Source organism: Brienomyrus brachyistius, chromosome 8, assembly GCF_023856365.1.
Source record: "Brienomyrus brachyistius isolate T26 chromosome 8, BBRACH_0.4, whole genome shotgun sequence".
Lineage (NCBI taxonomy): Eukaryota > Metazoa > Chordata > Actinopteri > Osteoglossiformes > Mormyridae > Brienomyrus > Brienomyrus brachyistius.
In genome coordinates this window covers 25890846-26009340 of record NC_064540.1, presented here as the reverse complement: position 1 = coordinate 26009340, position 118495 = coordinate 25890846, and the positions used below count along the sequence as shown (strand labels likewise).

The 118495-nt window shown below is 42.4% G+C and overlaps 1 protein-coding gene and 1 long non-coding RNA gene across 2 annotated transcripts; one reads left to right on the top strand and one right to left on the bottom strand.

Moving 5' to 3' along the window:
• Positions 1 to 23143: 23143 nt before the first annotated feature.
• LOC125746967 (chemokine-like protein TAFA-2) lies at positions 23144 to 101905 on the top strand. Its single transcript, XM_049021567.1, has 5 exons — positions 23144 to 23855; positions 64080 to 64192; positions 94072 to 94221; positions 96538 to 96662; positions 101161 to 101905. Exons 2-5 carry the CDS (start codon positions 64081 to 64083, stop codon positions 101170 to 101172), a joined length of 399 nt encoding a protein of 132 aa, XP_048877524.1. The 5' UTR covers positions 23144 to 23855; position 64080; the 3' UTR covers positions 101173 to 101905.
• On the bottom strand, positions 66723 to 74423 carry LOC125746970 (uncharacterized). The gene is made up of 3 exons (XR_007399115.1): positions 74360 to 74423; positions 73245 to 73326; positions 66723 to 67015 (listed from the first exon to the last, which is right to left on the bottom strand). It is a non-coding gene; the product is annotated as an uncharacterized LOC125746970 (long non-coding RNA).
• Positions 101906 to 118495: the final 16590 nt, after the last annotated feature.

The window sequence follows — 118495 nt, the reverse complement described above, 5'->3', positions numbered from 1 at the left end:
AAATAAGTAAAGAATTATAAAGATATGCTAACAAATGGTGTGATGTACATACAGCGACCATATCTGTTTAACATTCCGTGCTGCTATGTGGTCTGGCTGGGCAGTATGTGGCTGGGGCTGAGGGGGGGCAAGTCGGCACGTGATGCACTGCCCAGTAGCAGTGGGCAGAAAAGATGCCCAGTATCGCTTCTTAGCCGCCGTGGCTAATGGTGCCCCGAGAGAGCTCCCTGTGGAGGAGGGGGGAATGGAATTATTCATGATATTCTCCAAGTTTGCCACCACCCTCTTCTCTGCAGCCCCCCAGAGTGATGAACCATCACTCCGTGTGAGTAAAGTGATGAAGCTGACCGTCCTGATGAGTTTGTTCATATGATTGATATCATCTGCACATATCTTGCTTTTCCAGGAGACCACAGCATACAGTAGTACCCTATGCGCTAACAAATGGTAATACCCAGATACCCAGCAGCTTGTTGCATATACAAAAAGGCCAAAAATCTCATCTCCTCAGAAATGAGAGTCTCCTCCAGCCTTTCTTGTACAGCGCCACTGTATTCTCCACCCAGTCCATTCGGATGAACTGCCAGGTAGTTGTATTACTGCAGCACTTCCCCGTCATCCCTGTGCACGGTCACTCATCTCAGGGACTCTTTGGCAAGCTGGAAATCCACCACAAACTACTTTGTCTTACTGATGTTGAGCTGCAGGTGGTTTTCCCTGCACCACAAGACAAAATGCTCCACTAGCCTCCTATAATCGGACTCATTTCAAATGTTTATACACCATACAAATTAAGGCTGCACGGTGTATCATTTCAGCACATCACCATGCAGGGCGTACAATGTCAAGTCAGGCAAGTTAAATCAAACAGGTCATGCTACAACTTTCCTTCTACTTTAAACAAAAGGAAAGCTCGCACAGTTCTCATTTTCCATGACTAATATACAGTACAAGAGATGTCTATCTGATAGAATATAATTTACTCAGATTTAAAGGTTTTTAAATACACAGAGTTTATTGCTAGTGAGTGACATGCAGGCTCCGCTCGCAGACAGAACCACCAATCACAATTAGTACTGGGCGACATGCAGTATAAATATTGACACTGCATGTTATGTACATATACCTTTCACATCACAAAGGCCACGACAGTCAGCTGGGCTGAGATCAGGCTTTTTCATACCATCATACTGTCCAGACATTATATGACAGTATACGGTATTTTCAAAAGCGTTATTTTGCAATACAGTTCTGGTATTTTGAAGCCTTGGTAATAAGATTTGCTGAGCGCGGGGATTTAAGTTTCACTAAAACATTTTTTTATTATTGGGGGAAAGCTTAGCAAGCTTTGCAATTTTAATGGCTGTTCTTTTTCAAGATTATGGTTAAAAATCAGTTTAGGGTTCAGGGTTTGGGATATTTATTTTGACCTCATTTTCTGCTTTAGAAATATCAATATTTATCACAAAAATAATAACATTGTGATAACCAATATTTTCCAATATCATGCCCCCCTACTACAAATGGAGGAATTGTCAGTAAAGTACTGTAGGTGGAATGAACTGCTGTTGTTGTTTGTTGTTTGTCAAAAAAAAAAAATGTGTGCATGGTGTCATGACCCGGCTCGTCGGCTCCTCGTGTGTGCCACGCCCCCTGATTACCCGCGTGTGCGTCCCTGATTGTCTCCAGCCTTGTCTGATTACTTTGCTTAGTCTTGTCCTGTTTTAAGTCCTGGTCTTGCCTGTTACCCTTGTCCGTCATTGTGGATGTTTGTTAGTCCCTGTCCGATGTTCCCTAGTCCCCGTTACTCCAATAAAACCCCGTTATTCCCCGTACCTGGTTTCCCTTGCCTGTTTCCCGCACGATCGCCGTCTCCAGTATTTCCGGATCGTGACAGAATGACGGACCCAAAGAAGAAGCGGAGAGGGAGGAAGAGGCTCCCTCAAGAGCCGATCTCTCTCGGCGCCTGCTCGCTCTCCAGGCTTTGGCTTCCGGCGGAGGACGAGAGGGAGGTACCTGCCCTACCTCCAGCCCGGGGGCCGACCACACGCGTCCCCGATCCTGCGTGGAAGTACTGGCTCTCAAGTGAGGACGAGGACGAGGAGCCCTTCCACTACCCGGAGCCAGAAGCCTTTCTTCCACCGTCCGTTTTCACGGACATCGCGCCGCCTCCCGCAACCGCCAGGCGCCAGCGAGGGAGACGGAGGAGAACGGCGATCGCCAGTACGGAGGACCTCCCTCCGTCATTGCCGGCGGACCCCGCTCCCGTGCGGCCGCCATTGCCGGCGGACACCGCTCCCGTGCGGCCGCCATTGCCGGCGGACCCCGTTCCCGTGCGGCCGCCGCCGCCTGCGCAGCCGTCTTCGCTGCCGCCGCCACCCATGATCCTCGCTGACAGGTACTTCACCCTCCAGGGACTGTATTGGAGGGTGATGGGAGAACCGGCCCCACAGGGCCCTCCGGAGGGGGAAAAGCTCGCAGTGCAACTGGGGCAGGATTTCGCCTCTTTCACTCCAGAATCCCCGTATTCAGATCTGGAGAGGATGGCTGAAGACCTCCGGAGGCTGATCAAGCTCCGGAGAGCTCCGGAAGCGCCCCCTCCGCCTGCAGCTCCAGGGCAGGCGCCCCCACTGCAGCAGCCTGCAGCTCCAGGGCAGGCGCCCCCACTGCCTCCAGTTCCTGACCGTGCTCCAGTTCCTGCAGAGGCACCCCCTCTGCAGCCGCCTGCTGCAGCTCCCGGGCAGGCGCCCCCTCTGCAGCCACCTGCTGCAGCTCCAGGGCAGGCGCCCCCACTGCAGCCACCTGCAGCTCCAGGGCAGGCGCCCCCTCTGCAGCCGCCTGCTGCAGCTCCCGGGCCGGCGCCCCCACTGCAGCCACCTCCAGTTCCTGACCGCGCTCCAGTTCCTGACAGTGCTCCAGTTCCTGCAGAGGCACCCCCTCTGCAGCCGCCTGCTGCAGCTCCCGGGCAGGCGCCCCCTCTGCAGCCGCCTGCTGCAGCTCCCGGGCAGGCGCCCCCTCTGCAGCCACCTGCTGCAGCTCCAGGGCAGGCGCCCCCACTGCAGCCACCTGCAGCTCCAGGGCAGGCGCCCCCTCTGCAGCCGCCTGCTGCAGCTCCCGGGCTGGCGCCCCCACTGCAGCCACCTCCAGTTCCTGACCGCGCTCCAGTTCCTGACCGCGCTCCAGTTCCTGACCGCGCTCCAGTTCCTGACCGCGCTCCAGTTCCTGACCGCGCTCCAGTTCCCGGGCAGGCGCCCCCCCCGCGGCCTGACCGTGTTCCTGTCCCGGCGCCCCGGCGACCTGACCGTGTTCCTGTCCCGGCGTCCCGGCGGCATGCAGCAGCTCCAGAGGCGCCCCCTCCGCCTGCAGCAGCTCCAGAGGCGCCCCCTCCGCCTGCAGCAGCTCCAGAGGCGCCCCCTCCGCCTGCAGCAGCTCCAGAGGCGCCCCCTCCGCCTGCAGCAGCTCCAGAGGCGCCCCCTCCGCCTGCAGCAGCTCCAGAGGCGCCCCCTCCGCCTGCAGCAGCTCCAGTCCCTGTCCTAGTCCCCGAGGTGGTCCTGGACAACTCCATCTTGGCTCCTCCCTCTTCGGAGGTGGAGGAGCTGGAATGGGACCCCTCGGGGACAGAACTCGTAACCCCTTGTCCCTCGCCCCGGCGAGATCGACCCCGAACTAGGGTCGGCTTGTCTGTGTCCCGCAGGGGAAGGGGACACAGACGCAGGGCTGGGGTCCCGCCCGCCCTGCCCCCTGGCTCGCCCTCCCTCGCCTGCGCTGGGGCTCGGTTGGCGCCTGCGGGTCCTGGCCCTCCGGGTCGGTTGTCGCCTGCAGGTCCCTCTCCGGTGCCTCGTCGCCCTGCCTCGCTCCCCTCTCTGGGTCCTGGTCGGTCGCCTGGGGGTTCCCCGACGGCGGCTCCTCGGTCGCCTGCGGGGCCCTTACCTCCGGCCCTTTCCCGGACGTCGCCGCCTGCTGCGGCTCCCCCCTCCTCCGGGCCTTCGCCCTGGCCCCTTCCTACTCCCTCGTCCCCTTCCCCGGTGCTCCCTCCTGCTCCCTCCCTGGCCCCTCCGCGGGTCCCTCGCCCTGTCTCCTCGGCCCCTCCGGGGTCCCCTCCGGCTCCGGCCTCCCGGCCGCCTGCGGCCCCTCCGGCTGCCTCCCGTCGCCCGCTGGGGCTCCCTCGGGCTCCCCTTGGTACCCCCTCCTTCTCGCCCTATGCCTCTGCCTTCGTACCTCATGTCTTTGCCCCGTCTGCTTTTGTTACTCGCCCGTCTGTTCCGCCCTTTCCTGCTCCTCGTTTCCCGATGTTCCCTCCTTGCACTCCCGCTCCTAGTGTCCCGCCTGTCCCTCCTGTCTCTCCCTTCCTGGTCTGTCTCTCCGCTTTCCCGGTCCTGTCTCAAGTCGTGTCTTACGTTCTGTCTCTCGCTATGTTTTGTGCCTCTGTCCTGTTTCCGGTCTCTCGTTAGTTTTGTTCTTTTCTCGGTCCCGGTTCCTGTGTCCCGTTCGTCGCCTCCTCCCTGGCGCGCCCGGTGAAGCGCGCCTTTGGGGGGGGGTTCTGTCATGACCCGGCTCGTCGGCTCCTCGTGTGTGCCACGCCCCCTGATTACCCGCGTGTGCGTCCCTGATTGTCTCCAGCCTTGTCTGATTACTTTGCTTAGTCTTGTCCTGTTTTAAGTCCTGGTCTTGCCTGTTACCCTTGTCCGTCATTGTGGATGTTTGTTAGTCCCTGTCCGATGTTCCCTAGTCCCCGTTACTCCAATAAAACCCCGTTATTCCCCGTACCTGGTTTCCCTTGCCTGTTTCCCGCACGATCGCCGTCTCCAGTATTTCCGGATCGTGACACATGGTCTTCACAAGTTCAGAAGCAACATTCTATTGACAAATAAGTCAGTAATAGAATTTAGTGGCAAAGAATGACTTTTTAACGTCTCAGTCAAATAGAATCACCTTTTCAGAGTATGCATCTAATGGTTGATGATGGTGTCACTGCTTGGAAATGGATCTGCATGACTTGCATTTCTTTGAAAAGACCATGAAATTTGCTCTGCATCAGAGAATATATCTGTGAGATGATATTATAGTTGGGTCATGTATTGCCTTAAAGAAAAAGTGTCCCAAAAATACATGGGATTAGTAGGGTCTGTCACTCTGAATTGGCACATTTGTACCTTAAAATTGCTAGGACTAGTCACTGTCAAAATAAATTCTAGGAACAACAGAACAGGCTGATGACTAGAAGCATTGCTATTTTATGTTTCAAGGAACAAAAATCAGGAATTTCACACACATTGAAAAGCAACAACCATGCAACAGACTATGAGTCCGCAGTACACCTCTCCTTGATGTGCTTTCACGAGACAGTGAGTTATAAAGTAGGTCTGAAAGCTAATTTACTTTCCTGACATTGGGTTATTTTCTGGCTTTTCTGCAATACATGGTTATTTTTTGTTCGATTTGTACTGGGACAACTCTCTCCCATGAACATGCACTTGAATACCACACAAACAAAACGGCAAATGTGACTAAGGATAATTGAAGTACATGTCCCACACACCGGCTACAGCATGTCCCTGCAGTCAGATGTCCAGGATGTTATCAGCAAGATGGAAATGTAGCTAAAAGGGGGTGAGCTGGCAGACAAGCGGCCAAGTGAAACCAAAAGTGAGGTGCAATAGGGGTGCAATTGAAGGTGACTCCAGATAAAGGCAAACAGTGTAGTTGTTACTACTACTTCTAATCCTTTCTTTCCTACTCTATCCAATCCTCTTTCTCTCACACTGTCACTGTAGACATGTGCCTTAGACCTATCCCAGTCCACTTATCTTTTAGATCTAGAAGATCTCACCCAACATCCAGGTGCCGCACACCCAGTAATCTTGTCTACCCTCCCATAACACCCCAGTCCCAGCGAAGCGTGTTGGGTGGTCTCTGGAATTGCCAGTCTGCTGTAAAGAAGGCTGATTTCATTTCCGCCCTTGCTTCACACCACTCTCTTGACTTTCTGGCTCTGACTGAGACCTGGATATCCCCTGACAACTTGGCTACCCCGGCAGCTCTCTCCTCTGCTTATGCTTTCTCTCACTCTCCTCGCCAGACTGGTAGGGGTGGTGGCACAGGTCTGTTGCTATCTCGGAACTGGTGCTACACACCCCTCTCTCTGCCCCATCTCAACATTTCATCCTTTGAAATCCATGGAGTTGCTGTTTCCTCTCCATTCAGTATTCTGATCATTGTTGTCTACCGCCCTCCTGGCCCACTAGGCTGCTTTCTAGAGGAACTCGATACTCTCCTCAGTCTCTTCCCCACTGACGACACCTCTCTCATTCTCCTTGGTGACTTCAACCTCCCCCATGACAAGCTCCTTTCTTCTGGTCTTCTCCCTTTTCTCGACTCCTTCTCTCTAACATCCAACAACTGCTCTCCCACACACAAAGGAGGTAACGTCCTCGACCTGGTTTTCAGCCATCCCTCTCCAGCTACTGACATCACTTCTACTCCTCTACATATTTCTGATCACCACTTTGTATCCTTTACCATTGCCCTACCCATCTTGCCCAATCCCGGTTTTCAACATTTTTTGCCCACTCGACCAAACCTCCACTCTGTCTCCCCTTCTTCTGTTGCTTCCTGCACCCTGTCTTACCTTCCTGACCTTGACTCCTTTTCCTCCCTGGCACTGGAGTCTGCAACTGATACTCTCATCTCCACACTTTCCACATCCTTGGACAAACTCTGCCTGCTGTCTTCCAAACCCAGGAAAACTTGCCCTGCTCCTTGGCTTTCAGCTGCATTACGCACCAACCGAAGAGAATTGCGGGTAGCAGAGAGGATGTGGAAGAAATCTAAGCTTGATGCAGATCTGTCTTCCTACCGTACTCTGCTATCCAAATTTTCTTCAGACGTGACTGCAGCTAAAACTACCTTTTACAAAGAAAAACTAGAATTATCCTCACGAGATCCTCGCAAACTCCATAACATCTTTTCATCACTACTCAACCCTCCACCACCTTCTGTTCCGTCCTCCCTGACTGCTGAAGATTTTGCCAATTTCTTTGCTGAGAAGATTGACAGAATCTGCCAGACATTCTCTCCCTCCTCATCCATTACACTACACACTAAGGATTTCCCTCCCCCCTCACTGGTCCAGTTTCCCAGTCTTACGGCAGATGAGATCATGAAAGTCATCTCATCTTCCAATCCTACCACCTGCCCACTTGATCCAATCCCTTCCGCATTGCTTCAGACAATCTCTCTAGACCTTCTCTCCTTCATCGCCACTATTATTAATGGCTCCATAACTTCCGGTCATGTACCAACAGCATTCAAAATAGCCAGGGTCATTCCCATCTTAAAAAAACCCACTCTAAATCCCTCGGACACTTGCAACTACCGACCAGTATCGCTTATTTCCTTCCTTTCAAAAATCCTCGAACGTACAGTCTACAACCAGCTTTCTCTCTATCTCTCTCAGAGCAACCTCCAGGATCCTAATCAGTCTGGCTTCAAAGCAGCTCACTCTACAGGGACTGAGCAGTCACTGAGAAGCTACATGCTGCCATATCAGCCAAACTGTCATCTGTCCTCATCCTTCTTGACCTATCAGCAGCATTTGACACAGTCAACCACAAGACTCTTCTGTCCATCCTTAGGAGTCTTGGCATTGGTGGCTTGGCATGGCGCTGGCTTGCTTCCTACCTAGAAGGCCGAACATACCAAGTGATATGGAATGGATCCACATCTACCCCACGTTGTCTTTTCACCGGTGTCCCTCAGGGCTCGGTTCTTGGCCCTCTCTTATTCTCCCTCTACACTAAATCTCTTGGAGTGGTTATATCCTCACATGGCTTCTCCTACCACTGCTATGCCGATGACATTCAACTCATCCTCTCCTTCCCTCCCTCAGACACTCATGTCTCCACTAAGATCTCTGCATGCTTGGCAGACATCTCATCTTGGATGACCGCTCACCAGCTGAAACTCAACACTAGTAAAACAGAACTGCTTTACATCCCGGCTGAATCATCCCCCCTCCAGGACCTTGCGATCTCCATTGACAACTCCCTGATCCGTCCTTCCGGTTCTGCTCGCAACCTTGGAGTTACCATGGATGATCGGTTGTCCTTTTCCTCACATATCGCCAGTCTTTCTCACTCTTGTCGGTTTATCCTCTTTAACATCAGGAGGATACGTCCATTTCTTTCCACTCAGGCTACCCAGATACTCGTCCAGTCCCTCGTCATCTCACGCCTGGACTACTGCAACTCACTTCTAGCGGGTTTACCACTGCGTGCCATCTGTCCCCTCCAACTGATTCAGAATGCAGCTGCTTGACTGGTTTTCAACCTTCCCAAGTTCTCCCACACCACTCCTTTGCTACGCTCTCTCCACTGGCTTCCTGTAGCCGCCCGCATCAAATTCAAAACACTGATGCTCGCATACAAAGCCAAAAATGGTCTGGCACCATCCTATCTAAAAGACCTCATCACACCCCGTACTGCACCCCGATCTCTCCGATCCTCCAGCACTGCTAGACTGGTCCCACCACCCCTCAAGGCACAAAGACGACACACATCTCGGCTCTTCTCTGTCCTGGCACCTAGTTGGTGGAATGAACTCCCCCTAGATGTCCGAACAGCGGAAACCTTGGCTGTCTTCAAGCGACAACTCAAAACTTTCCTTTTTCAGAAATACCTGAAGTAGTACTCTGTATTCTTACTCAGCTCTTCTCCGTATGTGTGTGTGTATGTGTGCAAAAAAAAAAAAAAAAATTTTTTGCACTCTCAACAGAGTGTTCAGATAGATGGTATTCATAGCTTGGGTCCTTATTGAGCTAGTATCGGAAAAATTCATCGCAGCGTCTTAAAGCACTTATGTAAGTCGCTCTGGCTAAGGGCATCTGCCAAATAATGTAAATGTAAAATGTAAATGTACAAGAAGATTTGCTGGCATGTCTCTGAAATGAAAAAATCTCTCAGTCTCTTTCCTTGCTGAGATCTCAGATTAAGTTGGGGCCATAAATGAACAGAAGGGCTATCTTGGAAAAACAGGTGCAGTGGGAAACAGAGTTTTCGGTACTAGGTTCTTTCAGTTACCTCATCATCATCATGTGTCCTGTTGGAAGTTGGTAGTCTTTAGCCTATGCTCAGCTGTCTCTCCAAGATGAGGTGAATTTGGTCATGCATCACATAAAGAGTCTGCCATACCTGATCTAAGTGAGGGTCTTGCACTAGTTTTAGGCCACTGGATATATTTTAATAATACCTATCAGAGTTCAATAATACAACCAATAACAGTTAAGCTCTCTAAAACACACCAACTCAGTTCATACCCTTTAAGCTCCGCCTTCAATAGAGTAGTCTCTCCCTGGGGCTTAATACAGGGTAGTAATACGTACCAACAGTTTAATAAACATAATGACCGTATGTTTATACTTACCTTTATTTAATATTTGCCGTCAATGTTATTCTTACCCATAAGGAAAGATCTTCACATGTACTACTGTATACAATATTATAGCCTACATTTACAGGTATCTGTTGGCCTGCGTTCGCATTTGAGATCAGGACCACCAGATGCAAGTCAATTTAGATAGTCATAGAGGAGAGGCAAGACACAGTACTCTACAGCATTACAGACACAGTACTCTACAGCAAATAATAAGGTAAATCCCAGCAATTTATAATAAAAAGAGATTGCCCTTAAGATGAAGCTACATTGAAATATTTTATTGTACAGCACAATTTGTCCTGGGTATGACGTGTACTTGTCCTGGGTATGACATCAAACTGCATCCTGTCCTCAAGCAGTCCTCCAACTTGCAGGGATAAATTTTGGGTGTTCTTTTGGGGATTGGCACTCGAGCCACCGTAAAACAACTCAACAGCTTGGTCAAAACAGGCAGGATACCTTTCTGCTCTCCGCAAGAGTAGTTCTGGTGCAGCCACTAGCAGGAAGGCTGCATGAATCCATCCATCCATTTTCCAAACCGCTTATCCTACTGGGTCGTGGGGGGTCTGGAGCCTATCCTGGAAGCAATGAGCATAAGGCAGGGAACAACCCAGGATGAGGGGCCAGCCCATCGCAGGACACACTCACACAGCATGCACTCACATATGCACTCCTTCGGGCAATTTTGCAAGTCCAATTAACCACAGCATGTCTTTGGACTGTGGGGGGAAACCGGAGTACCCGGAGGAAACCCCACGACGACATGGGGAGAACATGCAAACTCCGCACACATGTAACCCAGGCGGAGACTCGAACCCGGGTCCCAGAGGTGTGAGGCAACAGTGCTAACCACTGCACCACCATGCTGCCCCTGAATCATGAAGGGGATATGGGAAAGCCTTCGGGAGCCTCATCCCCGGAAGAGTTGAAACCGTTGGAGAGCCAATAGGGTCAGGTGTGTTGGGAATCAGGGTTGGTGTGGTGCTGAGGCTTCGCCTGCTGCATCGTGGCCCAACCAGGTAGGTACATAGAACATCTTGCCTCTCTGACAAAATGACCATCTTCCTCTGCTGTCAGGGGAGCTTCGTAAACTCTATATTTCGATGGCAGCACTCCCTGAGGTATGCAGACCAGGGAATGGCCAGATCTCTGTAGGTGGGTATACCTACTTTTGGTCTGGTCACTCTGATGGCTGCCATACTCAGGGAGTAGCTGTTGCTGTAGCGGATTAGCTCCTCCTCATGGTGTCTGATGTCACTCTTTTCAACAGGCGTATTATGAGACTCAGGCTAAGGCACTCCTTGGGTGTCTTGTCTGTTGTCTCAGTGTATGCTCCAACCTCGGTCAGCGATGTCTTGTTGAGGGAAACATTTTACTCCCATGAGATGACACTTCTCTTGTCATAGGTGACTTCAAGGCGACCACTGGCACTGACAGGACTGGTTATGAGGATTGTGTCAGTCCCCATGGGTCTGGAGACCAGGGGGAGAGTGGCTCTATGTTCCTTAACTTTGCAAAAGGTCAGGGGATGCGGGTCTCTGGATCTTGGTTACAATGCCCTGAGCTGCATCGTTGGACTTGATACTCCAATACTGGTGGTACAGCGAAGGACATCAAACACATCCTCGTGGGCAGACGCTGGAGGCTCTTGCAGAACTGCAGGGTCTACAGAAGTGCCCAGTTTGTTAATTCTGTGAGGGCTCTGAGGCAGATAAGGAGCCGTTTGTTATACGAATCTGTGAACAGGTGACACTCCATCTGTGGTCTAGTGACCAACATCCTGCTTATGGAAGAATCAAAGCATTATACACATTTGAATCTGTTCCTCCAAGACTTGCAGTAGGGGCAGGTAATGGAACAGTTCTTACGGATGTTACTGCAGTTGTGACCAGTTAGGACATTGGAATTCTTTGTGTCCGCAGTTCTTGAGGCTGATCCTCGAATCAGCTGTGAACCACCCAATTTCACTGAGATTGCACAGGTGGTGAATCAGCTGGGGGTAGGGATGGCCGTAGGGATCTGTGGTATCTGGGGTGACCCTCTCCAGGCTGGTGGTAAAGCTGTACTCCTGGCATTGCAGGTAAACTTTGCTTTGTTGGTCAGACATCATTCCAACTGACTGGAAAATGGGACTTGTAGTCCCTATCTGGAAAAGGAGGGATGATCGCCTGTATTGCAGCAACTGCAGGGGGATAACCCTGCTTTCAGTGCTGGGTAAGGTCCTTGCTAGGGTCATCCTTAACAGGGTCCGTGATCACTTGCTCACCTGTCAGCGACCAAAACAGTCTGGTTTTATACCTAAGTTTACCATTGACCACATCCTGGCACTGATGGTTCTCATTGAGCATAAGCACAGATATCAGCAGAGGTTCTTTGTAGCCTTTTTTGATTTTCATAAAGCGTTTGACAAAGTTGATCGAGTTGCCTTGTAGGACATCCTGAGACTTCATGGGATACCCCCGAGGTTGCTGGACATCATAGCCGGCCTGTACACTAGTACTGTGGGTGCTGTATAGGGTAGAGGGAGAACCTCTGTGTTCTTCCCAGTTGATTCTGGGGTTTTCCAAGGGTGTGTCCTTGCTCCTACTCTGTTCAATGCTTGTATGGACTGGGTGTTGGGCATCTGTTAGTGAAGAAAGATTTACTGATCTTGACTTTGCCAACAACGCTGTGATCTTTGCTGAGTCAATGGAGGCTCTGATTGGGGCTCTTGAGAGATTGGGTGAGCAGACTGAGTGTCTGGGCTTGCGAGTGCACTGGATAATGCCTTTAATGACTTTTTAGGCACAACCATAAGTATTGTCTGTCTGCGGGGAGAATGCCGACCTTGTCGAGAGATTCACTTACTTCAACAGTGGCAGTCTGGTGACTCTTCCTATGAAGTCAGCAGATGGATTGGGAGAGCATGGAGGTTCATGCTGGAAAGGGATGTGTGGTGCTCCTGATATCTTTGCAAGAGGACAAAGGTCCAAGTCTTTGGAGTCCTGGTGCTCCCTCTCTTGCTCTAAGGCTGTGAGGCATGGACGCTATCCAGTGACCTGATACGAAGACTGGACTTCTTCAGTAGAGTGTCTCTTTGGAGAATCCCGGGTATGGATGTTTTGAATTTGTGTCCAATGAGTGGTTGCCAGAGGAGTCCCAAATAAGCCGCATTACCTGCATTGTGAGGAAGTGTCAGTTACAGCACACTGGCCATGTAGCACATTTCCCTGCAGGTGATACGACCTCCAGAATCCTCATTGCTGAGGACCCAAGCAACTGGAACTGGCTGAAGGGATGCCCACATAACACCTGGCTGCGGCAGATGGATGGCCATTTCCGGAGGGTGGGGCTGGACCGTGTGTTTGCCTGGGGGGTCGCCAGCCAGGTTCCCAAGGAGTTTTGCCATGTGGTGGGTGTGGCAACACACTGCATCAGCGTATGAACCCCAACCTGACCTGACAGTACAGTAAGTTTATTTTTATGCACCAACATAGCACAATACAGATACAGTATCTGTATCATATCTGCTTATTGAAGCTTTCAGTCACATATACATTTCTGTATGCATACTATATTACAAGTCATAGGTGACTTCAATGGACAGTGAATGGGTCATTACACGGCTGGCAGAGCTGCTGATTCTCCTGCACCCGTTACACTGAATGATACACCCATTTTGAGGCGTTGTGTATTATTTAATATGGACCTCAGACGTTACTCAATTCAACATAAGTCGACTGGTAGCTTTTTCACCGCACCAGGTACCGTACTTTCCGTACTTCCATAAAGTGTCAAAAGTATGGTACTTCTTTTGTGTTGGTTTTCCACTGGCGTAAAAACTGGTACCGGCGCCAAATGACGTCATCAGTGACTGCCCCTGACTGACATCATCACAAAGCGCGGCGCGGTATTTCTTTCGCTGAATTTAAACATGTTATTGTGATCCTTCACTTTCCTGTAGTCCTACTTAAGTTTTTTTTATTTTCAAGCGGCATTGTTCGGTGTTTCGCGTGTGCCCCATTTCTTCCAAGTGGCTTGCTATTACGGCAAATATTTTTTTATTTCGAGTCCTGCCATATAAATCCTGCTGGATCTGTTCATCTGACCATATGTCGATTAAAACCTGTGTTTGTCTATCCTTCCATTTTACTTTTTTTTATATTTTTGTTTCTAATGCTTTTTATTTTGTTTCTCGCTGTTCGCTGTGTGTTCCAAAAGATGCCGGTTGTATTTTGTGTTTCAGCGGCAAACTATTTGCATAACCAGTCAACAGCAAATACGTTTGCCAGTTCCACCCCAAAGAACCGAAGTACTAAAGGAGTACCCCAGCTGGTTTGGCACTTTCGGTACTGGAACTTTCGGTAGTGGTACTCGACCGGAAGTCAATGGAAAAGTGAATGTACCGAAAGTACCGTACTTTGTGCGGTGGGAAAGCGCCCTTTATGGCTGCTATAGAATGATGTGTATAGCTAATAATCAGCAGAATTTAAACGCTCCGTTCGTATCAATGAAGCGCAGGCAAAAAGCAGGGTTGCCAATTCTCATGCATCTCACGTGACACTCATGCATTAGACTCTTAAGCTCACACAAGAGATGTTACGGGAAATCTATATTATTACATTATAAACCTAAAATTAGCTACACCAAATGATTTGGGCAGTGTACAAACCCTTCTGCCTATTTATAAGGTAATAAAACTGTTACCCTGTCAGCACAGATTGTAGGCAATAAGTCACATAAACGATGGGTGGTTGCAGTCTGATCGTGTTCCATTACGAAACATATCGTTTCATTTGCGGAAAGGTTGGACCGTCTCGGTGTTAAAAAGCGTCGTTCGTCAAAATGTCGGATCATTGCAGTCAAAGGTCACTTGTTGGCAGGGAAAACTACGCATCACATCGGATCTTGTTTAAAAAAGGGTTTGCCTCTGGAAGTAGTAATATTACTATAATAATATTTAATATAGTAATACTATTTGTAATATTAGTGGGTATGGTATGATTTACATAGCTATTTTATATAGTGGACATTGTTAAATGTTTCTTGTTATCATCGATAATGTTTATTTGAGATCCTGTTTATATGAGAGTATTTTAAATATGAGTGCACCTGTGTGGGGATCTATGGAGAGATGTCCCACTGTGGGTGAAGACTTGGCAATGTCAGATGGCTATACATGCAACTGTTCTTAAATGTGTGTTGTTAGGGATTCAGTTGTCTGCTTCTGCTGTTGTAGTTCATCATGTTTTTGCTGAAAGTACTCCAATGTTTTCCAATCAGTTTTGGGTGTTTAGTTTCGATATGCCGCTGGAGTTTTGATGGTTTTAGAGCCTCGTTTGAAAGTGTTAATCCACCCTCCACACACTGTGCCTTGGGCTCCGTGTCATCACCTCCGCTAGCAAATCCATATTTCATGTATTCTGGGTTGTTTTTGCAGAAAAAAATGGGCTTTTTGTTTACCACAGCATTAGCTTTTTCTTTGCGCATCAGAAACTTCTCCATCAAAACAATGGGTACGTCCGACTTCATGCAGCTGCTTACAGCGCTGGCTTAAAGCAATGCATTCTGGTCCTGACGCAATACATCATGGTTAAATTCAAACGTGGTCCTAGCGGACCTATACGCACGTGGCCAGTGTCGATTTTAAATTCGCGGCCCAATCTGAGAAATGTGGTTTTAAAAGATATTTTGTTCTCTATTAAACCATCTTTAAAAGACAAGAAAAAAAGAAAAGTTACATACCCTTGGTTGGAAGCCTAGGTTGAAAATAATTTCTTTCTTAAATAGTTTCAGAATAATCTATATGATTTTCTTTTTGTTTTTGGTTATACAAATTAATATGTTAAAAATCGTGTTTTGATTACTTATTTATTGTTGCAAACTTTTTATCCCATTTTCACATCTATGGTTATATGCTAACGTTACCATGCTCGACCTTTTGTTTGATGTGTTTGTATGTTACTATTACTTTGAGTTGTATTAATATGCCGTAAGATCACTCTCAAAATACATGTGCATACTGAAACTTATCACAGTTGTGCTTTTCAATTTAGCAGTGTCTTTAAATCTTTTTCTTTTATTAAAATCTTTCTCTCATTCATTCGAGTTGGCTATCTGCTTATGCTAACGCGAAAGCGCTTCTGGGTTTGTGAGGTATTCATAGTTGCTGTTGTGAGCTGCGGTGCGGCAGAAAAAAAGAAGAGGCAGTCAACGCAAGCAGAGCACCACAAAAAAAAAAGTATTTATTTCAGAGTGTCTAAACACCAGAAAAACCCGCGTCCTCACTTGGGCATGCGTGCTCACCCCACCCCGCACGCATGAGCGTAGGTAAGGGGGAATGAATTCTGCCTAAAAGGTATGAGCTTCTACACTGTCGTAGTCATTATGCGAGTTTACTGAGAGTTTATATTTGATAAATGGGTGGGTGTTAGGTTAAAAAGGGTGTTTAAAATATCAGAATCAAACAAAGTTTTTTGGAATTGTTAAGCGCTGGAGTGGCTAGATCATTAAAAAAAAATGTGTGTGTGTTCTGATACATTAAATGCCTTCTAATTCAAAAGTAATAACTGTGGTACCTGTTCTTATGAGAATCAGAGTCTATTTGAGTGGTTTTGGGTACAAAAAAGGCGTTTAAAGTATTTCGTATGCATAGTTATTTCCGGTTGAGATTCTGAGAGTTTACATATAATGCAATATGTGTTTTAAGGTGAATAGAGTAATTGAAATTGCAAAAGTAACTCAAATATTTAATAGTATTTAAGAAAGAAAAGCCATAGCTCATATTTCTGATTCAAACAATCCGGTAATTGTCATTTTCGTGTCAACAGGTTTCTTGCTTCTATAATTCTTTGTCATATCATCATCCATCCATCCATTTTCCAAACCGCTTATCCTACTGGATAACGGGGGGTCCAGAGCCTTTCCCAGAAGCAATGGGCACAAGGCAGGGAACAACCCAGGATGGGGGGCCAGCGATGACATGGGGAGAACATGCAAACTTCACACACATGTAACCCAGATGGAGACTCGAACCCGGGTCCCAGAGGTGTGAGGCAACAGTGCTAACCACTGCACCACTATGCCAACGCCAAATTAAGCCATCCATCCATCCATTTTCCAAACCGCTTATCCTACAGGGTTGCGGGGGGTCCGGAGCCTATCCTGGAAGCAATGGGCACGAGGCAGGGAACAACCCAGGATGGGGGGCCAGTGATGACATGGGGAGAACATGCAAACTTCACACACATGTAACCCAGATGGAGACTCAAACCCGGGTCCCAGAGGTGTGAGGCAACAGTGGTAACCACTGCACCACCATGCCACCCCCCAAATTAAGCCATTAATATATAATTCATATTCCTATATCAAAAGATTTTTGGTTGACTTTATAATTAATGCAAATATAATTTTCCATTTAATACACTACGGTAACACTGAGCTTTTGTGTTGTTTACTGCTTGTTCTCTGACAGTAGTATGGCTTTCACTTCACCCTCTTACTGGACATTGAAAAGAAAGGCTAAAGGTTTGGTTGATAAGTTACAATCAGCACATTTACAAGGATTGCACTTTTGGGACTGTCAAACAGAGACACCAACTGAGGAGTTCGAGGACTGTCAGTCTCCAGATGATTAATTTTTTTGATGCACTTGAATTTGCCGAGACTGACTCCGGGTCGAACTCAGACAGAGATTTTCTAGAGTCTCTGGAAAGGCGTCATGGGCTGTACAGCATAACATCACACATTCTGCATTAAATAGGCTTCTCAGGATCCTATCAGACCACCATCCAAATCTCCCTCTAGATGATCGCTCTTTATGGGAGAGAAGTGATGCTTGGTCAATACAGTATGGTTAAAGTTGCTCTTAATAAAATTTAGAAGCAAATTTGTTCGGGCCAGCAAAAATGAGTTCTTTTCATTAAGAAAAATTAGATACTATAGTTGTTACTAGTATGGGAGGAGTTTGGCGAGACCATGGAGAACGACTTCCAGACGGCTTTGCGGATATTCTGGTCCACCATCCGGCGTCTCAGGGCGGGAAAGTGGTGCAGCATCAACACTGTTTATGGTGGGGATGGGGTGCTGCTGACCTCAACTCGGGACGTCTTGGGTCGGTGGAAGGAGGACTTCGAAGACCTCCTCAATCCCACCAACACGCCTTCCAGTGAGGAAGCAGAGTCTGAGGACTTGGGGGCGGACTCACCTATCTCTGGGGCAGAGGTCACTGAGGTAGTTAAAAAGCTCCTCGGTGGCCGGGCCCCGGGGGTGGATGAGATCCACCCGGAGTTCCTCAAGGCTCTGAATGCTGCGGGGCTGTCTTGGTTGACACGCATCTGCAGCATCGCATGGACATCGGGGGCAGTGCCTCTGGACTTGCAGACCGGGGTGGTGGTCCCCCTCTTCAAGAAAAGGGACCGGAGGGTGTGTTCCAACTATAGGGGGATCACACTCCTCAGCCTCCCTGGTAAGGTCTATTCCGGGGTGCTGGAGAGGAGGGTCCGTCAAATACTTGAAGCTCGGATTCAGGAGGAGCAGTGTGGTTTTCACCCTGGCCGTGGAACAGTGGACCAGCTCTGTACTCAGCAGGGTCCTGGAGGGTTCATGGGAGTTTGCCCAACCAATCTACATGTGCTTTGTGATCTTGGAGAAGGCATTCGACCACGTCCCTCGGGGATTCTTGTGGGGAGTGCTCTGGGAGTATGGGGTGCCGGGCTGCCTTATAAGGTGCTGTTCGGTCCCTGTACAACCGGTGTCAGAGCTTGGTCCGCATTGTCGGCAGTCGGACTCGTTTCCGGTGAGGGTTGGACTCCGCCAGGGCTGTCCTTTGTCACTGATTCTGTTCATAACTTTTATGGACAGAATTTCTAGGTACAGCCGGGGCGTTGAGAGTGTCTGGTTTGGTGACCTCAGGATTAGGTCTCTGGTTTTTGCAGATGATGTGGTTCTGTTGGCCTCATCAGACCGTGACCTTCGGCTCTCACTGGAGCAGTTTGCAGCCAAGTATGAAGCAGCTGGAATGAGAATCAGCACCTCCAAATCCGAGACCATGGTCCTTAGCTGGAAAAGGGTGGAGTGCTCTTTCTGGGTCAGGAAGCAGGTCCTTCCCCAAGTGGAGGAGTTTAAGTATCTCGGGGTCTTGTTCATGAGTGAGGCAAGGATGGAGCGGGAGATCGACAGGCAGATCGGTAAGGCATCAGCAGTGATGCGGACGCTGCATCTGTCTATCATGGTGAAGAAAGAGCTGAGCTAAAAGGCAAAGCTCTCGATTTACCAGTCAATCTACGTTCCTACCCTCACTTATGGTCATGAGCTATGGGTAGTGACCCAAAGAACGAGATCGTGAGTGCAAGCAGCCGAAATTAATTTTCTCCGCAGGGTGGCTGGGCTCTCCCTTAGAGATAGGGTGTGGAGCTCAGTCATTTGGGAGGGACTCAGAGTAGAGCCGCTGGTCCTCCGCATTGAGAGGAGCCAAATGAGGTGGGTTGGGCATCTGATTAGGATGCCTCCTGGACGCCTCCCTGGTGAGGTGTTCCGGGCATGTCCCACTGGGAGAAGGCCCCGGGGAAGACCCAGGACACGCTGGAGGGACTATGTCTCTCGGCTGGCCTGGGAACGCCTCGGAAATCCCCCGGAGGAGCTAGATGAAGTGGCCGGGGAGAGGGAAGTCTGGGTTTCCCTGCTGAGACTGCTGCCCCCGCGACCCGACCTTGGATAAGAGGAAGACAATGGATGGATGGATGGATGGAAGGATGGATGGATGGAAAAAGAACATCCTCTCTGACTGTCCCACAACACCCTCTGCACATGTCAGGAGAACAAAGTAAGATTCCAAAACAATCATGTTTTTTTTTCTTTTTTTATGGAATTGCTATTCATGAAATGAGAGGTAACTTAGAGTGGAATATTGCACTCAATCACTAAGCCGTACAGATCACTTCCATCATTGTGTTAAAATGTATGTTTTTGAACAGGATAAATTTAATTCCCGTTTACTGTCTGCAAGTTTAGGAATAGTTGGCACATAAGTACTATCTTGCATTGTACTCTTGTGATCACTTGGGGTTTTAGAGTAATTTTTTACTGTCTTATTCTTACAGATGTTCCTTCAAGAACTCGGTTACCCACAGGGCAACTTATACCAAGTCAATGCACACGTAAGTTGAAAACACATCTACATCTGTCTCAATGTATGTTTAAATATTTAATGCTGTATTCTCCATTGTTGACCTTACAGCAACAGAGAGGATCCTTTTGCAAATATTGGGGGAGTTGCAGGGCCAGGTCCAACACCTGACAGATTGTTACCCAAAGACCTCCTTTTTGGGTAACAGTCCTGCAGAGGCACTATTAACAACGGAAAGTGCACTGTACAAAATTGCTTTATTATCTATTTTAATTAAATTGATTGATAGATTGATTTTGGAAATGTTTATTTTTTTTACTAGTCTAAATAAAGTTTCAAGGTGTATTTAAGTTTATATTTTATACCAATTATATTTCTAAGTGAACTCAATTACAGAGATTTTTTAAATACTTTGAACTTTAAATTATTTAATCTTTTGTTTTAGATGCAGCTTAGTAGATTTACTGATCTTTGTGCACCCTGTTACCGAGGTCTTTCTATAAGAACATATTATTCTTTCAGTGTGCAGAGGATGGTGGACTTCCACTACAAGACATCAAGGAGCTGAAAAACATTGAAATGCAGTTGGGAAATATTGACTTTAAGAACAAACTGGTATGATTGTGGTTTTAGAAAACTACCTTATACATAGATAATACATGGATACTAAGAAATATAATATATACTTGTATCATATTATATATGCATACACATACTATCCAAAAATATGTAATAAATTTTGTATGACCAAACATCTGTCACCTCCTGGTTTCCAAACTGTCACTGGCTGGGGGGCAAACACTAAAGAAGACAGTCTGGAGGATCTGTAGAAAGGTGTTTGCCCCCCAATTGGCAGTTCATTTAAACTGGTGTGGCAGAGGGGACAGAACACAGAGGAGGCATACAAACATCATAGATGTGACTATTCGTAAGTAAAACCAATGTTTAAACAAAATTAAAATTTGACCTTTCAGGATATAGTTTTTATCCTAAAGGTTTAAACACAATATGGATTTAACCTCCCCATGTATGTTACATAATTCTTTCCCATAGTTTTCATTGGTTTTAATGGCCAACGTTGCTTTTTTTCATACTGCAGACAAAGACGTAAATGAATAACAAACTCACCTGTTTATGATTGACATTTGCCATTTAATAAGGTCTAATGTAAGTGAATTGTGTCTGTTCTGTTATTTAGAGTCTGCATTACGAAACCCACTGGTGTCTAGTGCAAATGAGCCCGTTTTCTTAAATAAAATACCTGTTCCGTGAAGAGACATGTAGCACTTTTACATAGGTGTAAAATGTCATACGAAAACAAATGATAAAAATATGCCTTGAACAAAAGCATCAGAGAGACAAGTGTAAACGCTATGCATTGTGCCTGTATTATTCTTTGTTTATGAGAAATCAACCAGTTAGACTGCCGCGTTACGTATATACTCTATATTTCTTTTATAAGCAATGTAACACGTGCACACGCCATTGTTCAGCTGCCCACCAATAGGAAAATATGAAAAGCTTCGTGCACCTGTAAGGGCGACTGTTCATTATAACGCATGCAAATATTACAGTGGCGGTTGGTGTGATGGAGCCAGACTGGGCCCGAGTGTCTGGGGCAGCGTGGATTAAGTGATATCCGAGGGATATGGTGTGTCAGAATATAAGCCCAGGCCAGTCTCAAAATAACAGCCCTGTGTGACTCAGTGCTTATCTGGGGGTGATGGAAAGAATGTAGCAGCTTCTTTTATTATTTACCCACCTTGCGCAGTATGTGCACACTAAGGAATTACACAACCAGCTTTTGAGAACAGCGGAAATAGTAATGAATGCTTCTCTTTTGCTATGCTGAAATGTCTGGCGTTTTTTTTTTCTGTGAAAATGTGTCTGAACAGCCACTCCCCCCTTGCTTTGATTATGGAGCTACATGGACACATCCTGTTCCTCAGGGAGGTTCTCTTAACAGTAGGTTTATAGTCAGGTAGGATGTCTTATTCAACTCCATTGTTACATCTCAACAAAACTAATTGTTTTGTTGCTTCCAAATGGTTGTTTTACGCAACGTGTATGCTTGTAGTCTAGAGAACCCTTAGTTATTGAACTTTGATTTAAACAATGTCTCTTGCAGATAATTTCTTTTCATGCTTTTGTATAGAGATCTCCAGGTAAGGTGCCTCTTATTTGGGTTTTATACAAACCACTTGTCTAAGTTTTGTCCGTTGAGGTTTGTGAGGAAGTCATTTCTGTCTGCTTTTGGTAGGAAAAAATACCTGGATAATGCCTGCTTTCAGAAATAGTTCTAAAGGATTGGTCAGCAAGAAACAAACCTACTAGGAGTTGCCCACCCCCCCACACTCACACACACACACTCACTCTCTCACACCTTGCCTGAATTGTATGGAATGAAGGGTTTCTTGGTGGAGTTATCCATATTCCTGTCACCACACATCCCCCTGTGTCTCACTTCAGTTTTCCAATGAAGAGGACACCTGTGGTTCGGGACTGTAGTCATTTACAAAAAAATAAAATAAAAGCTACATGTAAACAGAAAAAAAATTGCGTCGACTGCTGTGTGCGACGCAAAGGAGTGGGGGGGGAACACGGCATCCTTTCTTCTGTAAGCCAAGGACTTATTTTCTCTTCAGTTAAGAAGTAGACCACAGAGATTAAAAGCATTTGCGAAAAGAGAACTTCTAAGTACTTCGGACAGTTGGAGAGTTTTTCCTTCCCAAGGAACGCGTGGCACATCATGGCCAATGGGGGTGCTGCACGCAGTGGGCCTATTTATCTGCTGATATCAAATGTTCCACACAAATGCATTCACACTGGCAAATCCGTCCATGCAGTGAGCTACTGGCAGTGCGTGCCAAATTGACTTTACAAGCTTTATATGTCTTTCAAACATCTGCTCCCTCCTGTCTGCCCCCCTCCAACTGACATCCCCCCACCTTCCCCTTTTGCTGAACATATAAAATTAATTATCTCTCTGAAAGTGGCTTTGAAACATGCCCAAACATGCCCAACTTATTAAATTTATCAGTTTTTTTCCCAGAAAAGAAAAGTATAGCTTTCAAAAGCAGTCATGGTGAGTTTGCCAGAGGCCTCTTGTCATGGTGTGTGGACTGTCTTAAAATGCCTTTATTTAATTAGCAATAAAAACATTGGCTACTGGAAGAAGCACTTATGACCTGCAGATTGGTTGGCTGGCATACTGAGGCTTGTAATTTAATTTTTCTCACTGTACTCTGTCTGACACCCTGCCCTGTGCCAGTCTCAAAATGAAATAACTCCGCAGATACATTACAAATAAATGTCTGCATTATAAACAGCATGAAGTGAATAAATGTCACTGGCACTGAACAATTAAACTTGTATCTTAGACCTTTTATGCAAGTCAGTGGAGGCATGAACTGGAATTTGTTTCTCTTGTTATTCATGAATGAGTTCATTCCGGTGGCGGAGAGATAATAGTCAAGTTCCCAAATACAAATTAGTAAACTGGACCATTTAAATGGTGGATAGAACCCTTTATCAGAACATATAGGTTTAATTACGTGTTCTTATCTGTAACATTAAAAAATGCGATTTAATGAACTTGGGGTTTAAAGGAGACGGCAAATAGAAACAACTCGTGGTATATTTTAACAAAATAACACATAAACCTGTTGTAAGTCTCCTTTTTGTTATTAGTATACAGTACTTTGCATAATGACATGCAGCCTCCGCTGCATTGTACGCCTTAAATCTGTCCAGCGCTAGGTGGCGATAAGCCACCGCGGAGTCGCACGTTTCCCGCACCGCAGAAGCCAGCAGACCCTCGTACCGGGCGCGTTACCGCCACTTGGTTTGGACCAAGCACGTCTAACCGAACATCTCTGCACCGGCCTCCTCGCGGCAGATGTTGAAGCGTCACAAAGCAGAATGAAGAATAAAGTGGATGGAAAGGATGTAGTTTTAATCACCAACTTAAACGTTGTCTGACATATAATATGGCAACGGCTGGTTGAATTTGAGTTTGATTTTTAATTTATTTTTTACATATACGAAATACTAGCGGGTATCCGCAGAATAAGGGAACTTTCAACTGTCACCTGTACGCGCGGAGTTTCTCTGAGCTGAAATAAAACGTAATAAGACGTTTCATGGTCGCAAAATTGAAACTAAAGCGAAAAATCTTTGAGCAATGTGTGCATAGTGGGAGACTTTTTTTGTTCAAAGGAAATATTTCAGAAACAGTCATTTTGCTTTTTCTTTGATTATGGAGAACAAATGAAACGGATATTTCCATTGGATTAAACCGCTGAAAGCACATCTTCAGGTACGGTTTACCAGATATCTTGCAATTTGACATTATGACAAAAGTACTGTTTTTGCTGTCATTAACGTGAATTCCGATTCATGTGCAGGTGCATACACAAGTTATATGTATAGAGCAAGTTTGGTTAATTGTTTGTAATTGTGGACTGGATTGACATTAATTGTCAAGTAATTCAACGGAAAAGTACAGTAGCTTTTAAAATCTGTTGCGCTGTGCATTCCAGAAAGATTTTGCAAATTAACCTCAGGTCATAAACACATCAACATTAATCTATGAGTTACAGTTACACTAATCCCGTTAAGGTCTTGTAAGCTTTGTGTGCCAGCGTTTCGTGTACATTTTAAGTAATTATAATATGATCAGTGCTGTAGTTCCCTCTGAGCGAAATGTACAGTACATTATGGATAAATTTAGGATGATCGGTATCTCCTTTTTACCCACCTGAACAAAATAAATTAAGACACGAACGCAAAATAACAGCACAAGTCGCAGATGAAAATACTTGCAAGGGTATTTAATAGCGGAAAACGACAAAAGACTGAAATTGATATTTAGCATTTCCATAATACTTTTCGAGCCGAGCTAGTCTTTTCTAATGCGTTTTTGTAACTGGTGCGGGTACGGCTTTTGTGGTAGATCTCCTAATTTCTAAACTGTACGAGTAAGAGCGGCATACTTCACCAAATTTTCCATGTTTACACCTTTTTCTCGATATGTTAATGCCCAGTCTTCCCAGCTCACTGGTCTTTCTGCTTGTTATTGTTGTAACTCTAACAGATCCACCTGCCTTAGTTTAACGTTGTTTTAGCATTTTTCCGGGGATCCGAAAAATGAGTAACTGTTCTCAACTCATTCGGTAAGTGATAGGACTCCTGTCTTCCAATACAATCAAGGAAATTTAACAAAAAATAAAATAAAATTATATAATAACCTAAATATATCAATACACAACGGAGTATTTAACGCTGATATAAACATTAAATTTCCAAAAATGTGTGTGTATGTATATATGATTTATTTATTTTTTTTTGCATGTCCGTACAATCAGTATTGCGACCACGGACAGCGCCCCCCGCCCCCTTCGCAACAAAGTGCTTGTTTGTCTGATGCAGCGCGACCCCTACCGCGTGACTGTCTAAAATATGTTGGAAAACAGTTCGAGCAGCAACCGAAATGACCGCCCAGTTCAAACGGTGAGGAGGTGTGTACCAGCGCAGTCCACCCATTGACAGTAACGCCCCTGCTAATCACTTCGTCCTACACGGGCTTTGCACGCACAATTCTCTAAAACATGAGACGTCTTTAGTGTCATACTATTTTGTTCTGTCCTCTTACACTACTGAATAAATCATATCGACAGAGAGGTACCATGTGTCAGTGTGCTGTTATTCTGTGCTGGCTAATAACTATTGATTGAAGACGTTTCCAACACCTGCCACTGCATGGCTTAATTATCTCACGGATTTCTTCTACTATTGAAGTGTGGTTTCCTGAAAACGAGTGAAGATGAAATATGTTTTTTTTGGGGGGGAGGAGTTTTAGCTTGTGGTAGGTAATAAGCTGGTTTGTGTTGGTGGTAAGCTTGACTACACTGATGTGCATAATTTCTCCTCCTCAAAGATTGTAATTTAATTTCTCCATGGCAAATTACTTCAAGCACTCTGACAGAGTCAGTCCCCTGTGTAATGAGCAGCTTGGAAGAACCACAGGTCTGTGAGCAGTAATTTTGTTTGGGAGCAGGAATAATAGGCTCAGTTTTGAAAGAACCCCTGCTGGCTTATCTTGACAGCTGGATTCTCTGGATGATTTTCCCCTCCTCGCCCCTACACCCCCCAAGATTTCTGTTCCTGGGTCCCCCTACTGCGAGATGCATGGTTCCCGAATTTGGGCCTGTGGTGGCTCCTGTGGCCCAAATCACGCTGCGAAATGGTTCCACTCTGATTAATCAGAATCCCCAGTGACTAGGCTGTGGGCAGTAGATTTCCCCTCTCGCAACCCGGACAAGAGACCTATTGTGTTATTATATGGATGGTGACCATTGCCCTTAATGTCTTCTGTCTTTTGGTCTCTGGCAGGTTTTCTCAGCCCTGTCATTTGTGAGACTCTCTTGTAACGCTCTACAAAGGCCGTTGGGGAGGTTATTTCCGGCTGGTATATTCCCTCCCTTGGCACACATGCTGGCCAATGTTTGGAACAGCATGGGGGGAGATTGGGTTTTTTCTATGGAAAATCACAATGAAGTGTAAAGTCCCCAGCCAGCTGAGAGTGTGTGCTATCAGCTCGTGTTAGCAGCTTGGTAATCCTGCCGCAACTTTGGAAACAGTTCAGGTACCTCTGAACATTTACAGTCGCAGACAGTGCTGCTGCGTAGCCTTGTGGTGCACCGTTAATCCTACCTCCAAACTGCAAAGCACTGCAAGTTCTGCGGAACCAAATATTCATGCTATCAGATGGTCGTAGCGCAGAGTTAATCCTGCAACAGGCAGCGCAGCGTTGCAAGGTCAACCTGGGAACTGCAATTCATGGCAGTCTTGCTGATGAACTGTCCTTTTAAACAATTGTGTTCCCAGAGTCCACACACATAATTTTATAATGTCTAATATGTTTCCTTTTTTAAGCAAACTGGCAAAAAGTTATTTACACGCTGAGAGCCAACATGATGGATGGTAAACATCCATTGTTCCATATGTACTGATAAATAAAAGAAATCCATTGTCTCATCTCTTGTTGTTTTATTGTTCAGTCTTCTGGCTGGATCCAAATTTAATAGATTGTCATTTATTTATTTTTCACTTTTTCTTGATAACAAAGATAATGAAATATCTCGGTTCTCAATCAGTATGTCATGCAGGGTAGGTAAAAGACAAATGAGTTTGTTTATTTTATTTACAGCTTATTCACCTGGGGTGAATTTTTGATTGAGCAGGGAATTGATTTACATATCAGTTTTTATTTATTCTTTATTACCTCAGGTAGGTGGTGTGATCAGCGTGGGGGAAGTGAGAGGTTTATTGGAGGTGCTAGATCAGTCAGAGCATAGAGCTTTTGTGGAGCAAACATGCCTTTTCACAATTGCTCTCAGAATGCAAAATGCAGCGTGTAAACAATGCAACGACAAGGGGTGTTTTGCTAGTGAAATGAGTCATTTGACCATGCTGTTGATGGGGGGGGGGGTCAAGCTGCCAAGGAGGTCTTTGCAGTTCATACTAAAATAAGGTCCTACAAGGAGAAATGCCCAAGGTGGTGTAGAGCTTTAGAAAATGGCTTTAATGATTCAGACCCTGTAAATAAAACTGCTGTGAGTCTTGATAAATCCAATCTAATATGGATATAATTGCATGGATGTTAAGGGCTGATATGATTAAGCTTTAAAAAAAAGATGATCATCATTATTTCCCTGTCTGAACTCCTTTGGATCTATTAGCTCTGTATCAATGTCCAGGATGTGCTGTAATTACATTTGTTTGTTTCTTAAATCAAGATTTAATACTACACCGTCCCTATTCTCCTGTAGCAGCTGGCTTTGCACTGGGATATTTAGGATGTTTGTGGAGATATCATAAATTAGAGTTACTTGACAGTCCAGAATTAATGTTTGGCACGTTTTATAAAAACTTGTTTTTGGCCATGTCTAGTTTCATTGCTGAAAACTTGGAAACCCGAAATTCAAAAGTGAACATTATCCATTAAATTTTTTCTTGAAAAATTTCCTTTTTACAGAATTAGCTGGTATCAATAATATAAATATTAGGTGAACATCTGGTATATGCAGCATGTAATTACCGTAAATCAAGAAGTGTAATTGCTATCTTGTAAAATTATATATAATATTCTTTACAAAATGCATTTTTCCCCCCTGTGAATTATGTTACAAGTAGAACAACCTTGACATTAGGAACTTTGGCAGTTTTGTGACAAGTTTTCAGAAGTTGATTGTAAAAACATATTTATGCATGTACTAAATGTTCACTGGTTGGAAATTCAATAATTCAATAATGCGATAATTCGATAATCATCATACTGTAAAGCCTGTTATACTCCTTATCCCTGTCTCTGTCTCTCTCTGTCACACACACACACACACACACACACCCGCTGTGTGTGCGCATAAAGCAATACAAATGCTAACAGCATTTAGCTACAGTGATATTTGGTAAATGTTAGCAAGTTCTGTTCCCTGTAGCTGACATCTGCAAACAGACCCTGCTGCTGATGAGAGACGGGACTGACATCTAACTCAACAGTTTGGATAGACTAGAGCTGCTGCCATGGTGATTACATGCTTTGAAGCCAAAATAAATGAAAATTCAATCATAATTGCTCCGCAGTCAGGCTCTCATACACTCGGTACGGTACAATGTTCAGTGCAGTTAATCTTGAATCATACATTTCAATGACTAATGACCTGAAGTCCCACCATCAGCAATGAAGGGTCCCTCGTACAGGATTTTGTGGTCTGATATGCACCAGTAAATAGGTAGAAATCTGGGAAATGATGAAGTAATAAAGCAGCAAATATCTTGCCTAAATGAGGGTAACACAATTTAAACGGTTCCTCCAGACTCAGTTAAAAGACTTCCACTCTCTTATCTCGGCATCCCTATCTGGATAATAATAATAATAATAATAATAATAATAATAATAATAAATAATTAATGGATCATTATTACCAATAACCTGCTTTACTTGTGGCAGCAAGTAATTCTAAATGCCTAAAAATAATTTCATCTGACTGGCAGCGAGTATTACACTAGATGCCTACAATAAATAAAAATTTCTGCCCTCTGGTGGTTGCGGAGATGCATTGAGGAGACAATGTAAGGTCATTAACGCATAGGGCTTTGTGACATTACAGTAAATGTTGGCCTATCCATTAAATTTCCTATAACAAATTGAAATTTTATGGTGCAATCCTGTTTCTCTGAGCTTGAGCGGTCAACAAAACTAAGACGATAAATGTATTTCAGACTAACGAAAACCAGCTGCAGGATAGTTTGGTTTCGGTCAGAATTGTACAGCAGTGTAACTTTAATTAAAATTCTTACATTTCAGTCCTTATTGCCTATAAAAAGGCTTGCTTCTAATGCCCAAATAAATTTGACAGGAAACTGCGGAGAGAGACTAAACCACTAAAATATCACTACAGAGCCAGCGACTGTCACCACTGTAGTTTCATGGAAGAAAAAGATAAATGTTCACACTTTTAACAAGGCCGTTCCATTCACAGAGAAGACGCATCTGCAAAAGGGAATGGTGTTAAAAGTGGCAGATGAGGTGCGTATCCGCGGCGTGCGTGCTGAGGGGAGGCTTGTTGTGTATGCATGCGTTCGCTGGCACTTGAGTGTGTGCTTGAGGGAGGAACTTCAATTTCTGACTAGAGAAGGTGAGCTGCGTGAGTGCATTTCCACACGCGTGAGACGAGAAGCCGTCAGGCCGGCAGAGATAAACAGGGGGTGCCGGCGTGAGAGCGCATCCGCGTGCGTTTGTGTGTATTTAAAAGAGAGGAAGACTGTCATCACTGCCCACAGAAAGTGCTTTGAAGTCTGACAGCTACTGGTATGTGAAGGCACTTGTGAGGGGGAGGATTGGGTTGTGGAAGTGGGGGGGGGGGGTCTTCTCAAGTGCACCCGTGCTGTGTGTAAAAACTCCTGACAGAGAAATGACCAGCTGAACTCTGGTGTTTGCTGGCAAGCCTGGCTTACAGGTCCCAGGCACATAGGGGTAGGAATGGGGGGAGAGGTGTTCATCTGGAAGGCGAAGCGGAGCAATGTAGAGACTGGAGGCGTGGGCGGGAGGGGTGGATGGGATTGCGTGAAGGGCTGGGGACCTTTAAATACTCTTCTTCGTGTTGCTGAGGTTCTCATCCTCGGTGAGCTGCTGATCTACGGTGTCGGGAGTCGGTACTGCTATCGCCACGACGATATTCACACCAAGATGGAACGCATGTTGGGGCACAAATCTGATCATGTACGTGTGCCACTGTAACTGATGATGAAATGATTGTGAAATAGGAGAAACTCATTATAAAAAAAATCATCATGAATCAGTAAAGAAAAGTTTCCAGAAGAACTTTGGGCAACCCCTGACAGATCATAAAACACATTATACAATGCAATACAACAGTAAAAATTCATCATTATATATTATTAAAATATGATGGATAATATATCATTAATATGTAGAGTCTACTAATGCCAGATTCCATGCTGTTTCATACATATTTAAATGTTGAATTTTCTCTAATTTAATTTGATTGGACAGTTCTGTATCTCTCTTTCTCTTGGACAAGACTGACACACCTTCCTGTTGTACTCCAGAAATCTTTAACAAATGAGTTCCTCTGTGCCTAATTATGAAGCCCCAGTCAGCCACTGGCTTCTCACCAATGAGCAGATTTGGCTCTTTTTAACTGGCAGCTGGCTCTGCCCAATTGTTCAGACCCTTGAAGCTGTTTTTCAGTAGCAATGCCTTCAATTATATATATAACAAAAAGGTGGAGACAAAAACACGATCAACTAGAACGCTGCCATGAAGAAAATGTGTATGGGAACGAAGTATGAAGAAAGAACAAAAGAATAATTAGCATAACTTGATAATGTTTGCGTGTTAGACTGGCCTAAAAAAGGGCAGAAAAATCTGCAGCTCCCCTCACCACATTTGTTACAAATGAAATGCATTCATTTTCATTTAATTACATCGGTTTAATGTATTACCCTAAATTGTGGGTATCAGTAAAACACAAGGAATGTGACAAAGATGAAAAAGGTGCCTAACTCTATGTGACATATACCAACTGCTAATTAAGATTGTTACTGCGTTTTACTGACTTAAACCTTGAATTTTCTTTAGTGTAATATGGTAGCTCAGTACAATTATGCAATTATGTCTGTGACACTCTAATGAAAACCTGCAGTTACGTAAGCCATTAATTATAGATGGCTGGGTTCAGCGGTGCCGTAAGGTTATAAATTCAGGTGTATGAAATGGCTAAAAATGAAAGGCTAAACATTCGCTAACCAGTAGGATTTGAAAATATATTCAACAGAAACTGTAGTTCTGCTATTCACCATGTTTGCTGCATTGTAAGCTATTAAATAGGGCCCTGAATTCCCTTAAGTTTAGGAAGCATAACATACTGCAGATTAATAAGTGTCATTTGAGGGTGTGCTCTCATGTTTGGCGGGGCTTGTAGCATTGAACTGTAATTGTGATGAAATACCATGAGGATAAGCAGAATTGTTGCACTGTACCTGGTAGAGTCGAATTCCTCATATCATCTGACATCCCAGTGCAGAATATTAATGTCTAGCATTGGTGAGGCAGTGAAATTGAACTCAGCTTTCATTGATTGCATTTCGGAAGACAGGCGGATGAAAAGTGTTGTGCCACTTGCATCATGGCGGGGTGTAAAACTTAACGGACCCTGTTCCCAGAATGCACCTATGTGGCACAGACTTCATAGCTCTGGGGGCTCCTTAGTGTACCGTGTCAAGTTTTACGTGTCACAGCCGCGATGTTCTGTGAAAACATCTTTGCACCTCTCTGTTGCTTACAGAAAAGTGTGGGTGTTGGTATATTTTAATGTGTGAGTTGTGGAAAAGCTCAAATTGCTCACAACCACATATGTATATCCCATATCTGGTGTTCCACCAGTGTTCATGTTACGGTGGTTGTGTCTTCTCTAAAGCCTGGAACACACCGACACGACTAGAGGTGACGGTTGATGTACAACCCAATCACAGACCTTTTGTCAACTAGCTCCAACGCTGATTCAACATGCTAAATCGGCCACCGGTGACCAACCCTATCCACCTGAGCCGTACACGCAAGGCAACGGGCAGTCACTGATGTCCAAAACAGCCAAAAATTGGCTTGGTATGTTCCAGGATTAAAACATACAAAGGGCTAAAACAAAATGATGCTGCTCATTAATTTTACCACTTATCCGATCCTGGGTTGTAGTGAAGCCTGGAGCTCGTTTGAGGATGCAGGCAGGTGACATGTGGATGAGATGCTAATCCTTCAAGGGCATGCGCTCACTCCCACAGTCTGTAGGGGCACTATTCACCTAATGGCGTACTATTGGACAGCAGGAGTAAACTAGAGAACATGGAGGGAACTTCATCAAACATATGAAGAACATGCAGCTTCCAAACAAACACCTTCGGCTCTGTAGGCGTGAAGTGATGGTGCCTGCTGACTGAGAGATTACGCTGTCCCTCATTGACTTCAGCGCTCATAAAATCTTTGGTAAGATTCTTAAAATATTGCAGCGGCATAGAAGGTGATACATGCAACCGTATGAAAGGCACGTTGAACTGTTTAATGTGGCAGGTGCTTTTGACAGCAATGATGCAGAATTTCATGCTACATACTGCGGAACCAGAAGAACGCCCGCCACCCAGCCGCTAAAGGCCATCCATAGCATCAGGTTAGCGAGAAGCTAATGAGTGCGTGAATGCGGCGTGGAACTCTGTACAGAAGAGACAGTGGTGTAATTCAAAGTCATCTTCCCATCCTGTCTGCATGTGTGTGAAACATGAGCTAAAATGGATTGCGGTTGATTTTAAAAGGCAGACGTTGTCTAAGCTGCTTTGCTGTGAATTAACCTTGAGCTATCTGTGATCTGGACCTTAGCTGCCACAAAGGCATCTACTAAGAATGACGATCAGGGCTAGCATTTACATTATTAGGTAGTACGGAATACGTTGTGCCAGTTATTTAAAAGGATATTAGCTCAAAACGTCAGGTGCATTTACTAAAATACTTAATAAAATTTAATTGCAGGCGATTCGGTTTACACTGAGATATTTTCTTGCATTATACACAGGGCAATATCTGGAAGCAACCAATCATACTGATTTTATTTGGGTATTGACTGAGTGCTATTGCAGCATGGAAAAACACACCTGTTTGAAGACAAGTCTGAAAGGGACCACTAAGTCCTAAAATCATCCACTGATCCTCTGTTTGAAACTGTTTTCCTGAACCTTTTTGGTGCTTCCAACCTGAGCAGCATTAGCATTACATTCACAAAGAAAAATGGATTCCTGCATTTTTTCATTATTATTGTTATTATTATTATTATTATTATTATTATTATTATTATTATCCATCCATTTTCCAACCCACTTATCCTTCTGGGTTGTGGGGGGTCCAGAGCCTTATTATTTATTTATTTATAATTTTCAGCAGGGTTATCCTGATGCTGTTTTGAATGTTTTTTTTATGCTAAATGTACGTTAAATGTACTTGGACAAGCCTATATTCTGTCAGTCCATGGGGAGAATTCTCTGGGCAATTAGGAAAATGGACATTTGTCACGAAAATGTTTCAGCATTAGTCCATATGTTTGGTTTTGAAGAGGATGGACGCATGCAGTATTGATTGTACCCCTTCTCCCATCATGCCATTCCTCTGCAAACTATCACCTTACACACTTTTTAGACAATTCATTTGTGGACCGGTGATGTGAGCATGTGTTTGGCTCCGCTTCTACAGGAATGTATCGGCGCTAAAATAACTGTTTGCTCTAGATATTGCGAGTGACGCAGCTTTGCAGTCCTTATTGATTTCACGCTTGCTGCTGTACAAGCTCTCAGGAGCTCGCTACAAGGTGCTGTCGCGCATGAGTGCGTGTGACCGGAGACACAGCATTCCACTGCGGTGGTGGTGGAGGTTCGGGGGAGGCGCTGAGCTCTCTGTAGCGTGATGAGCACTGTGGCACATGGGGAAAGCAGATGTGCAGCAAGCACACTGGAAAATAATGGACAGCAAGAAATGTATTTCATATATATCTATATCTATATATATACATCCTGCCTCGTGCCCATTACTTCCGGGATAGGCTCCGGACCCCCCACGACCCAGTAGGATAAGCGGTTTGGAAGATGGAAGAGCTTCTGTATATTTAACATGCCAGAAACCTTATGGACCAGGCCTGGACATTAGCTACTAGAGTAACAGAAAGCAGCAAGACTCCATCCATTCATCCATCCATCCATCCATCCATCTTCGGTAACCATGTATCCTATTCAGGGTCACGGGTGGTCGAGAGTCTATCCCAGAGACTATGGACACAAGGTAGGGAACAACCCAGGATGGAGCGCCAACCCATCACAGGAGCAAGAAGACTCTGGGTTTTTGAATTCACAGCACTGAGCAGTCGTCCTACAGTCCCCCCCCCCTCCCCACATACCCCAGCACCTCTCCGCTCTCTTCTGTCTCTCCAGCCCTCCACCTTCAGCCTTCCAAGCATCCTGCTGCCCATTCTCCCAAGGCTCCCTGATGCTCCTGAATTTTTCACTGCCTTGACATGCCTGACTTTTCCCTGCAGTAAAGAGTGCTACAGGGAGAGTCAGCTGGATAGCTCTTTCACCTGCATTATTGCTGTCTGTTGGGAGGGTACAGTTTTTACATTTATCTATAGCAAATTACATCTTTCGTTTGCAAAACATAAATTGCTTCTATTGTTTCTCTATGAAACAGTGGTTTACTGAACAAAGTATGACTGTCTTTCTTAAATAAAAAGAGTCTGTCATTACTGCTGCAACCTACTTATAAAGTTATAAAGATTTACTTAAAAATAAATCAAAATAAATATTCTCTCAAGTAAATAAGAATAAAATAAATATCCATTAGGTTGCACATTTAGAAAATTAGCTGTACCTGACCTGTATTGTATTCACATTAGCAGCTTTAAGCTTCATATTAGAACTGCAGCACAAATACTGCCTCATAAAATACAAATGATACTAAAATAAATATCCATTATGGTGCTGCATTTAAGAAATACTGCATCCAGCTTCACATCAGGTCGTACATGGGTAGTGGTGCTGCTTCATCCGCCCCTTTCCGAATGTTGCTTGAAGGAACCACACATACACACAAAGGTTCAGTATTGGCTGCATTCTTTCGGTACACATGCATACCGTACGGAAACACCTGTACCAGAAATTTTTGGTACAAATACGTATACTATTACATTCCTAATCGTTTGTACCTGGGATAGGTGGGCACCCCATCCTGGGTTATTCCCTGCCTTGCGTCTATAGTTTCTGGGCTCCAGACCCCCATGACCCTAAATTGTAAAGTGGTACAGAAAATGATGGATGGATGAATGGACATAATTTGTATAGTTTTACTACTCTTATTCATATAACTGAAGTCAATGATAGAACTTTAAACCTGCCTCCTACTGGTTATGTCAGGTTCCACTGAATTGTACTGTGTTACTTCCACTGTGTTGTACCTCTTTTTCTCCCCCTGAAATACTTGCCCTCTACTCTGGAAGCGCCAGCATGATGGTTCTCTATTTTGACGTTTTTGTTAAGCTCCACTTCCTCCATGTAGTCATTAGATGGTGATTTAGCTTGAAAATTGCAATTACAGTCTCTAATATTAGCCTGAGTAATTTTAGGAACTTCTCTTTTCTGAGTCTGTACATAAAAGGGATGAAATAGCAACCTTTGTGAAAACTCAAATTAAAGACGTAACTCAGGGAAATTGCTTCAAAACGATCTTGCTTTGATTTACACGAGATTGAAGTGTGGGTCAGAGCCTCACTGTTGTATGACAGGTTGTCTTATGTTATTTTTAGAGGAGGAGTCATGTAGATCGGACATTGAATTGAGATGCATTCTAAGGCTCCACCCAAGAGATCCATCCAAGGCTGTTTCTGTATCAGCCAGGCTACCTTTATGGCTCCTTCCGACCAGCACCGCACGAAGAATAAGTCTGCCATGTTATTGAAAGGGGAACATGTGACATCACACATGTTTAAAGGTCAAGCACTATGTTATAGTCACCAATAAAAGTAAAGGAAAATGTGCGATAATATGGTGGACCAGATAATCCATATCAGGGAGAACATGTTAAGCTAGGACAGGATTTGTAAACTACTCTTTCAATTAAAAGGACCTGGATTTCATTTAAGCACTGAGTTCTTGCTGTGTGCTGATTGGTCAGTCTCCTGTAATCATGCAGGTGTCACTAATGTTAATGTGAAACAGCTGGATGATTCACACAAGGAAACTAACCCGAACATGGATTATCTGGTCACCACTATGCAGTAAGTAAGTGTAGTCCTAGACAGACTTAGCAGGTGTCTGTGGGGGGGGGGGCTGACCCCTTAATTACCCACATTAGGTGGGTTCACCCTGTAAAAAAAAGGCAAATGGAGGTGATGCATGTTAATTTATATGGGAATTGGAGTGTGTTTTAAACTAGTGGGAACTGCATATCTTCCAGTATGGTTGAAGTCTGATCAGCGCAATGAAGGTAGTATATACAAGGCAGTGTGTGTGTGTGTGTGTGTTTGTGTATGTATGTATATAATCCTGTCACTTAAATAAAAATATGTTCCTTAAATGTCTGACATTCAAAGTATCAAGGCCAGAGACTTCTGGCCTGAAAGATATAAATATAAAGATTTAAATATTCTGCATTTCACGCACTTTCATTCCTGAAGTCTGGTTATTAAATGATGCTTTGGGTTAATGCCTCACAGCACCTGCTGTCTTCATTTTTTCCTTCCCTACAAAAGTAAACTAAGCATTGCTTGTTAAGGGAAAACCTCCAGATATGAATGTGATGCTTGTCGGACCACCACACCTCTGAAGTGTATATAGGGAGGAGATAATTTTCTGTTTCTTTCTGTACCTCCCTTCCTTCAGCAACTATTTCACACAGTTCAGTGCTGGCATGGTCCCTCAGTGGGTAGCCAGTCATACTTCTATGACTGTGTTTTTGATTCCAGCCCAGTACGTAGACATGTGCTTGGGTGAATCCCTAAATTGCCCTGTGTGCAAGCGTGTGTCCCATGATGATCTGACATCCAGTTCAGGGTGTATTCTGCTCTGTGCCTTTGTTTCCTGGGATAGGCTCCACGCTTGCTGCAATCCAGCACTGGAAAGGTGGTTGTGGATTAACTCTGACTGCAAACAAAATTAAAAAGTAAAGGAAGCATTTGGGTTTTTATTGACGATTATTGCTTTTTATTCCATCAAGAATAGTAAAGAGGAGCTTATTAAACCAAGTGATAGTATCCGATTGGCACATGGCTAATGAGCAATTATTCATTTGTGTTTAATCCAGCTGGCATAATTTCAGACACATGATAAGTAACTGCAGGGGAAAACTCTAATCCTCAAATGTGGCGCAGGTCTTATCTCGTACACTTGCTTTTGCTCTCTGCACACTTTATGATCTCGTGCAATCATGCAGAGGTCAAACCCTTTCCCTCCCTATGCAGGACACCATACTTTGATTACTGAGGCTAATTGAACTCGGTGCTACTTCATAAGTGCTGGATAGACTTCATACAGCTCGGAAGCTGAACCCAGTGGATAATTTGTCATTCCTGTCCCTGTTTTCTCTATGGATCTATTTAGTTGTATAATGCAAGGCTTCTTAAGGGGAGATGAACACATTTTTTATGGTTCTACAGTCTGCCGGCGTAGCAGGTCACTGTTTACTGAGCCTGGGAAGCTAATGACCCATGATGCCAGCTGTTGTAAGCAGGTCTTGGCCTGATATCAACGGTTCAGGTCCATAAATCAATATGATGTGTCCGTGGTTAAAAATTTATTACTGTAAGATCCACCCAGAGAATAACTTGGAACTACTCCTTTGTGATTGGCTGACCCAGATGTCACCTGTAAATGTTTTGGTTGAGGACCATTGATTCAGGCTGCTGCTGTGGTACTGAGTAGACAGAGGACAGATCTACTCCTGATCAATACATTACAAGATGTTAAGATGTTACACTATGTAGGATAAGTAAGTGTAAATTTACACAAACACAAAATTACACTGGCTGACAGAATCCAGCCTTTCAAAAAAAAAAAACTAAGGTATAATTCTCTTGTTGTTTGTTTATCTTTAATTCTGGAACGGATCCGATTGAAGTCATTAACGGATTTGACTTGAACACCAATTTTGGGTCAAGCCATAGGTAAATTTGGAAAAATTACAAAGCCTGCAATTAATTTTCAGTCAGCCAGCAAAAATTTTTATATCATACTTCAGTGTTTTGAGGCAAAGCTTTTGACCAAAAGAGACTGAGCTGAATTATTACCGTAGTGATGATTAGTACCAATGTACTCCTTGTATTTTCTCGTATTTTCTTGGACGCCCCTGCTGTTCCTGATTTGCTTATCCATTATCAATGTGCCAGGTGAGCTCACCAAGATCACGTGGTCCAGCTGTTAACATGGCACACTGAGTTGGATTGTCACAGAAACGAAAAATCCTTAACTGTCTTGCTCAGTTCAGGAAAAAAAAAACGACACATAAATAAGAAAGCTTTACCAGGAGACTAAAAACAGGTTGGGTTTTACAGCCTGACAACTGCATACGCTAATGGACTAATGTTAGCATGGAGAGGAAATCAGTAAATAGTCGGTTCAGCCTTGCATCTGAAAGGATCTTTCCCAGCTCCTTCAGTAAGTGCTTTTTAACAAGCCACCCGCATTACAGGTTTAATGACTTCGCACCGCCTCTGCAGACAAAGTGTTGAGGACGGCGAACTACAGAAACTCTTAAACCCCTATCAAAAGTGAAATAAGGGATTACTCAGGCTGAGAGAATGGCAGATGGAGGCAACAGGCAGAGTGACTCCTTTAGCTATGAAACAAACTTCATTTAACGAACCAGTGATACCACAGGCCTTGCCAAATGTCATTGGCAGCTACAGTATGTAAAGCATGACCAAGTGTTGCAAAGCCAATATGCATCTTTGTTGCTTGCCTTACTTGCAATTCCTTTCTCTTCTAATAAGCTCGACGTCAAACAAATACCCTTAGTCCACTACATGTAAAAATAAACAATGAAAATAATGTTTTCATTACAATGGGTCAGTCTAAATTAAGAGCAATGTTAAGGACATGTACTTCCTCTCTGTCTCTCTCTAACAAGGTTACTACAATTAGTTCAAACACAATTAAAAGACATCATTCACAGCATGACCTTTTGGTCATTATTTTAACTACTATTTGTTATTTACATAAATTAGAATGGCAAATAATTGCTCAGCCATTAGCAGAATGCTTAAACACATCATTTGCATATTATAGTTTGTCTGAAAGTTGCAAACAATCTACGGTGTCTGTATCACAGCTTAAAGGCCGCTTTCGCAAGGGCCATGAGGAGTCTAAGAGGACATTATACTGTGCATCGTGTGTCGAGGAAGGTCTCCCTTCACACAGGCTGCAAGGGTGCAGTGCTGCTTTAATCGTCACATCATTCGATAGACGGTGTGTCAGGAAAACTCCTTTGCTCACTAGATGTTATGTAGTGATAATGCGTTATGCTCATGATCATTGATGGCGCAGTAATTGCTTGTTACACATTTGGTACTTGATAGAAGTTCTAAAGAATTCCTTTGTTAGGGCAGAAATAAATGTACTTTTCCCTCACAGCTTTTCCCATGCTGGGCTGTGCAGAGACTTTTTGAGGGACAGATGTTCAAAGATAATAAAGGGGCACGTTAAAGCTTACGCACAAGTTCACATGAAATATTCCCGGCAAAATGGGCAGGTGCTTTGGAATTCCGAGACCCCCCGCGCACCCCGCTTGTGCTTGTACAATGCAGAAGTCACGTTGCAGAGGGCAGACCGGGCTTGATCCATGGTCAGGGCATTTTGTATGACGCAGACGTTTTTCTGCAGATTTTCTGATTCTTCAGTGTCAATGGCAGTAAGGTAGGTTGCTGTATTGGGCTGTGCATGAACTCTATCCGAGACAGTCTGGAGTTGGTATAGATTGATTGTCTCTCCTGTGCAAACTGACGAAATAAATGATAGTGGAGCCTAGTGGGAAAAATAAATAAACAGAAAAGCAGGACTATGGATTCTGCAGATATATTGTACTTTTTCCTTGATAATTAATGCAGCATGTATTCAGAAAGTCAGCCTTTCCTCAGTGGCTCCTAGCTTCTTCCTGATTTGTTTTGAAGGAGTTGCCATTACCCTTTGTAGGCCAGCTGTCGTGGACAGTTGTACGTAAGTGATTTTGATTGTGCTTGACGTGCTTTTGATTTTGTGTTCCTTAAGAATATACCCTCTCCCCTCCACACCTACCCAGGATGCCCAGCTTTGGCACAAGAGAAATAATGTTCTTAGATGGGCCTTGAATGAAGTGGCAATTTAGTGGGTGGGCCCTCTGAAATGTGTGCAAGGCACCCAGACTTCTGTTGTTTTAGCCTTGAGAGAGTGTAATCTGTGCAGTGAATGAATAGACCCACGTTGTCCAGGCACAAGTATTTTTTTCCTAAGCATTTGGAAGTTGATTTGACGATTGAAGGTTACCTCAGCAACACATTATTTTCCTGTCTTCCAATACACCACGTCACCAACCAAAGCTACAACATATAGTTCTAACTCCTTACATCTAATTACATCTAATTTGGTATCACACTGCTGAAATAATCAAGCACTGCATCGCAATTAGAATTTAAAGTGCTTCTCTTTCATTAAGCACAATTAGCAACGCTCATCTAGAAGTTCTGCAAAAAGGAAGCTTTAAATAAATGCAAAAAATTTCACTCATTGCCATTGACATGGTTGCCATGGCCGACTGTAACTAAGGAACTTTGATACACTTGATACATGAGTGCATAGTTACGCACTATGTGACTGATTATTCTTGGGTAGTTGGCTTTGAAGGTGGACACACCCGTCTTAGCGATGTCTGCTGTACAGCATTTTCTCTCATTCTCCCCGAGCTATTCGCTGTGGACATCTAATGCAGGAATTGACCAAATGAAATAACTGAGGTGAGAATCACATACCTGTACAGCACAGTTCGGATGCTGTGTTTAGGTGTGGTTACTGTAGAAAATACAAAAATAAGTGCATGTGAAATTAAAGAGAGGGAAGAAAGGACACAAGGATTCTGCTACCTTCTTACTCTCTCGAGATGGAGCTGCCCCCACACACAGAGACTCACGGCCATATGTGACGTTACGGTAATCTGGTGCAGTATTTATGGGTCCAGTGTGAAACCACAATTTAGTCTTTGGCTGCAAAGTGCACGGAGATGAATATAAAGGGCGTCACTACCCACAGTCATAGACATAGCGTTCATATCTAAGATGCGGTGCTTTTGCTTTAATCAGGCGTGCGGCTGAGGCGGTTAGAGTGGAGGTGGTGGGGGTTCCTGTCAGGCCATTGTGGTCTTTGGGTTAATAGGGCTGTGGGAGTAACTGAGGCATATGAGCCAGAACTCAGAACTCACAGATCCATCACCCCTCTGTAGGGAGGTGGGGCTGTGTGTGGTCTTCCTGGCAATGCCAAAGATGCAGAAAGGATGCCAAGGCCTCTTACAGGTGGGGGTGGTATGGGGCTCCGGATTCAGTGCTTTCAGAGAGCTGGCGATGTCACACTGCTGCTCCCTTATGGAGGCCTTATTACGTGACAGAGGGCAACTCGCAACACAGGGCAACCCATACCCAAGTATTAAAATGTTACTCTCTATTGCTACTATACTCTATACTGTTATTATTTACTGTTACTCTATACTGTTAGCATATTGGGGCATCTTGTGAAGCACAGTGCAGTGGCATAAATTGCACAGATAACCTCAAAATATAGGCAATGACATTAAAGACCAAGAGGCAAAGGACCTGCTAAAGATGAAAAATTAGTAAATTAAAAAGCTTGTGTATAAAAGCACACAGAGAACAGCTGTGTTGCAGGTGCGCATTCAAATAAACAACCAACCAGGGGTGTAACAGCAGAAAAGGCATGAAGAGGAGTATTATAGTAAATATTTGCTGTGGATGATGCACAGTGGGTTGTGTACAAGATAGCTAGTAATACGGTGATTAGGGAACAGTTTTTGGGGGAAAAATCTCAGCCATTCAAACTAAAGCACTGAATTACCTCTGTGTTGTTTGGGTGAAAGTTTTTATGATAAGAGGGGCTTTGCTGTTTTGTTAGGTAATAAAATCAGCTTTCAAGTTAATGTATCAGGGGCAACCACTGTGAAAAAAAAACACTTCAGATTTAAAATAGTAGGTGCCCTGGAAAAGGTTTTTAAGGGCTTCTTGTTTGATGTTTAAGAAAAGTGCATCATTACCAAACTAGTAAACTTTAATTATATTGTGACTGATTTCTTAATGATTGTGTTTTGTCTTTTTGGTGATGTTCTGTGCCCTGGTGTCAGAATGCGCTGTAAGGGGAAGACAAACACTAGCAAAGCACAATTACACAGTAAACACGACCTAGAAAATAATGCCTAGTAAGCACCGATTGAGCTGATGTGCTCTTTCCTCCCTCCCAGGAATATATTCCTGAAGGTGCACTAAAATCTTCCTCATTTTCTTTTTAAAACATATTTGAAAGTCTCCCGAAAACCAATTTCTGGTGTTCGCTCCCGGGGTTTTTTGCCAGTAATGCAAAATGCCACATTCCAGTACCAGAATTAGCCTCACGCCTTTTCCCCACTTACAAGCGAAGTGTGTTGTCAGGCTGAGACAATGGCAAAGGCACGTTCTGAGTCTTGCCGGATACTTTGTCTGTCAGGGACTCAGAGGCTTTTTACACACACATCTGCAACCTTAATGGAAACTTGCTGATGTCATTTCTCATGTAATTAGGCCTTATTCAATATTTATGATGTTTATTATACACTAACAGCTTTCAGATTTCAGCAGTAAAACTCTGACTGTCTAATATTAGCTGCGGCACTCTCATTAGTAAATTGTTGGGGGGGAGGGGTGTGGGTGGGTGAGATGTTTAAGTTTTCAAACACGGCCTGCGAGAGAATCAGCAGGAAAGCGGGATAATTGCCTCCCCCTCTGCCATCTCGGTGACACGCGTGTCGCGTCTTTGCCTCGTTCAGTGAAGGGGGCTGCGTGAAATAGCGTGACGTGCTACAGACGGCATCCAAATGAAAATTCACTTTATGTCTCCACCCCCCTAGATCTGTTGTCTGGCCCCTTCAGTCCAGGTCATATATTCTGCACTAACCCCGCCCGTCCCCCCCACCACCACCACCTGAACCCTCTTCCAGAGTCTCAGCCAGAGTGACTGACCCCAGCTTCTATAAACAGAGACAACCTCAGCTGCAGCAGCAGAGGAAGCAGGTCAGAATAATCATTAAGGAAAGGATTACTGATGCGGAGACGTGCCTTTCCTGGGCATCGCAGACATGCAGCCATGGCTTCTTTTCTCAAAGCAGATACTGGCCACTTTCTAAATACAAACAGGGCAATTGGAAAGCTAAAGGTATTTCTGGTATCACAGAACGTGGGTTTGTTTCAAAGTCGAATTTCATAATGGAGCTTTAACAATATCATTCAATTCTGCTGCGCCTACACTATTCCCCTTTACTGTTTAAAACATTTAAGTTGAAAGCAGTATGCGCTCGTGAAAAATTCAGATGTAGACGGTAATTTAACAAACCCTGTCAAAAGAATAGCAGCAAATATCTCCATGGAGGAACCATGTAAATTCACATGACCAGCATAACATCCTGTATCAGTCACACAGTCAATGCCAAAGAATGCTTCACATCTGACTTTGAAATTAGCTCCTAATTTGGGCCTTTCCCATATAATCTAGCTGCAGCAGAAATTATGCCCTTTCTGTTAAATATTAATGATCTACCTTAAGCAACTCTATTCTTCCATTTTACCTCTGTAATTGGGCTTCCTAACAATGCAAAATTAACAGTATTAACTACTAAGCATAACCGCTAATGAATGGTAAATGCTGGTGTTTTTAAACACGACATTATCCCAACTTAAATGACTTTAAACCTAACATTGCCGTTCTTGGTACAATCTATTAGTACTCCGCTCATAGGTATATTTTATGACATGAACACAGCAGGAAGTTCACACCTCCATAAACATTTCAAGCCTACTAGGTCTATATGACATACTGCAGCAGATTTAGACCAAAGTAGCAATGAGTAATTAGCTGGACTGTACCCCAAAGAAACCGTAATTCATTAATGGTGCAATATTAAAAATATCCAAAGATCTCCCATATTGCTTATCCAATACAGCATCACAAGAATGCAGGACCCAGCCCTATGATAACCCAAAGCCCTACCTAGACCTAATCATAACCATAAGTAACCCAAACCCCTACCCAGCCCTATGATAACCCAAAGCCCTACCTAGACCTAATCATAACCATAAGTAACTCAAACCCCTACCCAGCCCTATGATAACCCAAAGCCCTACCTAGACCTAATCATAACCATAAGTAACCCAAACCCCTACCCAGCCCTATGATAACCCAAAGCCCTACCTACACCTAATCATAACCATAAGTAACCCAAACCCCTACCCAGCCCTATGATAACCCAAAGCCCTACCTAGACCTAATCATAACCATAAGTAACCCAAACCCCTACCCAGCCCTATGATAACCCAAAGCCCTACCTAGACCTAATCATAACCATAAGTAACCCAAACCCCTACCCAGCCCTATGATAACCCAAAGCTCTACCTAGACCTAATCATAACCATAAGTAACCCAAACCCTTACCCAGCCCTATGATAACCCAAAGCCCTACCTAGTCCTAATCATGACCATAAGTAACCCAAACCTCTACCCAGCCCTATGGTAACCCAAAGCCCTACCTAGTCCTAATCATAACCATAAGTAACCCAAACCCCTACCCAGCCCTATGATAACCCAAAGCCCTACCTAGTCCTAATCATGACCATAAGTAACCCAAAACCTTACCCAAACCTATAATAACCCAAACCCCTACCTAGTTCTAATCATAACCATAAGTAACGCAAACCCCTACCCAGCCCTATGATAACCCTTAAGCCCTACCTAGTCCTAATCATGACCATAAGTAACCCAATCCCCTACCCAGCCCTATGATAACCCAAAGCCCTGCCTAGTCCTAATCATAACCATAAGTAACCCAAACCCCTACCCAGACCTATGATAACCCAAAGCCCTACCTAGTCCTAATCATAATCATAAGTAACCCAAACCCCTACCCAGACCTACTGTGTGATAACCCAAAGCCCTACCTACACCTAATCATAACCATAAGTAACCCAAACCCCTACCCAGCCCTATGATAACCCAAAGCCCTACCTAGACCTAATCATAACCATAAGTAACCCAAACCCCTACCCAGCCCTATGGTAACCCAAAGCCCTACCTAGACCTAATCATAACCATAAGTAACCCAAACCCCTACCCAGCCCTATGATAACCCAAAGCCCTACCTAGTCCTAATCATAACCATAAGTAACCCAAACCCCTACCCAGCCCTATGATAACCCAAAGCCCTACCTAGACCTAATCATAACCATAAGTAACCCAAACCCCTACCCAGCCCTATGATAACCCAAAGCCCTACCTAGTCCTAATCATAACCATAAGTAACCCAAAGCCCTACCCAGCCCTATGATAACCCAAAGCCCTACCTACACCTAATCATAACCATAAGTAACCCAAACCCCTACCCAGCCCTATGATAACCCAAAGCCCTACCTAGACCTAATCATAACCATAAGTAACCCAAACCCCTACCCAGCCCTATGATAACCCAAAGCTCTACCTAGACCTAATCATAACCATAAGTAACCCAAACCCTTACCCAGCCCTATGATAACCCAAAGCCCTACCTAGTCCTAATCATGACCATAAGTAACCCAAACCTCTACCCAGCCCTATGGTAACCCAAAGCCCTACCTAGTCCTAATCATAACCATAAGTAACCCAAACCCCTACCCAGCCCTATGATAACCCAAAGCCCTACCTAGTCCTAATCATGACCATAAGTAACCCAAAACCTTACCCAAACCTATAATAACCCAAACCCCTACCTAGTTCTAATCATAACCATAAGTAACCCAAACCCCTACCCAGCCCTATGATAACCCAAAGCCCTACCTAGACCTAATCATAACCATAAGTAACCCAAACCCCTACCCAGCCCTATGATAACCCAAAGCCCTACCTAGTCCTAATCATAATCATAAGTATCCCAAACCCCTACCCAGACCTACTGTGTGATAACCCAAAGCCCTACCTAGTCCTAATCATAACCATAAGTAACCCAAACCTCTATCCAGACCTATGATAACCAAAAGCCCTACCTAGTCCTAACCATAACCATAAGTAACCCAAACCTCTACCCAGACCTATGATAACCCAAAGCCCTACCTAGTCCTAATCATAACCATAAGTAACCCAAACCCCTACCCAGCCCTATGATAACCCAAAGCCCTACCTAGTCCTAACCATAACCATAAGTAACCCAAACCTCTATCCAGACCTATGATAACCCAAAGCCCTACCTAGTCCTAACCATAACCATAAGTAACCCAAACCTCTATCCAGACCTATGATAACCCAAAGCCCTACCTAGTCCTAACCATAACCATAAGTAACCCAAACCCCTACCCAGCCCTATGATAACCCAAAGCCCTACCTAGTCCTAATCATGACCATAAGTAACCCAAAACCTTACCCAAACCTATAATAACCCAAACCCCTACCTAGTTCTAATCATAACCATAAGTAACGCAAACCCCTACCCAGCCCTATGATAACCCTTAAGCCCTACCTAGTCCTAATCATGACCATAAGTAACCCAATCCCCTACCCAGCCCTATGATAACCCAAAGCCCTGCCTAGTCCTAATCATAACCATAAGTAACCCAAACCCCTACCCAGACCTATGATAACCCAAAGCCCTACCTAGTCCTAATCATAATCATAAGTAACCCAAACCCCTACCCAGACCTACTGTGTGATAACCCAAAGCCCTACCTACACCTAATCATAACCATAAGTAACCCAAACCCCTACCCAGCCCTATGATAACCCAAAGCCCTACCTAGACCTAATCATAACCATAAGTAACCCAAACCCCTACCCAGCCCTATGGTAACCCAAAGCCCTACCTAGACCTAATCATAACCATAAGTAACCCAAACCCCTACCCAGCCCTATGATAACCCAAAGCCCTACCTAGTCCTAATCATAACCATAAGTAACCCAAACCCCTACCCAGCCCTATGATAACCCAAAGCCCTACCTAGACCTAATCATAACCATAAGTAACCCAAACCCCTACCCAGCCCTATGATAACCCAAAGCCCTACCTAGTCCTAATCATAACCATAAGTAACCCAAAGCCCTACCCAGCCCTATGATAACCCAAAGCCCTACCTACACCTAATCATAACCATAAGTAACCCAAACCCCTACCCAGCCCTATGATAACCCAAAGCCCTACCTAGACCTAATCATAACCATAAGTAACCCAAACCCCTACCCAGCCCTATGATAACCCAAAGCTCTACCTAGACCTAATCATAACCATAAGTAACCCAAACCCTTACCCAGCCCTATGATAACCCAAAGCCCTACCTAGTCCTAATCATGACCATAAGTAACCCAATCCCCTACCCAGCCCTATGATAACCCAAAGCCCTGCCTAGTCCTAATCATAACCATAAGTAACCCAAACCCCTACCCAGACCTATGATAACCCAAAGCCCTACCTAGTCCTAATCATAATCATAAGTATCCCAAACCCCTACCCAGACCTACTGTGTGATAACCCAAAGCCCTACCTAGTCCTAATCATAACCATAAGTAACCCAAACCTCTATCCAGACCTATGATAACTTAAAGCCCTACCTAGTCCTAACCATAACCATAAGTAACCCAAACCTCTACCCAGACCTATGATAACCCAAAGCCCTACCTAGTCCTAATCATAACCATAAGTAACCCAAACCCCTACCCAGCCCTATGATAACCCAAAGCCCTACCTAGTCCTAACCATAACCATAAGTAACCCAAACCTCTATCCAGACCTATGATAACCCAAAGCCCTACCTAGTCCTAACCATAACCATAAGTAACCCAAACCTCTATCCAGACCTATGATAACCCAAAGCCCTACCTAGTCCTAACCATAACCATAAGTAACCCAAACCTCTATCCAGACCTATGATAACCCAAAGCCCTACCTAGTCCTAACCATAACCATAAGTAACCCAAACCTCTACCCAGACCTATGATAACCTAAAGCCCTACCTAGTCCTAATCATATATTTTCCCCAGCTAATACAGATCGTGGCACTTTTACAAGAAACCATTTTGTCAGTTATTGCCAGGAATCCTTGAGCGTTCTGTAGGCAATGAATAGGCTTCAGGTAATTACACAGACAGCATAAATCTTAGGCAACCAGGGCGGTGTGTGGGAACAATGACTGAAGAACAATGAGAAGGAGAGGTTTTTTTTCTATGCAAGGGGACAGATGTGGTACTGACTTGGTGGGTGGGGGGGCACAGCTTGGTGGTAGCCATGTGTGCCGCACGTGCTAGTTCATTAGTCCCACACTGGGAGGCTTTGCACTTCCAAATGACACCTGTGTGTCACCTCACTCTCCTCTCTGTATGTGGCTGCATGGAGGTTATTGTCCCTGTGACCTTCACCGATTGCCTCCCGTGCAGCACAAGCATGGGGGCCTGCTCCAAGGAAGTGTATCCGGAGCCCACTTTGGCTTCTGGGAATGTGAACGTGAACGATATATGCAGAAGGAAAACGGCTCATAAAAGATGCATCATGATGAGATTATTCTTCAGTTGCTCATTAAAAATAAAATTCCAGCACAATAATCTCACCTCCCAATAAGGATGGATAGATAGATAGATAGATAGATAGATAGATAGATAGATAGATAGATAGATAGATAATATTAAGAGATATTGAGAATTAAGTAAAATAATTAAGTAAAAAATTTGCTTGTAAACAGGAAACAACTTAGGTGGACATAAAAGTGATATATACAATATATAAAAACTAATTTGAATTACAGATTAACTATGTATATTCTTTCAGCTACGGTCTAACAAACAACACGAAGTTCAAACAAAGCCTCTGCATAAAACAAGGGTTTATCACTAAATGTAGGTTTAAAAACAAGCTACATGCCATGTGGAGTACCTCAGAAGGACATTTCACAGAGTGGGAGCTTGTGCGAACATGACTTTCTGACCGTTACAAGTTTTTATGTTAACATGTTTAATAAACAACATTCACATTTTAAAATAACAATAACGTTAAAATGTTTTTAGTCTGCCGGAACTACCTGTGCGGTTATACGAAAACAGTCAACTCCCATGTGACGTCTCTGGACCAATAAGAAAATGGTATTTACCAAAGTCATTGTATAATACTGTATAAAGGAGCCAGTGATGGAATGGTACAGTTCCTTTTGTTGGTGGGGGTCCTCAGCTGACTAACAAATGACCTCCATATGGGATCTGCATGGGCTGGACTTTCCTGGATTAACAGGGGCTCATCCTCCTTTGAAGTGTTTAGGCAGGTCTGGCCCTAGAACAGCTTCCATAGTCACTAAAACTGAAGAAAAGAGATTTTCAAACAAGCTGTTTTCCATTTAGCTGCTCGAGCCAAAGTTGTGTTTTCAAAGTTACTCAAGTCAGTCCCCAGTCATAATCCTGTTCTGCTTTTCTGCCTGAATATCACTTGTCCGTTGGAAAGATCCTTGCCACACCATTGTTCATTTTCAATTTTATACTCCAGCAAATCTTTTATTCAGCTTTTGGAAGTTTCCCTTTGCCACTGACAGCAGGCTTAAGGCAGGGGGTCTTATATATTCATAAGCCACCCATGCATTGAAAACATTGCCCTAAATCGCTATGCCGTTAGCCCTTGCAGCATTAGCATTGAGTAAATGTCGAAGATTATATTATATTAAAAGAATGAATTGGCAAAACCCACTTGAGCAGAGGCAGATTTCTTTTTTCAGGATAAAACACTCTCAAATCAGAGGCTGGATAAGCAGGACAGCAAATCTTAGTCAAAACAAGCAAGCGTGACATGCAGATGGAAATGAATATGTCACACAGAATACATAAATTTGTGCATTTTTATAATGAAAGAAGGAAACAGAGGACTGGAATTTTTGTGCATGACCTTATTTAATGTTCATTTGCATACTTTTCTATGTATATATGCGTTACATTTCCTACTTTCACTGTTAAAATGAGGAGGTATAACGCAATGGGCTGTAGAGGTCAGATATGCTATTTCCCTTGTGCCCACACTTACCTATCAATTCCATTACGGAACAGTAAAGACAAACAAGTTGCATTTCTCCTGGCAAGATGCCAAGTGAAATTGATAAGAAAGCAAGTGGAGCGTTGTAATTGGAGGAGCTAAGCCTATTTTGAGGTCGGCCATATCATGTCAGACAAGATGTCAGTGTAGCTTTTGACTACACCAGATGTATGATTTTGGTGGGAACAGTGTTTTGGGACAGATACGCAAAAACAGAACTAAATTTGCATGGGAAACGGAATTAAAATTGCACGGAATAGACAGATCAATAAAATCATGATGACTATATTAAGATAAAAATAATTGCAACGTTGACGTTCACAAACAGGAAAGGCAGAAATGTTATCCTGACAGATCCAATTTCTCTGTATTCTTCCCTAATCTAAAACATTCAATTCAGTGGGTTCAACAGTACAATAAATGATGCTCTTCATATCAATGCAAAGTACTGCTAATTAAACTAAAGCCTTTCCCACACTTTTCCCATGTTGTTTTTAGTAGTTTAGATGCATATTGCATATGCCACCCATTATCAGCCAAAAAAAACAGGTTTGTGTTCACAAAAAATACAGGAGAAATGGCAGCAGCCTCATTATTGTGATCCTTTGTTCCCATACACGCATTCAGTATTTATCCTGACCTTTTGTTCTTCAATCTTTCAGTGGAATCTGCTTCCTGAATAAATAATCTAAAGTGGTTGTAACCTTTCTCCCTAAAGCCGACGTGAGGCCTCCAGACCAAGTCCCATGGCTGTCTGTGATCCCGCCACTCTGAGAGACTTCATTTGCCAGAGTTCGGGGTGTGATTCATTGACCCTAATGAGAAAATTGGGTCTCTTGGACAGGCGATTAATGCACTTGGGGTCATCACTCTCCTATGCGGGTTCCTCTCAGAATTCACTTTGGGAGCACAGACCGTCCACCCACTGGTCATTTAAATTTGTGCAACTGAGATAAAATCTGGTGAAGCTGAGCTACAATGTGCCACTGCTGCGTACAAGGCACCAAGGTCCACTTCAGGTCGACCATCAGCAACCATATTGGCGTAGACGGCGACCATAAAGCTTTAATGACCAGTCAATGACGAAGCGTGGCCTTACAGTAAATGAGGTGTGGAATGAATGCTGATGTAATAGTTCCCGTGAAATCTCAGTGATTTGAAAGGGGAATTGCGCTCTCTTTAACCTTGAGCAGGCGTATGCACCCACATGGGAGAAAGGCGCCAGAACATGCCGGTTTATTACAGATTAGCCCAAGGATCAAGATGGTTCCTCGGAGAATAACACGTGAAAGACTTGCTGATGAAAGGCGAGCTGTCCCTTGGAGAATCTCATGTGGAGTTCAGTGCCCCCCACGTGGAATTTTTCTGACCACTAGGGGGACACGCAAAAGCAACAGCCCCTTATAAACAAAATCTGAGACGACATGGCAGTGCTCCATGGAATTGGTCTGTCTGCCTCTAAACGAATCATTCCCTGAGTAATCACAGAATATGAGCTTAACATTTTGAACCATAAATAACGTTCATGCTTAATTAGCGGCATTGATCATCACTGAGACATCCCATCATCTGGGTGACACATTTCTCCATTAAAAAACTCCAGGATCCGATCACATAAATTAACACCAGCAAAAAAAAAAATAATAAATAACTTAAAATCCTCAGCGATGCACAAATGTGAGAACCATGTGTTTTTTTTTTTTTTTGCTGGACTGAAGATCCTCAACATAAACAGGGTTAAACTAAATAGTATCCATAATGTTTGTTGTCGGTCCTGCATCATTACTTATTGGCAGATATTTTCACTCAGTTGGCTCCAGCTCAATCTCTAAATTAAGACCTTGTGTGTGAAAGACTCTATGAGGCCAAAAAATAATCCAGCCCCTTGCTGTACCACCTTCCAGAAGGGTCCAGTCCAGGAAGATCTGTAATCCGTACAACTTCTCATTTCTCAGAGTTTGAAAAATTAATTTTCATTTTTCTATTGATGGTGCAAAGTTCTATATATTAACCAGCTAGCTGTAGAAATCTTAACAATACCTTAAGCACAAGAATAATAATAGAGGCTTTGCAACTGAAATGAATGTGGACATGCTGTATGTATTAGTATGTATTAAGCATAACCTCCTATCCAGCACAAAATCAGGATATATAGGAAAAGGTAACTATAAGGCCTGTCATTTTTAGCTTATTATGAACAAAGTCATATCATAATGTGGACTTCTCCACAATTAATGTTAGCTGAGATAACAGTTTATTTGAGTGGTAATGTCTATGAGCCTTTTGAAGGAGATGCAGCTATTGGCTCAGTGTTTTTGTAAAAACAACTAAAAACAAAGACTTTATAATATAATTTGATTTCTGTATGTTTTGCAAGTCGGGAGGCACGGTGGTGCAGTGGTTAGCACTGTCGCCTCACACCTCTGGGACTCTGTTTGACTTTCCGGCAGGGTTCCCTGTGTGTGGAGTTTGCATATTTACCCCATGTTGTTGTGGGGTTGTCTCCAGTTATTCCAGTAACCACCAACAGTCCAAAAACAAAAACACGCTGAGGTCCATTGGAGTTACCAAGTTGTGTGTAGGTATGCATGTGTGAATGAATGGGGTGTGAGTGTGCCCTGTGATGGGTGACCACCATACTGGATTGTTTTCTCCCTTGTACCTGTAGCCTCTGGGATAACCCCCCCCCCCCACTACCACTAAAAGTCGGTTTTTAAACCTACATTTAGTGATATTTTTTTATTAAAAAATCATTTTTATAATTATTCATTTTGTGATAATTACACGATTAATGCTCAGCAAAAATCTACTGAGGACTGTGATTTGAAAGTTGATGGCCAGATAGTGTATGAACAGCATGACTAGTTGCTCCACACTGACACGAGCCATATTTTTGTACATTTTTTGGAAAGGTGAATGAATGATTGAATGAATGAATAAATAAATGAAAACTGATGAATTTCCTCAGTTTTAGTGTCTATTATTTTAATTTAATTCTTCATCCACGTGAATTTATGTGAACCGTACTGTACTGCAAAATGGGGACACCGATAGGTTACAAAGAGCATCCCTGCAGCCCATACATCACATGTAGCCTAATGCTGACTTTCAGTTCATTCCTGAAGTGCGCTTGGCATATGGCCATGCTTCACAGAGCACATTTAATTGTAAGAAAGGGAGCGGATCCCCTGTTAATTAAGTGAAATTGCATTGGTTGTACAGAAGTTGAGGGTCAATGGACAACATCATTATTTCAAACAAGTTTTCAAACATGGAGAGGACTATAGATTGCATTCTCTGCCCCAATTGCTTTGGTATGGAGCTTAGTAGGGACAACCATAATAGCATTTTCATTAATATTAGCTTGCCCACTAAGTCACGGGTTTTATGGGATTAATATTACACTGCAAACCTAGTTATTTATTCCGCTGTCTTTGTATAGCTTGTCATATGTGGCAATTGCATTCATATGCATATTTGTATTTGTTTATAATTATGTGAATTAATTATGAGATGACAACAGAATTTTTTCAGAAGTGGCACAGATATTTGCATTTGTGTAATAATGTACCATCGATCATTGATCAAAATTGTTTTCTGTGATGCTGAGAAATTTATACTTATACTCAGACTGCTTTTGGGAAAGTTTGGTATTTGGTTAAAGCTGTCCAAGTAACTAATACCTATGCTACATGTAATACCTGTAATACCTATGCTACATGTTCTGAGAATTCTGGATGTTGCAAAGGGGCTCCAAAAGAATGCGTGAAAATCCTAGATTGGAATCCTACGCATGTTGGCAGTTCTGACTTTGATGGATTAAGATTAGGAAGACAGTTCATTCTTGCAAGGAGGAATAAAGAATCACATTCGTTTCATTTATTGACTGCTGCATCAGGCGGTGGATCCGTGAATTCTGTCTGCCAGAAGCCAATGATACACATCATGGATTATATTGTGCAGCTAACACTTAATTCGGCAATGTAATTAAAGACTGGGTGTGGGATTCATTCCTGTTTATCTGGGGAGGGGAACCCAGAAAATCTAAGTGTAGAGGATTGCTGCAACTTAATACGCACAAAAGAAGCTTGCAGGATGTCATACGCCTCCACTAGCATTTTGAAAACTGAGTGTTTACATTATGACATTGAGCAGTAACTGATAACTATTCAGAAATTGATTCAATGCCTCTGAAGGAGGCACCAACTTATATTGACAATTAAGTCACGTGAATGCACCTTTACACTAAGGATAGAACTTTCCTCTTCTACCTATACAAGGTAACTAGCCCATGGCAGGGACATGATCATGGAATGACAAAGGTGTAGCAACAAATACTGAGGGAGAAAGAGGCCTTGGAGACCTTCTGGTGTACCCTCCATATTCATAAAAAGTATTTACCACCAAATATGAGAATGTTTACAGAGGTCAAGCACAATTTTTAAAGCCTCGCATATAGAAAATCATACTGTACATTACTGGTGGTTTTCTTTGTGTTATTTACTGTACTGCATCTGCTTTTAAACTGGCTCAAATATGAAGAGGGTGAATGTATTTAAAGCCACATGCAGACAGAATGGGGATGTTACTTACAGTACACAAATAATCTCTCACCACATGAAATATGCAGTTTTTCTCAATTAGGAAGGAGCAATTACAATGATCTTATTTTTTATTTTAAAAAATCCAGAATAACCTCACACTCATCTCCACAGGATTGCAGTTCACCTGCAACTTTTTATATCTAAAAATATGCTACTTTAATGTAAAAAAATAGATGGGTAGCCTAATGAAATACTATGCTATAAATTGGTGTGTAATTCTCATAGGAAAATATGAAGCTTTTGACAGAAATCACTGTCTTACCACACTCTCGGGCACTGATGGAATTCCAAATTGTCGTTGCTCTGCAATGTCTTATGCAAAAAAATAAAAGAACAGTCTTTTTTTATTCATATCCGTTTGCTGTACAGTATGAAGGTTAAATCACAGGTGTTAATTCTGTATGCTTAAGAGGGAAAGGCTGGGTGAAGCAGATAAATATTAAGTATCTATAAACTACCCTCTCCAGTTTGAAGATGTCAGGGCCCTGTTTGCTTTCTTCACAGGAAGAACCTTCGATTACGTTCAAATGGATCCGAGGCACACGAGTTAGCAGCTTCAACCACAGCTACGTCTAGAGCACCAGCACAAAACAGATTCAATCTAAACAGCGCTTATCAACCTTGATTTTCAAGTGTCCGATAAATATTATTTAAACATCATTCCAAACACCAAGGACTATATCTTTCTGGTTAGAGCTTAACAAGCCACTTTTCTTCTTCCCTCTTTTCCTGCAGCAGCTCCTGAAGCTGTGGCTGCCTGGCTGACTGACCTCATTAGTGTTTACATTCATACAAGGGCTAGATTCCATTAAGTGACTAGGGATACTTCAATGGTTCTTTCGCTTTCATTTATGCTATAAATAGGTTAGCAAATTGAAAAGGAAATCTAGATGATATTATGTTCGTACACACGTACACATGCAGTACGCCAGCATTCAGCATTTATGTGACTTGCAAAAAAAATAAGAAAAAAGATGAAGAGAAGGAATAGCCAGGAATGGAAGCCCTGAAGGGCCTGACCCTGGAAGGGAATTTCGAAGGCCTGTCAGAATATAAGATGGGCTCCAGGCTGGAAGGATAGATCTCCCTGGCTGCTCCGTCTTTGCCCCCATTCCCAGGCACATCATCTAAACAGATCCAATACAATGTAGTGTTTTGCACCAGCGTGGTATTGCATGGTGTTTTGCATGTTCCTGGCAGAACCTACTCTCCCTCAGTGTGTGGTTAAGACAGGTATATGGTCAGGCCCAAGGTTGAATCATTTGCACGTGGTATATGGTGGAGAAATTTTGCATACTGTATTAAATGCAGAAAAGAAGAGGCTTCTGCCTGCAATCTAACAGATACGGTGAAACAATGCTGGCCAGGCGGTCAGGGTCGGTAGTTATAGTAAAGGAGAAATTGGCAATCAACTATTGTTGGACTGAACGTAGCTCTGAACCTGATTTAAATACCCAATTACTGCCCACTGGCTTTTGTGAAGGCAAATGGCGTAACTAATGATTTCAGCTTCTCACCGAAGTACTGTCTCCCTGGAATGACGGAAAAAACCTAGAGGCTTTGCTTTCTGAAGAACCATGCAAAGTTTATTTTGATGAAGTCAGACCTTGTCGATTGTATTTCATAGGTGTCTCTTGTCATTAATGCATCGATGTTCATTAGCAGGCCAATGACCTTGGAAATAATGAACTTTGACTGTCATTGAAGTAATCAGTGCAAACGTATGATCTAGAAGCCCTATGGGGGCATCTTAAAGGTACGGTGGCAGCATTCCCAGACAGTTACTGTGATGTTTCTGCTTACTTTTTTAAACGTTACTTCACAGATGAGCCACTTGTTACAGTATCTGATATCCCCCCGGCACCAAATACTCCTGTCATGTGATTGCACTTTTGTTCCCAGCTCAAAATTGCATTTGTCAATAATTCATGGCAGCGCGCAGAACTCCCCACTCAACACAGCTTGGGAAATGGATGGCGTACCCTACTAGCCCCCCCCTGTGAATAATTCAATTTGTAGGAGCAGCATTCTGTTCAGCAGCGTCGTTTGACTTTAAAAGGGGATGGCCATTGTGCACAGGATGTTGAAAATGCATTAGCTTCCAGATCCTTGGCAATCCTGTACTCTCATACGCACTTGCTAAGGAAGGACCTTAATTGAGTCGAAAATGCTTCAGTGGGTCATTTTGATTATTTGACAAGCCTTTAAGATACTTTTCACCCATATGCACTCACTTAACAGATGACTTACCACCATGTACTTAACCCTGAAAATCATTTCTCTTTCGCTACTGTGTAAAATTATTTGAGCGCAAGTGGTTGATAATATCAAAATGATTTCATTGGCTGCTAGAGTGTGATGCCAACTGAGCAATGAGGGAATCTAGAAATACTTGCAAATGGACAGAGATTGTGACTAAAATCCCCCCCCCCCCCCCATGAGACTGCTGAGCTGTCTTGTGTAAAATTTAATTTGGAAACACTATGAAAAGGAAGAACAACTTTGCCAATTGCTGTGGTAGATGCTGGATCTGATGAGTAGCAGAAGGTGGAACTGATAGCCAAAGAAGCCCAGCAACGTAATGGAAATGCCAAAAAGTGTTGGTTAATTGTGAATAATAGACGCAAGCATCGGAAAATTTGGCAGCCATTTCCTGCTGTCAAAATAAGACATTCTTAATATGTTTTTTTACCCAATTTTCTCCCAGGTAACAATCTTATTACATATTGCTTATTCAGAAATAGTTTTGTCTGCAATAACTCCTGCCAGGAAGCAAACGGCACTGTTGATGGTTCCTGTTCACTCCCCTGTCACCACACCCTTCAAACAGAGGTGGTGTTTTCTTCCCTGCTTCTGGGGAACAAGACAGATATTAATCCACTGATAAGAACCTCCCAATCACAACAGAGACACACTTGGATTTGAACCATGATCCATGCAGCAGAGTTAAGCCTAAGCTATGCTGAGCCACTTAAGATGCCCAGATATGTATCGTATTCTTGATAATTACTTGAGTACAGATACTTTTTCAGTACGATCAAGTGCTTGATTACTCAGGAGGGCTGCTGCAAATTATGACACTTGTTTGTGATCGATGCTGCTTCAAAGCATTGCATCACTAGATGTAATGTCAACCATGAAAATTAAGATAACATATTTCATAAAAGGTCTTAGCTTATATCTGATTAAGGCATTAAGTTCACAGAAGATCCGCAGAGTGAATATTTAACTTGATCTCTGTTCCCATTTCCTTTCTCATTTGATGCGCATAATCCATCCACCAAGGCTTCTGAAAACACCTGTGCTTAAGAAATAGCTATTAAATACTTTCCTCCGTGCTACAGTTGATGAATATTTGACTTGGAAAGGGACCAGAGAGAAACACGCTGAAGAAAAATAACTCTAATGTTTTTATAACCCTCTGTAAATGTCACTCTGAAAAGATTCACTTTTTATACAGTTTGTTTAATCACATTTTTTTGACAAAAACGCTTTTAGTCTAATTGTTTTGTGTTCAGTCAATTGTACCAAAAGTCACCAAATTTAAAAATATTTAGCATGAACAAGCATGTGCACACATGCGCACACAAACACGCCCATACACACACATAGTGAAGCTCACTGACATTACCCTCTATAATTTGCAAATGAAAATAGCGTTACATTTATCTAAGGTGAGATGAGCAAGTCAATAAAAATGTTTGCTTTATATACATTGGGAGCAGAGGTAGTTGGTGGTGGTTTGAACATGACTGTGGAGGACAGCAGAAAGCCCCAGTGGATTACTGTCCACCACAGCCGAAACCTTTTGACAGGGTAGCTTTGAGACACCTGCTGCCTGAAGGTGAGGAAGATGTCACACTCTAAGGAAACCCGAGGAGGACTTTTGTTTCACAGAGAGGCAGGGATCTCTGCAAGGAGCTACAAAACAGTTGGAAGTCCTCAAATGCCCTCTGCAGTCAGGCCAAGGAGGATAACCAAGTCCTAGGAGAAGCATGACATGAGTTTTAGTGGAACAAACGCCAAATGCCACACTTAGTATGCATGAATAGTGCCTTCCCTTTAGAGCCCTCCATTTGCTGCTTTTTGCATGCATTTATGATTGTTGCTTAGAGGAAAAGATGAAAAATACCAAACCACAGCATTGTACTTCATGCCCCTGTAAGGTAAAGATCAGTTTAATGACAGAAAATCATCCCTAATCCTCTGAGGTCTGCAGTCACGAAGTGTGACACATGGCATGTACCCCAGGAAAAGAGACTGGTACTGTTTCTTACAGCGACCACTTTCCCCAGCAGATCTCTAATCCAGGCTCCTGCATCTAGGCCAGGTGAACCTTCTGCTCCTTGCTCTTTGAATAAGAATCATCAGTCTGGTTGCAACAGCACACACTATAATATGAAGCCACTTCCATAGGTCATGGTTCTAACAATTTACCAATTTAGTTTTTTTTTACACTGAAGTGCAGTGTGTGTTTATTAATGGTTTTCCAAAGACTGGGACCAGGAACCATTTGGTCAGAAGTCCAATCCTTCTGTCCATTATGTCCGATAGAGAAGTAGTTCCAGAGTGTCTGAAGATGTTAAATCATAAAACGTATTCTGTCCTTATTCCTATACTCTTAATTTCCTTTAGAAAAACTTTAACCTTTAATCAGTATTTTTTTAGCCATGTCTGCATTACATTTCTCTATTTGTAATGTGTAGTTTCCCGGCACAGACAATCCCCAGGTTACGAAAGAGATATGTTCCATAACCATATCTTTAAGTTGAATTTGTAGATAAATCAGGAAAATAATACTACAGAATATAATTATAATAATTATACATAATAAAAGTAACTACATATGATGCTGTACTGTACCTCGGAAGCTGCACAATGTTTTCATGAGTATCACAAGGTAGTGCGTGCATTTGTTATCACAAACCATTCTATTTGACTTGAATTTTTTATATAATAGGCTTTGTCATGAAGCTTAAATTTCAGTTCATCACGCAGTGTTTGATAGAATGCAATTAACATTGCTGAATCAAATTCTGATCACTATGTCATGAGCAACAGATGTAAACCTCATTTAGAAAGTTGCCACCCAGCTGTGGAAACTAATGATAATCAATTTTGTATAGCACTCGGTAAACAAACATAATGGGACCGCATGCATCTAGACTAAGGGCAGACAACCCTGATCCTAGAGTGCCGACATCCAGCAGGTTTTCCATCCTACCTGGTCTCTGATAAACCACACCTGATGTCAGGTGAATAGTAATTAATCAGGTAGGATAGAGAACCTGCTGGATATAAGCACTCCAGGATCAGGGTTGTCTGCCCCTGCTGTGGACGGTGCTGCTGTAGTGAGACCCATATTGATGGACCAATCTTGGCAATGAAGTGTTGGAACTGTGCATAAACCTGTGGCAGGTCTACCACCAAGAGATACACTCACTCATGCTAAAATGGCCATGACACTCCATGTTGACTTCCTGGGCCAGCAGTGGTTGGAAATTTGCAGAAAACAGTCAATTACAACCTTGGAGTCCAAAATGTAGCATGCTTTAGTTAATCGATTGACAGATTCAGAAGTGCTGCGGTCTACCTCCGATTTAATAAGGTACAGGCACTTGAAGTTTGCTTGTATAATGATATACAAATAATCACTGTGTGTGGGGCAGATACATCCGAAATGCTTCAGCTAATCAGTTACTGTACTAAAGAAAGAGTGTAGCATCTAGCACAAAAAACATTTTATCCTGGAAGAAGCTTGAGGAAGAAGTTTTTAATCCTTGAACTATATGTCTTTCAAACACCTTTGGGCCAGTAAGTAAAATTTTCACTGCACTCAGAGCTCTGGATTTCAAAACTAGGTTTGAATCCCAAGCATCGGCAGAGGGGTTGCCATCCCTTCGTATGTCGGTTCTTTCAGCAGCATTAAAGCCCAGCCTGCATGCCACTGAAAGGCCATGGGTTTGTTCCTACATGTTAGGTTTGGGCAGACTGTGTCCTTCTGTGTGAGATTCCTGGACAGCTTAAACCCCCTACTGCCATCAGCAGCAAAAGTCATAAAACTCAGAACCTCCTCAATCATCTTAAACTGCAAAATATTACTACTGCAAAAAAAGTTTTCAAAATGGTGGGTGGCTTCAGCATATGTTAATCTTTTGATTTGTGGGACACATCAGAAAAATAGCTATCACAGAGCCCCAGGGGGCTGTATCATGAAGCAATATTTCTTGCTTAGCTGGATAACGTGTCAGATACCTCACTTTGAATGGACTTTATCTTGGTTCACTTACATTTAGCCCAAACTACTGTACCTTAAATCCTACAAGTTAGCTAACTGGCAAATCTTACTTAGCAATACAGGCCTTGAATGTCACACTCCAGTCACAGTCCAGTCAGTTCCCACTCTGCATCACCTAAATACTAGGCACCACTGCAGATAATCAGCCTGGTCAATTGAGCCAGATTAAAACTATCCTTGTGAAGTACTGAGTGTTCCATCACACTGAGTGGCTGTTGCATGACTTGCTTTCACTGTATGACTCCTGCTTGGTTTCTTTGTTTTCTTCCTCTGTGACTTGAGCTTAGTTGTTTGATTTTGTATGTCTGTGTTTAGACCCTGGATATGGATCACGGTTTGGCTATGTGTGCCTTCATTTGCTGTCGTATAATTTTTGGCCCCTTTCTTGTTTACGGACCACGATTCTGGTAATAAACTTGCTTCACCTGTGCTTGGATACTTTCCCTATCTAGTCATTATACCAGAATGTAACCAGTATTATGTTTTTTTGATGAATTATAGAGTTGGACAATGCTAATGTTATAAAGCAAGAGTTTTTTTTCCAATATACCAAAAGCTTACTACCTGATATTAATAAGATGTCTGTCATGATGCAATGAAGTAGCTCTTATTGCCAAAGGCAGGAAAACACATAAATCATTCCTGTCCATAATCACCTCTTTCCTATGACTTTCTCCATCATGCTGCTAACCTCAAAAATAACCCATGAAGGCCAGATGTGCTCCACTCGCCTCTGCATCAACCCCTGTTCTGGATCTAGAACATTCCAGTTACCGTAGCTGCTAGCAGAAAAGTCTCACAAATAGAACTGAAATATATTTGTCTCAGGCATCCCACCATCTGCAAAGATGGATTCCAAAGGGACTAATTAGCGGAGTGAGGAAGGCTGGAAAGCGCATCTCAAACCGTTTCTCTCCCCCATCAAATTAGCTAGACTGTGGCCCTCGTTGCTGACTCACTTAAATCGGGTTATGCTTTATTGTCGTTTGCCACAATCCCATTTTCTCTCTTGTTGTTGTTGTATTTATTAAAGTATAATGATGAAAATGTGTTTTCATTTTATTCATCTATTTATCCCTGCATTTTCAAAAGAACTGTAGTCGCCTCCTATGTGACACAATCTAAAATAAACAAGTAAATAAATGCACAAAACACCTGTTACATTGCCAGCCACTTAATAATGTTTAGAAACGAATAAACAGTGAATCTTAAAAGCCTTTGGCTCCGATCGATTAGACATAATGAAGTGTACTCATTCCTCAACAAGGTGAGTGAATATCAATGTTCTTGGGAGTCAAACGCAAGGACATTTCAGTCGTGGCTTGACCATGAAGCTTTCCTTCAGGCTAATTGCTTGATAGTCTTAGAAAAGTAAGTTGAGCGATCGGCAATTCTTATTGATAGCAGGGGCCCTAATCAATGCAAAGAGTTCTTAGTAGTTGTGTTTGGGGTTGTGGATAGGTGCAGATAGGTTGTAAGATGTCGATTTGCAAGAAATAACACATGGAACAGACTGCAGGAGAAGCCATTATTGTGTATTAATGATATTCATACTGCATCAGAAGTGATTTCGCAATGTTTTAAATAGAGGGAGGATGCACAGATGAAGTGCAGATTGCTGTGGGCCATGGCAAGTCACGAACACGGCAAGTTGTTTAAAGCCGGCTGCTTTGCATGAGGGAAGGAAGAAAGACAAGGCTAAACTCTTCCTCTTGTTTTGCCCTCAAACCTCAAAGTGTTTACCTGCCCCATAGCGTGCCTCAATTGCTACCGACGTTCAGGCTGCGAGCTGCTTTGACTCTTACAACCTGGGCCCTCGAGTCACAAACCTTCAGCACCTACCTGCGCCGCCTTGACACGGCCTTGCTGACTCCTCCCTTCCTCCTTGACTCTGTGTTTTCTGAACAGATGCTATTCAGAACCGTCCTTCCCTTTGGGTCAGAGTCGAGACCCGCCGTCACAATTGTTATTCTGTAGAAAATAAAGATTGCATGCTCCTGTCTAGCTACAATTCTGAGAAAATCTTGAGATACGACATATTGTAAAGCATGGCTGAATGGCTGTGAATGCTTTCTGTACTTTCGGTAATCGTTACTGCTATGTTTCTTTTAAGAAATGTTCTTGGGAAAATGCAGGTGTTTCATTAGATTTTATGAGTAATCGATGCCTATAGAGATCAATGAAAGTATTCTGGAAAGATAACTGAGTTGTACTAATATTTGTATATATGTAAGTACACAATAACAAAATGCTAAATTTAAAACCAGTCTTTCATTACCTATCAATGCCTGGAAACAATGACAGTTTTGATGGATTTTTTTACTGAACTGCTGAGCTGCTGTTTCTGTTCAGTCCAGTTAAAATTACACAGTCTTACACAGGACTGAAGCCTGTAATTCATCTTGCTGTTCATGGAAATGGAAATTTATGCTGATATTTTTTTCTTCCACCTCCAGAATTCAAGTTTCTTTCTTTACTGTCTCTCAAAAAAGAAAGAAAAACACTGATCATGTTGCTATCAAACCTTCTCATCATAGATCCTTTGTTTCCTAAGTGCAACAAAATCTCCATTTGCTATGCGTTGTTTGGTCCTGGACCACAGCAGAGTACCAGGCCAACGCAGCTACTTCATACTCATTACCTTTCTATTGAACAGCTAGCAGTGACACTTCGAGGGAGTAAGGTTGTGTTATGTAATTAGACCACATGGCAACAGAAGGCTGATTTTCTTTATAAAATTAAATCTTTTAGTGCCTTTACCTTCTTAGCATTCAACATTAGGTGCCTGAAATCTGGACTTTCTTTATGACCTCATGCTTGTGGTTTAGGCCTCATGGTTGTGGTTTAGGCCTCATGGTTGTGGTTTAGGCCCACATAATATGAATCAGTAACAGATCAATTAAAGTTAAATCAAGTAAACTGGCATTCTGGTCCATTTTTGCATTGCTATAAAGCATTCTACAGCTGCACAATACCAGGAAAATTGGACCCCTGGTACAAGGCCAATGAAATAAAGTAACACAAGAAAAATATCATTCACCTTTAGCTCTTTATATGCCGTATATTGAGCGAAGACTGGCCTCTCACTCTGCGTAACGGAGAGTAAGTCAGGAAGGCATCTCCGGCATCCTGTTGAGCATTTATTCCCACTTTGTTATGCTCTGTTACATACAACCTTCTCCTCACCATCTCACTCCTTAGTGGCATCAGAGATTGACTGACTCATTTGCCTTGCAGAATGCGGGAGGGAGACCTACGGAGCTGGTATAAGTGGCTGCTGCTGCTGACCCTCTGCATGGTTTCTCTATGGGGACGCATGACAATGGCATCGTCGTACCGGAGCCACATGGGTACGTCATGTGATTTTACTGCCAGATCTAACTTCAGTACCTCTAATTCTCATTTGTATTCTACTGCCAAACATTGCTGAAGTTGCTGAAATGTCAGCCGACGGTGCATTGATGAGTTTGCGTGCTGTGCATAACTGCAGTCTTTGCTCAGTTTTGTCATTAACTCCTTTGTTGAAGTGATTGCTTAGATTAAATAGTAAAATGTAATATAAGAATATTCTCTACTTGCCCTTGAGGGTAGGAATTGTTGGTCTCTGGTCTAATATATGTACAGTATCAGTTGAAAGTTTGGACATACCTATCCATTGAAAGGTTTATTTGTACTATTCTCTACATTTTTGAATAATAATAAAGACATCAACACTATAACATAATATAAAAAAGTATTTAATAAAAAAAATAATTTGTTGGGGGGGCAGCTCTGTAGGTTGATATTCAGAAGGTTGCTGGTTCAAATCCCGTGGTCGGCAGAGTGATGTCACCATTGGGCCCTTGAACACGACCCTTCACCCCAATTTCTCCAGGGACTGGCTGACCCTAGTTTCTGTTCTGTGCCAGTTACATGAGGTGGCCTCCTGGGATGCTTTTCCAGCCGTATGAAGGAGGTCATACAAATTTGCTAAGTACTCATTGGCTGCTTTTCCTTCAATCTCCAGTCAGACTTCTCCCAAACCATCTCTCCTGGGTGGACATGTGATGTAACAGCATTGCTGTCTTTTGTAGGGGACTTGGCACGTCCAAAATTTTGACTCATTCTATAAGTATGCCTATGGAATGTTTATAATCTGTCTATGTATTCTGAAATTTTCCTCACTATAGAAATGATTAAACGAAAAGCTGGTATGGACCTTATGTGCAGGAATAGGGAGTAAACCCATCAGTTGCTATTTCAGTTGCCATGCTCCCCTTGTGCGACTCAGAAAAAGTGGCCTGAGGGAAATACTACAGCCTTCATAGAGACTTTAAGTAATGGGCAAGTTCACAGATCCCAAGGCTATGAAGGCAGATTCTGGTGATGACAGATTGAGATAATGAGTGTCATTCTACAGGCAGAGAGTAGATGGGCGGTAAAAAGAATAGAAGGATGGAATGAAAAAGAGGGATGCCTTTGCGTTGACTGAAAAGCAGATTGAAATGCAGAATGAAGTCTATAAACAGGGAAACAGACACTCAAGAAGGTTAAGAGAATGTCAGAGTTTATGAATGCAGCTCAGGAGGAATATAAAGGTCTACAGAGGGAGTGTGGACAAATTATTTACTTTTTTGGGTGGGGGCAGAGGGTGGGAAACCCCTTTTCCCCAATCGCTGTGTAATCTTGATCAAGCGTGATAAATTATCCAAGATTGTATACACTGCTTCCCGATGGGTACCATACTCTACTCTTCCATTCACATGTAGTCTGTGACCAAAAACTAGCGGCAGTCCCGTCCTGCCTGACTGAATGTTTATTGTCTGAAATTGAGGTCCTTTTGTCTTCATGCAGCTGTATCAGCAAACATTGTTCCACATGGAGCTGGTATTGGCCTGTTGAGTTTCCTAGTTGCCCTTATGGCCACTTCTTGGGCCGGGTAATCAGTGATGTAATCACATACCAGCTCTCCAGCATCGACTGACTAAGAGGGCAAGGGTTAGGCCAATCAACAAACCTTTTTACCCCAGGTTTATAGAGGTTGGGACCTCGCAGAAACAAATCGACCTTTAACCACAAGCAGAATCCTAATCATGCTGCAGCAAGGCATTTTACAGCAAACAAGTGCAGGATGGGTGTAAAGGAGAGGCTCAAACCATTTCAGTGCTACATCAAAGCCTTTTTCTGGAAGGTTTTTTCAGTTGTAATACTGTAAACCCCATTAGCCTAATGACCTCATCCTAAACCCAGGAGGTCATTCTTGTTCTGAGCATTTATGTCCAACAGCTACTAATTCTGAACGCCTCAATCATGTGTACACCTCCGATTGTAAGTCTCTCATTACATCTGGATAAAGTTTGCTGGTCCCTGACATCTCTAAGTATCATGTTGCATTGCCTTCTGACTTTCATTACCTACGCCTGGTTGAACATTCACTTCTTGAACATTCTCATGTCATCCTAGTAGCTGTCACTTGAAATCGAGGCTTAACCAACGGAGACAGGCAACCACTATTGGTAGAAAACCAGACACACAGCAAAGTCTACAATGTCACTCAAATTATTGTCACACTGGGTCGGATCAGTATTCCTTGCGAAACAAACCTTAAGCCTGTCTCCTACACCTAAATCAAATTGCTTGTTTTCCTGTGAACTGTTAAGAAAAAAAATGCCTGCAAAATGATACTAATTAGGATGATGTTACAAAGATGTTATGACAGCAGTTGAGACCAGGATCCTATATGAAGGATTTCGATGACTTGTGTATCCTGTTTCTGTTCTGGCCTGGGACTACTGTCATATTGGTTCCTGTGATTGCTGGCCCAGAGTAACATTTCAGTGATTGCATTGTGATCTCAGGAACATTTCAATTGGGAACGATTTCATTGTGAACTAAGGAGCATTTAAAGGTCTTCTCAAAACATATTTCTTTTTAAAGACATATTTAGTTCATTCTTAAAAATAATAATATTTACCACCCTTAAATCTTAAAATATACCACCGGCAAATCTGTGGGTAGCACAACTCTAGGGCTGACAGTTTGAATCTCATTGTCACTCTGTGTGCCTGGAGTTTGAATGTTTAGCCTTTGCTGTACAGGATTCGTCATGCAGTCCAAAGACGTGCAGTTAGGTGAACTGGTGTCTGCTTATATGCATTTTGCTGTCTGGGATGAGCTCCTGGTCTCCTGTAACACTGAAGTGGAAGAGAAATCGGAAGATAGATGTAAATACTCTTGATGGTACAGCTTTTATTTTAAAAAGTAGTGCCAGTCGAATTAGCAAATCTTACGTACGACAGGCAGCAAAACAGAAGAGAGTGCTAAGAGGGAGTGGACTACAAGCCTTAATCATATTGTAGAACTTCCATCCATCCATCCATTTTCCAAACCGCTTATCTTACTGGGTCGCGGGGGGTCAAGAGCCTATCCCGGAAGCAATGGGCACGAGGCAGGGAACCACCTATGGATGGGGGGCCAGTCCATCGCAGGGCACACTCACACACCATTCACACACACATGCACTCCTATGGGCAATATAGCAATTCCAATTAGCCTCAGCATGTTTTTGGACTGTGGGGAGGAAACTTAAGTACCCGGAGGAAACCTCACGACGACATGGGGAGAACATGCACACTCCACACACATGTAACCCAGGCGGAGACTTGAACCCGGGTCCCAGAGGTGTGAGGCAACAGTGCTAACCACTGCACCACCATGCCGCCCCCTACCTAATGATATTTTACTAGTGGATATTGGAATGCATCTACTATACGTAGGTGATAATGGGTCTTTCAGAAAACAAAACATTAATTTCAGTAGAAGTTTTGATGGGAATGCTGCTGCCTTTTACAATTTTATGAAAATATGATTGAGTGACAGAGCAGACAGATGGCAAACGTAAGGACAAAGAAAGACAAAGTCAAAACAGCAATTGTCCAAAACAAACTGGGACAGTAAGCATATCAGTGTCATCCCACATTGCATCATCTGAAGACGTAAAGCTTCATTATGCCCGTACATTAATTAAGCCCGGAAACCCCTTTCGACATGATGCACAGCTCAGTTTGATGTGTTACATTGTTCCCTGCCAGGTTAGCAGATGACAGGTGTGGGTGTGGTGAATGCAGACCCTGAGCTCAGTTTTCAGGTCACTTTATGACCTTCTGCATCTCAAACGTTCTGTGCTAAACAAACTGAAAAACCCTGAACCGACATTGAATGAGACGTACTGTATGTCGGCGCAGCCTATGGTGCAGGTTTGGCATTTGTGTGTGTCGTGATGGTGAGTGAGGCCATAAGAGTGATCTTGCATCATACTCCACTGCCGAAGAGCAAATACGTTTAAATAGCTGGCGTTTCAAATCATTATGGTTTCAGATCATCCTCCCACTTTGAGGATGATGTTACAAAAAGAGAGTGGATTATACGATTTGCTGTGATGCCAACATCAGTATCTGTTCATCTGTGGGTTAAAACTGCAAGTCTGAACCTTCCCCTGAATTTTTTTGAATCCGCTCCGTTGCGGTCAGCAAAAGCCATGAAATGAATTTCTGATGACGGGTCTGTTTATGGATCACATTTACAATCTCACTGACCTCACTTATTGACCATAATTTACCAGGAATTAAAAGATGAGTGTAATTTGACTTTCCTCTGTAATGTTCTCTTTAAATGGATTGCAGGCAGGTTGAGAACAGCCGACTAAGGGACAACAATGCCAATTATAGTAAAAATTCAGGTTAAACACAATGGTTTGTAATAGCGAACGCACGCACTACATTGTAACACTTGAAAGCATCGTGCGGCTTCAGCGGTTCGGCGGCTCGAAGTACAATACAGTACCGAATGTAGTGCCTTTTATTATTACTGTATAATAATCATTATAATTATTATGGAGTACTGTATTATTAATTTTCCGAGTAACCTACAAATTAAACTTAAAAGCAGATTTAGTGAACAGACCTTGTCTGTAAGATGGAGACTGCCAGTACTCTGGTCCTGCTCTATGCTTGTTGCAGCGTGCAATTGTGAAGTAACTCGGAAAGCGATCGCATCACGGGGTCCTCAGCGTGCCTTTGATCTGCTGAAAGTGGGCAGTAAGTGTCGGCACTACGCTGCCAGCCATGCACATCGGAGTGGGCCATAGAGTGAAGCAGCCTCATGGCGCAAACCTCTCTATGCCAATCAAGATCTTTACATCCTCCTTACTTGATTCACTTGGCACGTGGTGCTATGATGATGCAGTAAATATACACTGGTGTCCAAAAGAGGACTTTAAAAACTGTATTTTTCTCTTCTTATTACTGAGGGATGAATAGAATGGACTTATGTCAGAGCTGGTCTTTTAATAATTCATTTAATCTGCTTTATTCTCTTATTTGTAGAATATATCTGGTTCACACGCAAGTAAAACACAATAGTTTTTCTTCCAAGATAATATGGGACCAATTTACTTCTGCTGTGGTGCAGTGAGCTGTATTTGTGCACTCGCATCGATCCTAAAATCGTACCCGGAATTAAGTCAGTTTCTCCACATAAGACTGGCTTGGCAAGTTTTTTTTAATTTGGCCCATTACTCAGATTCAGCCTTTAATTCAAAGGAGAGCTGGGACAGATGCTAGCTAACCTAGCATGGAATGAAAGACCATCTATCAATAGCTGCCAGTACTGATGCATCTACCATCACATGTCACGCTGTGTGTGGGGGCGGTAGATTGGTTTAAGAATATTTTATTGTTCTGGAGCCATCCAGAAATGCTGTTTTCATTTCTTAGTCAATCTGCCTTTCCAGCCCACACGCATGTGTGCTGAGACTTAATTATGGTCCTCATTAAAGGCAAATGAAGGTGGATAATCATTGAATTGAGAACAGCGATCGGAGAACAGGGCGGTATTTGTCTGCCGCGGTGACAGCAACCTGTTTCTGAACACTGCATCAAGCCAACAGCTGCATGCGTTCTTTTATTTATTTATTTATTTATTTATTTATTTCCAAGCCACCCCAGCCCTGATTAATGTGCTGTGCAGGTGTTTCATAGATTCAGTGTCTGTCCTTGAGTTTCGATTGTTTATGCAGGTGGCCTTTGCAGTGGTTCAAACGATGATAAGTACATTGCAAGTGTGGACAAGGTACTCCTCACTTTTGCAGCTCTCAGTAATTAATCTTCTACACCCGTGATGGTCACGGCAGTGAGGGAAAATAAGCGAACAATATGCAGCCTTGGCAAAATTCATTCGCTCTCAGTATTAATCTTCTCATTTCACAGTTAACATGTCATTGATCTCACAGACCTCTATGCTCCTCTTTTTCTGAGATTGACTTAAATAATTTATCACCAAGTTGAGACTTTTCCAGCATATGTTATGGCTCGACAGGATTTATCAGATTATCTGACACCGAAAGGACTATGAAGCTGTATGGTGTGACCTTGAGACCACTGGTGAATACCACATTAACTCCTCACACTTGTACTTCATGCTAAGCGAGAATATGGCCCAAACCAAATACACCATTACAATCGATTTTGTTCTTAGAATTTTGTGATGTCAGTTGTAACAAGCAAACAATGCATTTTCCTTTGTAGCAAAATGAAGACGTAAGCCGAATAAATGAATAAATAGACTACAGACTTCCAATTAAACCTTTTGGATACCGTAAGGAAGGGAGAATGTTGAACTCACATTGAATGTAATGATGAATTTTTACCCTTTATGAGTAAAGACTGCTTACAGTTATTTTGGCACAGGTTTGATGAAAATGTGGTATTATCAAATTGTGGAAATGGAAATGTTTGCTGGGGCAGGTTTATTGGGGAAAGAATTTTATGGGGAAGAAATACATGAGGAAGTTTATGCACATCTTGAATTCTGGGGAATGCATTTCCAATTTTAAACTTTGTTGGCCGGCTGTTACACCCTCGATGAAGTTGCATACAGTATGTCCTTGCTGTGAATTGGAAGAAGCTAACTGCAGATTCTCTTGTTAGTTCCACGCTCTCTTTAGACCTGGCAGTGAGCTTTGCTCAGGTGGACAGTCCTGTTTTCATCTCTTTGAGTGTTTGCCTTCTTAGTTAACTGACATTTCGTCTTTGCTCTCATGGTTGTAGGCTGCTTTTGTGGTCTTGATTAGCTGGATTTATGCATCTGATGGCCAAAGTTTTGCTTTTGGTTTATGTTGGTTATTTTGTCTGTGTATTTCCATCCCATTTCCTGGTTCCTGTTCCTCATATCTCCTACCCTCTTGAGACTCAGGGAAAATATGACGCCATTTGACGTCGTCTTGAAACCCTTACTGTTCTCCTTAAGGAACAATGGGACTTAACAGAATGTCTTGCATAGTACAAGAGATACGAGAAAAAACGCAATGTCCTCTACAGAGGACAAAAATGAATTGTTGGGTCCCAGAAGGCTATGCTCCACCGTTGAATGGCTCTGTACACCTTGTCCTGGTACTACTCCACGTCAGCAGCTTTGGTGTCCCACTAATTACCCGTTTCCTGTGGTCTTCTGTCCATGGTCTCAGGGACAAGTGGAAAGTCAGAATTGCAGTGTCCTACCTAGGATTCTGTTTGTTTTGGAAGTCAATAAAATGTATTTTTACTGAGTGTATCAAGTCCAGTATTGTAACACATGCATGTGGGAGAATGGTTTTAAACTTCAAAGCATGGATGGATTATTTAATATCTGGATACTGTGGAAAAATACTATATTAACTACATATTGGTTACCTATTGGAGTATAATATCAGAAATTATAGTCTAGCGTAGACAGAGAAGGTTAGCAGCCTCTTCTAGGAATTTCCCCGCATCTAAATATCTCCAAGAGGAATTGTTTGGGAAAAAAAACCTGCCTTGTCCCATTAATTTGGATCCCTGCATGGCTCACCCATCTCCACAGAGACTCAGGAGACTAATTAGAATTAAATGTAAAGCCATTATTTTGGGCTGGAATCTGAGAGACCTCCAGCTATTCAACAATTCAAAGAAAATTTGGGTTTTGGTTAAAATCAGGCAGGCTTCGTTATGTTTCGCCGTGATGAGTACAATTAGTGGGGAATGTAATTAGCAGGAGAGGGGGCTGGTCATTAACCTGGTATTTTTTTTAGCAAGGCCTCACCTCGTTAATGACAAGGGCGTTAAAGGGCGTTAATTCCTGATTCGGTACTGTTGAAAACAAACTATATTTAGGCGTGAAAAGGAAAAATCATTTTTAATTACTTGCTAAGATGATTCGTAACATCAGAATTTCCAGACTTCATTATGTTCTCAGATTTTTTGACCTGTATTGTGTACATCATTTAAATCTTGTTCTGTTTTTAATTTGTTGTTCCAGCTACCTGCTCAAGGACTACGGGTGGAAAAAAGTAATCTTGCGTAACCCTGGTACAATGCATCTTTCCGTGTTATACAGCATTCATGTTTTGTTGTGCACTGTCCTTGTTTAAATAAAAAAAAAAACATATTCAGACAATCATCAGACCATTTTGTCTCAAGAATTCCGCTTTAAAGTTATGACGTAAACAACGAAAAGGACATGAAAATTAGGCCTGTCATCAGCTTTGTTAATCGAAGAATAGTTCATTAAAAAGGCGCTCTCTGCTAGCTACACACTCGCATTTTCTTTGCTTAAGGCCATTTATTTAAGGCAGCCTTTATCACTAGAATCTATATACTGCAGTTCTTGGCAGAGGTCTTTATAAACTGAATAAAAACTATTTTCCTTTTTGGTGTTGATAAAACAGTGCTTTAGATTATTACCTGCCTGTTCTCCTGTGTCCCCCCACAGTCCAAAAAATGCTGAGGCTAATTGGAGTTGCTAAATTGCCCGTAGGTGTGCATGTGTGAGTGAATGGTGTGTGAGTGTGCCCTGCGATGGGCTGGCCCCCCATCCTGGGTTGTTTCCTGCCTCGTGCCCATAGCTTCCGGGATAGGCTCCGCACCCCCCGCGACCCGGAAGGATAAGCGGTTTGGAAAATGGATGGATTTATCAGTAAAGTTTGCATAGAGAAATGGGGCAATCATTGGCGATATACTGCTCTCCATGTCTGCTGTATATGCAGGGCAATTGCCTTCCAAGATATTTTTCAGTACCAAAGTAATTTGCCTTGACACAAACTTATTGTAATTGATTCTTTTGCAGTTGTACATATTTACCAAACCATGTAATGAAATTAAAAGAGCATTTCATTACAATAGAACAATAGAATACAATATACAATAGAACACAAAGGAATGTATATAAGTGCATGTGTGTTCCTTTCTAATCAAATGCCTTTTGAAAAATTGTCACATATCCCCTTCCTACACATAACTGGCTTTCATTGCATAGAATATTTTAAAGGGTCTTTTGGGTGGATAGACGGAACTATTGGAGGAAGCCTAGGAGGAATGGCTTGAGGTTTGTCTCGTCCTATAATGAGCTTACTTGGCATAAGTACAGTAGGCTTTCTTCATGTTTGGTCTTGTTTGGTTTTCAGTTTGAGAGTCCTCTGTTCCACAGCCTGCCGCTTTAAAAGACCAAAATATACTGAAGGTGAACAAAACTAAAGGGAGCACCTAACAAAATGCGGTAATGCTTTATGTTAACTGCACCTTCATAATGCCTTTATATTGCATTCATAAAACGTTCAATACACCTTCATAATGTATTCATTAAGTATTCATAAAACATTCATAAACATCATGTATGTATACCTAAACAACCTAACATCCCTTAACAGCTGTAATATACATATTGATGACCTAAGGATTAGGGCAACTATCTGCTTTTAGAACGGCTTCAGTCCTCTTTGGAATGCAGTCACTGAAGTATTTAATGGAATATTGGATAATCTTCAAGAAAAAAAGGCCTCCAATTGTTTGAAGGATGGCAGCGATGACATGATCTACTTTACAGCTTGCTCTCTAGAACTTGTCATACATGTTCAATTATTTTTATATCTAATGATTGGGGGGAGGGGGAGCTTGGAAGGCAATTGAATTCTTCCTTGTGTTCATAAAAACACTTGAATTTGTTTATCGGGTTTACTGGTGGTATCATCACCTTGGAATATGGGAACATCATGAGGAAACAGCATTCATACCACAGGGTTTAGCTGATTCTGTAAAATAGCCCAAAATATTCCTTGACCATTATACAGAGCAACTGAAGACTCCCACTAAATGACTGGCCATGTCATTTTGGATCTGCCTTAATGTTTAACAGTTTGCAATAGACATTGCAAGTAGAAAGCATCTTCTGGATTTAAACCGATCCAAAGATAAACCGATCCAGGTTAATCACATTGTATTGCTTTCCTACATTGTTCAGATTTCTAGGTTTCTTATTCCTTGTAACTTTTTTAAGCTTACATCATACAGTTTTTTGAGACTAGGATACAGCAGTGCTGATTCAGTTCTGTGGTAGTTAGGGTTAAGGGCCTTACTCAAGGGTCCGACAACGATATGACAATTCTGCCAGCCAAGGGATTTAAACTCATGACCTTCTGGAGATAATCACATGTCCCTAACCCACTGAGGTACACCACACCCCACAAATACCTCGTTAAGTGTCCATCTGAGCTCTTCAGATTGTCACCATTGTTACTCATGGAAGATGTTTGGCATATGCTGTTATGCTTTAAATGATTTTGCATTTTTTGTGACTGAGTTGGAGCTCTGGCTACCTTTTGTTGCTTTGACAGCTCCTGTATCAAACTGCTGAAGTATTTGTAGCTGATACATGGTAGAAGTTGGAAATGTTGCTGCTTTGTCAGTCCCTCTGTGTACATAACACAAGTATTCCTAACTGGCTATCCAGCGTGTCAGTCCAGCTATAACATTGATCTTTATTTATTATTTTAATTCATTATAAAATTATGGTTTAAAGCTTTAATGTTTTTGTCATCAACAATATTATAGTCAGGATATAATTTATCTATCTACTTATGTTGAGAGTATCTTATTTGTGTACAGTATTTTAAGACACCAATTATCAGTTCATCTTTTTATCCACTTTCATTCTCCTTTGTTCCGGACTAATAAGAATCCATGATTCAAAGTAATTTCACACATTTTTTACTCCACCTCATTGTAATATTAATGTCATGCGTTTTAATTTCTGGGCGGAATGAGATATCTAAAAACCACCCATGAACGTATTTCAGCAGGGAGCTTTCAAAGGACTAAAATGCTTTCTCTGAAATGTGCGAGGGGCATTATAATGCGGCTATAATTGTTGCTGAATTAACCTTCTGAATTATAAGTGAAAGACATTAATAAATGTCTCCTGCAGGTCCACAGTAAGATTCAGTTAAGTGATATAAATCTTATCAGTCATTTATGAACCGTTATCATTTTCTGGTTGACAAGTCTGAATGATGTTCCTCAAATAATGTGGGATTTATAGATAGCTTAGATACCTTGCAGGGGGGTGGGTGGGGGGGACTGGCTTTTTTTTTTTACAAGAGGCAGTCTCTGTCTTGCATAATGTGATTCTTCTGTTCATTTTTTTTCTGTCCAGTTGTAACCCATCAATCAGGAATGAGGACAAGTGGCAGCCTTACTGTCTTCCAAAAATGCAAGCTTCAATGAACCCCTGATTCAATTTTGTTCTACAGAAAGTGACTTTATTACCTGACACTGTATAACTAGGCCATTTAAACCACTAGATTGTGGTATTTCTTGCAATAACTTGATAAGTAGCCAGACATGTTTCTCTGCAAGAATCACAAGAAGAAAATCCATCCATCCATCCATCCATCCATCCATCCATCCACACACACATACATACATACATCTGCTGTAACTACTTGTCCTATTCAGGGTCACGTGGGGTCCGGAGCCTATCCCGGAGGTTATTGGTGCAAGGCCATGAGCAGAAGATCTGAACTGAAAGCAGAGTTTTAATTTATTTACATATACATTAGCATATTTAGCAGACACTTTTGTCCAAAGTGATGAGCTGTGAGGTAGACAGCACATTGAAAATGTACAAATGCACATGCTGTCAAGGAGTCAGGTGGCATAAGTGCAGCTAGGCTGAGCTTCCAGTGAATGCTCAGGTACGAGTGTAAGCAGCGTTGGAGCAGGAGCCACACGCACACACACACACACGCACACACACACACACACACACACACGCACACACACACACACACACACACACTGTGGACTGTCAATTCATTTCTGTGGGAAAAACCCTAATCTTAACAATGTCAATCTTAACCCTTATCCAGCTCTAACCACAACCAAACAAAATACTTTTGACAATTTAGTTTTTTGAATGCAGTTACCGATTTCGATAAAAAACGGTCTCCAAAAACATCAAAATTACAGGTTTTTTTTCACATTGTGGGTACATTTGGTCCCCATAATAATAATGATTTTCTACAAACAAGACATGGGATATACTGAATATTACGTGAACAGCTGGTATTCATAGGCAACAAGTCTGATGCATGACAAATGGGCAAGCGGTAACATCTAAGTGACAAATCGTCATGGCCAGATGACTGCATTGGAGCTTCGCTGAAACCGCAGGGCTTGTGGGGTGCTGCCACTCAGTGCTGGTGAGTACCTGTCAACAGGGGTCAGAAGAGGGGAAAACCATGAATTGGCCACTTTGATGTGTGGGGGCGACGGAGGCTGTACTCTGCTCTAAAATGACAGGAGAGCTACTATAGCACAACTGATGCAAAACTTTAATTCTGGGCTGAAATGGCTGCATCATGCACACCTGCAGCATATGGGGCTGCACAGCTGCAGGGCAGTCACAGTGCCCATGCATACCCCTCCCCAAATGGCTGATGCACCTGCAATGGGCATGTAGAGATCAGGACCAGTGGAAGAAAATCTGGTTTCCTTTCACATCATGTAGATGGGCAGGTGCATGTGCTCCATTTCCTTGGGGAACAGGTGGCTCCAGGATGCACTGGAGGAAGAAGACAAGCCAGTGGAGAGAGTGTGATGCTGGGCAGTGTTCTGTTGGGAACTCCTGAGTCTGGCCATTCACGCGGTACTTATCATGACATTGTTGCAGACCATATACACCCATTTATGGCAACTATAGTCACCTGTCAATGTGGTAATGTGTTTGAACTGTTCAGGAATGGTTTGCAGGACATGACAAAGAGTTCAGCGTTATCCTACTCACCAGACTCTCCAGATCTGAGTCCCAGCGAACATCTCGCAGTTGCGCTGGGACAGAGAGTCTAATCCACAGGGACTCCATCATGTATCTTTGGGGAATTAAAGGATCGCTGCTGATATCTTCGTGCCAAATACAAAGATACCTTCAGAGGTCTTGTTGAACCCTTGTCCGAAAGGGTCACAGCTGTTTTGGTGGCACGTGGAGGACCAACAGAATATTGGGCAGACGGTCATGGTGGTTTTGGCTCTTTGGGGGTTGGGTGTATGTGTGGGTTATGCATATGTTATAATGTGGGGACCTGCTATTTTGACAATGTGGGGACCACCTTTTAAGTTTCTTAGTGTCTCTTTGGAATTTACACATTGTCGCTCCATTGATGTGGTTTTCCTTAGGATGTGTTGGTTGTCTCTAAATTGCCCATAGTGTGTGAGAGTGTATATCCTGCAATGGACTGGCATCCAACCCATGGTATCCCCTGCCCCATGCCCTTTGTTGTCTGAAATCCTCACTGAAACCATTCTGAACAGGGGGTGATGAACGATGGACGGATGGATGGATGGACAGGCGGACATGTATGTTTGCTTGCAACTGAGCTTATGAAGGAACCTGATATATTGTTTCTTACTAGAACCTGGCTTGGTTTTGATGAGTGCCCTTCTTTAGGTTAGTCTTCTGTACTCAGTCACTCCTTTGATCAAAATCCTCATCCTGCAGATGAGGGTAGTGTTTCTCTAATGTACTATTCTGGTCTCTGTTCAAATTGGAAAACTAAACACGGGTTTCACTCTTTTGAAGTGCTTGTCTTCAATGTCCTGGCCCCTGGTAATAATACATTTTCTTTTAGCTCTCAATCCATTTTGCTTATTCCTCATAACATTCTTATATGTCCATCCACTAGTTAAAAATGACAGATTTCTGTCACAAATATGGTTTGTTTCACCACCAATATGATTAAAATTACAAGAGATTTAAACGTTCATATGGAAAAGACAAGGAATAATATTACAGTAGCTAATGTTTTGTAAATGTTCTTAGGGCTGTTACCGTCGTTCAAAATGTAGCAGGTCCTACTCATCATTGCAATCACAGTCTGAATTGTATATTAATTTATATAGTCAATGTGTAAATTGTTTCTAGCCTTACTTGTTCTTAGAGACTGCCTCCTCATTATATTGGATTATATTGGAAAAAAACACTGTTGGCCCAACCATGCCTCAGCTGCTATCACCGTGGTTGCAGATGTGTTTCCTTGAATAATGTCTCAACCAACCCACTGACTAAATCTGAGCGGCTAAGTGATATGTTTTCTGCCACTTTAAGTTGTACAATGAATGCTTTGGAATAAAAGAAAACTGTTTCTCTTGAAAAATTTCAAGAGATTTAAACGTTCATATGGAAAAGACAAGGAATAATATTACAGTAGCTAATGTTTTGTAAATGTTCTTAGGGCTGTTACCGTCGTTCAAAATGTAGCAGGTCCTACTCATCATTGCAATCACAGTCTGAATTGTATATTAATTTATATAGTCAATGTGTAAATTGTTTCTAGCCTTACTTGTTCTTAGAGACTGCCTCCTCATTATATTGGATTATATTGGAAAAAAACACTGTTGGCCCAACCATGCCTCAGCTGCTATCACCGTGGTTGCAGATGTGTTTCCTTGAATAATGTCTCAACCAACCCACTGACTAAATCTGAGCGGCTAAGTGATATGTTTTCTGCCACTTTAAGTTGTACAATGAATGCTTTGGAATAAAAGAAAACTGTCAAACATAAAATGTCTGCCTCCTGGCATAATGACCACACAAGAATTAGAAGAATTAAGTGGGCTTCTGGGAGATACAGAATGTGAATTATTCCAATTATAAGGGCAACCCTTGATTTCTATTTTAAAAAGTTACTGAATTAGCTGAGAATCTAACAGCAAAGAAGCAGAAAAGCTTGTGAAATACTCCTTGTTACTTATTATCTGCCTGAAATGTGCATCGCTTTTTCACATGCTCCCAAATAAATGCAAATGTAAATATATGATTCTATACATGTGCATGTTCTTCCCCTGTTGCACAAGCTCTCTCTGGATATTCAGGTTTCTTTCCTCAGGGCTCAAACAGTCAGGCAAATTGGCATCTCTAAAATAGCCGTGATGTGCATGCATACGCGTGTGTATGCGTGTGCGTGTGCGTGTATGCATACATGTGTGCGTGTGTGTGCCGCCATGTACTGGCATCCTGTCCTGGATTTAATCCTGTCTTGGCCCTTTGCTGCCTGGGATATTCTCCAAGCCCCCTGTGTCCCACCCTCTTCTGTAAGATGAAGATTTTAATGTAATGAAGCAACTTCTGCCTGTAATTTGAAAGGTTATTTTTATTATTTATAAATAATATAAATATACAATAATCTTCTGAATGCGTTACTTGATCTTTTAAGATAGATATAACAAGACTGTATTAAAGATACCCAATATGGATTTGAATGATATATCTTATAAGCCTGTCTTAAGTCCTTCACTTTTTCTAAACCTTTGGTTATATGTAATGTCCTGTGGCCCCATGTCTACTGACAATCCAGTAAAGTTGATCCCATGTTTCAGTCTGGGTTCACACATCATAAAATCCCTTGACAATATACTGACTGAGTTCTTTCTTTTGAGAGTCCTAATGACTGCTTTTGGACTGAGGGGTTACTTCTGACACCACGGATCACCATATTCCCTCAGACAGGCTGAAACAGAGTGTTGGTCGCAGTTGGCAGACATTGTCTTGGTTTCGGCTGATCTGTTACAGAATGAAAAGTTTATTTGTATTTTCAGTACATTGTTGAAATTCTGAACTCAGTTGCACCCACTTCTATTTCCTCTATGTATTCTGGCCAATGGGGATAAAACTTGCAAGGAAAGTGTTGATTATACAATAGCGCCTGACCTCTTGCATCTGTCAAATCAAATGCAATATGTCAGCTCTTTCAGCTTAAGACCAATGTGAAGTACATTAAGGATGAGTAATGCAGGACAGAAATCATGAGTGTAGCTTTTAAGTGACTAAGCACCACATGCATTTAAATTTTAAGATGAACGTGGCTGGTTTCTGGGTCAACACGGATATCTCAGTAAATAATCTTAGTGGTACAGTTGACTCAACAGTTGGCATTTAATTTAGAAATATATTTTAAGTGACTCTCATTTAAATCAAAATACTGTCCAGGAGTGATGCTGCTCTGTGCATTTTTTAAACTGAAACTAAACGTCTGTAGCCATGTTTTATTTTTTGCAAAAATGATTCTTGTGTCTTGCGCTGGTGCTTTGGCCAGGAGATCTTGCTGAACCAGCAATGTGTGAGTATTAGTGCTGTATTTGCCCCCTATACTGGCTACCAGAAAAATTTAGATTAGAATAATAAAATAGCACTCTCACCTATGGACATCCCCCAGTAAATCTTGGAGACTCCTTGAGTACTGCTTGAGTCAGGGGATGAAATTCCCAGTATTGACTTCTTTGGGAAATGTTACCATAAATCACTCTTCGTGATAAAATCGCTAGTAAAAATGTGGTCTTTAATAAGGTCTGATTGATTTATTGATTGATTTGGAGTGAATGAGAACAAGACCCTCCCCGCGACCCAGCAGGATAAGCAGTTTGGAAAATGGATGGATGGATGGAGAACAAGACCCTAATCATCACAAACAGTCATGCTAAGGTGACACTTTATGGGTTTAAAAATGGCCCAGCTCAATAAGAATGTATTTTATTAGGATTGAGTCGTAGACTGTGGGCTACATATTAGCTGGCAAAGCACAAAGTAGACAACTATGACAAATGTGCATTAGCTTAGGAAAAGAACATCGCAGTCCTTGTAAGTCCAGGAGAGCCCTCAAAAAGTCCCCTCAAGCCAATAAGTGTTATCTTTGATGGCTGAATCCACAAGCATTTGTATTTTGCTAAAAACATATACGTGTATATACGGGGTGTGGCCAATTTAATGCTATGGAGTATCTGTGACATTTCACCACATCTAAAGTGGCTGTGCATCAGCTGTGGTTTTCTGGAACTGCAATTTCTATCGCTGACCCTTTTACCGCTATTGTCATTAAAACCAAATAGGCTGTGTGATGTAGCAGGCCCACATATGCAACCATCATAAGCCTTTTTTTGTTGTTGTTGCTAGGTCGAGTCTTTCTTGAATCTATATAAACACATTCTGTGTAAGCAAGGCTGTGTGGGGAGGGGGGTGACACCGCTTAGATAGAGATGACAGCTGTGTGACAGAAGACCGGCAGAAGACAGGAGAGCAGGAGAGTGAACGCCGCCTTCTGTGAGAGCAGCTCCTCTCTGAGAGCCTTTGTCTGCCTTGTCATCTCGCCACGGCTGAGCCGCGGAACCGGGACTATCACAGGCTCCGTTTGAGAGCCTGACAGCCCGAAAGGGGGCTGTTTAAATGGAGACCCTGTTCACGTGTAAAATACCTCAACGCCGGCAAGCGGAGCAACAGGCGCAGCAGCGGATGGTTGCGACAGGCGTGGTGGTTCTGTCCATCACCCCTGCGTGTTGGGTGTAGCTTTGAAGCGAAAGCCCTGAATGTCCTTCAATGCGAGGCGAGTCCAAGCTTCTACTCCTCCCTCCTGTCCCCATGGAAAATGGCTGGGAATAATTCCCCTCCCACTACAGAAGTTTTCCCAAATTCAGCAGATGCTCCTATCTAAAAGGGATCCACAACTGAGAAAGCCTGGTTAGAAATTGATGGTCCAAAGGCCTTCGCTCAAGGGCCCACTGATGAAATGGCAGATTGTGGGATTTGAACCAGCAACCTCCCTGTCACAGACACAGCATCCTAACCCACACTGAGCCATACGCTCAGGATCCCCCTTCTAGATCCAGGACTAGTGCCTGGGACATACGATATATGCCTGGCTTGGGACTGAGACCTGTTAGCGTAGGCTGGTACTGTTGATGTTGCACCATCACACCCTAGGAAAAAGCCCCTTGAATACCTTCCTCGACCTGTCTGGCAGGTGCCTAATAATGTTCCCTTATTCCCATCCGTGAAGAATGCGAGTGCAATGGGTGGTGACAGAGGTGCATTTCTGTGTGAAGGGCCGTTAGTTCACTGGGCGCATCAGCTCCTCTGGGGGAGGGGGGGGGGTCGAGTAATTGAACGGTCAGCGGAGGTCTGCTGCATAGGGGGCAGGGAGATCTATGGCTCTGACAAGGACTTCATGCGCTATGCAGCCCCGTTCTTTCACAGTTGCTGTCAGGCTTGGCCATCTGTCTCTCTCACCCAAGCAGAGCCACAGAAGCGTGAACTTGGGGACAGTTCAAGTGGAGGCAGAAGAACCAGACCAAGACTTTCTACGCTCTGTCTTCCGTATGGTTGTTGTCAGGCCTTCATTAACTCAGTTTTACTGACCCAAATATATAGTAAAGTATGCCCACTGTGTTATTCAACCACTATCTGTCCGTTCCCGCTGCGTCACAAACGAAGACCCCTTGAAACCGAAGATGAAAAACTTGAGTGACTTTTTATATGACAACACAGGTACTTTGAAAAAGCCACAATAAGCTTTTTATCAATCCAGGATGTATCTTTGGGAACGGGACTGAAAAAAATACCCTACAGGATAACACATCCTCATAAAGAGGTCTTAATCATCAGGTCTGTTTAAATTCATTGGCGGAACCATTTGAGAAATGAGTGTAGTCATCTCTCTCTTCCTCCAGAGTTTACAGCAGTTTTTCTGAGATAATAACAAGGGAGATTAGTGAGCCAGAAGAAGTGTTTGTTCTCTTTATCATCAGGATACTTGAACGCCGAACATGTGACACAGATTGAGCTATTGCAAGATGGCATTCTGCTAAGGAACGGGGGGTTTTTTATTTGTCCTGGAAGCCTTCAGACTTTCACCTTGTGGAAAGACTATGCCGGTTCTACACCGTGCTTATTTCAGGGGTGTGCTCGTAAATTGAATCTTAATCACAGGTTTGTGGGAGTGCGTCTCAGGAAACACAAGTCTGCTTTGCTGCATAATGTGCCCTGAGTAGGTCTGGGTTTTTTTTATGTAGCCTATCTGGTGCTGATTTTATGTATACAGATTTTATAGCAGATATCTGCTGTGTACAGCAGATAGTATTCAAAGCTGCATAGCTGCTTATTCTAGCCGAGTGGCAGATTGGCTGCCCCCCTTCATTGAATTCAGCGAAAAATCAGCAAAAGCTGCATGATTGAGTAGAAATAAAAAGCTTAATAAGTGCACTCTGTCCAGGGCTTTTCTTACTTTTTACCTACAGAGAATATCCACCATGAGTATGATCAGGTCACTAGCATAGAAACCAAAGCACTGAACTGCCAATACGCTACAATTACACTACAGTTTTAAGTGTTAATAGTGTTTTTTCCTCATTGTTTCTTTCTTTTCAGTTTTTCGTATTGTACTTTATATACAGCTTTGTGAGCCGCATTTTCTGAGTGTTTATTCATAAATGTTTCTATTTGCTGGTTTTTTTCCTCCTGCCATTCCAATCCGTACCTTTCACGGTGTCTTCGGTGGTGACCTCAGCCTGGCTCTGAGGCTCTTTTCAGATTGATGTTCTCCTTCCCTGTGGCCTGGCTCCACTTAGCTGTCCATCCATGTAGGGGGAGATGAGTGTCATGCATCTTTCTGTTGAAAAATCTTTTAGAAAACATGGTAGAGCAGAGCGTGGCACTCGGCCGCCTCGACACTGCAAATCCTACGGTATGTAACGTTTCTTCCCATTCTGCTGTCATGCGGGAGGGGTGGACAGTCAAGAGATTCACATGTCGGATTTCAGGATCACTGATACAGTACGTGTATGTTTGCTGCGACTGAGACAAATTGCTTTGCCTACCTTTCTTATATTTTTTTCAAGGCGCCATAGATGCTTTATTTTTTTGTCCTTTTGCTGTTTTTCTTCCTATTCTCATCCTCTTTTTGTTTTGTCTTATCTTGTTAGATTATCATTATTAGCTCATTGCCCTGAGATGGGACGCTGCCCCCAAATGGAAAGGAATCTCACCAGAGGGAAAGGCGGGAATTAGGGTGAGAGAGACAGCGAGATACTGATTGAACAAAGAATTTCAGGTCGTACTTGTGTGCAGTAATTATGGGTAACGTGACATCACACCCAAACGAGATGGATGCAGTCTGTGCTTAGATGAGAAGCCAAATGGACTCTCAGGAGTGCAGATTCATGTGCTTCAAAGACTCATGGCTGCATGGAGACGTGTTGGACACTGGAGGTCTTCCAACCCAAGTTCACTAACAGGAGTAAAACAAAAATGATTTTTTTATTAACTCTGAGTGGTATAATCCTGAGCATGTGACCATGAAAGAGTAAATCTGCTGCCTGGACGTTGACCTGCTGGCTGTGAAGCTGACGCCACGCTGCCCGCAGCACAAGTTGTTGTTCACGTTGGATTGTTGGTTGATGTGGACGCTACATAAGAGGTCATGGACTCGCATGTTTCTTGTCTTCAAACGCAACAGCCAAGGGCATTTGTATCAATCTCAGGTTACTTTAATCACGCTGATCGATATGCTGAGCGACTTATCACAGTTTGGCCCTGGTGAAGCTAGGAATTCAGTGAGATTAGATGACTTAAACCTATGTTTTAACGCAGGGGTGTGTCTAGGGTGCACGAGGGTCAGGGGCTTAGCCCACATGATGTCTACACGCCCACCCCCATTCTTTGTTCTATCTTAGCAGCCTCTTTCCTTTGCGACTTCACTGAGAAGCAAAAGGCAGTCATGTGGTTCCTAAAAATTCAACATTAGTACAAGAATTCATCTGCAAAACCTACAAAGACAACCATCATCACACAGCATTGACAATGACAATGGCTCCACTCATTACACTGGCCTTCTTGATTTATTTCAAGCACAAGTTTTATCAAAGACAATATATTCAAGTCAGCCTGTTCAAACTCCTCTGATTAAACATGCTTAAAATGTTCTCCCTGTAGCATACTACTAACCATTTCCTGCTGAACTGCACACTCAGCTGCTGCTCCAGATACAAATGGTCATGGTTGTCAAAAGTACGTGCTAGTAATACTAACTGGTTTCACCGTTCAAAAGTTCCAGGGCTACAGATAAAATATCTGGGGCTTCAGCCCAATAACCTGGTCATAGGCACGCCCCCGCTTACTCACAGTCACACCTGTCTTAGTCAAGATTCCCCCTAGACCCTTTGTGGTTAAACTCTACCTCTATTCTCCCTCATTCCAACTCTTCCCCTCAGAAAGTTAGAATGGCCAAGCATGATCAAGGTCTTGATGGTGTTGACCCAAGATTGCTTGAAGTGCACTCCAGTTGGAAGAGATGTAGACGTTTAATCTGTCCATACGATTTTGACAGGCCTCACCCCCTCCCGTAAAGTTCTTGTTCCTAAGGAGGGATTCTCAAGAGCCACTAATGGCTACAGATCAGTGACATTAACATTACACATAATGAAGATATTATTTGAGTGGCTGCTTTCAGACCATCCATGAAGGGCTTCCCAAAGCCACGTCCATTTGCATACCTGGCAGGCATAGGTGTGCAGAGTGCTATTCTTTACTGCTTCACAGATCCTGCTTGCACCTAGATCATTATGAAGATTCCCTTCTTTGAATTCTCCAGTGAGTTACACGCCATCTAGCCTTTTCTACTGGCATAGGAGTTAAAGATGCTGCAGGTTGAGGATGCCATGGTTGACTGGGTCACAGATTTGCTCACCAACCGGCTACAGTTCATGCAACTGTATATCTGATGTGGTACTGAGTGACATGGTTGTGCCCAAAAGGAAAGTCTTGTCACGATTTTTGTTTACTATACTTATACTTCAAGTTCATGGCTCATGTTATCAACACAGGTTTTCTGATTTTACGATTGAAGCCTCCTATAGGCTGAGAGATTTCAGCAGCTATGTAAGCGGCATCAAGACATGGATGTAATACATTTAGGTAAATCAATGTAGACTGTACGATGATAACACCAACTGAACTGTAGGCTACAGTGCAAGTCAATGTACAAGAACGAAATGTCATCAGCATTGGTTGGGTGGTAGACGTATGTAGTTGGCAGCTGTCACATTGTGAAATGGTCATAATGAATTTCTGACATTGTCGGACATTTGTCCCTGTCTTTGAACTGTTGTCACTGTGTGACGTAGGACCGCCATGTTAGAGCCACGACCACAGGTATCGCCACAGTTCTTTCACACTGGTAATCTTTCATCTAGGACAGCAAAAAAAAATCACACGGTGCATATCCACCTTAAGAGATGTGACAGTAAAGGAAGAGAAGTGGAGTGCCGAAGTCTGGTAGAGAGTTTTGTTGGGTTGGGTAAGACACACCACTTGAAGCTCAATGTGGAAAGGATGAAGGAATTTGCGATGGACTTCAAGGTGTGTAAGGAGCCCCTGAAAGCTGGAATGGAATGACAATATGGAAGCAACAAGGACAGTTTTTTTTGAGGACTAAAGCCCTTCGGTGTGTTTTTCTATGCAGCTTGTCTTTCCTCACCTTAGCGCGTGCCAGTGGCACCAGGACACTGGGAGCTAAAACTTTTGTGTCACAGACCTGCCTAACGTCACCTGTGCTTTGTTAAAATGAAATTATCTGCTAAGACACAGTGTGCATGCTACTCACAATCATCGTGATCAACTGACAAAATGGTAATACTGCTTTATTTAGCAGGAGGCCAGAATTCAGCCATCCATCCATCCATTTTCCAAACTGCTTATCCTACTGGGTTGCGGGGGGTCCAGAGCCTATCCCGGAAGCAATAGGCACGAGGCAGGGAACAACCCAGGTTGGGGGGCCAGCTCATCGCAGGGCACACTCACACACCATTCACTTACACACCTATGAGCAATTTAGTAACTCCAATTAGCCTCAGCATGTTTTTGGACTGTGGGGGGAAACCGGAGTACCCGGAGGAAACCCCACGACGACATGGGGAGAACATGCAAACTCCGCACACATGTGACCCAGGCGGCGACTCGAACCCAGGTCCCAGAGGTGTGAGGCAACAGTGCTAACCACTGCACCACCATGCTGCTCCAGAATGCAGCCATTTAAGGGAAAAAAATTACTAATCCAAAAATAAGCTAAAATGCTTAAGACCTTTTAAGCAAATACTTATACAGTGTTAATTACTAATTTGCTGATAATCAGTGCTTAACTGCAAGCATACATCTGGCCACTTGATATATAATTCTATCAAGGCTGATAAGAGTATATCTGTGTCAATGTAATTAATTGAAGTGCTCCATGGCCCCAGTATTGATTGCTCTAGCAGAAACCTGCAGGAACATGGGTAGCTGCTAAGGAGTATTAGCATTTCATAGGTGCCCATCTGAATCTCCAGATTGTTAAGGGCTTTACAGCGGTAAGATTCCGACTGGTGTTCAGCCACCATATTAATTACATGCCATATTCCCATTGCACCTGTCTCAACAACATGTCTTTTTGTAATGGATTAGCATTCATTTTCATTTTAGCCTGTTGCTATTTTTTTGTATCTAAAGGGCTGTTGGCAACCTGTGGACAAGGATTTATAAATACTCAGGGGTCCTTCTGTTGGGATCTGTTTGAATAATCGACACCATGAACATCATGAAATCTGGCCAGTGTGTTTAATTCTTGTGATACACATTCCACAATAGAAGGAAAGATTTTGATATTTCAAGATATTTTTAAATAAAAAAAACATGTTTTTGTGCTTCTTGATATTTTAACCTTATTGTAACACTTCTGAAATAGATAGAAACGCAAAATTAATTTTTCCTTTTCCCAGTTTTTAAGCTTCACTGCAATCTTTCTCTTGTCAGTTTTATTCTGAGCCTGCTTCCATGTAGAGCCTGTTCACATGCTTTTCCTTGATCGAATTCGCCGTGTGACTGCTGTCAAACATGTCATCCTTTCCCGCACTGCCATCAACCGTGAAATTGTGAAAGAGCTTCCAAAAATCTATTTTGGTGAAAATGAGCTTTGTGAGTCGGCCACATAACATGGGGCGTGTCAGAGGCAAGCAGGAAACCGCACCATGCAAATAGGTATGTGGAATTACCTCAAGGAATTGTTCTGGATCTTTTTCTCAGTGTCACGATTTAGACAGAAATGTGACTAAAAAGAGCACATCTCTGGCTAGGCAGCAAAGTTACAAAGAGAAAAAATAGACAAAGGGGCCATCGAGTTTCATTTTTTGCTCTATTTATGCTACTTTTTATGCAGCCTTTTATTTTTAAATGTTTTTACCCATTTATAATGTGGCCCTGCTATGGGTTGGCGCCCCCATCCTGGGTTATTCCCTATATTCTAGCCATAGGCTGCAAACCCCGATGATTCTGAATAGGACAATCGGCTACAGAAGATAGATGGGTGGATGGAAATTTTAGCTTTTAGTCAGTCTGTAGAACAATACATGATGATTTTAAGTATCAAGTAAATGCACATATACACAGGGCAGTTACACACTAGTGAATCTGGGTTCAATCATCCCCCCAATGAACAGACCTTTGTGTTTAAATTATTAAGTCCCCCCCATCTCACATTCTCCTCTGCGATTGCATACTGTATGTACATACATGTTCACCTCATTTAATAAGCAGATGTTATTGCTTTCATTCATGACCTACTGGTGTTTCTGCTGGGATACTAACAATGTAATTTTCTGGTTGTATATTTATTCAGGCGTATTTCCAGTCAAATCATTTTTTTTTACTGGGATTGACTATTGTCTTATAGTGGATTTTGTGGATATATTGTGGTCATGTATGCAGGACTTGGTCATGCACTGATATTTTAATCGTCTCTGTGGTTATATTTATTAAAAATGTATGTTATGCCAATATATTTTTTTGTGCAAAAATTGTTTCATCCTTTATATCTCTTTATTTTTAAATTGCCATCATTTAGTTTTTCCTGGTACATATCAAACACATATCATTCATTAAATCAAGTATTTATTTACATAGCACATTTAAAAACAACGGTACTGTAGTTCACCTTTCCAGTTTAGAAAGAATGAACTAACAAATACAGCATACATAGTAAAATACAGAAATAAAATAAGTAACAGTGTAAATTGTCAGGGTGGACGCCCATCCGACCTTGCCTCCTTCGCTGTTCATTCTGAGCTCTCTCCCGTCATGCAGCCCCTTAGCCCTAGTGTGTTCTCCCTGCCCTCCAGACAACTGCATAGCTCACTGAGTTGAGTGTGCTGCTTAGACTTGTCATGTATGCAGTTATGGGTTTGAGACTAGCTAGACACCAGCCTCACCTGTTTTGTTTGCTTATTGGGTTTCAGACTTTCATATTTTATGTTGTTGGTTCTTTTCTTCCCTGTTTTGGTTGCCCGCTTATATCTATTAGATTTTTTTTCCTCTTAGTCTTTCCTAGTGTAGTCAGCCCTCTGTTATGTTCCCTAGTCTCTAGTGCTTCCCTGACTTAGTGATTGTTATAGTTCCCTAATCCTTGTGCTCATTTAGTGTTTCCACTTCCACCTGTTTCTCATTGTTTCTGTTCCTGTCTTGATTGGTTAATTGGATATTAGCTGCACCTGTTCCTTGTTTGCCCTGGTGTTCCTTGGTATTTAAGTTCTTGCCTTTGTTTTACTCCTTAGTGGCTCGTTGTGTTAATTACTGTGTAAATCGGTCTGTGTTTGTTACTCTGCCTGTTTTTGGAGTTCTGTTCTCTATATTTCCCTTTCTAGGTCATTTGTGGTTCTATTAATTATTTTCCCCTGTTCTGACCCCTTGTGGGCCTTTTGTTTCGTATTTTAACCCAGTGGGTTCAGTTTTTTTTAAGAAACCCCCTTTTGTCTTGGAGCCACTAGTGGATTGTCACCCTTTTTGCCGCGCCGCAACAGAAATATAGAAAATACAAATAAAATAACGTGAAAATGTGCACACAAGAAATCAGGGAATAAGAGTTGACTTGACACTTGATAGTGAACTTTACAAATGTACAAATAACTGTTGTCCTTCCGGAAAATACCGTGTTATACCATAACCATATATATAGCAATTGGCAGTCTATTAAGGTTGTTTCTCCAATCATATGTAATTAGCCTCTCTGTTAGCATACTTGTTCAAGTCGTCCTTCACTGCACATTACAACAATAACTTCATCTAACAGTATATTGTTCCTGAGTAGCATATTAAAACCCCAATTTTGATTAATAGGACACTTTAATTTGAACAGTTTAGATTAAAAACAAGACAAGAATCCATAAATGCTGAAGAAAAACAAAGTGCATGACTGGATTGGAAATAAATTCTTTCAGTGCATTCTGACTTGAATAGAAATGACTGGGGAGCTTTAAAATGCTGTTTGGTATGACTGAGAATACAGCAAGGGTATATACACTCAGCATACATTACTGTCAGCCTGTAAATCGTCATGCATAAATCAAAGCGAAGGTACAATACATACAGCATGTGCTTTGTTACGTCCAGACGTGACAAAAAAGAATGTGAAATAAATCAATATCTCTTTTTGAGACGTTATGGATTGTCAGAAAGCATGTGTGGCGTGAATGAGGTTTGCTGTGAAGCCTTGGGAGACAAATCGCCTGGGTTTGGTTTGGAGAAAAAGGCTGTACCCAGAGGCTTGAGTGCTGTATCTGCTAGCACATCTGCTAGCGTATATGCTAGCGCTCCAGTCAAGGACATAGAGCTCATGGGCAGGTCTTTGTTGATTTGTCCTCGCTGGACTCATTAGGAATGAAAAGCCTTAGATGTCTGTGCTGAAAAAGGCTAACTTTGACTTTATCCACTTAATTAGCTTATAAATATTTGAAAACTGATTCGCATTTGAGTGGCACAGTGAGTAGTACTGCTGCCTCACACCTCTAGCGTCGGGGTTTTTAAATCACACCTCTGCTCTTTGCCTGTGGAGTTTCCATGTTCTGTTCCTGTGCGTTTTCTCTGGATATTTCAGTTTGATCCAACAAAGGCATGCAGTTAGAATAACTGATGTTTTCAGATAGCCCATGAACTACAATTGTGACACATGTCATGCCTTACAGTATGTCCTATGCTGCCTGTGATAGGTTCCAGGCTCCCCGTGTACAGACAGTCATATATAATGTACTATAAATACCTTCATAATGCATTATACTGACCATTATAATGCATTATGAATGTATTTATAGTGCATTATGGGTGAGAGCTTCATAAAGCATTCATAATGCGTTACAAACATGGCTTTTTATAAATATTTATAGCCGTGTTTATAATACATTATGAATGCATCATGATGCATTATGAGGGTATCTATAATGCATTTGTATGATTACTTTAAGTATTAACAATAAATAATTATACAATAATAATAAAAGGCACTACATATGGTTTCATACTGCACCTCGTTAATACGAACCATTGCATTGAATAGGATTTTAAAAATCAATTCTGAGAATGGTATCAAATTTTATTTTTGCTGCCGAGAAGAACTGTTCTATCAAAAGAACATGCATTTCTTAATTTTATCAATTCTTCTCGGCCAAATCAAGCCGACAAGATTTTTGAGATTTGTTTGCAGAAAAATCATGCACGTCTTGAATGCGCAAACAAAATGGAGGACGTGAACCACTCCATGGCTATGAGAGTGTATAGGTGGAACATGCCTTCTCGTGTTTCGCCAGTGTTCGATGGTGTGTTATGGCTGCTCTTACACCGATGTACTTATGGATTATAGATCAGCAGCAGTGCTGGCAGACTGCAGTATGACTGCTTAAGTGGTATTGATCTACTCATTGTGCCAGTCCTCATTAACATTAGCGCTATCTGCGTGATGATGGGTGGACGAGTGAGGACAATCCACAAACAAGAGTGTGGTCCAGAGAGGATCCTTCATTGCTTCCTTTCTTTCTAGAAATTTCTCATTGGTTGGGTTTGGTTTAAGTTTCAATATCAATCATCAGCTGGCTGACTTGTTGCAGTGTACCTGTATGCCTCTTTCCTTCCACGCAGGCCATCTCTCATGTAGGCTTTCCGATTATTTATGATGTATTGTAGTTTTTTTGGGGCTTATCACACAGTGTACCCTGTTAAGTGATCGCTCTGGTTTAGTGTGACAGATGCCCCAAAAGTATTTGGACTGTCGTTGTCCTCATTGTCCTTGCACAGAAACACTGACTGCATCAGTAATGATGGTAGTAAATTTTTGGTGCAGCAAATTGGATCCAGCCGGGGCCCTGTTCTGCTCCATCAAAGCTTGCACCACTGCCCCAGCATGAATGCAGCCATTCCTGAGCTAGTGCCTCATGCTGACTGTCTATGGACCACGAGCCCCCATCGCTGCCCTTGCTCCCCCTTGTGGTTGTGATCTCTCTGCAGAGTTGCTGCTGCCACCCTGACGACTTGCCAGTCTGTTTGCTTCCCTCCTTCACATCTCTTGCCACACTGAGTCATCCTCCTTGGGAGTGGCAAGCCCCCCCCCCCCCCCCACTTGTCTGCCTTTGAAGTAGCTGCAGTGTTCTTCAACAAGTTTTTTTTGCATGGATCTGAAGAAGTATATAGACTCTACTGTGGGAGGTAAACTGGTGTCAAAACACTAATGTCAGGCGCGCTGCCGGCCAATGTGCAAATCCATGCTAAGATCAACCCTGTGCTGCCCTGTGCTTCACATGACTGTGCTGAGTCTCTTTGCATAGTGTATGAATTTGGGTGTCATGTATCTTTAACATCAACGTTATTAATATTCATTCTGCTTCCATATACTTGCACAATAATAAAGCCCAACTAGGAATAAGGATTGTCAAAAATTAGGAGTTTCTGGTGTGCGCTAGCTTAAAGAATTTCTAATTTAGCAGTTTCACAGGTAACAGCAAATCTTTCTGTTCCACAATAACAGATATACTACTTGTAATAATAATAATAATAAACAACCCCTATTGGTTCTTTCCACTTATTCAACACGGAATCATTACGAGGTGTCAGTGCTACCCACTGTGTCACAAGGACTAATTCTTTATTTATATATGCCATAAAAGTTGTATGACTGCAAATTGTTATATTTGACGAAGCAGCCAATCAGTTCTTGAAATGTGAAGTTCTGAAAGTATTAATTGTTTCACTTTCTAGTTTCTATGAATTATGGAACAGAGAAATCATGTTGTATGCAAGGACTTTCACCCTCTGCTGCATTTTCAGCTTTTATTTTCTTTTTAAATCACAGATAGTTATTTCAGACTAGCATCTTATTGATTTAAAGCAAAATGTTTTAATGTTGGAGATGAGTTTTTAAAAGGTTTCCTAACAGTGAGATGTGGGTCATTTTCAATCTATTCTGCAACTTAAAGTCCAAATTGAAAATCTATACAGGCCTAATTAAAGCTGATCTAGAATAATCCTGAATCTTCTGATTCCATTTCTCATCTAGTTGTTTACAACTATGTGGTAAGACAGGCATGTTTTTCTGAAAGAGCTGCTATGGCAACATGTCTCTCGGTCTTGTAATGCCAAATTACTGTATGACAAGTTGTCAAATATTATGATGTGCTTTGCATATTATTTCTTGAAAAAAAATGTGTAAATATCACTTTTTACTATGTTGTTACGCAGTTAACAGAACCAGTTAACAAACTCCGTGGCAGCTTATCAATGGATTTATTGAACATCATGGATTATGTTGCGAATGATGTCTTATGTAGTAGCTTTATTATCATCGGGCTGTTAATTAGCCACCACGCTGCTAATACGAAGACAAAAGGTTTCTGTCACCTTCCTCCTTGGTTTTTGTAATTGTTCACAGCCATGATCTCCAACCTTTCTTACTGTGTGAGCTACTTTTACAAGGAAAGTAATCTAGGGAGTTACAAACTCACCATAGTATCTTTTTCCTTCGGGGGGGCAATAAAAGGTGTTGTGTCTTCCGTGCCTGGAAATATCTTGTTGATTGACCAGTCGGCAACCAACTATGCAGGATGGGCTATTTACAACCTTCGAGTCTTTTGGGAACATTAAACTCGGAAGTAGGTTTTTTTTTTTGTGCGTGTGAATGGAAACGGATCAGATTGGCCAGGTGCTGCGTTTCTCCGATGCGGGGCACCACTTTGGAAGGATACGGCGTTCATAACAGTATGTGTCCCTCTTTGCAACCCCCCAACCCCCCCACCCACAGTGCACGTCAAAGCCGGCACCTGCGAGGTGATTGCCGCCCACCGCTGCTGTAACAAGAACAAGATTGAGGAGCGGTCCCAGACGGTCAAGTGCTCCTGTTTCCCTGGGCAGGTTGCTGGGACGACCAGGGCCGCCCCTTCCTGTGTGGATGGTAAGGCCCCCCTAGCCTGCTACGGCCACCACTTTTCATTACAAGCACCCCTTCTAGTCTGCACCGAAATACATTACATTGTAATTCATTGTAATATTAATTGTAAGAGAACCAGAGTATGCTTCAAACACACTTGTGCATTTATTGTGTTCTATTCACACCAATGAACTTCAGGCTCAAATAAAAACTGTCATAATGGAACCACGCACTGTTCAAGCTTCATTATCATATTTGAACTAACTGAACGTAAGCTCTTTGCACATTACATCTATACATTATCTATTTCTTTATTTATATTGTCCACATGCTTGACTCAGCATTGCACATCTCCTGTAAAAAAGATCCTTGTACTTTTACTTTTAGATGTTTATTTATTTGTGTGTGTGTGTGTGTGTGTGTGTGTGTGTGTGTGTTTTGTTTATGTCATGATAAAGAAATTCCTTGTACTTCTCTGTACTTGGCGAATAAATAGATTCTGCTTCTGCTTCTGAATTGCCAATGGAAAAGAGGTTATAATAAACGTGGAATGATTCTCTAAAGACAGGAACAGCTGGTTAAACAGCGTTTGACTGAAAATGATGTAGAAGCAGCTTCTTTAAAGACCATCTGAGTGGAAGGGTGATTGAATGTTACCATGACCATGGAAAGAATACCTGATTTACTGCTTTTGTGACCTTTAATAATGCAATACACAACTAACAGTTTGAAATGATCTTCATAACATGGTTAATGTGGTAACTCTAAAACAAAATATTGATGTGTGCACTGGAAAATTTGTTCAGCTCTCCAGGTGAAATTGCATTATCTCATTGGTGCAATGCATCAGACCACTGTTGAAACTCTACATTAGCTACAGAACTGAATGTCTTTGCCTTGTCCTGCAACTTGTCAGCTGTTTTAAATAGGAAATGATGCCAAGTTAGACAAACAGCCTTTATAGTGAAAAACAACTTGGCTGCTGTGTGTTTTGCATAGTGAATTTGAAATGGCAAATTGTTAGTGAACCAGAAACTTTATTGTGCTTCTGTGATCAGATATTAACAATATTGTAAGATTTAAAGGAAAACATTTTAGGAGCTGCTGTACCTTTAGGGAGGATATGGCTATATGCTTTACAGAATCACCATTCAGAAATTGGTCAGAGATGAGTAAATTTCACATTAGCCACTGCAACACATAGAACTAAAATGCATCATTTGCTAGCAGGGACAGGGGGTGCTGTAGTGCTTAAGGTCATACGTGTGGACTGGTAGCCTTGAAGCGTTTCTGCTTCGCGCTGCAGGGTGAGCTATCATTTCTCATGGCTAAGCATGGGCTTCAAATAAATTGCTCCCATTTACCTGTACTATCACTTACATATCAGTCATTACTCTGGCAAATTAACAGCAGAAAGCAAAATCAAGTAGTAGCAATCTTAATCATTAAAGAAAATAATATTTTCTATTTGTTTTTTCTGGAATTTACAAAGGAATAATGGTTATTGTCCTATTCAATGTCGATGTAACTTAAAATGAAAAATGTACAGCTTTGCTTTGATATTGATTATAAAAACGAATGCTTAAGTTAATTTCTCCTGTGTGTAGACAACAGGAAGCTCTTGCTTTTGGAATGATTTTGGAATGATTCAGTTCCTTGTGATTGTATTCAGTTTGACTAGTATGAATGAGTGGTTTCAAATGTTTAACAATAACCTACCTAAACAGCAGTATGTTTTACCTGTTTGGAGCACGACTTTTTGTCTGGTACTATTCACTTATCTGCTGAGGACAAGGTTGTGACATCAACTATTTCAACAGGGAAGGCCGCTATTATGATGCTGCACCTGCTCGCTTGTGTTGGCTACACATTGAAAGTAAATGATCTGAGTTTCTCTCCAGTCCTTCCCCTGCAAGTCAGCCTTCTAACACAGTGTCTTTGACAGCATGTGCTTATTCCATCTCACCGGAATGTTCACCATCATGACAATTGACTAAGTGTTTGAAATTGATACCTTAGACAAGCAGCCTGTGCGGAAGAATGGAGTCTATCTACTACCAGTGTGTCCTGATCACAACTCTACCCTGTACTTGTTTTGACAGACTTATTCAAAAAAGAAACGCTTGTTCTTTTCAGCTGGCTGTGGGTGCATGTTGAGGAATAAAGAATAGATGGCTGTTTCCACAATGTCAGACATGATCTATAGAGTGAAGATTTCTGCCTCTATGATACTCTAGCCTTCCCACCCCCCTCCAGATTGATTGTTTCACCTAACATTCGATGACTTCTAGAGGTTATGTAGGTGAGCGTGCTAATCTCATATCGTTTGCCTCTTGGCAGCCTCCATAGTTGCCCAGAAGTGGTGGTGCCAGATGCAGCCCTGCATGGATGGGGAAGAGTGTAAGGTTCTTCCGGATCTCAAGGGCTGGAGCTGCAGCACAGGAAACAAAGTCAAGACCACGAAGGTGTGTCCAAGAAAGACGGGGGTGCTGGGGTGGGCGGAATCACTTGTACGTTTTGGTTTGCTGGTAATAGGATGCTCAAGTAACTTTCTTAGTTACACCAGAAAGCTACTCAGCTGCACACTTTATTGAAAGAATGAATGTAAAACAACCTGAGCGAATAATATCAGGTTTCCTCCTGTGATCTGAACTGGAATCCTACGTAGCTGATTTTGTAACTGAGCTGTGGATCTATTTTATTTCAAACACCTCATGGTCAGGTGCTTGCAGTGATTTTGAGATTGTGGAATTACTGTTACCTACTGTACTTATACGTCACTGAAACTCTCGTCAGTCACATGCATGCCATTGAGTTCCAGTTTTCCCTCAGTGGAGCCATGTTTGCCTCTTATATCACGACATCTAAGACTCAAGAACTTGCTTACATAAGAGGGGGGAAAGTAGACTCCTTGTTGTGGTTTCAAGGGAGGGACCACCGGGGTAACATCAGCTAGCCTTTTTAGCAGAGCCAGACATGAGGCATTTGGACTAACCCCCGCCCCCAAATCAAAAGCCTTGGATCCAACATCAAAACAACCCAGCAGAACGAAAGAACATTAAGAAGCAACTGGCAGAGAAATGGTGGTAAATATTTGATCAGAGAGTAATGAGCCCGTACTTGAAGAGATTAAATAAAGGTTCTCATTTTGGGGGGCCACATGGCCCCTCCCGCGACCCCCTGGCACGATGCCGTGGGCTCTGGGCCATCCGTCACAGCCGGCACTTGACTCACGAGTTCCCGCAGTTCAGCATCTCCTCCATTATTCATGCGGTGCCTGGCCGTGCGTGGCAAACCTTTTGTTTTACAGGGGTTAATAATTCATCGCTCCCTCACCGACCGTCCGGAAAAGGACCCAAACGTGGGGTGAATGACACCTTGGTTTTATTTAGAATTCTCTTCACCTGTATCTACACCCCCAGCTCCCTGAAACCACCACCCTAACCCCCACCAGCTAACCCACCCAATGGGGACTCAGCATGGCCCGTGAGAAACAGAGACCTGGGAAAATCTTCACAGTGCTGAAGATGTGACCTGGCTCCTAATGACTGCAGATGGCGTGTCTCCGCTAATGATCCCACCGCCAGACGATGCCGGAGCAACATATTGCAACCTCCTTATCGAAAGCAATTGCTTTGGGATCACAGAACATTGAGGAGTTTGTCTGAGTAGGACGTGGCGGGATATGAAAGAACATGAATCAAACTAAAAAAGATACGTACAGAAATCTTCCATATCTTTCACTGTATCCAGTCAATAACAAAAAAAAATACTTGCTTTCTCTGTGTCTCTCTGGTATTTTTGTTTACGTTTTTTCATTTTGCTTTTGTCAAATTGCTCCATTCCAGTTCAGCATCCCTTGTGTTTGTTTGACCACCTTCAGCTTCATGTTAATAATATTTACACTACACCACCTTATGGATGGGTTTCCACTGAAAACGGACCATTGACATTAAGTATGATGTCCAGACCAGGAGCTAAGGCTATGATAGAACCGTGACCCATAGTAAATGTGAAGAAGTGGTGCATCATGGTAGGAATGTGACTTGTGATACTAGACCAAGATGGAGAGACCTCTGGGACCGAATGTCTTTTTTGGACAATATTGTGTGAGTGCACTGGTTGAATTTTTCTCTGCTAGAATGGCTGACCAAGACATTTCAGGTTCTTCCGATTTGGTAGGGAGTGTGGGGGGTGGGGGGGAGTGGTTGGAAAGGTGGATGCTAGCAAATTCTGTCAAAAATGATTTTCACCTGACCACAAGACTACTTGAAAAACAGCAGATGGTAAAGGTTTTATGCAAATGATTGGACGTAGTACATAGGCTTAATCCAAGCTGTGACATATGGCAGGTAGGTGTCTGATTTAGTGTTTTTCCTCCGTAACTGTATTCCTTTCCAGTGCAATATTGTACAAAAAATGCATTTACATCTACATTTCGTGAATATGACACATCAAGAGAAAGAAGTGAGATATCGGACTCCTGTTTTGTTTTATGAAAATGTGAAACTGGATCCTGGCTTTCATCAGCCTTTTCAAGCCTTATAAGATCGGGATAAATGCAAAACATCTCCATCCATATCCAAATGCTTGGAGCCCCATAATCCGTTCAGGTCTGTAATGATGTGCATTTGCGATTGGACTGCAGGAAGCACGGATATTCATTTTTATTGCTTCTTTTTTGGAATCCGCTATAGTCAACATTCAGGTTTTGCATTAATCCAGCACATTGATTTGGTTTTTATGTTACAATTCGCTTAGAGCTGTAAATTGAAATCAGCAGTATAGCTTTCACTGAAGGAGGAGCAATGAATCAACAGTATAAGCAAGAGACCCTGTTCTGCTATTTGACATCATGGTAAGCGCCTGAGCACGTACAGGATGCTACAAGATGGACACAGGGAGGCAGCTTTTTCATTTTTCATGTTCAGATGGAGCAAAGGATTCGATCAATGCCAAATAATATCATACAGCTGGCCTCACATCAGGTGGTTTTTGCTTGAAGTACCTCTCCCACAAATTGATCCCCAAAACATAAATAAAAAAAAAAAAACATTGATCTATATTCTCCTCCACGCGTGGAAACGTGCACACGGGGCTTTGATTTGGATTCTGACCGGGTTGAACTGAGCTGACCAATCCAAAAGAATCATCCCATCTGCAAGCTCCTGTCAATCACAACGACATCGCAGTCACACATCTGCATGCACCAGCTCCCTGATGTACAAGAAACCAATCAGATTTCATCACACTGCAAAAAAAAAAAAAAATGTATATTATAAATATTGAGGCACTTCCTGCTATTGCTTTTTATTCCTTGAGCAGATTGCCCTGCTATCAAGTGAGTTCCATCTGGCCGGCATGTGTGCGTGTGTGTGTGTGTGTGTGTGTGTGTGTGTGTGTGTCTGTGTCGCCACGGTGACTGGTGTAATTCTGAAAACTGCTGCTATTGCTTTGGATTTGCTCTGAGCCATGCGTGAGCGGGAGGCGAGGCTTAGCGAGGCACAGAATGTTCCCCGAGGGGATCGGGACACCTTGTCAGCATCTGTACTGTCCGGCGGGATAAAGTGCCCCCTCCCTTCTCCACCACCAAAAGGGGTAACGCTAATATCGACATATTTAAGAACTGAAGCCACTTCCTTACTAAAAGCTGATTTCTTTATTCACAAGAGAATCTCCGTTGCGATTTCATAGCAGTTTTTTTCTGCTGTTCACCCAAAGAATGTACATCTATACAGAATCATATTAATTGTGTTCCACGGTGTTGGAAAAGAATTGAATTACAGTATTCTGTACATATTTATAAAGCCTGTCCAGCTTCTTGTTAAAGTTCGATTTCTGATGTTTGCCCACACCTTCGGATGAGGGTGAGTCAACCCCCACCCACCCCAACACACACCCCCCACACACGCATACTCCATCTTCTGACACTTCCTGGTGACTGCGACCTCAAGGTGAAGATTAAACTGAGACTCCCCAAACAGCCACCCAGGCGGAGGTAACATCTGTTGCCCTTGTCTGCGGTCTCGCTCAAGTGTGTTTTCGCAAATGAAATGTGCTTTGGTGACAGCACTTGGAGGGGACAGCATGGCTGCACGCCAGGCAGAGAGAGACACGGTGGGCTGCTGGTAATGACGCCTACAGCACTCCGGACTCGTCACCTCGTATTTGGCCGAGACTCTCCTGCATATGCCAGTCAGTAAATGAATGACAGCGACTGCTGCCAACATGCACAGCGAAGCAACTTGGTGGTCCTACTGATTGAACCTTATGCTTAATCTTAAACCTATCATATTCATAATTGCATTTCATTAGGAACGCCAACAGAATCCTTCCCGGCGCTTAAGTACATAAGGAAAATATCTTTTTGCTGTGGTAATTATATAAATTGAGACACTTCTGTTGATGTGATATGAAAATACCCTATTGTGTATTAACATCCACCCCAAATATGTTCCATATATAATATGAAAGCATTGTGTTCTGTTATTCGATTTGAAAGCTTTTAGGGAAATGCTATGAAAAATTCCACTTTGTTGTTCCACCAAATCTTTCTGCAGTCACACTAATCTAGGTCTAAGATCTCGACAGTCTGTAGCTGACTCAAGAGGGTCGTACTCTGGGTAAATTTACCGGTATTGCAAAGGTGACCCTGATCAGTTATCATCAGTTGTATTTAATACCAGTTTGACAGTCTCAAGATACTGTCTGAACATAAGATATGTCAGCATTATTTATTTAGCTTTTATTGCGCTTTTTCCGCTGAATGGTTCATTGAAACCATCTTTGTGTTCTAAAAAGGAGTCAGAATTAATGTGAAATCATTGATTTTATTACTTGTGCATCCAAATAGCTTTTCTTACTTGTATTGGTGCTTGGAAAATCATGTATTATTTCCCAGAGAAATATGCAGTCAATTTCCCAACACCGCTGTTGCTGACATTTGTCCTTTTTGTTTTTCAGGTCACCCGATAGTCCCGGTGCGGAGGACCTGGACAGTTGTTGTTGGGAACATTTTGTATACCTATCACAACCATCGGAAGAATGGATATGCACTCGTTTCCCAGGTCAGATTAAGAGAACAGTGCTGACCTTCTACAACGGCACCCCTGGTGAGCTGGACTAAATCAGAGCTGCAAAGACTAACCTGTATGGGTTCAGGAACTTTAGGACCTGAAAACATGTATAAGTGAACTTCTGAACTACCAGTCACCTCCAATATCTTGTCTTACATATCTTGGTTATTTGGCTTATTTCATACTGTGGACTTGAATACCCACCGTTAAAGTCATTATTCAGTCAATGAGAAGCCAAGGGATTAGACGCAAGCATCTTAAAGAAGAAACGAAGACTGCGCAGCATTTTTTTATTGCCCCAAATTCTGTAGATTGCCTACAGATGTACTTGTGTTTAACGCTTACCTTATTTTTTTTCTATTTTTTAAAGCTTATATTATTTAAGTATACATTCCAATGAGGATTTTTTTTTTCAATGTGGGATTAAGTTGGGGTCTCCGTGATTGATCTTAATTTCTTTACCGATCTTTATCTTTTTAGGAAGTCAGCAGAATACCAAGTAGATGTGACAATACATGATACCCGTGGAAATGTAGTGTAAAAAAGGTTCACAGAATTGATCTAAATAAAATAAGTTGAGCTTCGAAAAAAAATTACTATCTGTTTTTAAAGGCGAAGTGGCTAATATTGAGTGAATGTGTCAGTATTATCTTAAATAAAATTCTATCAAAAAAGTTATAAAGTTATATTTTATAAAGTTATTGCTGTTAATATCAAACCCAGAAAGTCCATTTTCCTTTCTGTTTCCAGGCTTAATCTCCAAATGTTTAGTTTGATTTGAGTCAAGATTGTTTTACATTTTTTTCCCATGTAATTGATTAGAAGAATCCAGAGAATAATTGGAAAATATGAATGAAGAAAGATGTGTGAAATGTTGCCAATGGGTTAAATATGTCTTAAAAGCCCAAAAATCAGGTCATTATAACTTCACCCCCAGCACCATCTATATTTTAATGTTATAAGCTTCTAAGTGCTGTTTAAAAATCACATTACAGGAGGACTCTTGTGGAGAAGGGTTTCCGCAGAAGGCATCACAGATCATTTCAATGAGCAGTTCCGTCAGTTGCTGAGATAAAAACAAACTGCAGTTAATACAATGACAAAGTTAGTGCTAACCTGTATTTAATTATGTATCTTGACAACAAGCTTTTTGAATATAAACTTACTGATATCAATCAACATTTATCAAACAGATTCACAAGATCATGCCTTCACCAGGTCAGATTTGGCTTTTATTATGATGCTGAAATGTCCCTGCGCTATTAGACTGTAATGTAACGTCATTCATGCATAAACAGTACATGCATAAACAGTACATATATGTTTTTAATTCATGGAAATTGTAAACTACTCATTTTTTTTGGTTAAAAAAACACTTTTCATTCCTATTAGTGAATTTATATTGAATTTTGTGAGAGAACACCATGTTCAAGGTCATTTTTTGTGCATAGAACAAGAAATTAAGTTAATTACATTTTAGGAGGAAATTTTATCTATCCATAAGGACGCCTTAGAGAAATGCTGCAAATCGGCCACCCTTAGCCCTGCTTGATTATTAACATCTCTCATTATAATTAAGTTTGAACTAATTCTATTAATTTAAAATCATGTAATAATCCATTGTCCCCCAAGATTTCTGGCAGCAAATATAATTACTGTAATAATTAAACAATAATCACGGTATCACATTACTTACACTGGACGGCATGGTGGTGCTGTGGTTTGCACTCACACCTCTAGCACCAGAATTTGAGTCTCTGCCATGACTCCATGTGTGTGGAGTTTGCATGTTCTCCCCAAGTCGTTGTGGGGTTTCCTCTGGGTTCTCTGGTTTCCCCCCACAGTCCAGAAACATACTAAGGTTAACTGGAGTTACTAAATTGTCTGTGGGCGTGCCCTGTGATGGGTTGGTGCCCCATCCTGGGTTGTTCCCTATCTTGTGCCCCCCCCCCCCCCCCCCCGCGACCCAGAATAGGATAAGTGGTTACAGAAAATGGATGTGTTACTTAAAATGCCTTCATACTGTTTGGTTCTATAGGAAGTAGCATGACCATAAGCTGTCCGTATTGCATTGTTTCTCAAATAAGACAAAGCTATAACTGAATATATCAAGAACCACAAAACTCCTTGGTGCTAATGTGTGAAGCATTGCATGTTTCAACCATGACTTTTAAGAAATATAAATATTGCTGGCAGTATTAATATTGCACTTGTCTATGCTAACTCAGTACCCTCATTTGGCTAATCTCTGCACATAATCCTCTCAATCGCTTTGAGGTTCCAGAAATCCCTGTAGTATAGTTACTCCTTATTATTAAAAGATTAAGGTAACTAAGACCTACTGCAGAATTAATGTGCGGATTTCCAAATGGGGGCAGGACTAAATTTGGGTGAGACCAACCCAAGTCAAAAGGGGATTAGACCCTCCCCAGCCCGCCCTTCCCATGTCTCTGCTGTCTGCAGAACAGCAAGAATCCAGCAAGACTGAGGACAGGTAACATACCCCCATCATTATAATTGTGATACCATTGCCTGCTCATTCTTCTCTGTTAAACATGCTACAATGTAGCACTGATTTCCGTGTCACTAAGCTTGAAAATTGCATTCGTATCCCTATCAGCATATGTCATATCAGAAAACATAGTATGATACTTCATGAGCGCTTGCTTTTACAATAAAATTGTCCAGGTGTGTGTGTGAGTGTGTGTGTGTGTGGGGGGGGGGGTTGTTGGCAACAGGATGCTTAAACATAAACATCTGCAAATTGCCTTTGGCCGACCTGAAGAACCAGGGTGTCATGTCACTGAAATGAAGATAGATGCAATGTCCTGTGAGAGACATGCCCAGCGAATGAAATAAGAGCATACATGAAATATACAAATTCCCCAGAGTAGGTAAGGTCAACGTTAATGGGATGTGACAGGCGACACATATGGCGCTGTGTGTAGTTTACAGCCCTGTCAGCGTCCGTGCCGGTGCTGTCGTCGTTTCCAGGGAGCTCCGGCCGGCTCGTGCTAAATCACGCGAGCGTTGCGGAGCCGCGGAGCCGTTATCGTCCTGCAGGAGCAGCCACAGTGACTCTGGTGGCATGTGGACGTGTCCCGCTTTATCTTGGCGGCTCCTCACCGTAAGATGCCCTTTCCTCTGTTCGCATTCATAAATTGCTCTCCTGTCTCCTCGCGGGTCATAACCATCATATTTTATGTTACTGAGAAAATGTGTTTTTACCAGACTGCCTGTGAAGGGCTTTTTGTTGGCAATGGGAATATACTAACCAACACATGAATTTGCATTCCCAGACTAGTAGGCTTCACTTACTGAGTAGTGTTTGTTAAGCCTTTTTATAATGGTTGGTTGGCATTTACCAGTTTAGTTATCTGCTGTGTAAAGACTGGTGTAATGGTTGCAGTTTGTAAATAACATCATGTAATACAGAGCTACATTATCGGCCACCAAAGACTTTATGTTCTTTTTATGCTCTTTTTAATTTCCTTCCCTAAACATGTCCTGTTATGATGGACATTTCACGATTTTCTGCATAACTCTAAAAACAGTTTCTGGGAGCATTACCTGAAAGGGTGTCATGTGACTTGCTGGTGGGAAGGGATGGATGGGGACTGTAGTGATGTTGGGTTTAAAAGTGGATGGAAAAAATAAAATAAATAATAATAATAATAATATTAATAATAATAATAAAAAGACTGGGTTTGGTGACAACACTTTGGTTTTGGTGTGGTCATTGGTTTTGGTCACTACTGGATGTGTAGTCTGACACATGCTGGTTTAGGTAGGTTTTTGGGGGTGAGAAAAGCAGAACTTAGCCTGGATATTACAATAGGCAATATGATAGACTGTTTTTGTTAAGATATACAGGTTTTTGTTTTGATAAGACAGAACTGACTTACAGTGCATCCACCCTTTCACTTCTTCTGATTCTTTCATTCAATTTTATTCACTTTTTTCAGACGCCTTTATACAAATCAACTTACAAGTGAGGGTCAGAGATCCTCTGGAGCGGATGGGTTTAAGGGCCTTACTCAAGGGCCCAACAATGACATCGTTACTCTTCTGGCCATGAGATCTGAACCTGTGACCTTCTGGAAATGGGCACAGACCCCAATAGTCTAGTGAGATACACACTGGTACATTTTAATATGTGATTAGGGACAAAGATGCGGATATATATGTATGCATACTTATTTATTTATTTTATTAAATGGGTATGCTTGTATATAACAATGTAATATTGAATTTGTGTTAATTGCATGATGATGGATTCAGGATAAGCAAGGGCATTTTATAAATGCAGTAAATAAAATGATCTTTTTAATACAGATTTAATTAGACTAGAATACAGCGTGTCACATACTAATTTAAATGCTGCGGTATTTCTCAATTTGACTTATTTAGTAGCTAATGAATAATTATGTTACTCTTCAGGGAAATAAAAGTCTAGTTTATTTCTGAAATGTTATTTTTGGCCGGCACTGACCCTTGAATGGATCCCTTTGTGACAGACTCCGTTTAACACACTGTGCCTGCCACTTCTGTCCTGTTGTTCTTTTTTAAAAAACAACACATTCCTTTGATTGTGCAGATTCTTTTCAGCAGCCACTTTTAAATGTGGTTAATTTTAAAAGGAGAACAGTTTAATTAAAGAGGCATGATTCCGAGTGCATGGGAAAAATCCCCCATTCATCCTTAGTTATTCAGAAGTCATTCAGCTTACCGAAGGGTTGGGCACCCTCAGCTTAGGAACAAAAAGAATTAGTGGCAAACGACTATGCATTTTGTTCGTGGAAGTCTCTATTGCACAATGCACCAGGGACTACCTAAGATTTTAATTAAAGTGATGAATAAGGACTCCAACAATACAGAGGCAAATTCATTACCACAACAGCCTTTTCAAAAGCACTCCAATATTTAGATACCAAGCCTATTTTCAGATTAGTCCATTTGAAAATGCTTTAATAGTAAGTTCATTTACATGCTTAAATGAAATTACGCTAAATGGGGCAATTTTCTCCATCGCCCTTTATTGAAATTGATTGCAAATGTTGCAGAAACTGACATCCCTGAAGCTACGTTGCCTTTCTCAGAGGTAAGGGAGCCAGTAAATCATCCTTGGAAAATGAAAATAACCTGTGTGCTCTGCCGGCCGGGCCTGCGCTGTGCTTATTAAAACACACCACGTTCGGCTTTGTGCATCCTTGAAATGTGAATGGAATTCATCTTTATGAGTTCCTACCCTTTGCTTGTATTAACAATAACTATATGAACAAAACAGCTATTCCATTATTATTTTCTTCTACATATTGTAGTAACATTCAGAGAAGTTGGGTGGTTCTGTGTGACCATAAATGTTATTTTTCTCTAATCCTATTTACCCTTCTCATTAATAATGGTCAGCAAGACATTTTGAGAGTAGGTCTAAAATGTCAGGTACGGCTAATTGTTTGCGTGGTATTTTAGGCAACTCGCAAACAAGGAATGAAAGCACAAGTTCTCGATCACCATCTGCATTAGCGAAAGTTTCACAAGATATATGAATCTGCAAAAGTGCCTGATACAAGAAAGGGAATTACACCTTGCTTTTCTAAAGGGCTTTGCTGGAATGTAATATAAAATATTGCATCTCAAAACCACTGCATATAGACAATGACACACTAAAAAAAAAGAAAATTACTCAGTATAACCTCAGTATACCACCCAGTATTGGACGCATAACAGCTTTTGAGAAATGGATGTGTTTGATTAAAAAACTGTCCCTTTTCATTGGCTGCCTTTGGCTGAGTGTGGGCAGGTTGGGGGAGAAGGGCTCTCAATGAAGGAGGTGTGTGTGTGTGTGTGTTGGGGGGGGGGGGGGGGCTTGGAGAGGGATAATTTAAAGCCCTGACACACAGAGGTAGGGAAGCCGTTGTACCTCCGTATTATAATTGTCCCTCAACACACCGACTAAGTCAGACAACAATGAGAGGGAAGCAGCTATGAAGAACTTAATGCGTCCGCCGTAATTGTTGCTCCTTACTCAATGTGAATACGTCAAAACTCTAGGACAGCTTCTCATTCAGCAGCAGCGGCTACTCGCGCAGGAGAATTCGGTGTCCCCCATCCAATCTGGTTCCCGATAAAAACAGGTCAGGCAGCAGTGAGTAATGTGACAGTGAGACACGCTTGTTTCCAGATCCTCAACCTCTCACGGCGCTCCGAGGGGCCCGTCACACACCACGCAATGAATGTGTAATTGCCGTGTCCATCAGCGGCTGAGGGCAGGCACTCAGGACGGTCAGTGCGCGGAGTCTGATGGCTGCACTGTCCTGCTCTACGGTGAGCTGGGGACAATCGGCGTGTCTCTCAAACTCCCGGGCTGTTTAGGTTCTCAAACGCAGCAGAGCTCATTATCAAAGCCCCCTCTTCGGCCGCCTCCTGCGGCAGGATCGGCTCCCACACGGCGCTGACACGGAGGCTGGGGTCAATGCCAGGGCGTGTGTAATTCCAAAAGGAAATTATCTTTCATGACACCACAGAGAGAGGGGGGAATGGGCGCATGGGGCAGGAGCGAGATGAAAACAAGAACCCATCTTTGCAACTTATGAAGAGTCTAATAGTGGTAGGCAAAGAAAGGAAAGGATACTTATCTGGCTCTAAGTGAAGCACAAAATGACATTTTGATGGCTTTTTAACAGGCTTCCTCTGCCTGGCATTGCTCCTTGAAATGTGCTTTTTTATGTCACTGTTGTAAATAGCTTCTCGAAAAGAAAGTCAAAGCAGCCTAATGGTCAAGTAATCGTACTGAGGTCTCTGCGTGATGAGGCCGACAATGAGCTAGAGGACGCACTCGGATGTCTCTTTAAGTAAACCAAACATTTGGACCTGAGGTACGTTGCTTTTATTTGGAACATTTACTATAAATATTCAGCGGCCTTTTCATCCGTAAATGATTCAGATGAGGGCTGCACTGACTGGCTAATCTCTTTCAACGTGGATTTATATCTAAAGGTGTTAGCTTAAGAGCTGCTTAATTCATTTGTGCCCCGTGTCTTGCCTTCAGCTACTTTAGAGTTGTCATCGTCTAGTTGTCCGTGGGGAAAACAGTTAAAGTCCCCCATTTTAAAAATGTGTTAAATATTTCAAGTACAGTTTGAGTGGAGAGATTTTGTGGGGAATCAGACAGGCAGTGTTGAGAGAAATGCAAATTTTAGAAGCTTCCCTTGAAATGTCTTTTAATGAACTGTCTCTTTTACATTTACTTATTTAACAAATGCTTCTGTCCAAGGCTGTTTTAGCTCCAGATTTGTTGCTGTAATTCCCTGTGGTTTAATGCGAGCACATAGATATCTTCTTGTCCTGCTGGATCCTATCCTCCTTATGGGAGAATCACAATACTCCTACAGTCATACTCATCACCACAGATGATACAATGATATAGTCACATGATTCATCGGGAAGGTCTGAACTGCTCTTGCTGTCACACCATGTCAGTGAAATACTAATTTTATGTGTGACAATACAACAAATTCACTATAGTATGATTATGTTCCAAGTACGTCCATTATAATCAGTTTGGGCAGATGCATTATTGACGAAGGCACAGGCCTAATAGAAGTTCTCGTATTACCTAATAGATATTCTGCCCCCCTCCATGAAGACACCTAGTGTTGTTAAGCCTTCATCTGCTTGTCCTATTCAGGGTCATGGGTGGTTCCTACCCATAACAGGGCACACTCATACACTCACACACTCATACACTCATACACTCATACACTCACACACTCACACACTCATACACTCACACACTCATACACTCATACACTCATACACTCACACACTCACACACTCATACACTCACACACTCACACACTCATACACTCATACACTCATACACTCATACACTCACACACTCACACACTCATACACTCATACACTCATACACTCACACACTCATACACTCATACACTCATACACTCATACACTCACACACTCATACACTCACACACTCATACACTCATACACTCATACACTCACACACTCACACACTCATACACTCATACACTCATACACTCATACACTCACACACTCATACACTCATACACTCACACACTCATACACTCATACACTCACACACTCATACACTCACACACTCATACACTCACACACTCATACACTCATACACTCATACACTCACACACTCACACACTCATACACTCATACACTCATACACTCACACACTCACACACTCATACACTCATACACTCACACACTCACACACTCATACACTCATACACTCACACACTCACACACTCATACACTCATACACTCATACACTCATACACTCACACACTCACACACTCATACACTCATACACTCACACACTCACACACTCATACACTCATACACTCATACACTCATACACTCACACACTCATACACTCATACACTCATACACTCACACACTCATACACTCATACACTCATACACTCACACACTCACACACTCATACACTCACACACTCATACACTCATACACTCATACACTCACACACTCACACACTCATACACTCATACACTCATACACTCATACACTCATACACTCACACACTCACACACTCATACACTCATACACTCACACACTCATACACTCACACACTCACACACTCACACACTCATACACTCACACACTCATACACTCACACACTCACACACTCATACACTCATACACTCATACACTCATACACTCACACACTCACACACTCATACACTCATACACTCATACACTCATACACTCACACACTCATACACTCATACACTCATACACTCATACACTCACACACTCACACACTCACACACTCATACACTCATACACTCATACACTCACACACTCACACACTCATACACTCATACACTCATACACTCATACACTCACACACTCATACACTCATACACTCACACACTCATACACTCATACACTCACACACTCATACACTCACACACTCATACACTCACACACTCATACACTCACACACTCACACACTCATACACTCATACACTCATACACTCACACACTCACACACTCATACACTCATACACTCACACACTCACACACTCATACACTCATACACTCACACACTCACACACTCATACACTCATACACTCATACACTCATACACTCATACACTCACACACTCACACACTCATACACTCATACACTCATACACTCATACACTCATACACTCACACACTCATACACTCATACACTCATACACTCACACACTCATACACTCATACACTCATACACTCACACACTCACACACTCATACACTCACACACTCATACACTCATACACTCACACACTCACACACTCATACACTCATACACTCATACACTCATACACTCATACACTCACACACTCATACACTCATACACTCACACACTCATACACTCACACACTCACACACTCATACACTCATACACTCATACACTCACACACTCACACACTCATACACTCATACACTCATACACTCACACACTCATACACTCATACACTCACACACTCACACACTCATACACTCATACACTCATACACTCACACACTCATACACTCATACACTCATACACTCACACACTCATACACTCACACACTCATACACTCATACACTCATACACTCACACACTCATACACTCATACACTCACACACTCATACACTCATACACTCACACACTCATACACTCATACACTCATACACTCATACACTCATACACTCACACACTCATACACTCATACACTCACACACTCATACACTCACACACTCATACACTCATACACTCACACACTCACACACTCATACACTCATACACTCATACACTCACACACTCATACACTCATACACTCACACACTCACACACTCATACACTCATACACTCATACACTCATACACTCATACACTCACACACTCATACACTCACTACAGTACAGGCAATTTCGGTGACTTGACTCAATCTCAGCATGTTTCTGCACTGTGGTGAGGGAGGGAGACCTGATGTACCTGCAGGATATCCCACTATGGCACGGGAAGAACATGCAAACACCACACACATGGTACCCTGGCAGAGAACCAAGGTCTTAGAGGTGTGAGGCAACAGTGCTAACCACTGCACCACCACCCCTGTCACTATATTGTATCACAACTGACCTAGTCATTTTTACAGTGTACTTACTGTAATACTGTTCATTTATGGTCATAGTGAATTCTCCAAGTCAACTTACAACTGATTCAAACGGACCATACCAAGAACCAGGAGATGGTGGTGGGTGGTTCCTCTTAGCAAGCTTACATGCTTTCAATGCATTCACTTTGTTGCATCACGCAAATGTATCTGGTTGTGAGAAACATTGGTAAAGACTCCTATCTCTTCTGTGAAGGGAGATTAGCGCACCCCAATAGATGATATGACTATGGGATGTTTATTGTCGCTAAAAATGGCTAAAAACGAATTAGCTTGTTTTAGTTGTGCTCCATTAGTCTGAATGGAAGCTTTTCATAGACTTCTCTGGAAGTCCCATGCTTTGGAGGTGGGGGCTGGGGGCACAGGCTTTTCTTGCCCACCTCTGCATGCTCCTTGGTTTACCCCCACACCAAAAATGACTCATTTTGATTGTTTTATGCTTCTTATAATCAATAGCACATGATATCTGTTTCATAATTCCCTGAAACCTTACACTGGATGAGCAAGTAAGTAAGTATATGAACGTTATTGTCATTCACACCATACAACAGTACAACAATGGATGCATAAGTGACTGGAGGATGGATGGATAGATGGAGTTTCATAAATTCAAAATCAGCCCAGTTATGAAGTAAAGAAACTTTACTTCAGAGAAGTTGACATTGCTTAGGATTGCAGCTAGATGTTAAATTAGGATTCCACTGAAAGATGACATTGTGTTTTGTCTCCAGATGATTTCCTGTATATCCAAACGAGAGTCTGTGACACATGCAATCAACTGGCAATAAAACATGATAAACCCCACCCCTGAATAGTACAAAGCGATACCTGTGCCAATTTGTAATGGAAGTAAAGCAAAAATTGCTTTCAGTATTGGTATTAAGCTTATTTGAACAGTGTTTTCTACTGATTTATTCTCAATAAATCCCTGGGATTATGAGAAATGGGAAGTAGCCTAGGTGACGGTAAAATGCTCCTTTGCAGAATTTAATGATTCTGCCAAATCTCATCTATAATTCACAATTCACAAAACCAAACAAAGGCATAATCATTTTATAAGCTTGCAAAAAGTCCTACTACTGAAAAAAAAAAAATAGGAAAATTTCTTTCAAAAAGGTCATATTTTTAAACATGTGTCCATTGGTTGCAGGTGCAGGTGCAGGTATAAGATGATTTAATTGAATGAATTTTCATATCAACATTTCCAAAGAACACTTGCATCCCTTAAGCGCTAGGGTTGAATGGCATCCCATCCAGCCTGCAGCCTGCCTCGTGCCCTGTGCATTCTGGGATAGACTTCAGACTGGCCCAGACAATATATTGATTTAGCAGTCATGGAAACAGAAAGAATGCTATATGAATGAAAACTAGAACACTGAGCCTTTTGCTTTTCCTGAAACAGTGTTGTCTTGGTGTTTTGCTGCCTAGTGCTGGATATTTTCTGAGGCTGATTTCTGAAAATAAAAATGCATAATACTACATGCGCAATCCTCAGTCCAAGTGTGCATTTCATACTTTTTCATAGGGGGAATAAAGTGAAAGTAAGAATGGGATGTTAACAGAGCTATGCAGCGTAATGCAGCGCTTTTTAAAACTCTCTTATTTTGGAAGATTCTGCAGAATAAGATCAGCTGTAAATTTGTGGGATTTTCAGTTTATTAGCTCGCCATTCAGTACCCTAGGGGGTCCTGGGGTTCTGCATTCATGTCCCTTATGACTATCCTTGCTATCTACAAAATAACTTACCCTTGGACTTGGTCACAATGACTGAATCTCTCTCCAGACACAGAAACCATATTTTGATCTGAGAGCCATTAAAGGCTCACGGGACTCTCTCTGACAGATGCTCGATGCCCACGACGACACATGAACCCCAGCTTCTCTGAGCTGCCTTGTTTCACAGCTCGAGTGGATTCTATTGATGCAGAGCTGGGGTCAGGGTCCCCAGCATGAGTGGATGAAGCTGCTTTGGGTAGCCAAGTGTCTGATTGGGACACAAAATGGCTGGCTGGCACCTTGCGTGCTCGTAGCAGTTTTATTTACACATAAATGTTCTGAGGACAGAACAAAAAGTGATTGGTTCAAACAGATAACCAATCAGATTGTAGAGGAGGTGGGTCCAAGCAAGTAGATGAGGTGGGACCAACTAATCAGTCAAATACACTGTTATAGAAAAAATCAGCGTTACCAGTTTAATTATCGCAGCTGGCTTAAGAAGCTATCACATTCGAAGCTTCCATGGATTCACTTGGGACACCCTATGACCCACTGATGCCTTGAGATTGCGAATAACTCCACAACTTCCTGATAGGATTTTAATGCATGTGGTGTGGGGATGGATTGGTGGTGGACTGTTGGTGTTAGCAGAGGGTGGCTGATACAGTGGAAGATTGACTATGAGCGAACAAGGCACCCTCAGGCTCTGCAAGGCGGCTGATCACAGATGTCTTTCTACACAGTGGGTGATGGATGGAAGGTTAAGGTGAAGAAAGTGGCCACCTGCCCCTTGAATGACTGGAGATGTAGTGTGAGTGTGTATGTGAGTGGTCCAGGTATTCCTTACCTTATGGGGACCAAATGTCCAACATGATGAATACCTGTTTTCTTTTACCTTATGGCAGGGGTGGCCAATCTTACCCAGAAAGGGCCGCTGTGTATGTGGGTTATTGCTGTGACTCCCTAATTAGATTATTAATTAGAGGACTGATTGGCTGAAGAGTCCTCACACCTGGGTATGAACAGCTAACCTAAAGGTTATCCTAAAAATCCGCATACACACCGGCCCTTTGCAGATAATATTGGCCACCCCTGCCTTATAGGGACCAATTTCCTGGTCCCCATATGGGAAAACTCAATTTTATAAAATCCGTGACTTTAATGAAAAAACTAAAAATGCACAAACTCTTGTATTTTGCTTGGTCCCTTATGGTTATGGTTAGAGCTGGGTAGGGGTTAAGGTTGTCATAGTTAGCATTAGCATTTTTCCCATACAAATAAATGAGCAGTCCCCAAAAAGGTATGATTACACGACTGTGTGTGTGTGTGTGTGCTCAGCACTGCTCAGTAAGAATAACCCCTTTACCTCTTTTTAAAATGGAAAATGCTGTGCATATTTCCAAGTATACAGAGAAATAAGTGACAGATGGATCCTAAAATATGACACTATAAAAATAGATCAGGCCCAATATCATTCATAGAAGGGCTGAAAAAGGAAGGTCTTGTTTACATGTCGATTCAAGGGTACAGATATAAAAAGACGGTTAAAGGCACTTATTGACAAATTTCAATCTGCTTTACCCGTAAGTGATACATATTTACTGTCACATTTCATTATCTGTCAGTTCAGAAATCCATCCATTTTTCAAATTGTCAGGTGATGGCTGTGGTGAAAAAGAGAGACATCAGAGTCAATTAATGTTGATGGTTCAACATTAATTGAGCTTGAGTAAATTAAATGGACATTAACAAGCACTTGCTTTGTCCTCACTCCTTGCAAAGTCTTTTGTCTTAAGCGTAAATGGTGCTTGGCCAAAAAGAAACACTGATACATTACAAAAAAGCAGTTGGCTGGCCTCTGCAGAATGTGCATCATATAAGGATATTAATTAGTTTAAATGAACATACTACTGAAATTCTCAGTTTAAAAGTTTAAAACTTAAAAAGTTTTTATTCTATTAAATTGTGAATGAAATTTACTGGTTTGGGAAATCACATATAGACTTTGTTTTTAAAGATACTTTTCTGCCTTTGAAAATGTGTATCTTCCCTAGTTTTCGCTCGTTTCTATGAGTCAAACGTCTGATTTATAGGGCTACGTTATTTTTAAGGTAAATCAGAGTCACTTAGATATTATTTTGGATTTTTTCCAAGTCCTGTATCTCACAGGCAGTAAATACACATTCAGTACAGAAGGTTCCAACCATCCCTGGCCTGTTTTGTGTTGTTTAGTAAGACAATATATGCAATAGGCTAAGGTTTCAGGTAAGAGCATGCCTCAGGGCAACTAAAAGAGGCAAATAGCTCAGAAATGAAGGCTGGATATGACATCTGTGTCCTTTCGTTTGTATTTGACAGTAAAGAAGCCTGAGGCTTTCGGGGTCACAGAATTCTTATTCAGAACATTTGGCAAAGAAGTCCTTCTGGAGCCTAGAGACACGCTAGTAAATCCTTCACTCCCATTCAATATAATAATCACTATTATCTTTAAATACTGAAGCTTAATGACCAAAACGCAAAGGAGGTCTAGGGGCAGAGGGAACAGCCAAATCTTTTCATTGTCACATAGTTACCCGAAGCTGTTTTGAAGAGTTTTCTCAAACCTTTCCTGTCTTGTAAACTCGCTTGGAGCCAAATTGGTACCTTGAGATGTTTCCAAGCGACTGCTTCTGAATCTCATAACAACCTCTGGGACTCCAGAGGAGGAGATTGACTGTACCTACCCCCCCCCCCCCCCATCAACATCACCGCAGTGTCCTGGGTCTGTGGCAGATCGCCTGTGGACCATTGCCTTCCCAGTTCGAGAGCTGTTAACCATTTTTAATTTCCCATTAGACACACATGAGAGAACAGCCCGTGTCCTGAAATACAGGTAAGTCATTAATTAGCTTTGATGCATGTGTAGCTGCAAAGTGAAGGCTCTTTGCCAAGACCTGCATTGTTTCATATTTTTATGCATAAAGCAAATATACAGATGAACAGATGGTTACATTAGGGAGCTAATAAAGTTGACAGGCAGGGTGTGTGCGTGTGTGTGTGTGTGTGTGTGTGTGTGGGGGGGGGGGGGGGGGGACAGCCAGTCTCCTTCTCTGGAGTCTCAGAGGTTACTGTGAGATGTGCATAGGGGTTTGCATAGATCACATTTGGGGACCAAAATGTCCCCAAAGTGCGGTAAAACCGAAACCTCCTTACTTTTGGGGACATTTTTCAGTTCCCCATTTGGATAACCTCAATTTTATAAAATACTATGAATGCAATTGAAAAAGTAAAAATGCCAAAAGTGGTTACTTATGCTTAACATTAGGGCTGGGTAGGGGTTAAGGTTGTTAGCGTTAGTGTAGTGCATGTGCACACAAAAAGTGGGATTTTAAATTGTAAACTGTTATTTGACCTCTGACCTGTTTGGTAATTGGCTGAGGTGGGGTGGTATATGAGGATTGCCCGCCAACAGAGAAGGCAGGAGAGAGAACTGGAGAGAGGTGGTTACCTGTGTTAGAATATTGCAAAACTAATAAAAGGAACCTGTTGTTTGAACCTTGGCTCTGGGGAATTAATTCTCATTGAGGTGATAGCAAGATACAACAGTTAGCATTTTTCCCATATAAATGAATGAGCGGCCCCCAAAAACATATGATACATGGTTGTGTGTGTGTGTGATTGAGTGTGCCCATGTGCACTGGTGTTTGTTGGCAGAGACAAACGAAAGAATAGTACAGTGGTATCTGAGAGGAATAGTGGATAAAACAAGTTCCTGCACAGTAAGGGAGGGGAATGGTATCGCACGCACATCACCTAGTTTGGTACTGCTAACGTAATCACAGTCCCCTAGGAAAAATGGGGAACAAGGGGCGCACATCTTGATGCGGCCCAGTGTGATGAAATGTTTGTCTGACTGTCACTGATGGCAGAATCACGGCTGGACCTAGCTGCCTGTTTTTTTAGCACATGGAGGAGATTAGCAGGCAAACTGAGACTGTAAACAAATGGCAGACGAACCACGGACAGCAAACAACTGAATGATTTTTTTTTTTAGCTCCTCATTAGTGTTTTTCATTCCATCTGTGCATTTCTCACATCCTGGCACATTGCATCCAGCTGCCTGTGTGTGATTCCCACCCTAATGACTGGCCTGGCAGCTCCTCTCCTCTCTACAGGTTTGCACCGATCTTCCCATTGAACGGAAGGTACCAGGAGTCATACACTTGTTTTTAAAGTTACGGTCCATTCTCAAGTGGGTCTGAGCAAACCAGCCTCTTTGATAGTCTAAATCATATGGGGGTTGGGGGGCACAAAAGCATTCTGATATCCTCAGGAGTAAATATGAAAATAGAAAAAAATGGAGCAAAAAAAGTGAAAAGAAAAATCACCCACTCACATCACTGTGGGGCTGGAGACAATGCAATTATAGGGACTATTGACTTTTGTTTGCAAAGGTATGATCAATTGCTGGAGCAATAATGACATTTTTTTGTGTTGTTTTGACCAGTTCAAAGTGAAGGCAATTTATTTCTGGTGACGGGAGGGCAAGTGGGTTGTAGGGTGGGATGGGGGGGGGGGGGTTGGAGTTAGAGGGCTTTGTGATTGGCTAAGTGCACTGAAGGGATGGATGCAGAGGCAGACATTGGGGCAGATTATCACACTGAGAGATGACGCCTTGTTCGTTCTTGCCTTCAGTAAGATGTTTTGAAACATACACAATGATACTTGATTAAAGTTGGTAACATAATCAATTGTGTTTGCGGTGCTAAAAATTCATGTAGCCTGAATATTCTTGCATGTTAACTGGATCATTACACGCAGATTGCGTGAGACATCCTCCAATTAAATCTGCTTTTTGCAGTAGGCAATGGGCAGTAAATTTTCCCAGGCACATTTTAATTAAATTGTCCATTTGCATTTGCTGTTCAAGCTAAGTAATGGAAGCCATACAGTATGATTTCAGCATCCAGTGAACTTTCTGCAAAATGCTCCTTCATTTTCATACTGTGCCTTCTTGTCTTGGGAGTCGACCTGTTTTATTGCAGGTTATAAACACGCAAGACCAAAAATGAATATTTTCCCCAAATGGTGACACACTAGTAACAAATAGTGACAAATGCACCTCTATTAAAGCATAAAAAAGCATTAAAAATATACATTTCTCCAGCCATATACGAAAGTACAATATACTATATGTTCTAATAATGTTTGAATTAACTGTTTAAAACAATGTAAAATATTTTTAAATAGATTAACAGATTCCACTGGAAAGGGCATAGAAATGTTAGCTATGAATGTTTTTGGA

Bases quoted from the DNA above. Each gene is read 5' to 3' on its own strand.
- LOC125746967 (XM_049021567.1), top strand. From the start codon at position 64,081: ATGCGGGAGGGAGACCTACGGAGCTGGTATAAGTGGCTGCTGCTGCTG. The intron at 64,193-94,071 runs GTACGTCATGTG...CCCCACCCACAG, and splicing joins GTCGTACCGGAGCCACATGG to TGCACGTCAAAGCCGGCACC. The intron at 94,222-96,537 runs GTAAGGCCCCCC...GCCTCTTGGCAG, and splicing joins CGCCCCTTCCTGTGTGGATG to CCTCCATAGTTGCCCAGAAG.